Source organism: Thunnus maccoyii, chromosome 20 (assembly GCF_910596095.1).
Source record: "Thunnus maccoyii chromosome 20, fThuMac1.1, whole genome shotgun sequence".
NCBI lineage: Eukaryota > Metazoa > Chordata > Actinopteri > Scombriformes > Scombridae > Thunnus > Thunnus maccoyii.
This window is the reverse complement of record NC_056552.1, coordinates 4,478,029-4,589,726: the sequence shown is the minus strand read 5'-3', so window position 1 is coordinate 4,589,726 and position 111,698 is coordinate 4,478,029. Positions and strand designations below refer to the sequence as shown.

At 38.2% G+C, this 111,698-nt stretch overlaps 10 protein-coding genes across 15 annotated transcripts; 8 read left to right on the top strand and 2 right to left on the bottom strand.

Annotated features, from left to right (window-relative positions):
• The first annotated feature begins 1,841 nt into the window (after window positions 1-1,841).
• ghrhr2 (growth hormone releasing hormone receptor 2) lies at window positions 1,842-12,613 on the top strand. Its single transcript, XM_042398080.1, has 13 exons — window positions 1,842-2,187; window positions 2,405-2,528; window positions 3,657-3,764; window positions 4,187-4,296; window positions 4,417-4,514; window positions 4,669-4,801; window positions 5,631-5,784; window positions 5,876-5,936; window positions 6,018-6,084; window positions 8,120-8,211; window positions 8,298-8,427; window positions 8,581-8,622; window positions 12,428-12,613. Exons 1-13 carry the CDS (start codon window positions 2,134-2,136, stop codon window positions 12,611-12,613), a joined length of 1,359 nt encoding a protein of 452 aa, XP_042254014.1. The 5' UTR covers window positions 1,842-2,133.
• A 206-nt stretch (window positions 12,614-12,819) lies between these two features.
• Window positions 12,820-24,814, top strand: LOC121887196 (S-adenosylmethionine synthase-like). The gene is made up of 9 exons (XM_042397830.1): window positions 12,820-13,084; window positions 14,929-15,006; window positions 16,506-16,628; window positions 16,753-16,865; window positions 17,093-17,236; window positions 20,822-21,040; window positions 21,710-21,892; window positions 22,684-22,817; window positions 22,899-24,814. Exons 1-9 carry the CDS (start codon window positions 12,994-12,996, stop codon window positions 22,999-23,001), a joined length of 1,188 nt encoding a protein of 395 aa, XP_042253764.1. The 5' UTR covers window positions 12,820-12,993; the 3' UTR covers window positions 23,002-24,814.
• Window positions 24,815-55,317, bottom strand: LOC121887197 (transmembrane protein 150A-like). 3 transcript variants are annotated; one of them, XM_042397831.1, is made up of 8 exons: window positions 55,046-55,317; window positions 52,673-52,759; window positions 47,518-47,565; window positions 44,210-44,296; window positions 42,300-42,367; window positions 37,684-37,811; window positions 27,086-27,263; window positions 24,815-26,053 (listed from the first exon to the last, which is right to left on the bottom strand). In XM_042397831.1, the coding sequence occupies exons 2-8, from the start codon at window positions 52,735-52,737 to the stop codon at window positions 25,806-25,808; spliced, it is 822 nt and encodes a 273-aa protein (XP_042253765.1). In that variant the 5' UTR covers window positions 52,738-52,759; window positions 55,046-55,317; the 3' UTR covers window positions 24,815-25,805. The 3 variants fall into 3 exon arrangements, with proteins under 3 accessions (XP_042253765.1, XP_042253766.1, XP_042253767.1); XM_042397832.1 differs by having other exon boundaries at window positions 52,673-52,754; XM_042397833.1 differs by lacking the exons at window positions 24,815-26,053; window positions 27,086-27,263 and adding an exon at window positions 36,826-36,901.
• A 9,707-nt stretch (window positions 55,318-65,024) lies between these two features.
• On the top strand, window positions 65,025-71,066 carry LOC121887223 (hydroxycarboxylic acid receptor 2-like). 2 transcript variants are annotated; one of them, XM_042397887.1, is made up of 3 exons: window positions 65,025-66,262; window positions 67,037-67,699; window positions 70,982-71,066. In XM_042397887.1, exons 1-2 carry the CDS (start codon window positions 65,843-65,845, stop codon window positions 67,691-67,693), a joined length of 1,077 nt encoding a protein of 358 aa, XP_042253821.1. In that variant the 5' UTR covers window positions 65,025-65,842; the 3' UTR covers window positions 67,694-67,699; window positions 70,982-71,066. The 2 variants fall into 2 exon arrangements, with proteins under 2 accessions (XP_042253821.1, XP_042253820.1); XM_042397886.1 differs by lacking the exon at window positions 70,982-71,066 and having other exon boundaries at window positions 67,037-69,722.
• Window positions 71,067-71,153: 87 nt separating this feature from the next.
• LOC121887222 (hydroxycarboxylic acid receptor 2-like) lies at window positions 71,154-75,783 on the top strand. The gene is made up of 2 exons (XM_042397885.1): window positions 71,154-71,573; window positions 72,348-75,783. Exons 1-2 carry the CDS (start codon window positions 71,154-71,156, stop codon window positions 73,002-73,004), a joined length of 1,077 nt encoding a protein of 358 aa, XP_042253819.1. The 3' UTR covers window positions 73,005-75,783.
• A 360-nt stretch (window positions 75,784-76,143) lies between these two features.
• On the top strand, window positions 76,144-78,666 carry LOC121887077 (hydroxycarboxylic acid receptor 2-like). The gene is made up of 2 exons (XM_042397625.1): window positions 76,144-76,884; window positions 77,659-78,666. Exons 1-2 carry the CDS (start codon window positions 76,465-76,467, stop codon window positions 78,313-78,315), a joined length of 1,077 nt encoding a protein of 358 aa, XP_042253559.1. The 5' UTR covers window positions 76,144-76,464; the 3' UTR covers window positions 78,316-78,666.
• Window positions 78,667-83,155: 4,489 nt separating this feature from the next.
• Window positions 83,156-93,225, top strand: LOC121887214 (hydroxycarboxylic acid receptor 2-like). 2 transcript variants are annotated; one of them, XM_042397859.1, is made up of 3 exons: window positions 83,156-84,318; window positions 85,647-86,361; window positions 92,680-93,225. In XM_042397859.1, exons 1-2 carry the CDS (start codon window positions 83,935-83,937, stop codon window positions 86,322-86,324), a joined length of 1,062 nt encoding a protein of 353 aa, XP_042253793.1. In that variant the 5' UTR covers window positions 83,156-83,934; the 3' UTR covers window positions 86,325-86,361; window positions 92,680-93,225. The 2 variants fall into 2 exon arrangements, with proteins under 2 accessions (XP_042253793.1, XP_042253792.1); XM_042397858.1 differs by lacking the exon at window positions 92,680-93,225 and having other exon boundaries at window positions 85,647-86,593.
• LOC121887215 (hydroxycarboxylic acid receptor 2-like) lies at window positions 88,235-93,225 on the top strand. 2 transcript variants are annotated; one of them, XM_042397860.1, is made up of 3 exons: window positions 88,235-88,826; window positions 88,928-91,046; window positions 92,069-93,225. In XM_042397860.1, the coding sequence occupies exons 2-3, from the start codon at window positions 90,663-90,665 to the stop codon at window positions 92,696-92,698; spliced, it is 1,014 nt and encodes a 337-aa protein (XP_042253794.1). In that variant the 5' UTR covers window positions 88,235-88,826; window positions 88,928-90,662; the 3' UTR covers window positions 92,699-93,225. The 2 variants fall into 2 exon arrangements, with proteins under 2 accessions (XP_042253794.1, XP_042253796.1); XM_042397862.1 differs by lacking the exon at window positions 88,235-88,826 and having other exon boundaries at window positions 88,860-89,752; window positions 90,449-91,046.
• A 3,324-nt stretch (window positions 93,226-96,549) lies between these two features.
• Window positions 96,550-98,901, top strand: LOC121887346 (hydroxycarboxylic acid receptor 2-like). Its single transcript, XM_042398079.1, has 3 exons — window positions 96,550-96,561; window positions 96,654-96,722; window positions 97,745-98,901. The coding sequence occupies exons 1-3, from the start codon at window positions 96,550-96,552 to the stop codon at window positions 98,372-98,374; spliced, it is 711 nt and encodes a 236-aa protein (XP_042254013.1). The 3' UTR covers window positions 98,375-98,901.
• Window positions 98,902-103,382: 4,481 nt separating this feature from the next.
• plaub (plasminogen activator, urokinase b) lies at window positions 103,383-107,425 on the bottom strand. Its single transcript, XM_042398583.1, has 11 exons — window positions 106,694-107,425; window positions 106,514-106,613; window positions 106,319-106,423; window positions 106,090-106,237; window positions 105,762-105,859; window positions 105,638-105,679; window positions 105,359-105,557; window positions 105,114-105,262; window positions 104,889-105,032; window positions 103,805-103,953; window positions 103,383-103,715 (listed from the first exon to the last, which is right to left on the bottom strand). Exons 1-11 carry the CDS (start codon window positions 106,772-106,774, stop codon window positions 103,521-103,523), a joined length of 1,410 nt encoding a protein of 469 aa, XP_042254517.1. The 5' UTR covers window positions 106,775-107,425; the 3' UTR covers window positions 103,383-103,520.
• Window positions 107,426-111,698: the final 4,273 nt, after the last annotated feature.

Sequence of the window (111,698 nt, the reverse complement as noted above, 5' to 3'; positions counted from 1 at the left end):
TAAGAAGCTACAGGAAGTCTGTAGCATCACCAGCTGTAACATAACCTCCAAAAATAACAGTTTTAGAGCCAAAAGATAAAATAAACATAAATGCTAATCCTTTGTGAATGTACTTTGTTTTATTTCTATCTGTATACCTGCAGAAATATGTGTTTTAGAATGAGTAGTATCATTATTACTACATACATACTGTTTTGCCGTATTTTTGAGTGTCAGTCACTGAATTGTGTCACATCATCCTGACCTGCAGTAACCTCTGTGTTCCCATCACATGACCTCCTCTGTGCACCTGCCTTATTTTCATTATCAATAAGTAAATAGTGAAAAATGACCTTTGTTCCCTGAAGCCCACGTTGACATATTCAGATAACTCCAAAGTTTATGTTGAGTTTATTATCATGGAAAACTGGAAAATATTCACCTTTGAGAAGCTTCTACCAGTGATTTTTCATTTAAAATATATATCAAAACTGTCGAATGAATGTGTTTGTTTTGTCAACCGTGCTGATGAATGAATGTGGACGATAACCTGAGCTGATGGTTAAAGAACAAATATGAAATCAAACACTAGAGGGAGATAAAGCAGCATCGGTGGTCTCCTCTTGTTCCACATTAAACATTAAACCAGACAGATTCACTGCTGCTGCTGCTCTTAGACCCCCTCCTGACATGTTTTAAAAGAAATAAAAAAAGACTGGGGTGAATGTCAGCGAGGATCAATCAGACATCCAGCAGAGCGAAGAGGCTGCTGGAAGGACAACAGAGGGGACAGTTTGTATTACACCATGAGTCTAAAATGTCCTGTAGGATTAAAGAAGATGAAGAACATCTGCTTCATGTGGACAGTGTTAAATGTCTTATTGAACAGATTAAAGCAACCTGTCTAACACACTAAACGGTATTCTGGCTCTTTTATCCCACAGGAGACACGACGGTACAACCAGAGCTTTGTAAGGAAGGAAATTGTGATTTTAATCTATTTCACTTTGATATTGTTGTTTTTATGATTCATAAGGAACTCTGTAGTTTCCATGTTCTCATGAGTGTAAATTGAACCTTTGAACCTTTCACTCATTGACAAACCCAGAATCTACAAATATTTCTGCATATTTCAGTTTATTTCAAAAGCTAAACTCCTGGATTAAAGATGTCTCCTACTTCATTGAAAAGCCAGCGTAGGTGCGCTGGAGGCTTATGTGAGATGCATACTGGACGTGCTGGGACATCAATCATGTGTTAAACTGAGATTTTAAAGTGATCTCAGAGAAACTTTCCTCCTTCAGCAGATGATGAACGTGAAAACAAACTCTGCACCAAGATGTTCAAACATCCCACTGAAGGAACAAAAAGGAAAATTTAGATTTCAAATTGGAAAAAGAAAAAACAGATCCTTGATGTTTTAACAGAAAATACTACGATTGGGGACTAATGTGTATTTCTTCCCACAGAACCGTGTTGGATGAGAACTTAAATCCAGATAAGTAAAATTCAAAGTCAAAACATTTACTACTTCAGAATATAAAGAAAATATTTGACTGCAAGGCTCAAATGTTGTGAACAGTCATCAGTATTTAACATCAGCTGAGCTCCATTTGTTCACCTTGTTTGACTTTGACAGCATGTGTTGTTTGTTGAATATTACGTGATAACTCCTGCTGTGGGAGGATTAGTCAATTATATATAGAAACCATAAAGCCATGACCATATAAAGACTGTAAATATGATAAAATTAAACTAAATTAAAGATGTAGCAGGACTTCATGATCATAAATGATGCAGCGAATTAAAGTCACCTTGTTCTCTGTTTGTCGTCCTCTTGATAAGTCAGTATGAAGCTGCTCAGGTGACGTCACGCTTTCATGTACGTTCAGTCATCTCACACCGAGAGCTTTTAAAATGCTTCATATCAAACCAGGTGCATGAAGGAAGCAGCTTACAAACTCTGAAGAAGAAACATTTTCAGATATTTCGATTTTTACAAAAAACATCTAATCTGATTGAGAGATTTTCTAAAATTGGAAGAACATGGACAAAACTTCACATTGATGGACAGCGTGATTTTGTTTTTACCAACTTCAGATACAGAAAAAAGGAAGCTCACACTAAACAAGTTTATACGTTTCAGTGACTGACATGGACGTCAGTCTGACTGCTGTCGTTTACCTGCTGATCACTGCAAGACACCTGGTGAGTTAACAGGTTTTTAAAGGAACTATTGTAATCAGTGCGCCACAATTTTATTTACAGTATGTATTTGTCTTGACATTTTTAGTTTACAGGTGTTAAACTAGCTCGTAAAGTCAAAACAAAAGGCAAAAACTAACACTGTGTAACATGTAAATAAACTTGTGCCTCAGTGGGAATGAAAAGTAAGTTGAATCCTTCAATCTGTGTTTTTTTTCAGGTTAACTCAACTCATCCAGAATGCTCCATCGTTCTTCATCTACAAAAGAAAGAAAACGAGTGTAAACTGAAGATGAAGACCATCGATGAAGAATCACTTCAGTCAAACAGTAATAAAACTGCAGGTGACTGTTAATGTTGAAGTTTGAAGTAGAGAATAAACAAGCAGCTGATAGAAGAGTTTAGATATTTTAGAAACATCTCTCAGTAGATATTAAACCAGTAAGACTCCACAGAATGAAACCAGTGAAAGCTAATTTGTGTTGAATATGTGAATGTACATCAGTGAGATCTTTCTGGGTCACAGTTATAGAAGTCCCGGGTCCTCTGACTCCTGTTTTATGTGTATTAAAGCACAGATCTGAAATTTGGAATATATCAAAATATGCATTTTCTGTTATTATGGTGAGCTAAAGCTCCAGATTTTGGGTAAATGTGATGGTAGAGATTGTGTCCTATGACTTTCTCCTTGGATTTTTCTTGGATTTATTTTCAGATTGGTGTCAGATTATGTCTCAATAATATAGCTGAAAATCTTATGAGATTATGACATTTATTCTTTTCATTTTATCGTGGACTGAATTTCTCACTTTGTCACATCCTACCGGGACTTTTTCTGTTTTTTGGACTCTTTGTGTTTTTGTTCTTTTGACTTTCTTGGTTTTTGTTGTTATCCTTCTGATGCCCTCAGACTCTCTTTAGTTGGACTTTTTGTGTTTTTGAGTTCCTGTTTTATTTTGAAATATTTCCTCCTTGTGTCTGGTCACTTTTACTTCCTGTGTTTGATTATTTCATGTGTCTCACCTTTAGTTTAGTTTGCGATCACTTCCTGTGTATTTATAGTCCAGTTTTCAGTTCGGTCTTTGTCGAGTCGTCTGCTTTCGTACTGTGTATGCTCCGAGTTTTTTTTTCTTTTTCCTGCGTTTATGGTCTTTGTTCCTGTTCCCAGTGTCTCTTGTCTTGTCTCTTGTGTTTTGAGTTTATTCATTAAATATTCAGCATCGTATCCAACCTGCCTGCCGTCTCTGCGTTTGGGCCCACCTGCTCCACTCACCCACCTTCATGACACATTTCTGTACATGCTTATTTATATTTCTCCCACCACGTCTTATAACAGTGTCTACTCCTCTAACCCTGGAATGACATTAAGGCTTTATTGCTGCCATGTATCCCCCCCCCCCCCCCCCCCCACCCCCCCGCAACTTTTTTTGTAAAAAACCAATAAAAACTTACCCCACATGTGTGTGTTACAGGTTGTGTGATGGAGTGGGATGGAGTGAGTTGTTGGCCGGCTGCGTCTGAAGGCGAGATCGTCTCCGTCCTCTGTCCTCTTCCTCTGCTGAAGCCTGAAACTCCTCCAGGTAAACATTATTACATCATGCAAAAACTCTCATAAACGTGCAGGTTGAGCATTTATTTATTTTAGGATATACAGTAATTCTGGTGAAGAAGTTGTATTTCATTTGATTTATTTTTCCTTATTTATTTAGCTTAAAAACAGTTAAATGTAGGTATATTATGACTTTACAAAATGAAGCATCCCCTTAAAAAAAACATATGTGTAATTGCAGAATGTAAACTCCTCCTCAGGTCAATAAAACCCCCAAATTCCCAGAAACAATACAAAGGACACGATCTCTCTGTGCTGTATAATGCTGCAGACAGCTGAAAGAGAAATTATATTACGTTCTCTCTATTGCTCCACAGACTATATCACAGTTTCAGTTGCACTTTGAACAACTTTCAGCTTCTCTCAATGTCATTTAAAACATTTTCTTCTCAGTTGTCATCACGAGGAACTGCACAGGCCGAGGATGGAGTAAACCCAGCTTGCCGTATTACAAAGCCTGTTACTTTGAAGATTATGAACAAGAGGAAGATGTTGGGAAAGAGGTAGACAAAGGTTTAACATCTAGAGTCTAATATGCATGCAATATGTGCCAGCTGTCTTTAGGGAACCAAACTTTGGTTCTTTGTGCCTCAACTTCATAAATATTTCATCTTTTGCCCCAGAAAAATTACTTTGATACTCTGAAGTTGATCTACAGCGTCGGGTACGGAGTGTCTCTGGCTGCTCTCCTCATCGCTGTCCTGGTTTTCTGCTGCTTCAGGTTGGTTTTCATATTAGAAAACTTTTCAACAGGGAATAAAAAACATGATTTTTTATAGTCAAATGTTTGAATTCAACACACAAAACAAAATCAGTGAGTCTATGACATATTTTGTTACTGTAGCGGTGACATATGGTCGATGTTCCTCTCTCAGGAAGCTGCTCTGCACGCGCAGCTACATCCACCTCAACCTGTTTGTGACCTTCATGCTCAGGAGTCTTGCTGTGTTCATCAAAGATGCAGTGCTGTTTGCAGACAAAAGCACGGACCACTGCACAGTGTCAACAGTAAGACAGAGCCAGCTGACGCAGCATGAGGCCGAAATGTCATTACAGCACTGATATACAAAATATTAATGAAACTTTAATGTAAAACTAACAAGCTGGAATGTTCAAATACTACAAAGGTATCCTCACTACAAAAACATGCAGATTTGTTTCTTTATTATTAAAGAATTGAATATTAATTCAATTAAATATTGATTATTCTGTGGTGCAAATTAGGGCTGTGCCTAAAGCCCAGTATTTGTATTTGTATCTGTATTTGTAGGGGCAGCAAAATTATTTGTGTTTGTATTTGAATAAAAGTGGAAAGAGGCTTAAAAATCCTGTTTTTGTTTTTATGATACTTTTATTTTTTGTTCATGAATAAACTACCTTACAAAGTTGGTCCCCACATCGGATCTTGAACTGGAGTCTCCCAGATCATAGACAACTGCGCTGATTACTGAACTAAAACTTTACTCATCGCCTCATTGCAGACAGACCCCTACCTGTTTCTACACCCATAACACAGAGACAGCACAGCATGTAATGTGTAGGGAAGCACTTCAAAGGTGATTATTGCTTTGCACTTTTCATTTATTGCCTATTTTTTACAACCTAACTTTGTGGAAAGAAAGAAGGGGAACAACAGATGATGGAGAGTCCATTTGGAGCACTTTGCTTGTTTCAGTAGCTCAGCTTTATCTCTGGGGAACACCCTCAACAAATAATTTTTAAAATATTTGTATGAAACAAATATTCATATAAAACCCACTATTTGTGCTTTGCTGAATAATGTATTTGTATTCGGGCACACCCCTAGTGTAAATATGTGTAATTTTTGTCCGTTCAGCTCCAGTGCAAAGCAGCCGTGATGTTCTTCCACTTCTGTGTTTTGTCCAACTTCTCCTGGCTGCTGGTGGAGGGTTTGTACCTGCAGACGCTGCTGCTCTTCACCTTCATTCACACCAGCAAGATTTTCTGGATCTACGCAACCATTGGCTGGGGTATAAACTCTATATATATATGTGTGTGTTTTATATCGATAAATCTGTATTAATCTTTATTCTGCTTGTCTGACTGAGTCTGATCTTATAGGTTGTCCTTCAGTGACCATAGTTGTCTGGGCCATGTTGAAAAAACAACTTGATGATGAAGGGTAAGTAATAGTCAGTATGACAATGTATGTATACAACTGTTCAATTTGATATGAATGTCTGATATTGTTTCTTATGTGCAGGTGTTGGGACAATCTGGAGAGCAGCTTGTGGTGGATAATCAAGATTCCCATCCTGCTTTCTATCTTTGTAAGAAACCTCAGTTCCTCACTCGCTGCACAATGATTTATAACAAAAAAAGGTTTCAAAAAATACACCCGTCTCATCAGACTATTCAATCACAAAGTGAGGCTATAGAGGAGAGCAAATTAAACATTTGTTGTCAGATATGAACATTTTTGCTGCCACAAAAGGTGATGAACTAAAAAAACTCAACACAAACTGTCTCCTAATAGCATCTTCTAATTAAACACATCATACAGAGAAAGCTGTAAAACTATCCAATGTTAGATATTTGTGTTTTTTCTTGCTTTAGTATTTTAGTATTAACATTTAGGTGAGATGTACAATGTTGACATTATTTTAAAAAGATTAAACAGTAACTTTAACCCCTATTTGTCATTTATAAGCAGCATATAAACATTTAATAAATTGTTTTTAACACACTATAACATAGTTGTTAGCAGATAATATTGTTAATTAATATATTTTCCTATGAGGCTCCATAAGTGGAGTCTGGTGTATAAACAGATAATCAGTGACAACGTTGCAAAACATAGTTGTGATTATATAAAATATGTCGTCATAGGAGAAGTTGAAATTGTTGACAAATATTTTACATTAATAAACTCTTAAAGTGCCCTTATGTCTGCTTACAACTACATTATAGTGTTATAAACCATTTATTAAGTGTTTATATGCTGATTATAAATGATAAATAGGGGTACCAATCAAATGATTAGATATTAAAATGATTTATTTTGAGCTCCCAACTTTTTGCATTTTGGTGTTTTCTATAATTTGGGAAATATTTTTTAATTTATTTAAGGATAAGGCTGGTGTCAGTCTATAGGGTACACTGAACCAACACAGTGTTAGTCTCTCAAGACTTTCCTTCCTTGTCTGTGACACTCATTCCTACTGAGTATGTAAATCTGAAGAAAAGAAAAAGAAAGAAATGGCTGCCAAATACATTTTTAAAGGCTCAGTAAATTCCTAAAACAGCTGGGAACTGTAGTTTTTAGCAAAGGTGGAAGTGGTGGAAATGGTGTATCTATATATATATATATATAGTTTCAGCTGCAGATTGATAGACATTTGGTCAGTGGCTCATTGCTGTGTTTTTAATAGTTTTTGAACAATGATGGAGGTGTATGGCACAGAGGAATATACACAGAACTACTCTCTGGAGACAGAAAACATGATCACTTTTATTAGTTTTTGGAGTCGTTTCTAAACAAACTACTGTGACTGTAGTCTTCATGATGAAGAAACATGTCACCCAGTGCAGCGGTGTGGCTCACTGCCGTGTTTTTAATAGTTTTTGGACAATGATGGAGGTCTACGGCACAGAGGAATATACACAGAACTGCTCTCTGGAGACAGAAAACATGATCGCTTTTATTAGTTTTTGGAGTCGTTTCTAAACAAACTACTGTGACTGTAGTTTCAGCTGCAGATTGATAGACATTTGGTCAGTGGCTCGTTGACTTGTTTTTAATAGTTTTTGGACAATGATGGAGATCTACGGCACAGAGGAATATACACAGAACTACTCTCTGGAGACAGACAATATGATTGCTGTTATTAGTTTTTGGAGTCATTTCTAAACAAATTACTGTGACCGTAGTCTTCATGATGAAGGAACATGTCACCCAGTGCAGCGGTGTGGCTCACTGCCGTGTTTTTAATAGTTTTTGGACAAGGGAGGTCTACAGCACAGAGGAATAAGATATATCAGGCTTTGGATACACACATGATACTTGTTAGTGGATCAGTTCATTGTTGGTTTGGCTCCAAACATGAGATTTGTTGCCAATAAAAAAAATATAGAAAATCTCCAGCCTTATCTTTTAAAGTGATCTTACACACACACACACAAAAGACCCAATAAGCTGCATCTTTATATAATATCCAACCAATCACAAAGATGGTCAAATTACAAAAAAACTTGAGCTGATTATACAATAATTAATCTATATGCATATTTAAGTCAATATGCATGAATAAAATGACTTGTTGAAGATCATGTGTCAGTATCTTCTGTATGTTTTATGATCCTCAGATCAACCTCTTGATCTTCCTGAACATCAGTAGGGTCATCGTTCAGAAGACAAAGGCCGCACACGTGAACCAGAGCGAGACTCACCTGTACAGGTAAGACTTGTGTGTCTTGTGTTCTTTGTCTCGTGTCTCAGTTTCTCTTCCCGTCAGACTTTCCTCTCCTGTCGTCTGCTGCCCAGGAGGCTCGTTCGCTCCACTCTGCTGCTGATCCCTCTGTTTGGCATTCACTACGTGGTGTTCGCCTTGTTCCCAGAACACGTTGGCGTGGGGCCTCGACTCTGCTTGGAATTAGTTTTAGGCTCCTTCCAGGTAACCATTCATAGCATCAGCCAACAGGTATCTCTATCATTTATCTGGTTGTTATGGGTCCTTTAGTGCTGAAACACTTAATGTTTTTAATAAAGTCTATATTATAAAGTAATGAAACTTCTTTCCTAACTTGGATTTTACATGTTGTTGCAGGGTTTTATTGTTGCTGTGTTGTATTGCTTTTTTAATGAAGAGGTGAGTTCAAGTTCCTAAAAAAAAAAAAATACAATTTTATCAGAGTTGAGTTTGTCAGAACTAACAGGCTTAAAACTTTTTTCCTTTTAAGGTCCAAAAAGAAATTCGGAGGACGATGAGAAGAAGCTAAACATGAGATAAAAAACTAAGCCATCAATCCTCCAACCCAAGAATTTGTTCTTTAAACTGAAGACTGATTTATTTTTCTCACGCTGTAGTTTGATACTTGTTAGTTCTCATTAGATGACACTGATTTTCAGTTTAATGTAGAAAAGTGTTGAATCACTCAGAGGATGCAATTAAATGTTAAACTTTACTCGAGACTCGTATGTTACTGCAGAAGTCTTCTAATATTTAAAGGTTCAGCTGTGTGTTTATTCTTTATTCTTTATTTGGATCCCGTTAAGCTTCCACATAGTGATTTCTAATCTTCCCTGGATCCACACAACATGAGCAACGATAAAACAGACAACCATTTAAAATCAAGAAAAAACTAAACCAATCGAATATGAAGATCAGAAAATGAATTAAATAACTTGAAAAAGTGGACAAAACAAACAAAATTGTCAAGATAGAAACAGAAAAGGAAATAAGAATAACCAAAAAATGTTATAAAAAAACAAAAAAAACAACCAACAATAAATAAAAGTAACATCCTTGTATGATTCATACAGATTTTGTTTTAGAGATTCTCATGTTTGTTAGGAGCAGAAACTCTGCGTGCAGAGTTTCTGCTCTACGTGGTAGCTTCCTGCCACACAGAGCTGACCTGACATGTATCATACCTGTGACAGAAACCAGTATATAAGAAAAGAAATGTGGTGTAAATATTCCAAATCACATTTTTCATGAATAACAGAAGACTGGATTTTAACATCGCCTCCACATGATAATCGTTTATTCATCTCACACAGTCTGATGGTGTTTTTACATGTTTCTCAGCAGCAGTCGACAAAACGACTCGGCAGCTGTGTGATAATTAAAGACAGATTATTGACTAACTGTTAACTTGATGTGTACATTTGGATTCTCTGTTTACTCTGTTCTTCAGTGAAACATGGTTTCTATTTCAGGCACATAAAAAAAAAAATCAATGTTGGGCTTTACACAGAATGTTAATTGCATCTCCTCCAACATGTCAGCCGAGATAAATGCAAACACTTCCTGTTTGGTCGTTCCTCCGGTTGTACCAAAGTGTGTGTAATGATAAACTGTTAATGAAGTTTACACTGCATTTTGTTTTTGAATTTTCTGCTCAAATCTTGTAGTGATTTTTTTAAAGTAAGTTCATTTAAAGTGTAAAATCACTGTATACTTTACAAGAAGGAGTAGATTGTAACACATGAAAACACAATAAATACTGAGGAAAGTACAGGTTTTACAATCAGGGTTTAATTATTTAACTGTAGGCAAGTGAGAATTGATTAATTAAAAAAAATATTTACACACTTTTCTCATTTCAACACAATCTTTTTCATGTTATATCAAGATAGTTTCATGTTATAATGACAAACTTTTTTCATTAAATTATTTCATTTTGACAAGAAACGTTTCTTGTAATAAATCACTTTATCTTGATCACAAAATGTCTCATTTAAACTTTTCTTGTCATAACAAGAAATTTTCATATGCCGTTAAAACAAGATAAAGATCCACTCAGTGCCTAAAAATTCAATTTTCTATTACAAAAAAGGTTTCTTGTTAAAACGGAATAATTTAGTATTTAGTAATAAGAAGAAAACTGAGCAGTTTGTATTTTCGCTGCTGTAGTTTGCTTCTCTGATTTAAAATGATTGGACAGTAGTGGAGCTGAGAATAGTGTCATCATGTGCAGGATTAGTGACCGACTTATCAACTGTGTCTCCCCACCAGACTGACATCTAGTGGTCAAAACGTTACAAAACATCTGGAGCGCTCTGCAGTCCAGGACCAGTCAGTTGTTTTGTTTCAAACAAGAATATTAAACTCTGAGTCGCCTGTTTTCAACTGTCAGTAAGTTTTAGTGCTTATCAACAAAACCTCAGTGAGAGAATGGTTATCTATCAAACTGCACAATAAGAACAAACTGGATTTTTAACAATGTGTTTTAACATAGTATGAGCACCTTGAGATAAAATATGAGTCGTCTGATATAGCGCCCTCCATTTATTTACTGTGGTTTTGGTGTAACCAGGTAGTTTAATGGACGAGTTCTCAAGTCTGTCTTAAAACAACAGCCAGGAGCCCAAACAAACACTGAAATAGTTATTCTTTTTGTAATCATTCCTCCTGTTCATACTGACCATTAGAAGATCCCTTCATAATGCACTTACAATGTAAGTGATGGAGGCCAAAATCCACAGACCTTGATTGCGCTGCCAACTTTAAATGGTGAAAGATTTATTCTAAGTACAACACCACATTTTATTGTGCCAAGTTTTCTTTGGGACATTTCAGTGCCCAGTTTTTTTCTTTCTCTCCACCTTTACATCCTTGATCCCTCAAAAAAAACTGTAATGGACTATAAACACAATCCAGAAAAAAAAAGTCTAGGCTAGTCAAGGCTAAATTAATCAATGAGGCAAAAAAGAATCTCCCAAAAAATAATGATAATGAGTATAAAAACATGAGTCAGCTTGTTCTGTGGAAGTGTTTGATTTGACAAACTGAACATTTAAAGGACAGGATCACAATTTTTCATATTTGTCTTAAAAAAAAACAGTCAGGAGCCCAAATGAACATCAATCATTCCTGCTGTTCATACTGACCATTAGAAGATCCCTTCATAATGCACTTATAATGGAAGTGATGGGGGACAAAATCCACAGTCCTCCTTCTGTGCAAAAATGTATTTAGAAGTTTATCTGAAGCTAATATGAAGCTTCAGCGTCCAAAAGAGTCAAATCAAATAGATATCTTTCAATGTTACAGTCTTTTTAGTGCCAAAGTTCCTCTTTTTGTTACTATACTTCCACCTGCAGCTCAACAGAGAAACACAAAGAGGGAATTTGATGCTAAAAAGACTGTAAATGTGTCAGGTATCCACTTGATATGACTAACTCAGACTGATGAAGCCTCATATAAGCTTTACATTAACTTTTAAATGACTGTGTGGACACACTGTGGATTTTGGTCTCCATCACTTACATTGAAAGCACATTTGAAGGATCTTTTAATATCCAGTATGAACAGGAGGAATGATTACAGCGAGGAAAACCTCTTTCACTGTTAATATGGACACTTGACTGTTGTTTTAAGACACACTTGAAAAACTGTGAACCTGTCCTTTAAACTATAAAAAAATAAACACAGTTAACAATGGTTCAGACCAAAGAAAACAAACTGTAGACAGTAATTGCAACCTTATATTTATTATTAATAATAATAATTATAGTAGTAACCCTTTTTAGTTCAAGTGCTTCACAGTCAAACAAAAGAAAATACATGACAGAACAATATAACAGATAATAATAATAATTCACACAATACAAAATGTTACAATTAAAAAACTTAAAACTCATGTTTTACAAATAACTGCAGTCGTGTTATTCATTTACTGTCACTTTTATTGCTTTTAAATGTCTATTTTAAAAATACTTTTCCTTTAATGTCATTACTTTTAATTTTCATCTTTTGCTTTGTATAAAATGCCCTAGTCTTCTTCTTCTTCGCATAATAATAATTATTATTATTATTCAAAGTAATCAAAATACAGATACTTTTTTACCATGTAGTACTTTCATTCCATCTCTTTTATGGTTTCATATCTGAGCTCTGACTCAGCAGTGAAAGTGTTCGGTTGGCAGGCAGCTCTGTGTGTACACAGCCACAGACGCCCCGTCAGAGACCTCAGGGGCCCCCAGGTACAAAGAAACAAAGACTAGGCATGAATGAATCGGTGGAGGAGCTTCAAAGTGACCCTTTGATGAAGTTAACGCTCTGCTGTCTGATTCGAGGACAACTAGAAAAAGACTATCGGAGGGAGTTTGATGAGTTCAGCGTGAGCATCTGAGAATCTGGGAACGTTCAGCACGGGAGGAGTTAAAAAAAGTGTCTCCAAGAAGAAAAAAAAAAGGAATCCCACCCTCCCCTTTCTCGCCTCTGAATGGTCTAACCCTCTGGTTCACATGGCACCCTCCCCCTGTGTGTGTGTGTGTGTGTGTGTGTATGAGTGTATGTTGTCTTTGCCTTATATAGTGCAGAGTTATCCGGCTGCACTGCCTTGGGACTGTGAGATTACACTGCAGCCAAAGTCTGCCACACAAATCTGCCCGTCTTTATTATCCTGTTTTGATAAGAAACACAAGGACGCGTCTTGTGCTTTTAACTAGCCTCCCATCACTTCTGCTATCCAGTTCACAGCGTGTCAGGAGACTTTTGAGAGGGACAAAAATGAATGGCACGATGGATGGGAACTTCATGTATTCTCCTCATGACGGCTCCTTCATGTTTACTTCTGAGTCTGTGGGAGAGGGACATCCTGGTGAGTAGAGGACTCCCTCTCCGTGCAGCATGTGGAAGCATGCTTTTCATGTGCAGCTACTACAGAGTATGACTGAGCAGTAGTGGTAATCATGTGTTAAACACTTTAATGTTTCACTGATCATTGATGACTTTGTGGAATGTGCAGAATCCTGAGCGGTGCATGAAGGCGGCGCACTGTAAAAAAAGCAGCTTGAAGAGTGTGTTTTTTAATTTTTTAAATGCACTTGTAGTGTTTTTACAGCACTGACAGTGAAGATGTGAAAGTATATTTAGCCATTTATCATCATCATTTAGTATGTTTGCAAAAAGGAAAGTCAGGTAGTTTTTTATTGATATAGCCCAATATCACAACTTCGCCTCTGGGGGGTTTTACAATATGTAAAGCATACAACATCCTCTATCCTTAGACCCTTAAATCAAGGAAGTAAAAACCATTTAATGGAGAAAAACTTCAGGAAGAGCAACCCAGGAAGGATCCCTCTTCTAGGACAGACAGACATGACAGAAACTTGTACTGTAGCTGCATAAAAAGCTTTGTATTTAAACATATGTGCAGGAAGTGTTATGGATGGTTTTGATAGTGAAGTACTGTGTTGACATGTTTCTTATTCAAAAAGAAGTTGCAATCTGTATCCATGATGTGGCAAAGAAAGTGTATTTGTGGAGAAGATCTCAACAAGGCAATTCAAAGTGCATCAAAGAGATAAAAAATCTAATAGAAACACTGAGTGATGTAAAAAAGACACATATAAACAGGATTTAAAAAGAGTCAGATAAGCTGAAATTGAATAAAACAGAGGAGATATGACATACAGTGTAAGATATGAATGAAAAGCTCAGAATTTAATTTAATAACATAAAGTGGAAAACAAAACAGAGAGTTAGAGCAAATCTCTTGTTTTCCTGGAGTTTGTTCCAAATATGTTCTGCAAAAAAAACAACAACTCCAAGTTTAATTTCCTGGTTGCTTCTTCTGGAGACAGTGAAGCAAATCTGTCTCAGCCCACATAAGAAGTCTGGACACTTTTTGGCACATCCGATCATAAGTTATTGCTTTATAAACCCACAGTAGTATTATAAAAACAATTCTTTAACACACACAGTGCAAAGACCTGAGAGCTGGACTCTCTCGAGGACTCCAGCAGCTGCAGGTGTCTGATCAACTGGTATTAATAGACACACATGACTCTTGGTTCGTTCTCATGTACTTGACATTTAACTAAACATGTTAAAGTAAAGTATCAGTACACACAAAGCGTAGCAATCTTTAAGAAATTAGCACATTATCAGCTAGTTTGCAGTGTGGGAGGAATAATCTTGCTGATACCACAAATCTGATTGGACTTCTACATGTGTTCTCTATCTGATGCTGACACGCACAACAATGACACTGTTGCAGCTGAATATCTACCCTTCCTCATCCTTCCACTCACACTGAAATGTGTCTGACAAGCAGAGCAAACCTTTACACTATTGACTATTTGACTATTCACAAAAATGCTGTTGCTCCAGTCTTCTTTGACTAGATAATTCATTCATTTGCGTGTATTCTGCACAACAAAATTAACGTTTTATGTGTTTCAGTACAGTAGTTAATGGAGTTACAGTGCACCATGTCACACTGGCATGCATTCGCTCAGCCAGGGTTATTCATAGGGCCGTAGCTCCTAATATGAATGATGTGTAGTACTCTGATGGAGCAGTGAAATCTGATATTCTCAGGCTCTGCCCAGATGAGGAATCTGACATGTGCAGCAGAAGGTCACACGAGGAAACGACCCGGACGGCACATGCAGTGATGCAGATATATTTATATATTTAAATCCTTCTCTTGCGTTCCAGATAAGATATGTGACCAGATCAGTGATGCTGTGCTGGACGCTCACCTGAGGCAAGACCCGGATGCTAAGGTGGCTTGTGGTGAGTAATAATGTGTTTTCCTCCAGCAAAGGGAAGCAGTAAACCTGATCAATAATGTTTCTTATCTAGGAACCACAGTCTACAGTATGATTACTACAAATTTGTGCAAGGGGAACCAAGGAGAACAAAGAAAATATGTTTAAAGTCAGATATTTGAATACTTTTCTGATGCTGACAGCATACCTACTTGTTAAAACAACTTATTGGCAAATTTATTGGGAACTATTTTTGTCTTGACATTAAATGTCCTGATTCCATTAGAAGCTACCAGTCTGGAGTAAAAGTGGTGCACACCCACCACTTTTACTCTTAAACGCTGAGGAAGGCAGATCCTGAAGCATTTGTGTATGTGGAGTCATTATTGATTTTAATAAAAAGTTATGGCCAATACTTTGTGAATTGAGGTGATAATTACATGGTGCTGGTAATTATCTGCAAACACTGTTTGAGTCTAATCTGGTTTGTAGGCTTCCTAAGAGGGGACACAAGTATCATGTTTGTTGTGATTTTCGGTCATTTATATACTGTTATGATGTTGGATGTTAAACATGGTCAAAGTTCTAAAACTTGAGGTAAACATATGTAGAAGTTCTGCCTGCAAATCAAAAGCCAGGGTTTTAGCCTTCTCTGAACAGTTAGTTTGCAATGTGTCCTTTACTTCCTCCTCATGATGACGTCAGATTGTTCGTGCATACCTACAAACGGCCGTCCGTTGGTAGTCCTTGTCACTAACGTTGTTGCTAAGGTTGTTCCACAAGTTGTTTGCATTGTCCACTCACGTATTTTTGGATCAAATTCAGGCTCGAACTTGTACAGATGTATTTGAGAAGTTAACATTTGAGAAAAGAAGAGAAAAAGAAGTGAAATACTGTTACTATGGTTTGTTTACGTAGCCTTCAGAGTCGGAGGAAGCTTCCGGGAACTGACAAATCAGAACAGTGGGCTAATCAGGAGGGCGGGCCTTAAAGAGACAGGAGCTAAAACGGCCTGTTTCAGACAGAGGCTGAACTGAGGGGCTGCATAAAGGGCCAGTTGAAGATAAATAGGGAGTTTTAAAACAAAAAAGTTTTGTAAATGATGCAAAGATATTCCAGTAGAGCTCCAGAATGAAAAATGTAGACCTGGAAATGTGCATGATATGTCCCCTTTAAATTGCTCTGGCACAGTTGCACTACTGTGCAAAAACAAGCAGAAACATTTCTCAATAAATCTTTTATTGCAAAACAAAATAAAACTAAAAATAGTTGCTTCAAATTAGTTTACAAGTGGTTCAAAAATAATTTCTTAGATGATAAAAGCAAAACTTCTTAATCTCTTAATGAGATTTCTTTTTCAAGAGAGACCTGAGAACATGACACAGTTACAGTCAGACAACCACACAACCACACAAGAAGCAACGTACGGTATACAAAAACAGACAACCAACAATCACAGATAGGATAAATAAAAAACCTAAAAAAATAATAAAGCACTGTGATGTTGTCTTTGTGCTGAAACAGAGACGGTGTGTAAGACGGGCATGGTGCTGCTCTGCGGTGAGATCACATCTCGGGCCAACGTGGACTACCAGCGGGTGGTGAGAGAAACCATCCGGCATATTGGTTATGACTCGTCCGAGAAAGGTGAGTGGAACCTGAAATGTTCGAAGAGCTTGAATCTCCTTTAACCATTTAAGTCAGGAGTAGAACTTTCCTTCATGTAGAATAGTTGATTCTGATATGTCCTGCCTCTCTCTCTCTCTGTTAGGGTTTGATTATAAGACCTGTAATGTGCTGGTTGCCCTGGAGCAGCAGTCCCCTGACATCGCACAGGGAGTTCATATCGACCGTGTGGAGAGTGAAATTGGAGCTGGCGACCAGGTCGTCTAGAAAAGCACAACAAGACACAACTTGTGAACAAATATTGTCTCTTCAGTTAAACTTTTTAACTCCTATTTCAATACTGGAGAACTTGTGGTCATAAAATCAAGTTTCAAGTCACTGAAAATAGATTCAAGATGCATTACATACAGTACAAGACCCACATTAGTTTTACAGAATTACCACTTTCTCTACTTACCTTTTCTGTTTTATTTCTGTGTGGACAGGGTCTGATGTTCGGATATGCCACAGATGAGACAGAAGAGTGCATGCCCCTCACCATAATCCTAGCCCACAAACTCAATGCAAAGATGGCCGAACTGAGACGAAACGGCACAGTCCCCTGGCTCCGCCCGGACTCCAAGACACAGGTAGGATCAAAATAATAACAACTGATTAGATGTAAGTATCCAGTTCACATATTGTCTAAAATATATCTTTAATAATAATAATAATAATGAAAATACATTTTATTTATAAACGCCTTTCAAGACACCCAAGAATACTTTTCAAATCCATTAAGACAGTCAATACATAAGAAAAGACAAAACAACAGCAACAACAATTAAATATATACACATACAAGAATACATTTATAATGTACACATTACGCAGCACCAGCAAAGGCCGTTCTAAATAGTTGAGTTTTCAGTTTTGACTTAAAAGAAGCAACAGATGCGTGCTGGCGTTGACCCAGCGGGAGAGCATTCCAGAGGTTAGGTCCAGCCTGGAGGGGGGAGTATCGAGGAGATCAGAGGAGCTCAGTGAGCGAGTAGGTGTGGGATGGAGAAGATTGGATAGATAGGTAGGCACCGAGCCATGAGGAGATTTGTAAACAAGGAGAAGTACTTTAAAACAAATGAAGTATTTAACTGGGAGAATGCAGTTGCTGAAGGGTAGGGATGATGTGTTCCTAGGACCGCGTGTGGCAGAGAACACAACAATTCTGGACATATTGTAGTCTATTTATCCCCCAAGTAGATACACCAAGGAGCACGGCATTACAGTAATCAAGTCGGGATGTAGTGAAGGCGTGAATGAGAGTCAATAGATTGGGCAAGAGAGGGAAAAAGTCTGGGAATGTTCTTCAGGTGGAAGAGGGCCTAGATTTTTTACCTCAGCAACAGAAGAGGTAATAAAACCAGGGTTGGCCAAATTTAGATGGGGGACTTTGCAGAGTGTGGCTGAAGAGGCAATGAGGATAGCCTCAGATTTATCCTGGTTAAGTTTGAGGTAATTGCAAGTCATCCAAGCATTAATATCATTTAAGCAGCCCGTCAGGTTGGATGGTGGTAGAGTGTCCGAGGGCTTGGTGTGAATGTAGAGTTGTGCGTCGTCAGCATAGCGGTGAAAATTGAGGTGATGTTGACGAATTATATGTCCAAGAGGATGAATGTAAATAATGAACAGTAATGGTCCAAGAACTGAGCCCTTGGGGACACCATGGGAGAGGGTTTTCTAGCTGTGAGGTAGGATTTGAACTGTGATAATGGAGTGCCATTGACACCATGCAGTGTTTCTAACCAGTTCAACAGAAGATTATGACTGACTGTATCAAAAGCAGCAGTGAGATCTAACAGGATAAGTATGCTGAGGTAACCAGAGTCAGCTGTTACAAGCAGATCATTGGTAATGGTGAGGACAGTCACTGAACTGTGCTGGCTACAGTTCGCTCATGGAGTTTGGCAAGAAATGGGAGTTTGGAAATAGGTCTGTAGTTCTTATGGTCCTCCAGGTCAGTTCCAGATTTTTTTGGGACTGGGTTAAGAGCAGCCATTTTTAGACTGGAGGGAACAGAGCCAGACAGAAGAGATGCATTGACGATTTGTGTCTGCAGGGGGTAGAGGACAGGCAGACTCTGTTTTAATCGGTAGAGTGAGCATGGGGTCAAAAGGGCACATGTTCAGTTACATACTGCTTGTCGACAATAGAGAAAGCAGAGAAAAAGCTAACAGGGAGATGAATGGACAAATGATGAAGCTGCTGGTAGATGGAAATAATTTTGCTCTGGAAAAAGTCCATAAAATCACTGCAGAGATTAGTAGAGGCAGGAAATTGCTTACACGGTTTAAGTAGATTATTGATGGTGAGAAAAAGGGTTCTGGTGTTACCTTCCTTCTCCAATAATGGTAGAGTAGTAGGTGGTCTTACCCTTGTTCAGAGCTTCCTTATTGGCTCTGACATGATCTTTGTTGGATAATGCATGCACAGTTAAGCCAGTTTTCCTGCTGAGATTCATTTTGCGCAGCTCTGGTGTAAACCATGGAGCAGAATGGTAGAAGGACACACTGCGTGATTTGAATGGGGAAAGATGATTCAATGTATCTGAGAGGAGCACATTATACATAGAGACCAGGTCATCAGCTGATGAGTTATTGTAATCATAAGTGAGCTCTGTCTCCAACATGTCCATTACAGCAGGTATACTAATGCTCTTGATGTTCCTGTATGTGATAGTGCGAGAGGTGCAAAGTCAATGTGAGGGGGCAGGGATTCTAGCATTGATTAGGACAGCCTTATGATCCAATACTGTCAACACTTTTAATAGCTTGGTGCAGTGTTAAGTAGTCATTAGGTAGCTGCCAAGTTTCAGTCAAACACAGGAAGTCAATGCCATGGTCAGAAATCATATCATTTATAAAATATGCTTTGTTATTTAAATATCTTATATTTAATAAATTTCTTATCAATGGTGTCACTGTGATTAGATGACTTGGGTGCATTAAGCTTTACAGTATTCAAATTTTGTAGGTTTACACCTGCAGTGCTTTTCCTGACCCATCTGGATTTAGAAACTATTGATAACCATGATTTTCTGGACAGCAGGGAAAATAAAATCATTATCATTATCCACAGATTTGGTTAGCCTATGATTTAAACAGACAGGAATATGAAACATGTTGTGTGCAGTCTGGAGTTCTTGAGTGACTGAGAGCGGAGTTGATTTGCAAAGAGGCACATTGTTGATGATGAAGAGTTCAGCAGCAGGCGAGAACCAAATCCCCCTTCATTCAAAAATGTGTTTTTCTTCTTGCTCCTTCAGTTGGATGCTTTTCTCGTCTCTGTGCAGAATGATGAATGTGAAGAGTCTATTTTCACATTCATCTGCTGAAAGTGGAAAGTTTCTCTGTGCTTACGTTAAACCTCAGTTAAAGGCGTATACCTATAAGCATGATTTGTGACATCACAACCAGTTTCGAAACCAGTTGGGGTCCAGTATGCAACTTAGACAAGTGTGATGTGGAAATGCAACATGTTTGTTGGAGTAAAATACAACTTAAGTAAAAATGAGAAAAACTCCTGCACACTGTCTCACTTACTGCTGGAATATTTATTAGTTTACAACGTTTTGGTCATGATACACCTGATCAAGGTTGGACAGACTGAAACATTGTAAACAAATAAATATTTCAGCAGTAAGCAAGACATGAAAATGAACAATATTTGTGTATTCATAGATTCTAGACTTTTCAATAACGGAGGTAGGTATCATTTTTTACTTGATAATTCAACATTTTTGTGAAAAAAAACATCAGATGTATCACACGTTATTCAAAGCAGAGTATTTTTATATGTCTTCAAACGTGTATGGAGGGATTCTCCCTCAGTTTATAGTGAATGCTCTACTCACTAGTAATTTAGACCGTGATGGTGACCTTGAGAATGTGCTGACCAGCAAACACCAACCAGAGCACACTGGTATGCAACATCTGAGCTTGGACACGCCTTTCCAATAATCCCCCAACAGTTTCAGCCTGTGCAATCCCTGTGAGCTCACTGTGCACAAGACACCTCAAAGCCTCAAACAATTCACAAAAGCTCAGACATGAAAAGAGGAATGTGTGGAGATATGAAAAAGCTATTTTTAGTTTCTTCACGTGTTAACGCAGGAATTACATCTCAGTTCAGGCATAAAGTAATGTCTGTCGTCCCCCCCTTCCCTCCACTCTGTGCAGGTGACGGTTCATTACGCCCAGGACAACGGCGCTGTGATCCCTATAAGGGTCCACACTGTTGTGATCTCAGTTCAGCATGATGACTATGTGAGCCTGGAGGACCAGAAGAAAATACTAAAGGAGAAGGTCATCAAGGCTGTGGTTCCATCAAAGTACCTGGACGAGAACACCATCTACCACCTGCAGCCCAGCGGACGGTTTGTAATTGGTGGACCACAGGTAAAGGCCAGGGAACGTCCCAAAACTAAATGCTTGTTTTTGTGATGTTATGTTGTGACTGTGTGATGATTGTTTATGTCATATTTTGTTGTATACTTTTGTGTACTATTTTGAAGTTTCTTTGTCTAGAGGCTGCTGATCTCTTGCTTCAGCCCTCTTGTAGAGTATTTTTACACGATCTGTAAAACACCCTGACGAAGGCCTTGTGCCAAAATAATGGTGGAAGAAAGTCAGGAGAGTTGTTGTTTCACTTTGGTCATTTGTTACTTGAGCACTTAATTGGCTGGTGACGTATACCAGCAACTTTGCATAACATGATGATTTAGTGCTCTAAATTATATTATTATTATAATAATATTAATCAGTTTAAATAATTTTATCAAGAAAAAATGCCAAACATTTGCTGTTTTCAGCACCTCAAATGCAAAGATTTTTTTTTTTTATTCATTGTAACCTGAATTTTGAACAAGCAATTTGAATCATGATGCAATCATGATGAGCATCATCTTCAGGCACAGTGTGTAACAGAGTCCATTATGTAAACGCTTGTCTTTGTGCAGCTGCACATTTCACATTTAAAGTGAAATTTTAACCCTAACCCATAAATCCCCGTAATTCCTTCACAAGCACTTCAAGAGCATGTTTGTGTGCGATGCTCGTCTCTGTCAGGGTGATGCTGGAGTGACGGGCAGGAAGATCATTGTTGACACATACGGCGGTTGGGGAGCCCACGGGGGCGGGGCCTTCTCTGGGAAGGATTACACCAAAGTGGACCGCTCGGCGGCCTACGCCGCCCGCTGGGTGGCAAAATCTCTGGTGAAGGCCAAACTGTGCAGGAGGGTGCTGGTGCAGGTGAGATGACTTTCCATTAAATCCTTCCAAAATATTCAAGACATCTGTTATATCTGGTTTGGGTTTTCTTTCAGCTTTTCTTCTTTTTTCTTTAACCTTTTAGACAATTGATGCACAAGACCAGGTGACACTCTTTTAATGTGACTCAGAAATCTTTTTTCCAAATAATTTCAGAGGATTAAATTGCATTTGTTGTATTTGCAAATGGCTTTTGCTTTTTAAACTATGAACATTTGCACATTCCCGATTATTTTGTACATTCTCTTCATTTTAAATTTTGCAGCAGCAACTTTTCACTGTGGAATATATTAGTCTTATATAGTACATTTCTATTATATATTATTTATAATTACTTGACTCTTGCATTTTCACTTATTTTGTATATTTTTCTCAGTATGCACCACACCAAGGCAAATGTATGTGCAAACCTACTTGGCAATAAACCTGATTCTGATTCTGATGCAATAATATTTAAGGCAACAGTGTTCTTGTGTGCAATAAACTTGTTGTCGCACAGTCTAAAGGTGCATTTAGTAGAAATCTTAATGCTGCAGCATACAATAATATATATATAAATAGTGTGTTTATATTTGTATGTATATAGTGTGTTTATATTTGTCCCTTTCCTGTTTCAACATGACAATACCTCTGTGCACAGAGCCAGCTCCGTGAAAAAATGGTTTTCCCAGTTTGGCTTGGAAGAAGTTGACCCCTGACCTCAGATGGCTGATATAACTGACACTTCATTTTCTCTCAGAATTAAACTGTGTGTCTCTTATCTGTGTTTTCAGGTTGCGTATGCAATTGGAGTGGCCCATCCACTCTCCATCTCCCTGTTTACATACGGCTCCTCTCCCAAAAATGAGATGGAGCTGCTTCAGATCGTCAATAAGAACTTCGATCTCAGACCCGGCGTCATTGTCAGGTCAGCATTTAAACTGACGCTGCATCTGCTTTGTTGTTGCAAGACATGTAACTATACTTACATGTTTGATTTTGCCTGCAGAGACCTGGACCTGAAGAGACCAATCTACCAGAAGACTGCCTGCTATGGACACTTTGGCAGAAAGGACTTTCCCTGGGAGATCCCAAAAAACCTCAACTTCTAGAGTATCTATGTACCCGTGTGTATGTGTGTGCGAGAGCGAGCAGAGTGTCAGTGATATATAGATAGCTGTCCTCGTGCTCCTGTAACCCAGTAAGAGAAAGGCAGCTGCCAGCAAACAGGAGGGATGGGTCAGGGTGGGGTGCAGATCAACTCTGGTCATTGGACGGGGGGAAGATCTTTCATCTGCAATTTATGACTCTGAAGCCCCTCAATGGTAACCTGAAATATGAGTGACGTGCTTGGTATTTTAGTCCTGTAGATACAGTGTGCAGTCACATGCATGCAGTTTGTTTGATACTCAAGTTGGTTTAGAAAGTTGTTGTTTGGCTTTTTTTTTTTTTTTTTGTCCAGAAATAAGTGAATGACCAAATTTTAAGGAAGAGCAGCCATGCATACGTTTGCAGAGACATTTCAAAGCCACTTTAATGTCTTAAGTACACTCAAGATGTGGGAAACAATTGGTGACTTTGCTGCATGGTTCTTAACATTTACTCTGTTTTTTTTTGTTATTGTTGTCTGTATTTTTATATGATACAATAAATAGCTGGTTGCTAGCAGGGTGTCTGCAGGTTTCAGTGCAACACAAAGCCTTGAAAGGAAACAAAGATAAGACGTGATCTCAAAAGGTGGAGAAATATAGATATCCCAAAGAAATTTTAAATGTCAATGATTCATGAGGTGCGAATTAGAGAAATCCTAAACGCTTCCAAACATTTATATAATATGTTTTATATGATAGATAGCTGGCCACTAGCAAGGTGTCTGCATGTTTTAGCATTACTTTGGATCATCGAAAGCCTTTCAAGGTCCCAAAATGACATTATTGACTGTAAGACTTAATAGTTTTTAGAAGTCTTGGTAGGTTTTTCTTTTGTTTTTGTTTTCCAGTAAGAAATAAATGCACAAACCTTTAATTTACATTTTTCAATATCCTCTTCCAAGGTCAAAGTTTGGGATTAAAATATAGGTTTTTACATTATTTGACCTTATAACATCGAGATCTGCTGACATCAGGTTTTAATTGGATGATCTAAAGCCTTTAAAGCACTACAGCTACGTTTTCATCGTTTTTTTAGAATCGTTTTATATTTTACATATTTACTCTCTCCCCTCTGCCAAGATCCATGTTTGAGATTCAAATATTGTTTAGGTTTTAAACTATTTGGTATTACAATACTATGAATATCATCAAGACCTGCAGACATATGATCTCCACAAAAGATGAGATGTGATCACAGAAAGGGGGAGATGAAACCCTGCTTCCAGATCTTTATACTGTATATTTTGTTTTGTTTTTATGTTAGATAGCTGGCTGCTAGCAGAGTGTCTGCGGGTTTTAGTATTACATTTGATGATCTAAAGTCTTATCATATGATTATATTCAGCTTTGATTGTAAGTCTTGATAGTTTTTAGAGCTCTTGGTGTTTGAGGTTTCAATAGGAAATCGATGTACAAATCTGCATTATCAAACCTTTTCATCTAAAGTTGATGTTTGAGACGAAACAGCTGGTTCTTAAGTTTTATGTTATTGGGTACTAAAACAGTGCAAATATAAGACTAAAAAGACCTGCAGACACTTGTAAAACAAAGATTAAATGTTGTCAAAATGCAGTAGATGTTCCAAAGAAGTTTGAAATAGTCACAGAATCAGAGATAACCTGTGAATGTGCAACCTTGAGCTGCATTTTTCTCTTCTACAAGGAAGTCATATCTCAATCTTTGCACATAATGTGTCATTAGTCTAGAAAAACAATGTAAATATGATTTTTGAACAATAAAACATTTTAACAAGAAAGCATTTAATTTTCCTCCAAGAAACACAAAATGATGAAAAACATATAAAAAAAGGAATTTTTTTCTATTTACTTTAATTCTTTGTTCTCTGCATACATTATTTTATTTTCTGGAAAAGTATTTCTGTATATGATAATTCTCTACTTTATACTTTGGTCCCGTTAAAGCTGTAAGAAGTTGTTGTTACTGAGAGCAATGATACAACTGTTTTTGGCAAAGAGCTGAAGTGGAACAAAAATATACAACAGAGCTTATTTGGGCAATAAGAGACAGTTATTGGGGCAACATCACCATAAAGAGTCCAAATCACTTGAATTATAAAGATAAACTTAGAAAAACACTAAAAATTGTTCAACACAAGGACAGATATTCCTGCCATAGTTTTGGGCAAACACACAAATGTCTTTTAACCACTTTTAATGAAAACATTTTTTTTCTTGGCACACAGTAACCGTCCATCTATTGTCAGGTTTTTGGAAAACTTCACCTTATTATCGAGGTAAAGAGTGAAAGCTGATGATGTAACAAAACTTCCTGAGTTAAAACAAAACGGAGCTCAGTGTCTTAACGTCTACATATGAAAACAAACACTGATACCGACGCTGCGGAGCGACATCTGAGGCACCTTCAGGATGTTCCATCTGATAAAAGGCAACTGCAGCCAAGAATCCACAGACTGATTGTTACATTGAGAGAATTAAAACAAACATCCAGGATTGTGTGTGTACTTGCGTATGTCTTTGCTGGCCTTTGTGTTCAAGAAGGCACTTAGAACATTGTGCAATGTTTTGCAGTGTAGCCTGCACTTTTACAAAGCAGCATAAAAGTCATTAAAGTCTGTCAGTCTTTGGTCACTGCTGAGTAGAGCAACTTTGGCTTTGTGCAATAGTGAGCGTGGTGATATGCAGGATGCAGCTTCCCGGCTCTAGACGTTGGTTTCTGGTGTCTTCCAGATTGGTCCATGTGTCGCCCTTTGACCTCCAGGGGAACTGAAGCACGCTGCAGTTCAGCTACAGCATCGATAAATTCTCTGTCGGGTGGTGGTTGGACCCTCCACCCACCTCTGACTTGTGTTCAGAGGTGGAGAAGCTCTGTACTCCCCCTCCTCTGGACAGGACCATCAGGGTGTCCCCTGACATGCCCCCGAACTCAAATGCAAAAGTCCCGTAGAAGAGCATGATGAGCGTGCAGTAGACCCACTCAAAGATGGCGGAGGCGTGCTGCAGGGCGAAGCTCTCCTGGCAAAAGAAAACTCCACCTGGTGATCAGAGGTTAAGGAGAACAATGGCAGAACAGCAGGAGTGAGGTGTACAAAATCTTCTGTAAAGGGATGTAAAACAGTTGTTTCTCCAGCAGGGGGCCCTGTATTTATCTACATAACCTCTGAGCACACTGGACAGACAAGATGATGCAACCCGATTTATGTATGATAAATTAAAACATTTAAAACTCATTCATAGAATTTATTTAACTCCCAGAAAACACTTTTACTTCTTCCACATTGGTTCTGTCTTTCATATGTGCTTAATATGAATTATTGTGAAGGCGAGTCATGATTTTTTCATGAATATTAAAAAATGTACAGTACTCTGCAAAGGTTTTAGGCACTTTAGATGTTTAGATTCTTGTTCATCACACAATACCATCAGGGAGGCATCTGACTGGTCCCAAATTTATTCTGCAGCATGACAACAACTCCAAACATCCAGCCAGAGTCATTAAAAACTATCTTCAGCAACAAGAAGAACAAGGAGTCCTGCAACAGATGGTTTGGCCCCCACAGAGCCCTGATCTCAACATCATGGAGTCAGTCTTGGATTAACATGAAGAGACAGAAGCAGCTGAGATGCCGAAATCCACAGAAGAAGAACTGTAGCGACTTCTCCAAGATGCAGGAACAACAAAGAACGAAGCTGCTCACAGCAAATATTGATTTCATTTAAGTTTCTGCTGTTTACTGAACTTTGTATGAAGTTATTTGATTAAAAAAAAGCTATTTATGACATTATTTTTGAAAGCACTTCACTTCAATTTACTTTTATGATTTTGTTAAAGGGGGGTTGTTGTTATTTGTTAATAGGAAACAAATCTTAACATTCTTTAAATTTCAAACACATAATCAAGATCTCTTCTTCTCTTTAGACTTCTATTATTCTGAATCCTGTTACTCAAAAAACAACAAAGAAATATCTTCATTGTTTTGCCAAAAGACAACTCAGAAGGAAAGCTACAGCTCCTAAACTATAGTTGCTACCTGAGCATTTACATTTGCTTCATGTTGGAAGGATACTAAGCACCAGGGCGATCAGCGCCAGCAGGGTCATCCCTACGCGTAGGTGACCTATCCGGTACTCCTCCTGGGTCTTGGCCAGTCTGTAGGTCAGTGCCGACTGCAGACACACAAACAGCATGCTGGACGGGAAAGCAACTCCAGCTCCAACGTAGTGGAGGACTTTGGCAAAATCCACCTGAGACACAGACACAAAACATTCAAATTTTACTGGACATGAATCTAGAAACTGATAAGACAGAGTGGACACATATGATGAAGGTCGATACATCAGGGAGGCCGTATAAAGAAGGATATATGTTGGAAAAGAAGCAGAAATGTACATTTTTACATATTTGCTCTGTAGTTGCTATATTTGGGAAAACATTTTTGAGATTTGGGGTCAACGTTTAGTCTCACTATTTTGTTATCACCTAAGCTTTGTCTGCTTGGGGTTATATAAGACATATACTAACATTACAAACAATCTTTCATAAATGTGAGCATCATTATCATCAGTTGTTCTGGTTTGTGTCCCTTACTTTACTTGTAACCCCATCTGCCCAGTTCCCTGCCTTTTATGCTCCTTTTTCTATCTTATTTTTCCTCTTTTAATAGATCTGTGAGACAAAAATATTGAAGGACATGAAAGGAAGAAAATGGAAACAGACTTGTTGAATAAATGATGACGTACATGAAACACGTCACTTAATGATCAGCTCCAGACATATTTCAAAAAACAGTCTGCTTTGAATAATAATTTGTGTCTGATTTGGGTTTTCCACAAAAACAAAAACAAAAAATGGATAAAAATTCTTCTGATTATCTGAATATGTGAATATTTTTTCTTTCTAAAGTTTAACTGCTGGACACAAGATGTCTCCTATCACCATCACTATAAAGTCCAGTCTCAAGTTTCCACATCACACTTGTGTAAGCTGCATACTCCAAACTCAGATTTCAGGTGAACACAAAGAAAACTTTCCCCCTTCAAGAGATAAACGTGAAAACAAACTGCACAGAGAACTTCAAACATCACAGTCACATAACAATAAGAAAAACATATTTCTGAGTGGAGATGGACTTTAAATATCATTCAAGCTCCCACTGAAGAGACGAGGACATCAGATCTGTGTGGAGCATTGAGGAGACTCTTACCCTCCTCAAATGAAACAAACAGACATGTCATATCTCCATCATGTTTTCTACACACTTTTCCATCATTTAAGGTTTTGACTGCCGCTCTTTTAATGACATCATCTTGTTGTGTCCTCTTTTTCTGCAATGGTTTAATAGCACTGACTGGAGAATTAGCGCCACCCACTGTTTATCTCTTAATACTTACAGCAGTGGAAGGAAACACAACACATTTTCTTTCTTGTACACTCTGAACGTAAATGTGTTCAGTTTTTTTCTTGTTTACTCAAGATCATTACCTCACATGTGCTATGTCCAAATATTGATGCTTTCCCCTCCTTTCACAAAACATATTTATGCTACTAATATACTGATAAAAGTCTCTTCACAGACACTCATTTTATAACAACAACCTTAACCCTCAAAAAACAGAAACTCAGCCCTCGGTCCTTTGTCAACACCTAAAAAACACTCAGCACAGAAAATCATTTCTTTCATGATGGGATCCAAAAACAATCTGAGCATCATTTCTTTTGGGAACATCTGGACACAAGATAAAAACACAAACACACGCACACACACACCGGGGTCATCCTGACCTTACAGTTGCACTCTGGGTAATCACCTTTATAATATCATCTGACAAAGAATGTCCCAGGACAGGACGATCTGCACCAGTAAAATACAAGACGAGATAGAGAGAGAGAGAGAGAAACTGTAATGAGACCAATTTACAAAGGCGACGAGATCATCTCCATTATCACCTCTGATGCTGAAAGTCAACTTGAACTCATGAGCTGAAAAGCAAAGACATGACCTGTACTATAATGAACGCAGTGCCACAGCAGCTGGTATGATGATGACACATCCTGCACATGGGTTCAAGTGAATGACAGAGAGGTGCAAAGGTGCATTGTGGGAGATATCACAGCTGTTTAAAGCTGTGTAATTACAAGGAAGAGACAAAGAAGGAGAAACAGTACATCCTGTTTGATTTATGTGTGTGCTGCTTCCACAAAAACTACCTAAAATTTATTCTTCATGTCTTCAAAGAAGAAAATCACGAGTATTTTGCAGGGTGGAGGCCTTTCAGAACAGATATTATAAGTCGACTCCACCTTCCCAACACTTACAACCTCATGCTGTGCAACCAAACATCATTCAAACCCCCATAACTTTATTTTCAATCCTAGTAGAGATCCCAATTTTTCCAAAGATATCAAATATATCAGGCTGAATATTTGGGAAGTGTATGCAAAATGATGCACCAGTCATGTAGAATATTTCCATTTGATGAAATGATGCAGTTGTATGTCTGGGGTTTGAATATTTCACTCAATACTTCACTGAGAAGTTGGAGCTAGAGCTGAAACAAACAGTTGAACAATTTTTTTATTAACTATGAATTGTTTTTAAGTCATTTATCAAGCAAAAATCACAAACTTTCTCTGGTTCCAGCTTATTCAAAGGGATAATTTGTTGCTTTTCTCTGTTATGTATCACTGTAAATTGAATACCTTTGAGTTTTGGACTGTTTGTTGGATAAAACAGATAATCTAAATAAGTCACCTTTGGCACTGGGAAGATGTGATGGGCGTTTTTCATCATTTCATTATTTAAATGACGTTTATAGACTCATCAATATATTAATCAATAATAAAAGTAATCATTAATTGCAGCCCTAGTTGGAACATATCATGCACATTTCCAGGTCTACATTTATATTCTGGGGCTTTACTGGAATATCTTAACATGATTTACAGTTTAAAAACTCCTTATTTATCTTATACTGGCCTTTTATGCAGCCCCTCAGTTCAGCCTCTGTCGGAAACAGGCCCCCCTCCCTCCTGATTGGTTAGCTTCAGGAAGCTAAATAGATTTCACTTATTCTTCTCGTTCCTGCCTCAAAACATAAACTTCTCAAATACATCCGTACATGTTCAAGCCTGAATCTGACATGAAATATACGAGTGGACAACGTGGACAACCCGTGGAACAACCTTAGCAACAAAGGCTACCAAACGAAGAGACATTTGCGGGCATGTGCGAAAGATCTGATGTCATCTCGAGGAGGAAGTAGAGGTAACTTTGCAAAGGGAGTGTCCAGAGCAGACTGAAGCCCTAGCTTTTGACTTTCAGGCAGCATTTTTACATACGTTCACCTCAAGTTTTGGACCTTAGACCATTTAACAGACACATCCAACATTGTAACAATATATAAATGACAGAGAAACAAAAAAAGCATGATATTTCCCCTTTAAAGAGACTTAAAGGGGAAATAAAAGGGGAGAACTGCATGTTAAGAAGTTGAAGAAATGTGAATAAATCACCACTGAATGAGGCCTTAATGAATTCTTACTGTAAACATACTTGATTTGTAATAACACCACAATACGTCCACTTTCTGCAGCCTCTCTTACGTCATCTCATTCATGATTTCCTGAAACTCTAATTCAACATCAACATTTCATCTCCAAGTTGTAAACAGCGGCCCTTCATGTGTGTGTGTGGCTGTTTATCACTCAGCAGATGTGGTATTATCCGGTCCATCACACACTCAAGGACTCCGGCCATGTTTACTGTGAGGCAAACAGTGAGGTTCATTATGTAAGATTGAGCACAGACAGGGAGGAGAGGACTCTGCAGCCAATCAGCGAGAAGAGGAGGGTCGCCCTTAACCACTAGCGAATGAATTACATGATGAACCCTAAAAGACTGAACTGTGCAATGTGCCCCAAAATGTATCTGAAGGGGCCCAGATGTGTACAGACACACCTGGAGGAATCTGAGACTGCAGCCACACACATGAGACAGACTTCATACTATACAACACTGACCTTTGACACCACACACACGTGCCTGAGTATAACTGCTTACATCTCAGAATAGTTCTGATGGTTGTTACATCACACACACATACAGATACACACACATAACCTGCGGTCAAAGTATTCAAATCCTTCATACGAGTAAAAATAGCGATGTAGAAATACTTGGTTACAGGTAAAAAGCTTGCATTTACAGTTGTACTTTTATAAAGTACAGAACTATAATCAGCAAAATATATTGAATATTAAAAGTAAATGTACTCATTGTGTAGAATATTATTACACTTTACAAGTTATTACAAGAGGGGAACATTAATATCTGCACCAAATTTCCATCAAACCCGAACACATGAATCTCATGGTGGCGCTACACGCAAAAATCAGAGAATTGCCAAAGACATCATCAGTCAGATTAATCTCGGAGGGAACATGAATGTCTATACAAAAATTCATGGCAATAATCCAAGTTGATGAGATATTTCAGTCAAGACCAAAGTGGTGTACTATTAAGACTGATTGATCTCAGAGCAACACCACAAGAAAATAATATAAATACAACTGATCAATCAATGAAGTGATGCACTAAAAGTAAGACGTATAGAATAGATAATAGACATGAAACAAAACCTTGACAATGATTTCAAGAAGATATCCAATATCACAAGAAGCATGCAAATGTCTCATATAAGCTTCAGATCAACTTTTAAATGCATTTCTGCACTAAATCTGTGGATTTGGGCCTCCATCAGTTACATTGAAAGCACATTTGAAGGGGATCTTCTTTTGATATCCAGTATGAACAGGAGGAATGATTACAGCGAGGAAAACCTCTTTCACTGTTCATATGGACACCTGACTGTTGTTTTAAGACAGACTTGGAAAATTGTGAACCCGTCCTTTAATCAAAGAAACCCTTTAATCCTCACTGTCATTGACCTCTGTCTCTGTACTTACACTCACTACAGCCAACCAGCATCTCTTCCTCCCTGCTGCTGGTATCACTTCGCTGTGCAGTTATAAAACAAGAACATAAACAAAAAATATTTCCTGAATCAGAGGTCAGTCTCGGCCCCTCTCTCTAACCAGCTGGACTTTAAACAAGCTCTCCCCCTGGTTCACATGGAGCAAGTTAGAAGTATTTTACATACTGTTTGGTATTTTAATCTATAACAATGCATTCTACTTCATAATGTTTTGTGTGTAAAACTTTAATCTACAACATAACTATTAACTATAGCTGTCAAATATATGCAGTAAAGTAAAAAGTGCAATATTTGCCTCTGAAATGCAGTGGAGTATAAGGTATTAGACACAGAAAAACTCGAGTGAAGTGCAGGTGCCTCAAAATTAAGTACAAGACTCAAATGTACTTAGAAAACCATCGCTGCACATGCCTGAACACATAAATGTCACTGCAAATCTTAGTTGTTGAACAGACTCATGCTGAGCTACATTCCTGGCAAAAACCCACAGTTAGCACATGTTCAGCAGCAGGTTTAGCAAAGAGAGCACCTGGGGCGACGAAAACTCTCAGCACTGGAAGGGATGTGTGCAGAACTGTAACATACAGTATATGTGTTTATGTGCATGTACGTATGTTCCTACAGTAAATCTGTCTGTCTTTATTCCAACAGCTGTTCACAACCTGCAGGGTAGTTACAAGTATTATAAATCAGCACAAAAGGTGACACTCGTACTGAGCTTCTTTTCAAAACAAGCAGGGGATTTATCATGAGAGCACGTCTATAAACTGAACTTATCTTGACTGCAATGAGGACATGAACACAGACACACAACATTCAAAAACATCTATTTTTTTAAAGAGGACCTATTATGCTAATTTCCAGCTCTATATGTTTATTCTAGGACTCCACTAGAGTAGCTTTGCATTATTCACAGTCCAAAAAAAATCCTTATTTACCTTAAACTCTGTCACACATAGTTCACACATAGTAAATTACTGGGATAACCTTTCAGGCACCACTAGAGATTTTCACTATTCACACTATTCACATTCAGGAACATTTTCATCTTGCACCGTCTTTTCACAAATGCCTTAGCAATGCTGGAATAGACGGGGTAAGAAACAGTCCAGCAGATGGCGGTAATGCAACACCGGATGCCAACCGCCATAAAACTCAACAGAGGAAGAAGATGGGGCAAGGCCGGACGTACGTCTCATTATTACGTCTTATTATTTTCAGGAACGTGGCGGGCAAGGAGCTGTTTTTGTCTAATGTCTGTGTTCTTGTAATGTATTTAATATTCAACAACTTTGCGAGACAAATCACCTGCAAAAGCATTGGAAAGCCAACCGTAAACAAGTCACGGATTCAAATACGTCATCAGCGGAGTCTGGTGATTGGTTTGCTCGCTCCACATGAAAGCGTCTTTCGTCTGACGTAACGTAACCCTTTATGTGCTGGTCCCTGCAATGTTACTGCTTTAATACACAACACAGACATACCAGCATTTTCCCTGAAATGTTACTAGGTCTTGAGGTCGTTTGAATATCAATCCCTGCTCCTATTCACATATGACCCCATGCAGGAAATGTTCCTTAACATTTCAGGGATAGACTGCATGTGTGAAAGGAGCTTTATACTGGTCCTTTATGCAGGCCCTAAGTTCAGCCTCTGTCTCTTAACAGGCAGTCTTAGCCTTAGTTACCACCAATGCAAACCCAACATTTCCTGCTTTACACCTTCATATTAAGAGCTTTTAAATGACTCAATAATGGGAGATATTTATTGTGAAGAACTGAAGAGATGAAACATGTTCCTCATTGAATTAGCAGAGCTTTGTTAGCGGCGTTAAAACCGGTCGACACAACAAGATATGGAGATATTTGGAGCTCTTTGTTCAGTGGATCAGTTAGAAATAACGCAGGGAGGAAGAGTACAAGCAGGAACAACCAAAGTGATGTTGATGTTTGATGAAGAGCTGCAGACAACTAGCACAACTCCAACAGGTAAACTACTTATTTTACTCTGCCCTGCTGTGTAATGGAGTCATGACTCAGTGTGACTACCCCCAAAACATTGGAAAAACTTAGTGGAGTGGAGCAGATGACCATATAAAGAATTCTGCCATGAGTCAACGTCGGCTCAGGCTGAAAGTAGAAAAAACATTTGAAACCGAGCGTTCAGAGCAGTCTGAAACCAGTGCTTTTTTCTCACAGGGATTACTGCTACATATGTTTACCTCATTATTTGACACTTTGGCCATGTTTAATATGAACATCTGATTTTGTAACATTATATATATATATATATATATATATATATATATATATATATATATGGCTGAAAATAAGGAAAAGCATAACAGGTCCCCTTTAAGGTCACACTACCACTGAGAGGCTGCCAGACAATTTCCAGACAGAACAAACAGAACATCAAAAGACATTTGCTTGGAAGGTCTACAAAGTGCTGAGAGACTGCAGGGGAGAATCACATCAGAGAGGCTCAGCAGCCACGACACAGCGGAGCGTTATTCAACCAGCAGAGGCGTCACATACATGTGTATTTAGGACGTAATCCAATGGATTACTCCAATTTAGAGATATAATAGGATTATACTTACTGAATTTGCAAAGGAGAAGACTAAAGCTTTGACTTGACGTTCAACTCCTTAAATATGTGACTAAAAGTCAGGACTACGGCGTCTGCAGAAATACCACATGGAGAAGATAAGAACTGTGATTGGACAGCTTGCACTTCTTGTTTTTCCTCCTACAAGTTTCTGTTGTCGGTGAAGACTGTTGATAGTGAAGACAACTACGAACAATTTGAAGAAAGGCTCAATTATCTTCTCGTTTTTTTGTGATACACATGTAATTCAAGACATCAGAAGGAAGCACAACTTGAATAAAAATGAGAAAAACTAATACATATTCCAGCAGTAAGTTAGACAGTGTGTTTTTTCTCATTTTTATTCAAGTAACACACATCTAGAAATGCTTTCACCACAGCAAACCTTCTGCTCACTGTGACTGTGGCTCTTTATCAAAGTGAAGTGCTGTGTTGGACATTATTCAATCATGATGGTCTGGTGTCGTACGACACAGTGGTGCTATAAAATGGATCAAAAATAACACTGAACTATGACCTAGAGATGGAAATTAAGTTTGCTAAGTTCAGATAATTTAATTCAGTACAGTTCAAAGACTTTCTAAGCGATCATGTCACCATTAAAATACAAATCAGTAAACATTTGTATCACAGTCATAACGCTGAGAAACGTATGTGTAGTGTAGTATAGTTCCTACTATGCAGGCGCCTACAGTATGACAGAAGTGTATAGTTCCACCTTTAAGTCCACCTAAATGTTCAGTACAGCCAATAGTTACTAAAGTCACTGTCACAACAAACAATAAACTGATGATTTTGCTGTTTTAGAGCATCAACAGGCTAATATGTGAGGCTAATAATAAGTAAAACTTACAGGCCATTCAGTCAGCAAATACAGTTTATCAGCCTTGGGAGACACCCCTCCCCTCTGATGCCTACGTAAACAAACAGTAGTAGAAGGATTTTACTTCTTGTTCTCATTCTTTACTCAAAATTGAAACTTCTCAAATACATCTGTACATGTTCAAGCCTGAATCTGATCTGAAATATGCGAAATTGACAACCAGCGGAACAACTTTAGCAACAACCTTAGCATCCGAGGCTATAGAACGGACAGCTGCTTGTGTGCATGAGCGATGATGTAAAAGTAGAAGTAACTTTGCAAACAAAACGCTCAGAGCAGGCTGAAGCCCTGGCTTTTAACTTGAACTTTGACCATATTTAACATCTGACGTTATAACAGTGTATAAATGACAGAAAATCACAAAAAGAACGATACGTCCCCTTTAAAACAATGCAGATGGTAGTCTGTAAGCAAAGTTTCAAATGCATTTATGTCTTCTGGGGCAGAAACCAAATCCCCTTTCTTTCTTTCAAATTCTGTGGTGATGAAATATCAAGAAATCACAGTTTTGGCTGCAGTAAATAGATTGGGTGGAGCAGTAGGTGTGATGGTAAGTGATGCAGAGAGTTGAAACCATTTCTTTTTCTGTGTTGTTACCATCAGTGACGATGATTTAATGAAAATCTCTGACCTGCAGCAGTGTGTTAGTTAAAGAGAGGCAGGATGGTCTCAGCTCCTTTGTGGCCCATCTCTAATGTTACCTCCATATTGTTTATGAGACCCTCTGCTTTCGGTTGCCATGGCACTGATCCATAACTCATGTAACGTCTTATCTAAGCAGCAAGCTTACAACACTGTATAAAGTCTATGTGTCAGAAAAGAGCATTAAATGGGGAATATTTTAACCTCCTACTTTATTCTAGACAAGAATAAGTACAAAATTGGATAAGCATTTAAACAAATGTTATTTACAGTATAAAGGCCACATGTTACGCTCCTACAATAAGAATATTCTGCTTCACTGTTATTAAACTACACCTGGATACTCTGCAGAAAAGATCAAACATCCACCTCGAGTTCAAACACTGCAATTGTGATTCACAATAGCTGGAAGTGGTGAAAATAAAACAGTGAGATAGCGATCTCCCTCTGTGAATGTTTGGATATTATGTAAGAAATTATGTAACTTACAATTTAGAAAATGCAGCCCTTTTTTGGAAGGAGATCTGTTATTTATTTGTTTGTTTTTCTTTAATTGTTTTTTTTTTTTGAGCTGTTAAAGAAAGATTGATGGCGTGCCTAAACTTTAAATGGGTAATTAAAGTCATATAAGAAAGATTTATTTATGTACAACACATTTTATTGTGCCAAGTTTTCTTTGGGAAATTTCAGTGCCCAGTTTTCTCTTTCTCACCACCGTTGGATCCCTGATTCCTCAAAAAACTGCAATGAACTACTAAAACAATCCAGAAAAAAGTACATTTCTATTAGAAAATATAATCAAGTCTAAATTCATCAAAAATGAATCTCCCTTAGATAATAGATTAAAAATAATGATAATAAGTATAAAAGCATGTGTCGGCTTATTTTGTGGAAGAGTTTGAGCTGATAAACTGAAGCTTTAAAGGACGAGTTCACAATTTTTTTTAATTTTATTTATTTATTTTTTAATTGTATTAAAACAACAGTCAGGAGCCCAAATAAACATTGAAACATGTTTTTCTTGCTGTAATCATTCCTCCTGTTCATACTGACCATTAGAAGATCCCTTCATAATGCACTTACAATGTAAGTGATGGGGGACAAAATCCACAGTCCTCCTTCTGTACAAAAGTTTATCTGAAGCTAATATGAAGCTTCAGCGTCCAAAATAGTCAAATTAAGTGGATATCTTTCAATGTTACAGTCTTTTTAGTGCCAAAGTTCCTCTTTTTGTTACTATACTTCCACCTGCAGCTCAACAGGGAAACACAAAGAGGGAATTTGATGCTAAAAAGACTGTAAACGTGGCAGATATCCACTTGACATGACTAACTCAGACTGCTGAAGCCTCATTGCACAAACTGACTGTGATTTACATTGAAAGCACATTTGAAGGGGATCTTTTAACAGCCAGTATGAACAGGAGGAATGATTACAGCGAGGAAAACCTCTTTCACTGTTCGGGCACCTGACTGTTGTTTTAACTTGACTTGAAAAAATGTGAACCTGTCTTTTAATGCGATTGACTGTGATTACCTGGAAGTTTCCCACCATGATGAGGCCGGCGGCACAGATCCAAGCTGTGGAGAGGCCCGCTGTGTTCAGAATACAGTTCTGGTGCTTCTCGATCACATGAGCGTAACGCAGCAGGCCAATCATCATCACTGGAAGAGAGAGGATGACATATTATACAGTTGGGTAACCACGTTGGCGCAAGTATGTTCTCTTCCAGGAACTGTGCCCACATTACAAACTACATTTGAAATGTTTATAGTTTTCCTGCTTTCTCTTCTTGCTGAACAAGTTGGGTTTTTTTAAACAGAAGCAAAAGAACCAAACAACCTCAGACTGACCCTTTACATCCATTTAGATTCGAGACTTACTTTTCATATTGCTGCCCACCATTCATCATCTTTGTTTATTTTAAAAGAAGAAGCACCTGTTGCCTCCCAAATGCAGTGTTGATTTTAAGGTAAACAAGTGTAATTTCTACCTTTCACACACAACACATTTTACAAGCAGCAGGGAGCAATTTGTGGGCATATTTTGCCCCGAGTTTCACCAATCAGGCTACAAACACATTCATCTGATTAGTAAAACCTGCTGAGATTTGACGCAGCTTGAAAGATAGATTTGCAGACTTTACTCGGGATTGAAAAAACTACCATGACCACATGGCCTCTGTATGTTTTTCAGGAAAAAAAGGGAACATTTCATTTATATTTTGACTTAAAGTTAACAATGTGTAACATATATATAAGTTAAAGAGGTAAAGGACAATGTAAAAATGTAAATACAACATTATTTATTTTTAAACCTGCAATAACTGGAGGGTTTTGGCCACTTGGGGGCAGCAGAAATAATCTGTAAACAAAGCTTTTCTAAATTTCTGTTTTTTTGTGTGCAAACAAATAAAATAAAAAACTAATTTTAACAAATTTAGGGCTGCAAACTAACGATTATCTTCATTATCGTTAATCTGACAAAAAATGTCTTGATTAATCGGTCGTTTGGTTTATAAAATGTCAGAAAATTGGTGAAAAATGTGGGTCACTGTTACCTAAAGCCCAAGATGCAAACTAAAATGTCTTGTTTTGTCCACTGGAACAAGATAATTTTAGCATTTTTTCTTTAAAAAATGACTCAAAATGATTAACCGATAATCAAAATAGTTGGCGATTAACTTTCAACTAATCAATTAATCGACTGATTGCTGCAGCTCTGAACAGATTTCCTGAAAATGGACTAATAATACTTAACTCTACTTTTAATATCAAGACAGCGAGGTCACAGAGTTGCATCTGAAATGTAAAGTGATGATGCTGCAAATCTCTGCGTGAGAAGATTCCTGACGCTTGTTTACCAAAACGCTGCATCAAAGCCTCTCAGCAGTTTCACGCCGCTCTCCCACTCCTCCATCTGACCATCATGCCGTTCACACATCTGGTGCTCATCACGTCCCAAACCACAGAGAGCGACTGTTTTGATGTTCATATTGGGAGTCCGGCAACAAGCACAGTGGTCAGTTTTTTGATGATTGAGTGTAGGCGGCGATAAGACTCCTTGTTTTGGGTTATGGGTTATCTGTACAGTTCACTGGCTGCGGCACAGCAAGGGATCGACTTTCTGATCCGGTAGGCTCCAACAATTACCATTCTTCTCATCTCCACTCACACCACACCTTCCAGTTACATAAACTCCCTGAAAAACATAAACTGAGTATTGTTTATGAAAGTGGAACAAAAAAAAAAGGGGAAAAGCTTCTGAGGGTGGAAATTTCCAGGGTGCATGCAGGCGCTTTCATTTGGAGCTGAAGCAATAAGTCGATCGACAGAAAATCAGCAAATGTTTTGACAACTGTTTAAATCATTCCAGTCATTTTTAAGCAAAAAAATGCCAAAAATTTCCTGATTCCAGCTTCTCAAACGTGAGAATTTGCTGCTTTTCTCAATATTTTTGGACAAAACAAGACACCTGAAGACGCCACTTTAGTCTGAAAAACTGTGAAGGGTATTTTTCACTGATTTCTCATCATATGTGGTCCTTCACTGTTTGACATCTGACCTTTGACCCTTGTGCAGGTCTCCCAGAGGTTGATGACATCACTGGCTGTGCACAACAAGTTTTGTTTGCACTGCTGCACGTCATTCAAAAATGTGGATATCTTGACAGATTGCTGCTGTGTGAATCGGGTCCAATAACAGAAAGTTTACTCGAATATAAAATTTAAACAAAGATTAGATTATAAAATGTTCCTGTTTTACACTGTAATGTAAATATTAAACCCTTGTGAAGTCTTAAAACGTAGCAGGACACTCAGTGGGTGATAACAACCGCCAGACAGGGAAAAAATACTGAGCTGAGACAGGTTAATGAGCTTGTTAAACGTTCCCGAATTCCAGCATTTTCTCAGAAAAAGAACCAGGTGTGTCCCGGTGAGAGGTCAGATAAACTGCAGAGAGACTGAATGTTTAGAGAAAGTACTTCAGTCAGAACACTCACGTCAAAGTTTAATCATTTGTTACAACATAATACGCATTTGAGTTTGTGATCTGCACACATGATACTCCTTAAAACTTGACCCAGATTGTGCTTTTGGTTTAAATGTTTTTCTTTACATGGTAGTTCATGGTGTTTAGTTCCCCTCGTGTTGTATCGATGGACGTCCACCGTCAGCTGTGTGTCTTGCTGAGATAAGTCTACGTGATCTGCAGCACTTCACACCACATTCATCCACAAACTCCCAGTTCCTCTGAAACACTACATCAAAAATGCAGACAGCACAGCACCGTTCAAACAAACACATCTGTGTGACAAATTACAAACACTAACTCCATAAAACTATTATCCAATAATCACTTCCATGCCAAACTTTTCTATTCAAATGCAAAAGCTAAAATTTGGTCAAATCTGAGACAAATTAAACAGAGCGCAAAACATCCAGATATGGTATGTTTCACTGGAAGAGATGAATCTCATAAAATCTTGCAATCTGTGTCTGGCTGTATGATATCAGTCTGGAGTCATCAATGTGAAGTAAATGGTGAATCATAGCACTAAAATAAAAACTGATTTTTTTAAAAAAATATGCAAACACAGACATGTTTCCAACTCACCCATCTGCGCTGCTCTCATGGTTTGAAAAAGCATAAAAAAACCAAGCCTTGTCCATTTATTTTTCCTTTAAAACGTGCTTACGATGTCTTGTCGTCCAGAGTTATTATCATTTATATGATTTCACACCGTATTCTGATTGGTTGGTTGTTTTATAGACGTGGGTCGTAGCAGCAGTCTAAGAATTTGATCCTAAATTTTGGACATTGTCAAGGCTGGTTTATCCTCCATCAGAACTTGTACGATGTGTAAATCACAAGTTTGTTATTGTCCTTAACAACTACACTCGAAGGCAGAGTGAAAAGAGAAAGGAGAGATGCAATATAATAACGGCACAGACCGTCTCTCCTGGAAGCACACGGGCAGCTTCAGAATTTTAATGTAGGCTGCTACCGAAGATTTCACCACATTCAATCTCACCATCGTGACCTTCATCTGTGGCAAAATCACACTGTTTAAAGGGTTAAAGGGGCCTTAAGACAGACAGTGTTTAACATCACTAATGCCATTTTCAGACCAAACACACAAGATAAAACGAGGTAGTGAGCAAGCATAATCCTACAAAGCAGCTACAGAATACACCATATCTTCCCTCTCTTATGAATAGTTTTATTTTTTACTGAAGCCCTGTGAGGATCAGAGCCTGCAGTTAGACCAAATTAACTTAACCACAATTCTTTTCTACAGTAAAATGATCTGCGCCATTAATTCAATTTTGTTGAATTTTGGAAACAAAACCAGGAAAACAGGCTAACTGCTCTCTCCTTTAGGAATAATTTCCTCGCTCTGCACATTGTCAAACTTGCACTTTTGGTGCAAAGTCCCTTCAAGCCTCCAAGATTTAGCAAACACATTACGCCAAGTCACACACAACTAAATAGATATGAGCTTATTTAACGATCTCAGTGAACCGAAGCTCACTCAGGCAAATTCCCAGAGTGTAAATTCTCAGAATCAAGACAAAGTTTTGTAAAGCAAATACAGAGAAAAAAAAAAAATCTATATGCACCCTGCAAAGCGGGCAGTGAACCCTGAATAAACTGCCCAAAAATAGAAGGTCTAAAGTAGTATTGGAAAAGCAGAGTAGCTGCCCTGATGGTCAGAGGGTGAATGCTTGTGGGTCATGTGAGGTATAAAAATGCACCATTCATGGCATAGAGTAAATTTTTCCCCTCAGAGAGAGGGGTGGGTGGTGGTGGGGGTTTGAGGCTGGACCTGGCAGTGCATTCTGGGGGATCAGAGACTTGGCCGGAGTCACTGCAGCTGAAAAAACAAGCCAAAAGTCTTGAGAGCAGAGAACCCAGTTCAACCAACAGCGGTAAGATGTTTAAATGTGTGTGAAGGTATAAAAAAAAAAAAAAGCGCTGGAGCTGTGTTCTCTGTACAGATGTAACTACTTTCGTGGGATAATTCAGCCTCTTCTGCAACGTTACTCCATCCCCAGGTGGGAATTATTTTTAGTGTTAATGGTAGATAAATGATCACTGTGAGATCGCTCTTCAATAACTCTTCTCAACTACACAGTATTGATTACTCACCCATAAAGGATCCAGTGCTGCATATGAGGCTGAAAAAGCAGCTTTCAGGTGGCAGGGTTCCACATTTACTGTGATGGAAACAGACAGGAGAGGAAAGGGGGGTGGTTAGTATGTGCTGGCCCGCAGGCTCAGTGGGCTAAAGTGCAAGTTCACTCAAGTTCTCGCAGGTTTAAAGTTCAAATCAGATACGTGACCGCCAGTTCTCTTTGTCATATACCCTCTTTTTGTTTATTTTTTACTGTGTGCAGACTGCACTGTTGTATACTCAGGCAGGAATTCCTTAAAAATAGTCACAAAGAAATAGAGAGGCCTTATATGTATGTTTAGTGACTCTGTGGCATTAAAACCATGCCAGCAATTTTTTCTTGGAACTCGGTTTGAGCAGAAAAACGATTGTCTATAAATGGAAAACGACAGTCTTGCTGGGAGGTCGAGGAAAGAAAGACACTGAGATCTTTATCTCTTTTTTTATCTCTAGATTATAAGCACCATGAGAAGTATGAGAATAAAACAGGAGGACTGTAACATTGTTCTCTCATGTCTTTAGCAGGAGTGTAACCTCCTTGTTCATCATTCTGGGTTTCATTGTATGTTGTGGCGGAGAGGGGGGAAAAAAAAGAGTTTCTTGTTTACATTTTGCAACTCAGTGTGTCAACATTGCAAAGAGCGGTGAAGGATCCACTGCACACAACAAAAGCTCTTCTTCCTGTCTAGGTGAAAAGGTTCCTCTTCCCCGCTGACTGCGAGCCTCACAGCCGGGCAAGTGCGGGCTTATCTCACATGTCTACAAATCATGCTCTCGACTGGAGATGCTCGTCAACTATCAGAGCAATTTAACAGGCAAAAGCTCAGTTACAAAAAAAAGAGAGAAGAAAACACAAGAAATAAGCTTCTGATACCTTTTTTCTAACACAATTTTGATATGATTGTAAAAACTTTGTTGTGTTCTGTCTGCTGGTTTAGACTTAACAGACTGAGTTAGTGCACAACAGGACTAATTAATGCGCTTTTGCTACTACTTAATTGGCTCATATTTCACATTTTGTTAATTAATCTCACTAGCAGGAGTAGCATCAGTACGAAGTGTCAAGAAAAACACAATGTGCACTGAAATCTTCCTGTTTTTCTATTTGCCGTCAGGGCCGGCCTGTGGCATGGGCACCAAATGAGTGGGATTTTTTGAAAATGCATAATGTTTTTCCTGCCTTTTTCCCCCATTAACTTGCATGGGTTTTCATCTGATTTGATTTTCCAAAGCTTTACTGTTCAGTCAGTTTTTGCACGACAGCCATCAAACTTCATGTGCTTCTTCAGACAAAGCCTCCAAACACTCGTTGACCTGCACTTGCCTTTTTGTCTGGAGGACTGAGAGGACTTTGTCTGGACTGGAGGTACCATTGAGGGGATTGATTTTAGTGCAAATACATATTTGAATACTTGGACTGGAGGTTGCACTTTTTTGGGGGCTCCAATCTAAATCTTTTAGGGCTTTGATTTAAAATCTCGCCTGGGGTCTCGAGCTGGCCCTGTTTGCTGTTATGGTTCAGTATTCAAACAAAAGATAAAACAAGAATTTTTTTAAAAAAAGAGCAGAAATAATACAACTATTTATCACTAAGAAAAAGAAACCAGACATAGCAGAGCACATAAAAATGCCTGGAAGAAACCACAGACCACAGTAAGGCGAGCAGCTTCCTTCACATCATTGGATATCCACGGTCACATCATGCGTATCCTCAGTCGGTTTCATAATGAAGTTAACCGCCGTGGTTTCAAGCAGCCTCACTGATGGCAACGACTCAGTGTCAACAATATGCCATTGTTTAGTTCTTTGAAGATCACATGCGGGAACCAGATTATTGACTACGACAGTGCAACACTAGAGAGTGGAAAATCTGATGTAAACTGACCTAATGAGTGGTATGTTGTCCAGGGTGCAACAGAGTACAGGACCCCTCTGTAATGGAAGCTGCTCCTCGCATGACTCATTATAAAGCCTGAAAACACACAAACACACACAGTTACACTAGTTTCCAGTGAATGGAAACATTTATTCTGCAGTGCACAGTGATATTTTAGACAAAAAACATGTTTGTTTCTTTCCTGTTTCAACATGACAATGCCCCCACACACACAAAGTCAGCTCCATTAAGAAATGCTTTTCCCAGTTTGGTGTGGGAGAACTTGACTGGCCCACACAGAGCTCTGACCTCAACCCCATCCAACACCTTTGGGATGAACTGGAACACCGACTGTGAGCCAGACCTCATCTCCCAACTGGGTGTTCACACTGAAAACAGCCCTGCATCTAAAAAAGTGCACAGATCTGCACTGGTGCGAGGCTACTGTCTCAGGTACCGGTGAGATGATGAATTAAAGGTAAACAGTAGAAAAACAATGTTCGCTTTTTAACGTGAACTACCAGCAACGTGCACTTGCATATATTTGATTGACAGGAACTTGCCAGATGATGCTGCATGGCGTTGCTGAAAAAGTGCAGCAAGGTGAAACTTTTTTGTCAGATTACCTTTGTGTGTGTTTTTTTGCAGAGGCCTCTGTGTTTACATTCGCACTAGCATCCTGGTTATGAACAGGTTTTTTGGGAGCATCCTGGTTATGTTTTTCACATGTCCACACATGTGCACATCATCAAGGTTTCTGAATAATCTTTGTTGGTACAGAACATAATGGCTGAGATGGTGATAAATCAAGACACAACAGATGATCAGAAACCTATGAGAATCATGTAAACAGGGATATAAATAACCAGGTTTTTCATGTAAACACCATTTACCAAATATGATCAAAACTAGGACACTAGTGTGCATGTAAACACCCTCATTCAAAGCTTTTCAAGTAATGCGAATGTCGGTTTGAAAGCCACTTAAAATGCTCTTGTGGCTGAATGGGTGTGAATCCCTGCTTTTTGGCAGCAGATTAATGCTTATTTTTTGGAAATGAGATGTTCAGCAATCACATATGGATGTAATGTTCAGGTGTTCTCATACTTGTAGTGTGTACTTCACTCTAAAGACAGATATAGTGTGTACAGTATGCATGTAGATCTGGAGAGATTTCTACAAAAGACTGAAGAAATGTTAGATTTTCAAATTCAAACTTGTTCAAAAACTAATTTTGGGTCCAACAGGACACATTAAAAACTCATCTTAATGTAGTTCAAAGTTTTAAAAAAAAAAATCCACATTTTAGGTCAAAATTGTACTTTTAACCACTAAGAGCCGCATCAATGATGCATAATGAATTTCTCATACACAGGACGACTAAAGTAAGCAAACAGCAGAGTTAAAACTGTTAATGGTTGAGCGTTGCCTCTTCATATCTGGGGCATCGTGACTCCTGCTCTATGCAAGAGACGGTAGAAAATTAACCCAAAATATTTTTGGGTGAAAGGTCTCTTAAATAACAGTTAAATGCTCGGCTGCATGTGCTGTTTTCCATTGCAGATCTTCCCAACTCTACACTGCTGCTGTCATCAAAAATGAAACCTCTGAGCTGCAGCTGTTTTATGAAGAAGTTTCAGTTGAAGCTATGATGCAACAACTACGATGGTGTAGGTTTATTTCATGTCATTGTGCAAGACGCCTATAATAATATACAATCACACTGTATGATATCATTCTGAGCCAGATTGTTGGTTTGGAGTCTTGTGTCGTAGCAGCCGTCACATTGTGAGAATTTGGTCTTAAATCTCTCCAAGTGAGATCCAAGACCATCGTTTTGGATTGACGACCACATTTCTATCACGATTATTAACTTTTGTCTCAGACAGTCTGAAATCACACAGTGTAAAGGTGTAAAAAAAGAAACCCAGAACAGAATAATGTGTGCAGGAGCGTCCACATTCTTTCGGGGAGTTGCAAATTTGAGAAATGAAGCAGTGTCTCAGATTGTGGAGTAATTACATTTTATGTTATTATATGTGTCCTTGTTTTATGATAAATGTTGTGATTCTTTGTGCTATAGAAATAAAGTTTATTAATATTATTAATATCAGTCTCCATGGTCTAACAGGTAAACATACTGCAGGTGTTTTGTCTCTGCAGATGTCTACTGATTAGGTTTTATCTCGCTGTAAGATAACCAAAACCGTTATTCGTGTATTTCAGTCTGTTTGTGTGATTTCTGTACCAGCTGGGAAGGTACTTTTATTAATCAAACAGGCAGGTGGTTTTTATCCATGCCTGGTTCGCACGTACCACAGAAGTCAGTCAATATCAGAGATATATGGCGCCGCAGCCCTGACACAAGTATGGATTCCTCCGTCCATTTGCAGCAATCTGTTTGCATTCCTTGTCTTTGCTGAAACTTCAATTTCACTCCCTCGTAAAAAGGCGCATTCACTCTTTCTTTACATTTTCTCCCCTGTCATGTCAACGTTTGCCCCTCACAGCACTTTATTTTCTTTATCTCCACTCCTCCTCCTCTCTCTGTCTCGTGCCTCGCTATGTTTGAATTAAGACTTGCCAGGAAGTGGGTGAGCGGGATCTTGTTGGTGTAGGTTAAGAAAAGATTCCTGGTGCAAAATAAGCCTGTCGTGAATGACCTTCTTCCTGAATCCGTGTTAGATAAACACACCAGCTGGGAAAAGATGTGTTTTTATTTCGACACTTTTCACGGTTTTCACAGAGGGCGTCTGTGTGGCGACAAGTTATTATCCACAAGAAGTGAGTGAGGTTATTTTCGACCAGTACGGACATGTCCACGTTGGGCGAATTCAAGTCTTTCCGTTGAATTTATGGCGATCGCACAGCCTCTAGTATTCGTGTCTCGTTCTGTCTGAACACACAGTCTGATATGTTGCGGACTTTTTTATTTTTAATTTTAACATTTTTATATTAACAACGTATTAAATGACTGTTTGTAATGTGAAAACCTCATTTAAGGATCTTTCAAATCTTAAAAAAATTAGATTTTCCAGGAGGATGGATATGAATGTTCTGGTTCGGAGTTATTGGGGGGGGGGGGGGGGGGGGGGGGGGGAGATAGCTCTTTTGGGTGTGACATCACAGCATCAGTCTGTTAATAAATGTCACAGAAACATCTTCAGGCGGAACATTTTCACTCTTGGCGCTGTGTGACAGTCTTGTTGTGACAAAATTTACAGTACACACTATCAATAATAGTAAGTGTGTCACCAGCATTACATTACATAGTGTGTGTGTGTGTGTGTGTGTGTGTGTGTGTGTGTGTGCTGTACCAGTTATGTACTGGGCAGACGTGCTGGTTGTACAGGGCCATCGCATATCTGTAAAGTTAAAGAAGAGAAGAGACTTTAGTCAAAGAACAACAAAACAATCTTTCATGCAGTATCCGTACTTGTACTTGTATTTGAAAGCACCGTCACGTATAGTGAGATAGTACAACATATTTTCTCACTAACAAAACACACGTCACATGAATCACCACTGTTGTCTTCCTCACTCATGTACGCAGAGCCCGCTGGCCGTATTTTAACCTACAACTCTGACGCCAGAGGAGCTCCTGTTGCTTTTTAAATCCATTAAATCTGCCAACTAAACAATAACCAACCTGAGATAATTCATTATACACATGATTACGCTATGAATCACATTATAGGCCTCTGGCTGAGAGTCTTGTCCAGAAGAAGGGACGAAGCAGCAGGTGTTCGGTGTCTCACACTTGTAAATTCTTTGATTTGTCTCTCAACTGAAGCCAAATGTCACAATCTGCTACCAGAGGCTTAAATATATCAAGAGAGACTGTAAAAACACCTACAAGACACACAGGAATCGACAAAACAAGTTGCTGGTTTTGGTTTTAGCGCCTCTACAGCATTGATGATAATGAGAAGACACTCAGATCTTAAGAAGTGATATTTCTGTACTTGAATAAACATAAAATTTTGTTTGAATTGAACTGTAGCAGAGGGATCAGAAAATTTTGGTTTGAACTATTGATCATTGCTGTACAGTCTGATACAGAGCTGCAACAATTGCCAATTATTTTGACACTCAATTAATCGTTTTGAGTCCATTTTTAAGAAAAAATGTCCAAATTCTCTGATTCCATCTTCTTAAATGTGAATATTTTCTGGTTTCTTTAGTCCTTTATGACAGTAAACTGAATATCTTTGGGTTGTGGACAGTTGGTCGGGACAAAACAAAACATTTGAGGACAAAATCTTGGGATATGGGCAACATTTTTCACCATTTTCTCACATTTTATAGACCAAACAACAAATTACTTGAGAAAATAATCGAAAGATGAATCAATAATATAAATAACTGTTAGTTGCCTCCCTTTTTGATATAACTGATCTATAAGAACTCTAATTTTTACAGCCATATCTTCTAATTCCTTCCCACATAAACTTCACAAGCTTGCCAGAGTCACAGTGCATACTAGAGTTGTGTTTCTGGGCCATTATACGACACTTGAAAGGCACAAGCAGACAGGTGTCAACGTGTCTGAGAGACAATACGTCTGCCAGAATGAGGGGGGATGGGGGGTTACAGACTTGTCTCTGACAGAGAGAGCTTTAGAGACCCTGTGTTAGAAATTCTTACGCCCACTTGACGGAGGTGTGAAAGGCTTCTTACAGAGAGGAAACTGTGTCAATCCACTCACACCGAGGAGAGAAAGGAACAAAGGGACAGTCGAGAAATCAACTTCAAGAGACAAGTTTAGGTGAAAAGTCGTGCGTCTTGTTGGTGATATCTTGTGACCACCAGTGGTGGAAGAAGTGCCCAGATTCTTTACTTAAAGTCTCCCTCCACTCAAAATTATGTTTTTCCTTCTTGTTTCTACAGTTGGTTGTTTGAGCTTCACTGTGCAGAATGATGTCTGTGCAAAGTTTGACACTTTGAAGGCTGTTTTCACATTTATCTGCTGAAAGTGCAAAGTTTCTCATTGAAAATCTGACTTTAAAGGGCTTATAAGCAGGATTTGTGACATCACAACTAGTTTGGAAGTCAATCCTGGTCCAATATTTAACTCACACCAAGTATGATGTGGAAACTTGAAGCCTCCAGTGCACAAACACTGAGAACGGACTTTACAGTGATTTAGGAGACATCTTGTGTCCAGCTGTTAAACTTCTGAGATGAAATATATTTGCATATTTATAGATTCTTGAATTTTTAAAGAGGGAGAAGGAGTAGATGCTATTTTAAGGATTTTAAAGTGGCAATCATACTTTTTTTTGTGGAAAAACTATATCAGACACACATGTCAGGAGGGGATCTTTAAGTAAAAGTACATACAACAAAGCAAAAAGTGAAAGTCCTGCATTTTAAATCCTACAGTTAAAAGGAAATGTGTTCTCCTTACAGCTCAATCAGCTTTTCCTCCGTTTCAGTTGTCTACCACAAACCTTTCTTCTTCTTTTATTTATTTACCGTTACATCCTCCCTCAATCAGGTCGCCAATGTCAGTCATAAATATCAAACATGTTTAAAAAAACTCTTTATGAGAACACCGAGATAGCATACGGAAGTGGGCCACTTCAGGCACTGCTGGTCTTCTTCTGGCCCGGACTAAATGGATGTGAGCTTGAAATGGCTCACATGTAAAATAGCAAATATGGCCCAAATATCCCAAATCAAATGTTTTGGTAAAGATGCGGTGCTCTCGCTGGATGTGGGCCAGCTCTGGTTTATCTGGTTTGTTCTTGGTTGACATATGGTTTGCTTGTGGCCCAGATCTGGGAAACAGGAGCACCCAAGTGCCATCATTCCACGAGGTATGTGGACCAGATGAAAGGACCGAAAGTGTCGACTGTGGGCCAGATCTCGGCCACAGCAGTTTTGCTATCTGGGCAACTGGCAGTGACTGGATCTGAAGACAAGATTTGAATCTTTACATATCATCATACGCTATATGATTATATCAACACCGACTGACAAATTCATAAACAGCTCAACAGTCGTAACGTGCGTCTCCGCCTTTTAACTCTGCACAATAAGTTCATAATATGATTCAAGAATCACAGACAGTAATTTTATCCTCTGTTTGCACAGTTGTGAGGTAAACAGCAGAAATTCCGTTCAAGTTACAAACAAATCTAATAATTGATTGGCCAACACAGAGCGCTGCCGGAGCCAGTTTCAACATATCAGCCAGACGATCCTGCGGCCTTCTTACTGGAACTTCTGCTATGTTTTTTCATGGAACACTGAGGTCTGCCTGAACACAATCTAACCAATCAGCAATGCCAATCTGATATCAGCACCTCTGTTCTCTCTGAGTCAGTCAGCGCTCCTCCAGGTGAGTGAAGGTGTGTCTCTTTATCTCCAGATGAGAAGAGAAACAATAGACTACTCTGACCCCAGCTGCTCAAGCAGAACTGTCCTTTTGATGCCTCAGCTTGCACATAAATGTTCAGTTTCAATTGCAGCCTTTCCAGCCTTCTTCCATTATTCTCCCAAAGGTTAAGATAATAAAGGATGTGTTAGAAATGGCTGACAGTAACTTTAAAAGTGGTTAGAGCTTCTTGCCTCTGGTATCTTCCTTTTACCTGTCAGTTCAAATAATAAAGACCAACAGAAAATAAGACGTAAGGCATAAGACAATCATTTAAAAACAAATATGCCACATTTCCCTGTTACATCTTGTGTGTTCATACACTATTTTAAGTCTGAACACACACATAAAACTACTGACGCTACTTAAAAATCTGACCACAATTCATAAAACTTGGCCGAAAAGACAAACGCAACATTAAACCACAAATAAATAATCAGCAGAATAGACTTTTAAGTGTCTTAAGTTAAGTTTAAACAGTTTAGTTTACTATTTCTTCATCTCCAGTCGTGGAATGTAACAAAGTACATTTACTCAAGTACTCTATTTAAATACAATTTTGAGGTATTTGTACTTGAGTTCTTCCATTTTATGCTACTTTTTTTTTTCATTACATCTCAAAAAGGAAATATTGTACACTTTACACCACTATATTTATTTGACAGCTTTAGTTACTAGTTGCCTCACTGATTAAGATTTTACTTACAAAACCAGTGACGTGTTTATAAAACATGATGCATTGTTACAGAATAAACTACCCAAACATATATAGATAAATAAAAATTATGTATAAGGGTTTTTTTTTTGCCAGATTCAATCTTAGATTTAGGACCTGAAATTGTCAGACGATAGTACTCTTGTTGAATTAAAGTAAAAAAATATTTTAAAAAAATACTGTGCTTATGTCATACGCTCCGCCGTAGCCTAAAACAGTAGATAAATTGTTTTGAGCATCACACAACCCTCGCGAAATGACTCATTTCACTACCAGAATTTGATCCAAAAAGGCAGTGAAAGGCTTCATCAGTATTGTGTAAACTCATTTGACTTGAATGTGACGGATGTTCATTTGTATGTAAAAGTAGTGCTTTGCAGTTTTAAAATACTTGAAAAATAGCACTCTTGGTCAATGTTTATGTAGGTGCAAATTGTGTAAAGTGTGACATTTGTTTCAGTCGATTTCTTCTTTCTGTAATGTTTTTACTGTCATAACTGTTTTGGTCAGGTCTGTCTTGAAAATGAGATTTAAAAAAGAGTAAAAAGAAGCTGTGGTTTGGTTACGTTCCCAACATGATGTGACTAATAAGAATGAGAATAAAATATTGTTTTTCTAACCAGAGATGACAACACTGCTGGAGTATGGCATCCCGTTTGAAAATGAAGAAATATGCTGTGATTTCTCGCACTAACTGCAGTTCAACAAATCTAGATTTAACGGATTAAAAGAAATAGTTCAATATTTTGGAAAATATGCTAAATAATTCTCTTGCTGAGAGTTAGATGAGAGAAAACGTGTTACATTTCCAGCTAAAGGTATTTACTGTTGCAATTTAGTTGTTTATGAACATAATTTCTAGGAGACAGGGTTGTTTTAGCTCTACCACCTGTTGATTCCTACTGGTAGTGTGACAGATGCTGAATAGCCCTGACAAGAACAGCTCTGCTCCTTCATTTCCACCATAAAAGCAGCTCTTATTGCATGCTGTTGTCATGTGAAGAGCTACAGATGTGACTGCTGTGTGTGGGCAAGTGACAAGTGAAGTAAGAAAAAAGGGAGGAGGTGCAGATGCAGGGACGGACACACAGACCAGAGAAGCCAGGAGGAATTTCATGGACGACTGCACTCCTACACAATCGTAGAATAAACAGAGAGCTATTACTCCTTCTTTCCAAAAAAGGAAACAATTGCACATACGTGAACTTTGTGCAGCTGGTTGAGGTCACTGCAGTGATAACAGGCGCAAAGGCTAATGTACAGAAACTGGAATATTGAGATGTTTTTCTATGTAGTTTGTTCTACAAACACAAGAAGCTCCTACAACACACGCAAATGTTGACGTTTAATTACATAACATATCTGAGGTACTTACACAACCCATATTCCAGTGATGGTGAAGACCGGCAGGCTGACAGGAAGGATCATCCACAGGGACATGATGACCACCTGGAGAGCTGCACTACGAAGAACAACAAACATACTTAAAGACCTGAAGGAAGACAGCCAGGCCATGAAACCAGAATCACTTTCAGAAGGTTCCTGTGGTTGACTTTGCTGCAGAAACGAATATTACAGTTTACTCATGAACACCGCTTGCTCATATCTGCACAATATCCATTTTTCATATCCATGTTTTGCACATTTTTTTAGTAAATCTGCACATTTTTCTCACCTCTCAGGTTGATCTATTTATCTTGTGTGTGGTTTTTTTCCTTTTTTTCATGTATATACTGTACTTATTGTAAATATTTTACCTAGAAGGTACATCCAATTATCTGACCGGCATCAGATTTACTTTTCTCTCTCTCTCTCTATCTTTCTATCTCTCTATCTATCTACAATAATGTTTGCACTTTTGGACTATGCACTTTTAGGACAACACAACACAAGAGTCCAGCAACAATTAATTGATTAATAAATGAGCTGATTGGCAGAAAATTGATAACTTTTTAAGCTATTTATCAAAGAAAAACTCCAAACAGCAGCTTCTCTTATTCAGCTTTTCTCTGTTTTATATGATTGTAAATTGAATATATTTGGGTTTCAGATTGCTGGTCAAACAAAAGAAGATGTCACTTTGGGTATTTCTTATTATTTTCATTTTAATCTAAAAACTAATCCAGATATTACCTGACAATTAAAATAATTGTTACTTGCAGCTCAACGCACAACAGGTCTAAACTAACTGGTGTATCATGGGAGTTTTGTATGAATCCTGCCGATGTGAAGAAAGATCCAAAGAGTGCTGAAGAAACGCTGTACTTTTACCAGTATTGTACTGTTTGATCATCACAGAACAAACTCTTGACGTACTGTTTTTCATGCTCAGATAAACCTGCAGGGGGGCCACTGCTGCTGGGCCCCTTTTGACCTCCGTTCAACCCCCTGTTGCTGCCATGTGTTCTATATTTTTATACTAGTATTCTACCCCAGACTGGCTGTGCTGCTATTTGGATAAACATTTAGGAATATGTAACATGAAAGCACACAAATTAATTGAAAAACTGAATTTTGACACAGGGATAGAGCCCTGAGATTAAATAATAAAACAGGTTTGTCTCTACATTAAAGCCCTTAACATCAGTCAGTGGATGTTGTGCTTTAATGGTGCATGTTGTCAATATTCTCAAACATGTTTTAATTCTTTCAACCATCTTGAAACTCTTTAAGACCACATGGATGAGAAGAAATGCAAGAAGAAAAAAGGAAAAAATGAAAATTTTAACATAAAAAAAACCCCTCCACCAACCATTTGCCGATGAAGATCATGTGATATGATTGAAAGCTCCAGAAGAGCTACAATATTGTAAGGTTATTGTCTGAAAACGACTGTTTTCAAGGGTCATGAATAAACACAAACCAGTTGACACACTGTGAGCCTGAAACTTTCAGGACTCTGGGGTAGTTCGCCCTCTTTGCCCTGTTGGCTGTCGAGCTTTGCTGTTCATTTATGTGTTAAATGTCTACTGTATATGTGTATTTAGCACATTAAATGTGAAAACAACGAGAAATTCCTTGATCAAATAGCCAAAAACTTGAGTCATGTCTGAAAATTGTCAACTTTTGCTCAGCCAACAGACAAAAACCCTGAAATATTCAATTTACAGTGGTATGAAATGGAAGAAATAGTCATTTTTGAGAGGCAGCCACATGTTTGACAGTTTTACTTTATAAATTACTAACAAACTTGCCAGTGATACATTTCCCGTCTAATCTTACATACTATGTTCCTATGGTAACTTACTCTGCAAGTTCAAATGATAAAAACCAACAGAAGACAGAGAAATCATTTGAAATCGAATGTGTTCACATTTTCCTGTTATATCCTGCGTGTTCATACACTATTTTAAGTCTGAACACACATAAAAGTACTAAAACTCCTTCAAAGTGTGACCACAACTCTGAAAACTTGCTTAAAAAGACATTAAACCACAAATAAATAATCAGCAAAATAAACTTTTAAATGCCAGTGATAAGTTTACTGTTTCCTCATCTCCATCTAAAGCTTCTTCACTACTCTCAAAAAGTAAATATTGTACTTTTTGACGGTTGAATAGTTTTACCAGAACTGTTTATCTCCTTCATTATTACTGGATGACTGAGTCTTTTTTTTTTAATCTGAAACACCTGTAGAAGCTGCTCGTTTTACCTGTTCATCTGTGCATATCACATAATGATTACAGCTCCTTCAGGGAAATCTGCATACAGAGGTTCAGTATACATGGAGTAAAACGTTTCATCTCACCTCTTGTTTGTACAGTGAAAATCTTCAAGCTCTGCTCCTCATCTCAGCTCCTCCAAACTCGAGGAAAAGTTGGACAAAGTGAGTCCGGGCTGCTCTGTCTGAGTTCATCGTCAACAGAGACGAGTGTGATGTGGATTTATTGCATCAGGATCAGGAGGATTAAGCGGAGAGTTTGTGTTTTCCCGTTTTCCTTCATCACATAGACAGACTCTCCTCCTCCTGCAGCCTGATTGTTGTGACCCGACTTAGAGGAGCAGCTGGAGTCACTATAACTTTTTAACTCCTCCCAGATTACACACAGATCCCCCCCCCTTTAAAATGATGGACAGGTTATTATTTGAGTGTCTGCGCTGCGTTTAAACCCACATTTTTACTTAATTGTTGTTAATAAATTGATCTGTTTTGCACTTTATTGTCAGCTTATAAACTTGTGCGTGTGTGTGTGTGTGTGTGTGTGTGAGAGAGAGAGAGAGAGAGAGAGAGAGAGAGAGAGAGAGAGAGAGAGAGAGAGAGAGAGAGAGAGTGTTTTTGTGCAATCTTCAGGAATGGTTTTGATCAGCTGTTGATGCGGGTGTGTTGTTTTTCGATCATTTTGTTCTCCGTCTAGTTCCTGGAAACACATTTCACAACCGAGTTGCAGATTAATTGCGCGTCACTTAGTGGTGACTCCAGAGTATAGCGTAGGATATTAGATTCCGTGTGTTGTTTTGGGTGTTTTTTTTCCTCAAAGAATTCAACACGTTTTCCGAGAAAGCAGATGTTGCCTTCAAGTGCCCCTTTGTAAGCTCGTGTTCCCGAGTTGGCAGATGTAAATGAGCCCTGTGTAATGTGATTTTTTGGTCGTAAAAATGTTGTTCTTTTGCAGTTTGGGAAACTTGAAGCTTCACTAAAGCTCAGGATTGTCTTGTCCTGCAGCAGGAGTTGAAACTGGATATTTTCCACGGTTAAAGTTTGAGTTCAACATTTTTTAAGCCTGCAGGCTTCGTGTAACGCTTTGTGTGTGTGCGTGTGTGTGTGTGTGTGTGTGTAGGCTGATGCCCCTTTGATTGTTTGCATTTCATTTACTTTTCTGTTGTTGTTGCTGCAGTTTTGTAAGTTTTCATGTTTGTCTTGATGTTAGGTTTCTGCTTTTGCAACTCTTTTGTTTTTATTTTCCTCTGCACACGAAAAAGACTCATGCAAAAGACCGAAGGAACAACCGTCATCGGAGCGTCATGAATACATGAATGAAAATAATAGTAACACGTGGAAATGTACCTCACCAACGTGGCCCAATTTATGTTTGATCTATTACTGTAATTTGCAGCCTATGCAGAAAAAGTGCAGACAAAACAGTGGTTACCTGAGTAAAACAGCTCTTTGCTTACATCAGTTTATGTTCATTTGAAGCTTTTTTCTGTGTCTTGTAACGAGCTGCAGATGTAAAGATGCTCAATTTGGCCTCATGAAGAAGTGCTGATCGTTTTTAAACAGAACGTTTCTGATTTTGTGGTTGAAATTCTTTTAAAATTCAGGGGTTTTTGGCCGAGCACCGACTGTTTTGCTTTGAGGATGATTAAACATGAGAGGAAGACAATCAGTGGAATTTCTGTTTCTCTCTTTCTGCATTTTCATAGACGGTGCTGGAAGAAGTATTTAGATATATATTTTGTTGTATCTTATTTATTTATTGGGACCATGTACAGTGTTAAACATAAATGTTAGCATTTGATGTACTGTACCATGTACTGTTATCTTATAGCTAATTTTCATCTGCAGTCCCTTCGCCAGGTTACAATTAAAACATATAACAGAACAATAACAAACAGTACAAAGCAAAAAACACACAGGACACATAATACAAAATACAAAGCTACACACAATAGCACATCACATTAAGTAAAAGTTGCAGTTACATAATGTAAAAATGGTCCATTACAAGTGAATGTCCTAGATTCAAAATCATAACTTAAGTAAAAGACGCCTATTATCAGGAAAATGTACTTACTGTAGGCATCAAAAGTAAAAGTTTTGAGCTAATTTGGACTTAATATATTATGTAAGATAGCAAAGCAATAACAAGTGACTATAGCTGTCAAATAAAGACCATAGTGGAGTAAAAGGTCAAATTTTTGCCAGTGGAAATGAAGTCAAATATAGGTACTCATGAAAACTGCAATTACTTCAAAAATTAACTTAATGTGTGTGAGTAAATAAGCCTATATGATAGTAAATGTAGATTAAAACCTCATCTTATTCATTATTTTTTATGACAAAAGGCAAGTGTGGCTGTAATACTTCACCTTAACAAAAAACACATTAGCAAGAGGAAAAAAATCCTTTTATCAGAGCTATTACTTTCCATTAACTGTATGCAACATGTATGAACACTTCAGAATGACCATTATTTTCGACAGCACATGAAGGCATCCTCACGTGGCTCCTTGTGTGCCTCTCTGCTCTGTTTCCTCACAGCTGCTCTTAATTAACTGTGTTTAAGTCAGACATGAATGGCGTCTGTGCCTGTAGTTTATAGTGTTTTACTGCTGAAGTTGCCAGAGTCCTTTTACATCAAACGCCAACTTCTGCCACACGGGGGCACCACACTCTTCATTATAGTCATGATGCTCCACTGCTGCTGTGGGGCACAGAGAGTGAGACCTCCATTGAAATTGAAATAAGATTGTTTTTCTCAGAATAGACTGATTGACTTCAACATAACAAGACTCTTGTAGGTTTATGATGACCCTGTTTACAGAACTAACTGTACTGTATACAGTATAGTGATTAAAACTCGGGACAGGAAGCCAATAAGATCACACCACTGCCATGTTCCTAAGTAATTTATCTTAAACTCATCTATAAATGCCTAACAAATGCCTATGTAGTACATTAAATGTGAAAATAATGAGAAATTCCTTGATCAAAAAAACAAAAACTTAAGTCATGTCTGAAAATGGTCAAATTTTGTCCAGCCAAAAATCCCAAAATATTCGATTTACGGTGGTATGAAAAGGAAGAAATAATCATTTTTGAGAAGCAGCCACATGTTTGACAGTTGACAGCAGTAACAAATTTGTCATCAGTACTTCCATATTTCCATACTATGACAGAGAAATCATTTTAAATCAAATATGCTCACATTTTCCTATTATATCCATATATATATATATATATATAAAGACGAGAGAAAGAGAGAGAGCACCAGCGAGAGAAAGAGCAGTGGTCGAGCGAGCTAGAGAGTGAATGAAGAGAGGGAGCGCTGGTAGCAAGAATGCCGGTGAATCAGATCAACAAAACATTATTTTCTGATTGTTTCACAGCGATTACATTCCAGAGCACAAATAAACACGCCCACACCCCCACACACCACTGCTCAACCCTGTGGCTGAACGCCACACCGCCTGATTTAGTCTGAATACGGTCCCACTGCTAACCTTTTCCTCTGCTCTGCTCACGTTCACCGTCACTTTTCTGATGCTCACTCTCTCGCATAACCACTCACTCGCTTACGTACTGCCTTTTCCTTAAAAGGAGTTACGCTACCTGCAATTTCCCTGGCAACAACACAGATGTTGACTCGCATTTCGAAACAGCGTTGCTCAAACGCTACTGATTGCCAAATGAATGGATACTTGGCGTTATTTTTGGCATTTAAAAAAATATTTTTTGGCCTGGCGGGGGCTCTCGCTGTACTATTATAGGGGAAACACTGTATATATATATATATATATATATATATATATATATATATATGTATATATGTGTGTGTGTGTGTGTGTGTGTGTGTGTGTGTATTTTTTTTTTTCTGCTGAAAATGAGATTATTTTTCTTAAATAGGCTGTTTGACTTCGTTTAACAACATAAGGCTCTTGTGAGTTTATGATGACCCTGTTTACAGAACTAACAGTACTGTATAAAGTATAATGATAGATTAAAACTCTGGACAGGAGGCCAATAAGATCATTGCCATGTTCCTAAGAAATTCATCTTAAACTCATCTATAAATGCCTGAAGAGGCTCCTCAGGTTGCTCTCAGGGTTTCAGCCTCAGTAACATGAGGTGCGTCTACTGGGAATTTTAACTCTGACTGGTTTAGTCCCAAATTTAGACCCAACATTTCTCCTATGTGCAAAAAATGTAAGAAGGCAGTGGGAACTTATTTTCACTTTAGATGGCAATGCCCTGTGATTTCACACTTCTGGAAAAAATATTTTAAAAAGAGTTTACTTACACAAGTTTGCACATGGAAATTAAATAGAAATCTGCATTGCTTTTGTTGGGATTCTTGCCAGACGTTAAGGGAAGCTTAACGTCTCAAAGTATACTCTATTATTGCTGGATGGACGATGTTCCAGTGAATTAAAGACAAACCAGCAACAGTAACACAGTGGTACAAAGAATTATACTGTAGAAGGTTTTACCAAAGCCTCCTTGCTACTTTAAAGGATAATGACACATTTTTCTTTAAAAAATGGTAACCAGCTTCAGTTCATTTATTATTTGAAATTTCAGATTTACTACAGAGGAGTGAATTAACCTTCAGAATGAATCCCGTCTCATAAAAAATGAGTAAAACTCCCTTTTTTTCCATGTTGTCATAACTCAGCTCCGAGGCCTTGACAAATATAGGGATGGACACAACGGATGGCGGTAAATTAAAAGTATTCATCATAATAAAATAAATTACTGAAAGAATAACCATAAATATGGAGTGTGTCAGTCAGTAACATCAGTGATATAGGAGTGAATGTGTGAGCAGTGGGGTGTGAGGTGTTGTGAAGTAACTCATAACTACACCAGCATCTATACAGTTAAGGTACACTGTAAAAAAAAAAAAAATTGTAAAAAAACACCAAAAAGTCTGGCAGCAAAAGTTACCGTCAAATAACAGTAAAAAACCTTTAGTTATTCTATAGAGATCTAGTTTAAAAATACGGATATTTACTTTGGACATTTTCTGCATTTTTACAGTCCATCCATTTTAAAATAAAAATAAAATCTCATTATAAAACATCGCTAGAATGCTAAACAAATGTATAAATCTGCACAAAAAATGAAAAAGAACTACCTTAAAATTACCTAATTTAAATGAATACTCTTGTTTTCATACAGTAATCTTTCCATTACGAAAAAAGCACATGTGAAATTCAATCTTTCACATGTGAACTGAGACATTTCACATGTGATGTTGTGATTTCACATGTGAACTTAAAATTCACATTTGGAAATCACATGTGTATCTTAAAATTCACATGTGAAAAAAGACAACATGTTTTAAGCTTTACATGTGAATGCAAACTTTACATGTGAAAAGGAAAGTGTCACATGTAAAGTGAAACATTTCACATGTGAACCTAAGTTTCACATTTGGAAAAACACGTGTATCTTAAAATTCACATGTGAAACACATGTAAACTCAAGAGCTTTTCCTTCCATATAAACTGAGACATTTCACATGTGACATGATTTAGCATATTATAAAAGACATGTTTCACTTTTCAAGAGGAATTTTGATTTTTCGATTGAAAAGGTACTCTTTGTAAAATCATTCTTTCCCTGGACATTCTGTTACCGCTACTTAAGTGTATTGAGTGTATTAATAAAACTATTGCGCAACGGAGCTCGCGCTTCCCGCCCATACACTCTGGGTTCCCCATGCTGCCTTCAGGACCTCACGGAAATATTACAATTATCGAGTATAATACATAAATGATCATAAACGTGAACAACAACGGTCTCAAAAACGCATATATTACCATAATATGTGAGATGTCGCATTTATAGGCTGTAAATAACATATCCCATGTCCGTTTCTGATGTTCACTGGGGAGCAATAGGGTAGGTTTATTTTTGTAATACCGTTTATATATTCCATAGTTTATTATTTGATCAATTACATGTCTGACCTATTTTTTCATTTCATTAATTCATTTCATTTAACCCGTATTAAGTTAGTAAAATCTGCACCAAAAAATTACTTAACAAAACATGTCTATTATCCTCTGTAAGTAAACATGAGACAAGCTTTTGATGAAGACAAATCTTGGATGGTGCACTTGAATACATCGTCATCGTTGACCGTTGGAAGCAAGTTCACGTCCCAGACGGAGACAGAGAAATGGATCGGGATGCGGTGATTTATCGGTTCGACGACGACCAAATTAGTATATTTAAAGAAAAATGTGTATCAAAGAAGAAAATGCTGAATGACCCTGACATGATCGGACTGGTGGAGCACAGCTGACAACAAGGGGAGGATGGCGAAATATGGCTAAAGTAGGGAGCTAATGTTGCAGGTACTTTACATGTTAGCTGAATGTCAGCCTTCATGATGGCTAAAGTTATCAGCTAATTAGCAACCAATGTTGCAGATATTTTACAGTTTAGCCGAATTAGTCTGTATGATGGTTACAGATAGCAGCTAATGTCACAGGTACTTTACATGTTAGCTGAATGTTAGCCTTCGTGATGTCTAAAGTTAGGAGCTAATGCTACAGATATTTTACATGTTAGCTGAATGTTAGCCTTCATGATGGCTAAAGTTAGGAGCTAATGTTACAGGTATTTTACATGTTAGCTGAATGTTAGCCTTCATGATGGCTAAAGTTAGGAGCTAATGTTACAGGTATTTTACATGTTAGCTGAATGTTAGCCTTTGTGATGGCTAAAGTTAGGAGCTAATGTTACAGGTATTTTACATGTTAGCTGAATGTTAGCCTTCATGATGGCTAAAGTTAGGAGCTAATGTTACAGGTATTTTACATGTTAGCTGAATGTTAGCCTTTGTGATGTCTAAAGTTAGGAGCTAATGCTACAGATATTTTACATTTTAGCTGAATGTTAGCCTTCATGGTGGCTATAGTTAGGAGCCAATGTTACAGGTACTTTACATTTTAGCTGAATGTTAGCCTTCATGATGGCTAAAGTTAGGAGCTAATGTTACAGGTACTTTACATGTTAGCTGAATGTTAGCCTTCATGATGGCTAAAGTTAGGAGCTAATGTTACAGGTGCTTTACATGTTAGCTGAATGTCAGCCGTCATGATGGCTAAAGTTATCAGCTAATTAGCAACTAATGTTGCAGATACTTTACAGTTTGGCTGAATTAATCTGTATGATGGTTACAGAGAGCAGCTAATGTTACAGGTACTTTACATGTTAGCTGAATGTTAGCATTCATGATGGCTATAGTTAGGAGCTAATGCTACTGATATTTTACATTTTAGCTGAATGTTAGCCTTCATGATGGCTAAAGTTAGGAGCTAATGTTACAGGTATTTTACATTTTAGCTGAATGTTAGCCTTCATGATGTCTAAAGTTGGGAGCTAATGTTACAGGTACTTTACATGTTAGCTGAATGTTAGCCTTCATGATGGCTAAAGTTAGGAGCAAATGTTACAGGTATTTTACATTTTAGCTGATTTTTAGCCTTCATGATGTCTAAAGTTAGGAGCTAATGTTACAGGTACTTTACAGTTTAGCTGAATGTCAGCCTTCATGATGGCTAAAGTTAACAGCTAATTAGCAACTAATGTTGCAGATATTTTACAGTTTAGCCGAATTAATCTGTATGATGGTTACAGGTAGCAGCTGCTGTTACAGGTATTTTACATTTTAGTTGAATGTTAGCCTGTATGATAACTATTGCTATCAGCTAATATTACAGATATTTTACATTTTAGCTGAATGCTAGCTCTTTTGATGCAGCTAAATTTATTGACATTTAATCTCTTTCTCTTTACCTTAGCTTTTATAATGGCCAACACAGTGTAACCTTGCATTATGTGTTTTGTCTTTTTTTTTTTTTTTTTTAAACACATTATTAAAAATAAGAAAAATGGGTTCCAGTTGAAGTATTAACAAGTTATGCCAGGCTTACACCAAATGACTTTGGTCAGTTTCACTATTGCAAACAAATTTCCAATGTCAGAGTAAAATCATGAGAGTTGTGGCGTGTTCCTGTCATCTCAGTCATTGTAAGTTGGTCATTAGTTGTGGTCAGTGACTTCTAAAAACAGCACTTCACGGAAATGTCAAATGTTTGAGAAATGCACTTCACCCAGGAAGTACCCATGTCAGCAGGAACACCCTACTGTGAGAAACAGACCAAAGCCATACATCACTTTATTTCCTCCTCCAGTATGTTATGAATGACACAGCTGCCTGGTGAGTTCTGCATATTTACTGTATTTAATGTGTAAACTTACATATAGTTTTATTTATATTGGATTTCATTTATACATAATCCATTATTTACGTTTTTATATTATATATATTACATTTATATTTAGGGCCCGAGCACCGACCGGTGCGAAGCCCTATTGAAACTGAAGGAGTTATTATTATTCCTCCGAAACAAACGCATTTTTGAGGGCCTAAACATGCACGAAAACTCATGAAAATTTGCACAGATGTCAGGACTGGCGAAAATTTCGATATTTTATGGGTCTCGAAATAAAGCGGGACAAAATGGCTCGACAGCGCCACCTAGAAAGTCAAGAAAATTGAGCCCCTCGATACAGATTGTCGTAGGAGAACGAAATTCGGTATGCATATGTATCATGACCAGACGCACCAAAAAGTCTCAAGGACACATAGCCTAACTCCAACAGGAAGTCGGCCATTTTGTATCAAAGTTGAAATTTTGCACCGATTTTGTCATTTCCAGCCCGCATACTTTAACGAACTCCTCCTAGAGATTTGACCCCAGGACTTTCAAATTCGGTCCGTATCATCTACAGGCATAGGAGATTAAAAGTTGCTAAAACAATTCTCATTAGTCTTTCCTAGGGGGCGTGGCTGGGCGGCGAATTTCGATCCTTCGCCATGAAAAATGAAACGGCTATAACTCCGGCATACATGATCCTAAGAGAGCCAAACCTTTTGTGCTTCATAAGAGTCCCGCCCTGAACGGGTCCATGTGACAATACAGGATATGAGTCATAGCGCCACCTCCTGGCAACAGGAAGTTACATGTTTTACGCTCTGACGCCCTGTGGGCAGCACGGTGATCGAATCCAGCTGAAATTTACTGAGAATAGCCTCAAGACCTTGGAGATCTTATATTATGAAGTTGGTGACCCTTCGTTGAAAGGTGTTGCCATGGCGACGCGGCGAATTTCGATGTGACGCCATGAAATTTCAATGCCTTATAACTTGACTCCACGTGGTCTGATCTTTTCCAAATTTCATATGCTTGTTAAGAGTCCCAATCTGAACACATGTTCAGTCTCATATTTAGCGAAAGTCATAGCGCCACCTACTGGCAACAGGAAGTATCATGCGTCGTACTTTGTCTAATTACTCCTAGGAAATTTGGCTGATGCACCTGAAATTAAGTCAGCTAATAAACAAGACCTTGGTGATGCTACATTTGGCAGCTCATGACCCAAAACTGAATGCTGTTACCATGGCGACACATCCTTCGCCATGAAATATGATACTGTTTTTCAGGGAGAAGGGATTGCTCTACAGTCATGAAACTTGACACACATGTCTAGAGTGATGTCAGCTAAAATCCTATGTGGTCGCTTTGAATGGGCGTGGCAAAATGGCTCAACAGCGCCCCCTTTAAAATTTCAAAATTGCAGCCCCGCCTTCCAGATTAACGTAGAAAGATGAAATTCACAGGGCACATGTATAATGTCAACACGCACAAAAAAGCCTCTTGAAGCCTTATTGTAAGTTGAACAGGAAGTCGGCCATCTTGAAAAACTGGTCAATTTTCGCCTTTTTTTGGCCATTTCGCATACCTTGTATTTTAACGCACTCCTCCTACAGATTTCATCGTAAGGACTTCAAAATCAGTGTGTGTCATCTAGAGTAGTGTATGATCATGATGGTTTGGCCGTGGCGTGGCGTTGAGTTTTGATGTTTCGCCATGACAGAGGAAATTGATATAACTTGAGTGTACATGGTTGGATCTGCCTCAAACTTTACACAACAAGTCACTGACAAAAGCCCTTCGACTGAGCGTCACTTCGACATGCGCTGGGGTGCGAGGGCCCGATCATCGCTGCTTGCAGCTTTAATTAATCTTGTTATACAAGTTTTTTTTTACAAGTTACTTTTTTTAATAAGAAACTTTTTGTGCAACATGCCAAAGTACATATCATGAAAAGATTCATACATTTTTAGCTTATACATACATTTTCAAATGCTTATTTTCACATTATTAGTTTAGTTGGTGTAATGAAATACTATTTTCTTGCACTGTTTTCTAATGTTACCTTTAGAAAAATAGTAGATAGACTTAGACTGCTATATGAAATTTTCAAGTTTATTTGTGATAGAATATTTTTCTCTTATATGTTTACTTATATTTTCTTGGAATTTGGAATTTGAAATCCAAAGTGGCCAATTGTAGAGCATCTTGAAAACTTATGTCATTCTAATACAACTTATATTAAGTCTTTACTGATCCAGTTTGCTATTTAATGTTTTGATCAAATATGTTTTATTATTATTTATTTTAATATTTATTATTTATTAGAATGCTTTTTCAGATACTTTTGCAATATGCTCTTGGGTCACACCACTGGCACAATTTTACCACAGAGTGTCTTTTTGTCCGGTCTGTAGAAAAGTTGAACTGGATTATGTGCAAACACAAATGTTCTCTCTGTTTCTCTCTTTTATTCAGATTTCATTCTAAGAATAAGAAAGAGGGTTGAAAAGGGGAAGAGGCAAATCATAAAGTCATACTTATTCAGTCACCTGACCCATGACTGTTATTTAATAGAAGCATCTGAAAATAATCTCTTTTTCAGATTGTCTTTCCAAAATTTTCCAATTTTAAGATTTAATTTGTCAAAATGGTATCTGAATATAACAAAAACCTCACCATGACCATGTTAAATTTCACAACTCCAATCCCTGGTGATGGAGGCAGCGGCGGAGGTTGCTGTCAATCAGACCATAGTCAACTGGAAGGTGCCATCCTACCCCCTGTCCTCACCATCGACGTCATACTGGGGCTGCTGGGAAATATGGTTGCTCTGTGGATATTTTGCTTTAAACTGAAGGTCTGGAACCCCAACAACCTGTTCCTCTTCAACCTGGTTATCGCCGACTTCCTGGCTCTCATGAGCCTGCCTCTCAGGATCGATGCTGCGCTCAGAGGCCACTGGGTGTTTGGTGATGGCATGTGCAGGATTGACCTCTTTCTGATGTTTTCCAACCGCTCGGCCAGCATTGCACTCATGACTGTGGTGGCAATTTACCGCTACTTTAAGGTGAGTATACACATTGTATTATTGTCCACACTCTGATAAACTCGAAAATGCTGCTAACATTTTTTTCATACTGAACACTTCAGTAGGTCATATATATTATAGCATAATAGCAAAACCCTCAACAATGTCATAGTTTTGAGGCATTGCTTAAAAAATAAAAATGAAAAACTGAATGCACCAGCAAGTGATGAGTTTATCTGGTGTGATCACATGATAAGTCAAGTACATTTTTATTAATATAGCCCAAAAACATAAATCACACATTTCCTTTACAATCCGTATATCATCTGTCCTTATTGTGAATTCAGAAAGAACACCAAGCAAATTTTGAGGCGGCAAAGTCAAAATATTTTTCACTCAGTGTGCTGCAACTGACACAAAGACTTGCCTCAACAAGTTGATGTTTCAAGTTGTTGCACAACTTGCCTGAGAATCATCACATTTTTATATTTTCTTCAGTATCAAAGTGATAATTGTCTGTACATCATTCGCTACACTGCAAACAGGAACTGCTAATAGCTATTGTAAAGGAGACTAGAGTGAGAGCAACACCAGCAGGCTGAGGTGGACTAAACACAGTAAAGAAAGGATCGACTTTGATTGACTTTATTTTAATCCTTTAAAATATGCCTGGATCGCCCAGCGACTGGTTCTTAGGATTGGCTCTAATTGGTAATCACATTGGCCACCAGGAAATGACAATATGACATCAGCTCTTTGACACATTTTTGCTGTAACTGAGGCAAAATGATCATCCCTGTCCTCTTGTTCCAGGTGGTCCACCCTCACCACCGGTTCAACCATCTGACCAAGAGACAGGCTGTGCACGTGTTAGTGTTTGTCTGGCTGTTGGTCATCAGCCTTTGGGCTCCCATACTGGCTTATAAACACATTAAAGGCAGTGGCAACAGCACCCAGTGCTTATACTTCACTTCTTCTTCACTCACCATCATAGTCAAAATGCACCGCATGCTGACGGTGCTGGAGTTTATCATCCCAATGGTCATGTTGTTGTTTTGCTCCATCCGGATTTCCATCTTCCTGAGGGAGCGGAAAATGGGAAAATCTGAAAAGGTGCGCAAGGCGATGAGGGTGTGCAATGCCATCGTCGCTGTGTTCATAGTGTGCTTCTTACCTACCGTAGTGACGAGCATCGGGCTGGGGGTCATCCACTCGTACCGCCCACAGGACTGCGCCACCCATTACACTTTCACCCACCTCATCATCGTGTCTTTGGGGCTGAACTTCCTGAACTCAGCTCTGGACCCCATCTTATACATCTTCTCCAGCTCCATGTTCAGGAAGGCGCTTTGCAGCTCACTTCCCCGTTTCCTGCGCTGCGGTCAGGACACAGGCGACACAGAGGAGACTGAATGTCAGTCGACCACCCAGCAGGAAACTGTAATCCATGAGGGCCGACAGAGGGAATGAAGCCAGGTAATACGCTTTTCTTCAATAACAATGACTGGATTATGTTTTAATGTGTTTGATTTTTGTAGTATTTTGTACTGAATTGTCTGCTTGTATTGTGTGTTTTATTAAATTTTTTTATGCTGCTGAAGCTTTGTTTTACGTCTGTGAACTTTGTAAACACATTAGATTTTCAGTTATCATAATTTCTTAAATCCAAAGTCAGTGTATGTAAATATACTTCAAACTTCTGTGGTTGAAGAGATTACAGATGTGTGTTTTAATTATAGGTATTTATTGAACCTTTAAAAGTTCAAATTGCCCTCAAAGTTTGGAAATTTAGAAAAATACACATAGATTTGTTGTGCATCATCTTAGACAAATTTCTGTGAATTTTGTGAATATATCTATATATATCTATATATTGAGTCATGGATGTACAGACAACTATCACTGGATTACTTTGATACTTAAGAAAACTTGAAAATATTCTGATTCTTCAGCAAGTAAGTTCTGCAGCCTCCTTTTTCTCTGATTTTTATATGGATTTTTTGAGGTTTATTGGCAAGGGATATCAGGGATAATGATATCCTCAGGAAGTGTAGGTCACACCAAATGATCTCAATATGTGTTTCATGTCTGTGTGGTACGATCTGACTGAGTTATGACTCTGAGAAGGAGGATGGTTTTTGACCTAAATTCCTCTCAATGTTTTTGCCTCACCTTCAACTCTCCAGTGCCCCCCTGGGGAGGCTGTCAGGGTTGGTAGTTACAGTGTTGGGAAAGGTGGGGGGGCTGACTTTTTGTTAAACTTCCCGGAGTAAATTTCTTTTTGTAAAATACATCAAATCTCAATCAAGTCAAAATCTCTTTTGTTAATATGTTGTTATTTTGTTAAAGATAAACTTCATAGGCTTAAGAGCTATTTGTTGTTTTAGTAGTTAATCAGTACCTAATAATAACTAACTCTGGAAACTGCACATGTATTCCCGCAACAGAAACCTCAAGGTCATGGGAAATTTTAGGATTTAGCATGTCACCCTCCATCCAACAGCTCAGCATAGCTATTAACTTAATTCGTCTCTTTTATCACCAAGAGAAGGATCCTCTGCAAAACTAAACAAACCTAAACATTTCTTTAAATTTAAACACTTAAATGTAACATTAATGGTGAATGTACATTCATTCCAGTTTTTCATAAACATAATATTAATGTAATAATATAATATACTATAATAAAATTGACTTTGTTTTCATGTTCTGCTTTTCTGCTTAATGGTGACTGCTAGGGCTGCAACTAGCAATTATTTTAATTATCAATGGATTATTTTCCTTCCTTCTACGTCTTATCTGACGCTCTGAGTCACCTCCACACTTTCCGCACTGAATTCTCTGGGCCTGTTAACCTAGCCTTCTTGATTTGGCGTGAACACAATTATGTGTTTCTGACTCTGTGAACGGGCACCACATGAGTCAATTCAAATTTGAATACAAAATGATTTTAGATACATTTTTACAAATTTTAGCTTTTGATTTCTACACATTTCCTTCCTGTATTCTTTTAGTCTGTTAACCTTGGCCATCGTGATTTTCCTTCAAAATGGCTGCTGATGCTGGCGTGTGCACTACTGGACCTAAGCTGCCTTTGACATAATCAATCACAGCATTCTGTTATATCTGGGATATCTTTTTTCTGAAATCGAGCAAGTAGTCAAATGTATGTTACATGATCCATAAATAAAAACAAGATTTACAAATGTGTATGTAGATTTTTGGGTAATTTATGGTGTTATGTGTCCACGTTTGAAACATTAGAGTTTCTAATACTTTATTTCCATTTTGAGACTTTTTCTGACATCTGAAATTATTATGAAGAACTATTTTCTGAAGATAAATATTTCTGTTGTGAGTTTTTCCCCCTTAGTTTAGCCTAGTTGACATATCAAAATAGTCATTCTTATGTAGAGGCTCTAAGATAAAGTCACATTACATTTATTTTCATCATTTCTGTGTCTGTGACTTGATGTGATGTGATGCAACATCCTTTTGCATTTTCTAATTTTAAGTTTGAGGGAACATGTTGAAACAGGAAATCCTCATGGGCTAAAGCCCAGTAACCATAATTTGCACTGGGGAGGGACTTATGTTTTTTATTTTGGCTTAGGAGAGGGACATACAACTTAAAACAGCTGCATTTTGTATTTATTTTAAATATGTTTTTTTCTTTTGAAAATACATGTTTTACTGCTGTATGGTGACGGGGCTCATAAAACATTTCTGAGGAAATAAACCCTTCAAACCTGCCTATTCAGTTTGTGTTGGAATGTAACGGGTCAAATGAAAGAAGCCTCTAATAACAGCCACTGTGGCAGCTGATATTATTCTTGCCGTTTTTGCCACTGTTGTATACGTTACTTTATTTGGGAAAACAGTCATTATATGCACGTCACTAATGTTGGCTGTATGCACGCTGTGGTGTGTTTGTGTGTATATGAGAGAGATGTGTAGGCTTATTAAATGTTGGTTTTGTGTGGGAGGAGGGTTGCTGTCATGCAACCATATTCTGCTGAAGTGCACACAGCTCGTGTGATCATGTAATTTCTTATAAGGTAGATTTTCATTTTTCCTAAGAGTGTCTCGTTCCTGATGTTATCACTGTCATGCCAGCAATGACAGGAAAGGAAACCTTCTCCTGTAATATTGCTCAAGTCCCTCACTATGAGCAAACTTGCAGAGTAAGGTCAACAGGTCATGGCAGGGTCTTTAGGGCAGAGGAGCAGTGTGCACTTCACAAGTCAAGGTCAGGTCACAACAGAAAACTTAAAAAATATGTAAAAAAAAAAAAAAAAAAAGACAGTTTAAAGAAAATAAAAGCTTAAGTAAAACCAGGAAAAGCTCTCTGATGTTTTAAAGGGAATGTATCATGCACATTTCCAGATTTATATTTATATTCTGGGGCTTTACTGGTATACCATTGTATTTGCATGCAGAAAACCATCCTCACGAGAGAACATTTCTGCTCCGTGTACACAAATGCGGTCCTGTGAGCATGGGGCTGTGACGAGCATGAGCTTGACTCTCCCTATGATCCAGTTTGCTATTTAATGTTTTGATAAAATATGTTTTATTATTATTTATTTTAATATTTATTATTTATTAGAATGCTTTTCAGATACTTTTGCAGTATGCTCTTGGGTCACACCACTGGCACAATTTTACCACAGAGTGTCTTTTTGTCCGGTCTGTAGAAAAGTTGAACTGGATTATGTGTAAACACAAATGTTCTCTCTGTTTCTCTCTTTTATTCAGATTTCATTCTAAGAATAAGGAAGAGGGTTGAAAAGGGGAAGAGGCAAATCATAAAGTCATACTTATTCAGTCACCTTACCCATGACTGTTATTTAATAGAAGCATCTGAAAATAATCTCTTTTTCAGATTGTCTTTCCAAAATTTTCCAATTTTAAGATTTAATTTGTCAAAATGGTATCTGAATATAACAAAAACCTCACCATGACCATGTTAAATTTCACAACTCCAATCCCTGGTGATGGAGGCAGCGGCGTAAGTTGCTGTCAATCAGACCATAGTCAACTGGAAGGTGCCATCCTACCCCCTGTCCTCACCATCGACGTCATACTGGGGCTGCTGGGAAATATGGTTGCTCTGTGGATATTTTGCTTTAAACTGAAGGTCTGGAACCCCAACAACCTGTTCCTCTTCAACCTGGTTATCGCCGACTTCCTGGCTCTCATGAGCCTGCCTCTCAGGATCGATGCTGCGCTCAGAGGCCACTGGGTGTTTGGTGATGGCTTGTGCAGGATTGACCTCTTTCTGATGTTTTCCAACCGCTCGGCCAGCATTGCACTCATGACCGTGGTGGCAATTTACCGCTACTTTAAGGTGAGTATACACATTGTATTATTGTCCACACTCTGATAAACTCGAAAATGCTGCTAACATTTTTTTCATACTGAACACTTCAGTAGGTCATATATATTATAGCATAATAGCAAAACCCTCAACAATGTCATAGTTTTGAGGCATTGCTTAAAAAATAAAAATGAAAAACTGAATGCACCAGCAAGTGATGAGTTTATCTGGTGTGATCACATGATAAGTCAAGTACATTTTTATTAATATAGCCCAAAAACATAAATCACACATTTCCTTTACAATCCGTATATCATCTGTCCTTATTGTGAATTCAGAAAGAACACCAAGCAAATTTTGAGGCGGCAAAGTCAAAATATTTTTCACTCAGTGTGCTGCAACTGACACAAAGACTTGCCTCAACAAGTTGATGTTTCAAGTTGTTGCACAACTTGCCTGAGAATCATCACATTTTTATATTTTCTTCAGTATCAAAGTGATAATTGTCTGTACATCATTCGCTACACTGCAAACAGGAACTGCTAATAGCTATTGTAAAGGAGACTAGAGTGAGAGCAACACCAGCAGGCTGAGGTGGACTAAACACAGTAAAGAAAGGATCGACTTTGATTGACTTTATTTTAATCCTTTAAAATATGCCTGGATCGCCCAGCGACTGGTTCTTAGGATTGGCTCTAATTGGTAATCACATTGGCCACCAGGAAATGACAATATGACATCAGCTCTTTGACACATTTTTGCTGTAACTGAGGCAAAATGATCATCCCTGTCCTCTTGTTCCAGGTGGTCCACCCTCACCACCGGTTCAACCATCTGACCAAGAGACAGGCTGTGCACGTGTTAGTGTTTGTCTGGCTGTTGGTCATCAGCCTTTGGGCTCCCATACTGGCTTATAAACACATTAAAGGCAGTGGCAACAGCACCCAGTGCTTATACTTCACTTCTTCTTCACTCACCATCATAGTCAAAATGCACCGCATGCTGACGGTGCTGGAGTTTATCATCCCAATGGTCATGTTGTTGTTTTGCTCCATCCGGATTTCCATCTTCCTGAGGGAGCGGAAAATGGGAAAATCTGAAAAGGTGCGCAAGGCGATGAGGGTGTGCAATGCCATCGTCGCTGTGTTCATAGTGTGCTTCTTACCTACCGTAGTGACGAGCATCGGGCTGGGGGTCATCCACTCGTACCGCCCACAGGACTGCGCCACCCATTACACTTTCACCCACCTCATCATCGTGTCTTTGGGGCTGAACTTCCTGAACTCAGCTCTGGACCCCATCTTATACATCTTCTCCAGCTCCATGTTCAGGAAGGCGCTTTGCAGCTCACTTCCCCGTTTCCTGCGCTGCGGTCAGGACACAGGCGACACAGAGGAGACTGAATGTCAGTCGACCACCCAGCAGGAAACTGTAATCCATGAGGGCCGACAGAGGGAATGAAGCCAGGTAATACGCTTTTCTTCAATAACAATGACTGGATTATGTTTTAATGTGTTTGATTTTTGTAGTATTTTGTACTGAATTGTCTGCTTGTATTGTGTGTTTTATTAAATTTTTTTATGCTGCTGAAGCTTTGTTTTACGTCTGTGAACTTTGTAAACACATTAGATTTTCAGTTATCATAATTTCTTAAATCCAAAGTCAGTGTATGTAAATATACTTCAAACTTCTGTGGTTGAAGAGATTACAGATGTGTGTTTTAATTATAGGTATTTATTGAACCTTTAAAAGTTCAAATTGCCCTCAAAGTTTGGAAATTTAGAAAAATACACATAGATTTGTTGTGCATCATCTTAGACAAATTTCTGTGAATTTTGTGAATATATCTATATATATCTATATATTGAGTCATGGATGTACAGACAACTATCACTGGATTACTTTGATACTTAAGAAAACTTGAAAATATTCTGATTCTTCAGCAAGTAAGTTCTGCAGCCTCCTTTTTCTCTGATTTTTATATGGATTTTTTGAGGTTTATTGGCAAGGGATATCAGGGATAATGATATCCTCAGGAAGTGTAGGTCACACCAAATGATCTCAATATGTGTTTCATGTCTGTGTGGTACGATCTGACTGAGTTATGACTCTGAGAAGGAGGATGGTTTTTGACCTAAATTCCTCTCAATGTTTTTGCCTCACCTTCAACTCTCCAGTGCCCCCCTGGGGAGGCTGTCAGGGTTGGTAGTTACAGTGTTGGGAAAGGTGGGGGGGCTGACTTTTTGTTAAACTTCCCGGAGTAAATTTCTTTTTGTAAAATACATCAAATCTCAATCAAGTCAAAATCTCTTTTGTTAATATGTTGTTATTTTGTTAAAGATAAACTTCATAGGCTTAAGAGCTATTTGTTGTTTTAGTAGTTAATCAGTACCTAATAATAACTAACTCTGGAAACTGCACATGTATTCCCGCAACAGAAACCTCAAGGTCATGGGAAATTTTAGGATTTAGCATGTCACCCTCCATCCAACAGCTCAGCATAGCTATTAACTTAATTCGTCTCTTTTATCACCAAGAGAAGGATCCTCTGCAAAACTAAACAAACCTAAACATTTCTTTAAATTTAAACACTTAAATGTAACATTAATGGTGAATGTACATTCATTCCAGTTTTTCATAAACATAATATTAATGTAATAATATAATATACTATAATAAAATTGACTTTGTTTTCATGTTCTGCTTTTCTGCTTAATGGTGACTGCTAGGGCTGCAACTAGCAATTATTTTAATTATCAATGGATTATTTTCCTTCCTTCTACGTCTTATCTGACGCTCTGAGTCACCTCCACACTTTCCGCACTGAATTCTCTGGGCCTGTTAACCTAGCCTTCTTGATTTGGCGTGAACACAATTATGTGTTTCTGACTCTGTGAACGGGCACCACATGAGTCAATTCAAATTTGAATACAAAATGATTTTAGATACATTTTTACAAATTTTAGCTTTTGATTTCTACACATTTCCTTCCTGTATTCTTTTAGTCTGTTAACCTTGGCCATCGTGATTTTCCTTCAAAATGGCTGCTGATGCTGGCGTGTGCACTACTGGACCTAAGCTGCCTTTGACATAATCAATCACAGCATTCTGTTATATCTGGGATATCTTTTTTCTGAAATCGAGCAAGTAGTCAAATGTATGTTACATGATCCATAAATAAAAACAAGATTTACAAATGTGTATGTAGATTTTTGGGTAATTTATGGTGTTATGTGTCCACGTTTGAAACATTAGAGTTTCTAATACTTTATTTCCATTTTGAGACTTTTTCTGACATCTGAAATTATTATGAAGAACTATTTTCTGAAGATAAATATTTCTGTTGTGAGTTTTTCCCCCTTAGTTTAGCCTAGTTGACATATCAAAATAGTCATTCTTATGTAGAGGCTCTAAGATAAAGTCACATTACATTTATTTTCATCATTTCTGTGTCTGTGACTTGATGTGATGTGATGCAACATCCTTTTGCATTTTCTAATCTTAAGTTTGAGGGAACATGTTGAAACAGGAAATCCTCATGGGCTAAAGCCCAGTAACCATAATTTGCACTGGGGAGGGACTTATGTTTTTTATTTTGGCTTAGGAGAGGGACATACAACTTAAAACAGCTGCATTTTGTATTTATTTTAAATATGTTTTTTTCTTTTGAAAATACATGTTTTACTGCTGTATGGTGACGGGGCTCATAAAACATTTCTGAGGAAATAAACCCTTCAAACCTGCCTATTCAGTTTGTGTTGGAATGTAACGGGTCAAATGAAAGAAGCCTCTAATAACAGCCACTGTGGCAGCTGATATTATTCTTGCCGTTTTTGCCACTGTTGTATACGTTACTTTATTTGGGAAAACAGTCATTATATGCACGTCACTAATGTTGGCTGTATGCACGCTGTGGTGTGTTTGTGTGTATATGAGAGAGATGTGTAGGCTTATTAAATGTTGGTTTTGTGTGGGAGGAGGGTTGCTGTCATGCAACCATATTCTGCTGAAGTGCACACAGCTCGTGTGATCATGTAATTTCTTATAAGGTAGATTTTCATTTTTCCTAAGAGTGTCTCGTTCCTGATGTTATCACTGTCATGCCAGCAATGACAGGAAAGGAAACCTTCTCCTGTAATATTGCTCAAGTCCCTCACTATGAGCAAACTTGCAGAGTAAGGTCAACAGGTCATGGCAGGGTCTTTAGGGCAGAGGAGCAGTGTGCACTTCACAAGTCAAGGTCAGGTCACAACAGAAAACTTAAAAAATATGTAAAAAAAAAAAAAAAAAAAGACAGTTTAAAGAAAATAAAAGCTTAAGTAAAACCAGGAAAAGCTCTCTGATGTTTTAAAGGGAATGTATCATGCACATTTCCAGATTTATATTTATATTCTGGGGCTTTACTGGTATACCATTGTATTTGCATGCAGAAAACCATCCTCACGAGAGAACATTTCTGCTCCGTGTACACAAATGCGGTCCTGTGAGCATGGGGCTGTGACGAGCATGAGCTTGACTCTCCCTATGATCCAGTTTGCTATTTAATGTTTTGATAAAATATGTTTTATTATTATTTATTTTAATATTTATTATTTATTAGAATGCTTTTCAGATACTTTTGCAGTATGCTCTTGGGTCACACCACTGGCACAATTTTACCACAGAGTGTCTTTTTGTCCGGTCTGTAGAAAAGTTGAACTGGATTATGTGTAAACACAAATGTTCTCTCTGTTTCTCTCTTTTATTCAGATTTCATTCTAAGAATAAGGAAGAGGGTTGAAAAGGGGAAGAGGCAAATCATAAAGTCATACTTATTCAGTCACCTTACCCATGACTGTTATTTAATAGAAGCATCTGAAAATAATCTCTTTTTCAGATTGTCTTTCCAAAATTTTCCAATTTTAAGATTTAATTTGTCAAAATGGTATCTGAATATAACAAAAACCTCACCATGACCATGTTAAATTTCACAACTCCAATCCCTGGTGATGGAGGCAGCGGCGTAAGTTGCTGTCAATCAGACCATAGTCAACTGGAAGGTGCCATCCTACCCCCTGTCCTCACCATCGACGTCATACTGGGGCTGCTGGGAAATATGGTTGCTCTGTGGATATTTTGCTTTAAACTGAAGGTCTGGAACCCCAACAACCTGTTCCTCTTCAACCTGGTTATCGCCGACTTCCTGGCTCTCATGAGCCTGCCTCTCAGGATCGATGCTGCGCTCAGAGGCCACTGGGTGTTTGGTGATGGCTTGTGCAGGATTGACCTCTTTCTGATGTTTTCCAACCGCTCGGCCAGCATTGCACTCATGACCGTGGTGGCAATTTACCGCTACTTTAAGGTGAGTATACACATTGTATTATTGTCCACACTCTGATAAACTCGAAAATGCTGCTAACATTTTTTTCATACTGAACACTTCAGTAGGTCATATATATTATAGCATAATAGCAAAACCCTCAACAATGTCATAGTTTTGAGGCATTGCTTAAAAAATAAAAATGAAAAACTGAATGCACCAGCAAGTGATGAGTTTATCTGGTGTGATCACATGATAAGTCAAGTACATTTTTATTAATATAGCCCAAAAACATAAATCACACATTTCCTTTACAATCCGTATATCATCTGTCCTTATTGTGAATTCAGAAAGAACACCAAGCAAATTTTGAGGCGGCAAAGTCAAAATATTTTTCACTCAGTGTGCTGCAACTGACACAAAGACTTGCCTCAACAAGTTGATGTTTCAAGTTGTTGCACAACTTGCCTGAGAATCATCACATTTTTATATTTTCTTTAGTATCAAAGTGATAATTGTCTGTACATCATTCGCTACACTGCAAACAGGAACTGCTAATAGCTATTGTAAAGGAGACTAGAGTGAGAGCAACACCAGCAGGCTGAGGTGGACTAAACACAGTAAAGAAAGGATCGACTTTGATTGACTCTATTTTAATCCTTTAAAATATGCTTGGATCGCCCAGCGACTGGTTCTTAGGATTGGCTCTAATTGGTAATCACATTGGCCACCAGGAAATGACAATATGACATCAGCTCTTTGACACATTTTTGCTGTAACTGAGGCAAAATGATCATCCCTGTCCTCTTGTTCCAGGTGGTCCACCCTCACCACCGGTTCAACCATCTGACCAAGAGACAGGCTGTGCACGTGTTAGTGTTTGTCTGGCTGTTGGTCATCAGCCTTTGGGCTCCCATACTGGCTTATAAACACATTAAAGGCAGTGGCAACAGCACCCAGTGCTTATACTTCACTTCTTCTTCACTCACCATCATAGTCAAAATGCACCGCATGCTGACGGTGCTGGAGTTTATCATCCCAATGGTCATGTTGTTGTTTTGCTCCATCCGGATTTCCATCTTCCTGAGGGAGCGGCAAATGGGAAAATCTGAAAAGGTGCGCAAGGCGATGAGGGTGTGCAATGCCATCGTCGCTGTGTTCATAGTATGCTTCTTACCTACCGTAGTGATGAGCATCGGGCTGGGGGTCATCCACTCGTACCGCCCACAGGAGTGCGCCACCCATTACACTTTCACCCACCTCATCATCGTGTCTTTGGGGCTGAACTTCCTGAACTCAGCTCTGGACCCCATCTTATACATCTTCTCCAGCTCCATGTTCAGGAAGGCGCTTTGCAGCTCACTTCCCCGTTTCCTGCGCTGCGGTCAGGACACAGGCGACACAGAGGAGACTGAATGTCAGTCGACCACCCAGCAGGAAACTGTAATCCATGAGGGCCGACAGAGGGAATGAAGCCATGTAATACGCTTTTCTTCAATAACAATGACTGGATTATGTTTTAATGTGTTTGATTTTTGTAGTATTTTGTACTGAATTGTCTGCTTGTATTGTGTGTTTTATTAAATTTTTTTACGCTGCTGAAGCTTTGTTTTACGTCTGTGAACTTTGTAAACACATTAGATTTTCAGTTATCATAATTTCTTAAATCCAAAGTCAGTGTATGTAAATATACTTCAAACTTCTGTGGTTGAAGAGATTACAGATGTGTGTTTTAATTATAGGTATTTATTGAACCTTTAAAAGTTCGAATTGCCCTCAAAGTTTGGAAATTTAGAAAAATACACATAGATTTGTTGTGCATCATCTTAGACAAAAAGGGACATACAACTTAAAACGGCTGCATTTTGTATTTATTTTAAATATGTTTTTTTCTTTTGAAAATACATGTTTTACTGCTGTATGGTGACGGGGCTCATAAAACATTTCTGAGGAAATAAACCCTTCAAACCTGCCTATTCAGTTTGTGTTGGAATGTAACGGGTCAAATGAAAGAAGCCTCTAATAACAGCCACTGTGGCAGCTGATATTATTCTTGCCGTTTTTGCCACTGTTGTATACGTTACTTTATTTGGGAAAACAGTCATTATATGCACGTCACTAATGTTGGCTGTATGCACGCTGTGGTGTGTTTGTGTGTATATGAGAGAGATGTGTAGGCTTATTAAATGTTGGTTTTGTGTGGGAGGAGGGTTGCTGTCATGCAACCATATTCTGCTGAAGTGCACACAGCTCGTGTGATCATGTAATTTCTTGTAAGGTAGATTTTCATTTTTCCTAAGAGTGTCTCGTTCCTGATGTTATCACTGTCATGTCAGCAATGACAGGAAAGCAAACCGTCATCTGTAATATTGCTCAAGTCCCTCACTATGTGCAGACTTGCAGAGTAAGGTCAACAGGTCATGGCAGGGTCTTAAGGGCAGAGGAGCAGTGTGCACTTCACGAGTCAAGGTCAGGTCACAACAGAAAACTTATAAATATGTAAAAAAATAAAAACAAATAAAAGACAGTTTAAAGAAAATAAAAGCTTAAGTAAAATCAGGAAAAGCTCTCTGATGTTTTAAAGGGGACGTATCATGCACATTTCCAGATTTATATTTATATTCTGGGGCTTTACTGGTATACCATTGCATGTTTGTTGTTTGTTTGTTTGTTTGTTTTTTGCTGATTAGTCAGCTTCCGGAAAATGCCCCTCAGCAGACTAACGGCAGCTCCGGAGGCTAAAGAAACAATAGCATTTGTATATAGCTTCTTTTTCCTGTTAGAGCCCAAATCAGATCCAGAATATGCAAGTAGACAACCCGTGGAACAACCTTAGAACAGTTGGAATGTGCGAACAATCTGATGTCATCATGAGGAGGAAGTAGAAATAACATTGCCAACATGTTGACCATGTTTAATTACAAACGGGATGATATGTCCCCTTTAAGAAGCAATTTAAAAGATGCTACGACTCAGCCACACTGATTTCCTCACACTACATACAATTCCATATGGTAAAAGGTCAGAAATATAGCAAGGAGAGAGAACAAGATGAGCCTTAAAAGTAGTCAGTAAGATCTTAAAATCATTTCTAAAACATTCTTGGAGCCATGTGTGCAGAGGATAAAAGGTATGATGTGATCATGTCTCTTGGTTGTGGTTAAAAGATCTTTGGTAAATGAGGAGAAACACAATTCAGCTGTTTAGAGCTTTAAAAAGGTAGTTGGCCTATGGCGTTTAATTAGTTTCAAAACCAATGCACACAGAAACCAGGCGAATGCATGTGATAGGAACGCACAGAACAGTATCTGCATGCGGAAAACCATCCTCACGAGAGAACATTTCTGCTCCGCGTACACAAATGCGGTCCTGCGAGCATGGAGCTGTGACGAGCATGAGCTTGACTCTCCCTATGTGCTCGCAACTGTTCAATACTCGTCAAATTGACTTATGAGACTTTGGAAGCGGGGATGGAATAGACAGTCCGCTCCTTTCATTGGTTACTTTGATTGGTCTTTTTTCATGTGAAGCACTTGGTGGATGTAATTTCTTTTGTTGTAAAACACTTTGAGCTGCATTTCTTGTATGAAAAGCGTTATACAAATAAAGTTATTATTATTCTTATATAAGCCACCATGACATTGTGGCAACGTGAAACCTGTCTATAGTATGTAACATTACAGGTATTTAACCATGTAATAAGACAAAAGTTAGCAGCCAACATTACTGATATTTTACATTTTAGCTAAATGTTAGCCTTTATGATGACTAAAGTTAGCAGGTAGCATTGCTGTAATAATATTAGGGTATACTAACATTGCCACAGTGAACAAAAGCTAACTAAATGAAGCTGAAATTCTGTCACAGACTTTAGTTTGAGCAACAGTGGTTTTACGTTGGCTTGTACGTTGACTATGATTACCAGCAATCTTTCTTGAAGTTTTTACAACTTTTCAAGCCTTAAAGTGTAACTTCACCCCCAGGTCTGAGCCTAACTCCACCCACTGCATAAATTTGAAAAATGCTAAAAAGTGGGCAAGGGGCTGAGAGGGGGGAGAGGTGAGGAGAGGGGAGAGCGTGGCTAAATGAGGCAGCAGGGCAGGAGTTGTTCAGCGACATATAATAATAATAATGAGAAGAAGACAAACAGTGCAATGACATTTAAACGGGCCAGAAGTCATTTCCCATTTCGTCCTGTAGCTCTCTAACTCTCCAACTGTCTGTTCGTGCAGTTATCAGCTGGTAAATTCTTGTTTCAAAACTTTAAATCGCAGTTTAACTGGAGTCGTTACTGAACCTGTCTGACAGCAGGCGGAGCTGCTCCAGAAGGGGACAGTTTCAGCTGACAGACCGAACAGACAGTTACTGGTTACACTGTGATTGCAGTGCGAGATGTGAGGAGGATTTCTGTTGTTTTTGTGGCTGCCAGTAGTGTTTCCTCCCGCGGACATTTGCAGATGGAGAGATTCTCTCCAGCAGGCCAGCACTGCTGTTAGCTGCTGAAGCTAAAACTGACTTTATCAGTATATATTTGAAAATGAGTGCAGGGCTGGGGGAGATGGGTGTTAACACTCTACCATTTATATACATTTCATGACGTAGAGAACTCCCAAACGGGTATCTCTATGACAGCATTGGCCAAGCCTTTTAAAGTTCCGATTTTAAACAGCAGATGACAGGTTGAGCCATTTTCAACCCATGAAGTGCTGATTTTTATAAATTTGATGTCAATGTCAATATTAACACCAACATTGGTGTGTTTCATTACAGTACAGTCATATAATTTAGTTTACTGCTAAAAACAGGTTTTAGTGTGCAGTACCTTTAATAAGACAGAGCAAATGAGTAATATTACGACACTTGTTCATTTTACCTTAACATTAGCTTTCTTAATCGATAAAGGTAGCATCTAACCGATAGGCTGGCTTCTGTCAGCTAACATTACTAACATGGTACTATAATGTTAGCCTGTATGTCGACCAAAGTTAACAGCTAACATTGACGTTTATTCATTTGGTATATACTTTGGTCCAAAGCGATGTACAAATGAGGTACACTCCAAACTACAGTCAATCAAGGAGAAGCCGTTGTGAATAACGGCCTCAACACTAGCAGAAATGATTTTTTTATGACAGAGATCCTGAGAAGGATGGAGATACAGAGAAAGAGCATATTAAGTGAGTAATGGAAGAGGTAGGTCTTTCTCTTGATTTTTGAGGACAAAAGGGGGATCTGCTTGCTGACATAATCGAGTTCGGCACTTTGTTTCAACACCAAGGGACCAAACAGGAGAAGAGTTTGGATTGAGATTTCCTCCCTCGCAGTGACGGTAGGACTTGATCGTATGGAACAAAAAGGTGCATTAAGCTGAAGGAGCTCAAGGAGCTGAAGGAGCTGAAGGTGTTGTGCTAGTTGGAACTTAAGTGACTTGAACTTGCGAGGAGCAACAAGGAGCCAGTGGAGAATCATGAAAAGTGGAGTGACATAAGCTGTTTTGAGCTAGTTGAAGACCAGACATACTAACATCACTGACATTTTTCATTTGACCTAAATGTTTTCCTGTTGGTTTAAGTTAGCAGTGACCATTGCTGATATTTTACATTTGAGCTAAATAGTGGTCTTAATATGGCTAAAGTAAGGGACTATTTGCACAGATATTTTACATTGCAGCTGAATGTTAGCCTTCATATGGCTAAAGTTATTCGCTAATTAGTAAGTAATGTTGCAGATATTTAACAGTTTAGTTGAATGGTAGCCTGTATGATGGCTGAAGTTAGCAGTTAATGTTGCAGATATTTTAAAGTTTAGCTGAATGTTAGCCTTCATGATGGCTAAAGTTAGGAGCTAATGTTACAGATATTTTCCATTTTAGCTGAATGTTAGCCTTCATGATGGCTAGAGTTATTTGCTAATTAGCAACTAATTTTACAGCTATTTTACAGTTTAGCTGAATGTTAGTCTGTATAATGGCTGATCAGAGAAAGAGTCTTGGACTTCAGGATATCTGATCTTGCACAACTGTCTTTTTTTTATCACGCCTGCCTGACATGCAGGCGTGATAAAAATCAACAACACAGGAACATCCTCTGTGAGAAACATAGATTCACAGACCAAAGTCATACATCACTTTATTCCCTGCTCCAATGTGATATGGATGACACACAGCTGACTGGTGAGTTCTGTATATTTACTGTATTAAATGCTAAACTTACATAGAGTTTTCTTTATATTGGATTACATTTATACATAATCCATTATTTATATATAATTATATTTAACCTACATGAGTAATGATAAGTTATTTCTTCTAATGGGAAACCTTTTGTGCAACATGCCAAAGTACATATGATGAAAAGATTTATACATTTGTAGTTTATACATACATTTTCAAATGCTTATTTTCTCAGCATTAGTTTAGTTGATGTAGTAAAATACTATTTTCTTCCACTGTTTTCTAATGTTGACTTTGGAAAAATAGTATAGATTAGATTTCGGCTGCTGTATGACATTTTCATGTTTATTTGTGATAGAATATGTTTCTCTTATATGTTTACAGTCATATTTTCTTGGAATGTGGATTTTGAAATCCAAAATGTCCAATTGTAGTGTCTCTTTAAAACTTAAAAATAAAAATATACCATATGTCATTGTAATAAACAACTTTTATTAAGACTTTACTGGTTCAGTTTGCCATTTAATGCCATTTAATATTTTCATTATTATCCATTAAAATGCTCCTCAGACACTTTAGCAATATGCTCTTGTGTCACAACGCTGACACATATTTTCCACAGAATGTATTTTTACTTGAACTGTGGAAAAGTAGAACTGCTTCATGTACAAATGCAAATGTTCTCTGTTTTTCTTTTTCACACAGATTTCAATCTAAATAAATAAGGAAGAGGTTGAAAAATAAAAGAGGCAAATTCATAAAGTCATATAGCTGTTTTTCTCATACTTATTCAGTCTTATTTGTCTTTCCAAAATTTTACACTAAATTGATTTGTCTTTTTTTGGATAGACTAAAGTTAATAACACAATTTTAAGATTTAATTTGTCAAAATAATATCAGAGTATAACGAAAACTTCACCATGACCATTTTAAACTCCACAACTCCAACTCTTGGTGGTGGAGGCAGCGGCGGCAGCGGCTGCCCACCAGTGGATTTTAAACTGGAGGGTACGATCATGTTACCAGTCCTCGCCGTCATACTGGGGCTGCTGGGAAACATAGTTGCTCTGTGGATCTTTTGCTTTAAACTGAAGGCCTGGAACCCCAACAACCGGTTCCTCTTCAACCTGGTTATCGCCGACTTCCTGGTTCTCGCAAGTCTTCCTCTCAGGATCGATGACTTTCTCAGAGGCCACTGGGTGTTTGGTGATGGCTTGTGCAGGATTAGCCTCTTCCTGATATTTTCCAACCGCTCGGCCAGCATCGCACACATGACTGTGGTGGCAATTTATCGCTACTTTAAGGTGAGGACAGGAGTATACACATTGTATTATTGTCCACACTCTGATAAACCCAAAAACACTTCAGTAGGTTATTTGTATTATAGCATAATACCAAAACCCTTTCTGGTAGTTTTGAGGCCTCTTTTGAAAAATAAGCATGAAAAACTGAATGCAACAGCAAGTGATGAGTTTATCCAGTGTGATCACATGATAAGTCAAGTACATTTTTATTAATATAGCCCAAAATCATAAATCACAAATTTGCTTTACAATCTGTACATCATCTGTCCTTACTGTGAATTCAGAAAGAACACCAAGCAAATTTTTAGGTGGCAAAGTCAAAGAAAAACAAGACTAAGGGTATTTTTCACTCAGTGTGCTGCAACTGATGCAACGACATGCCTCTACAAGATATTGTTTCAAGTTGTGGCAAAACTTGCCTGAGAATCATCACATTTTTATGTTTTCTTCAGTATCAAAGTAAGCCAGTGATGATTGTCTGCACATCCATGGCTATCCTGCAAAAAGGAAGCTGTTGCAGGAAAATGAGACTGTGAAGTGAAAGTGAGTGTGAAAGTGAGAATGAAAGCAACACCAGCAGGCTGAGGTGTAAAGAAAGGATCGACATTTGATTGACTTTATTTTAATCTTTTAACCCTTTCATGCATAGTGGTCACTACAGTGGACAGCTATTCAAAAGCTGTTTTCTTATATATGCATGGGTTTTAATGGTATAGTTGTACATCAGCCAACACAGTGGACTCTAGTGTGTCATCCCATACACTGCCATCCATTGGCCAGCCTTTGTAAGTGCAATAAAAATTTCTCAGAACCATAGACTGTAAAAGCTCAAAACCAAGATGGCCGCCTGCCGGCTCAACAGCTCAGGAATATCTTGCCAATCCTTCTGTAGTAATAGACCCTTGCAGGTAAATAAAATTTTGTAACATCAAATAACAACTAAGGAGTAATACAATTCTTAAAATTTCCAAGTATTGATTTTGTGTTATGAGAAAATGACAATTAGTCATCTGTCCACTAAGTTGGACAAACTCCTTGAAAAATGCGTGTTTAAAAAAAAGTTCAAATATTTTTTTCATGCTTTAAGAGGAATAAAAACACTCAGGAAAAAAGTCATAATTCATGCATGAAAGGGTTAAAATACGCCTGGATCGCCCAGCAACCAACTCTTAGGATTGGTTCAGGACATCTGTAATTGCTCATTTAGACTGTGGCTGTGACTCTATAAATTCACATTGGCCTCCAGGACATGACAGTAAAACATCAACTCACTGGCACATTTTTGCTGTAATTGAGGCAAAATGATCATCTCTGTCCTCTTGTTCCAGGTGGTCCACCCTCACCACTGGTTCAGCCATATGACTAAGAGACAGGCTGTGTACATGTTAGTGTTTGTCTGGTTGTTGGTCATCAGTCCTCGGGTTCCCATTCTGGCTAACAACTTCATCGAGGTCCGCGGCAACAGCAGCCAGTGCTTATTTTTCACTTGTTCTTCACTCACCACCCTGGTCACCACGCACCGCATCCTGGCAGCGCTGGAGTTCATCATCCCGCTGGCCATGCTGCTGTTCTGCTCCATCCGGATTTCCAGCTTCCTGAGGCACCGGCAGATGGGAAAAGCTGACAAGGTGCGCAAGGCGATGAGGGTGTGCAACGCCATCGTCGCCATGTTCATAGTGTGCTTCTTACCGACCACGGTGACGACCATCGGGGTGTGGGTCATCCGCTCGTATCACCCACGGGATTGTGCCACACTCTACACTTTCATCCAGCTCACCATTGTGTCTTTGTGGCTGAACTTTCTGAATTCAGCTCTGGACCCCATCTTATACATCTTCTCCAGCTCCATGTTTAAGAAGGCACTCTGCAGCTCGCTTCCCCGTTTCCTGCACTGTGGTCAGGACGCAGGCAACGCTGAGACGACTGCATCCTCAACTGAAAGTCAGTCAGTCATACAGATGGCACTGAAATCCATGAGGGCTGACAGAGGGAATGAAGCCATGTAATAAGCCTTTCTTCCAAGACAATGACTGGATTATGCAGGACTAGTATTTTGCACTGACTTGTCTGCTTGTTTTACATGTTTTATCAGCTTTTTTATGCTGTTGAAGCCTTGTTGTACATCTGTGAACTTTGTAAACACATTAGCTTTTCAGTTATCATCGCTTGTAAATATACTTCAAACTTCTGTGATTGAACAAATTACAGATGGGTGTTTTAATTATATCTATTTATTGAACCTTTAAAATTTTGAATTGCCTTCAAAAAAGTTGAAGCTATATGATGTGACACAAATTTTTTATTTATTTCTGCAGCATTCCATCAAATGGAAATATTATACTTTACAGATGTCGCTCATTTCAATTGATATGTTTACCGCAGTAAATCCGCAGCGGCAGTGAATGAGGGTGAAATAATATATCCAGGAGTTGCTGCAGTGCGCACCAACAACCACCAGGTGGCACATGCAGTCCAGATGCAGTCTGTCTGTCTCTCTGTAGGGTAGTCAATACAAAATGGCGACCATGCTCGGCAAGCAGATGCAACGGGGGAACAGAAAAACAAAAAAAAAATGAAAGTGTTTGGGAATCAGTCATAGCACTAATATAGTATATTTTCTGCCGGGCTTGTACAGTATACTTACACGTTACATAATGGACATTTGTGTTATTATATCAAAACCAACCATCCATCCACACAATTTAGACCTCAATATATGAAACGTGGAAATTTGTTTCCCCCAACAATTGTAATTGACTGGACATCAGATTCCCCCAGCAGATGAAAGAAAGCTGATTTGTTCTCCTCAGTATTCAGAGTTAAACTGACTCCAAAATGCACTGGATGTTTATCATTCACAGAAAACCTGGTGTCTCGTTTGTGTTCATGTTCAGCAACAGTGAAAAGCAGCTGTGAGTGCAGTGCCAAACCTTTGGGTCCATCTTGCCACTTCAGCATTTTGAGTATAGCCCCTCATATTTCTGCTCCTTAAAACTGGTATTTTAATGTAACAACAGATTTTTATGTGGCGTGTCGGAGAGAGGGGGAGAAATATGGTGCTGCACATAACAAAACGCATACAGGCCGTGGCTGTATTATAGGATCAATTAAGTTATTTTAACAGTGAGAGGAGCAGTTTCTGCAGCTGTCTCCAGTGTTTATAACCATAAGTATGTCTTTAAATTGAGAGTGATATGCGCATTTACGCATGTGGCACAGCAGCAACAACTTCATTAACACCAGATTGGCCAGGATCTGTCAATAAACAGATACAACTTTACATCAGCTTTGTGTTTGCTGTCTGCCAACTAGTTAGTTACACCTTGAGAGGGCAGAACAGACATGATTATTAATACTGAAGCATCAGTGTTAGAGCAGCATGTTACTGTTGTAGCTGCTGGAGGTGGAGCTAGTTTAAACTACTGTTACCTAGTTTAGTCCAGTGGTTCTCAACCTAGGGGCCGGGCCTCTCCAAAGGGTCACCAGGCAAATCTGAGGGGTCGTGAGATGATTAATGGGAGAAGAAAGAAGAAAAAACAAAGTTCTGATACACAAATCTGTTTTCAGTTTTTGGACTTTTTCTCTAATCTTTGATTTTTGCTGTAATATTGGATCATTTGAACATTTACTGAAAGCATGTGAGAAGTTTAGAGGGAAAAATCACTATTTGGTGGAGCTGTTAACAACTCATAGACATCTGAAATGTGACCCCGACTACACACTGCTTTTTGTAAGACATCAAAAGCCAAAAATGTTGGAAACCACTGGTTTCATCTTTAACAATGTGTTGTATTTTAAAAGCTTTGTTATATTATCCATTGTGTCAAATCGTCATCTGAAAAGTAAGTAAAGCTGTCAAATAAATGTAGTGGAGTAGAAAGTACAATATTTCCCTCTGAAATGTAGTGGAGTGGAAGTATAAAGTAGTATCACATGGAAATACTCAAGTAAAGTACAAATACCTCAACATTGTACTTAAGTACAGTATTTGCACTCCTGGCCATCCTGGTTCGGGGATCCTTTTGAATTGTCCCCCTTAGATTTCTTCCATTTTTGTTTCTACCAATGTTTTTCCTTATCTCCATGATGGTTAAGTTCAGGGGGATAATGTAATGTGGGCCTGTAAATGAAAAAAATGTTTTAGTGTGCAGTACCTTTAATTAGACAGAGTAAATGAGTAATATTATGACACTTGTTCATTTTACCTTAACATTAGCTTTCATACTGGATAAAGGTAGCATCTAACTGATAGGCTGGCTTCTATCAGCTAACGTTACTAACATGGTACTATAATGTTAGCCTGTATGTCGACCAAAGTTAACAGCTAACATTGATGTTTATTCATTTGCAGATGCTTTTGTCCAAAGCGATGTACAAATGAGGTACACTCCAAACTACAGTCAATCAAGGAGAAGCCGTTGTGAATAACGGCCTCAACACTAGCAGAAATGATTTTTTTATGACAGAGATCCTGAGAAGGATGGAGATACAGAGAAAGAGCATATTAAGTGAGTAATGGAAGAGGTAGGTCTTTCTCTTGATTTTTGAGGACAAAATGGGGATCTGCTTGCTGACATAATCGAGTTCGGCACTTTGTTTCAACACCAAGGGACCAAACAGGAGAAGAGTTTGGATTGAGATTTCCTCCCTCGCAGTGACGGTAGGACTTGATCGTATGGAACAAAAAGGTGCATTAAGCTGAAGGAGCTCAGGTAGGTGGGTGTTGTGCTAGTTGGAACTTAAGTGACTTGAACTTGCGAGCAGCAACAAGGAGCCAGTGGAGAATCATGAAAAGTGGAGTGACATAAGCTGTTTTGAGCTAGTTGAAGACCAGACATACTAACATCACTGACATTTTTCATTTGACCTAAATGTTTTCCTGTTGGTTTAAGTTAGCAGTGACCATTGCTGATATTTTACATTTGAGCTAAATAGTGGTCTTAATATGGCTAAAGTAAGGGACTATTTGCACAGATATTTTATATTGCAGCTGAATGTTAGCCTTCATATGGCTAAAGTTATTAGCTAATTAGCAAGTAATGTTGCAGATATTTATCAGTTTAGTTGAATGTTAGCCTGTATGATGGCTGAAGTTAGCAGCTAATGTTGCAGATATTTTAAAGTTTAGCTGAATGTTAGCCTTCATGATGGCTAAAGTTAGGAGCTAATGTTACAGATATTTTCCATTTTAGCTGAATGTTAGTCTGTATGTTGGCTGATGAGAGAAAGTCTTGAGAAATGGACTTCAGGATATCTGATCTTGCACAACTGTCTTCACGCCTGCAGGCGTGGAGACAGTTGTGCAAGATCAGATATCCTGATAAAAATCAACAACACAGGAGCATCCTCTGTGAGAAACATAGATTCACAGACCAAAGTCATACATCACTTTATTCCCTGCTCCAATGTGATATGGATGACACACAGCTGACTGGTGAGTTCTGTATATTTACTGTATTAAATGCTAAACTTACATAGAGTTTTCTTTATATTGGAATACATTTATACACAATCCATTATTTACATATACTTATATTTAACCTACATGAGTAATGATAAGTTATTTTTTCTAATGGGAAACCTTTTGTGCAACATGCCAAAGTACATATGATGAAAAGATTTATACATTTGTAGTTTATACATACATTTTCAAATGCTTATTTTCTCAGCATTAGTTTAGTTGATGTAGTAAAATACTATTTTCTTCCACTGTTTTCTAATGTTGACTTTGGAAAAATAGTATAGATTAGATTTCGGCTGCTGTATGACATTTTCATGTTTATTTGTGATAGAATATGTTTCTCTTATATGTTTACAGTTATATTTTCTTGGAATTTGGATTTTGAAATCCAAAATGTCCAATTGTAGTGTGTTTTTAAAACTTTAAAATAAAAATACACCATATGTCATTGTAACAAACAACTTTTATTAAGACTTTACTGGTTTAGTTTGCCATTTAATATTTTATTATTATTTATTAAAATGCTCTTCAGACACTTTAGCAATATGCTCTTGTGTCACAACACTGACACATATTTTCCACAAAATGTCTTTTTATCTTAACTGTGGAAAAGTAGAACTGCTTCATGTACAAATGCAAATGTTCTCTCTGTTTTTCTCTTTCACACAGATTTCACACTAAAGAAATAAAAAAGAGGTTGAAAAAGAGAAGAGGCAAATTCATAAAGTCATACAGCTGTTTTTCTCATACTTATTCAGTCTTATTTGTTTTTCCAAAATTTTACACTAAATTGATTTGTCTATTTTGGATGGACTAAAGTTAATAACACAATTTTAAGATTTAATTTGTCAAAATAATATCAGAGTATAACGAAAACTTCATCATGACCATTTTAAACTCCACAACTCCAATCCCTGGTGGTGGAGGCAGCGGTGGCAGCGGCTGCCCACCAGTCAATTTTAAACTGGAGGGTACAATCATGTTACCAGTCCTCACCGTCATACTGGGGCTACTGGGAAACATAGTTGCTCTGTGGATATTTTGCTTTAAACTGAAGGCCTGGAACCCCAACAACCTGTTCCTCTTCAACCTGGTTATCGCCGACTTCCTGGTTCTCGCGAGTCTTCCTCTCAGGATCGATGACTTTCTCAGAGGCCACTGGGTGTTTGGTGATGGCTTGTGCAGGATTAGCCTCTTCCTGATATTTTCCAACCGCTCGGCCAGCATTGCACTCATGACTGTGGTGGCAATTTACCGCTACTTTAAGGTGAGGACAGGAGTATACACATTGTATTATTGTCCACACTCTGATAAACCCAAAAACACTTCAGTAGGTTATTTGTATTATAGCATAATACCAAAACCCTTTCCGGTAGTTTTGAGGCCTTTTTTGAAAAATAAGCATGAAAAACTGAATGCACCAGCAAGTGATGAGTTTATCCGGTGTGATCACATGATAAGTCAAGTACATTTTTATTACTATAGCCCAAAATCATAAATCACAAATTTGCTTTACAATCTGTACATCATCTGTCCTTACTGTGAATTCAGAAAGAACACCAAGCAAATTTTTACATGGCAAAGTCAAAGAAAAACAAGACTAAAGGTATTTTTCACTCATGCAAAGACATGCCTCAACAAGATATTGTTTCAAGTTGTGGTATAGTTGTACATCAGCCAACACAGTGGACTCTAGTGTGTCATCCCATACACTGCCGTCCATTGGCCAGCCTTTGTAAGTGCAATACAAATTTCTCAGAACCATAGACTGTAAAAGCTCAAAACCAAGATGGCCGCCTGCCGGCTCAACAGCTCAGGAATATCTTGCCAATCCTTCTATAGTAATAGACCCTTGCAGGTAAATACAATTTTGTAACATCAAGTAACACCTAAGTAATACAATTCTTAAAATTTCCAAGTATTGATTTTGTGTTGGGAGAAAATGACAATTAGTCATCTGTCCACTAACACTACAAACTCCTTGAAAAATGCGTGTTTAAAAAAAGTTCAAATATTTTTTTTCACGCTTTAAGAGGAATAAAAACTCTCAGGAAAAAAATCCTGACTGAGGTTATCATAATTCATGCATGAAAGGGTTAAAATACACCTGGATCGCCAAGCAACCAACTCTTAGGATTGGTTCAGGACATCTGTAATTGCTAATTTAGATTGTGACTGTGACTCTATAAATTCACATTGGCCTCCAGGACCTGACAATAAAACATCAGCTCACTGACACATTTTTGCTGTAATTGAGGCAAAATGATCATCTCTGTCCTCTTGTTCCAGGTGATCCACCCTCACCACTGGTTCAGCCGTATGACTAAAAGACAGGCTGTGTACATGTTAGTGTTTGTCTGGTTGTTGGTCATCAGTCCTCGGGTTCCCATTCTGGCTAACAACTTCATAGAGGTCTGCAGCAACAGCAGCCAGTGCTTATTTTTCACTTGTTCTTCACTCCCCACCCTGGTCACCACGCACCGCATCCTGGTGGCACTGGAGTTCATCATTCCACTGGCCATGCTGCTGTTCTGCTCCATCCGGATTTCCAGCTTCCTGAGGGAGCGGCAGATGGGAAAAGCTGACAAGGTGCGCAAGGCGATGAGGGTGTGCAACGCCATCGTCGCCATGTTCATAGTGTGCTTCTTACCAACCACGGTGACAACCATCGGGGTGTGGGTCATCCGCTCGTTTCACCCACGGGATTGCGCCACACTCTACACTTTCATCCAGCTCACCATTGTGTCTTTGTGGCTGAACTTCCTGAATTCGGCTCTGGACCCCATCTTATACATCTTCTCCAGCTCCATGTTCAAGAAGGCGCTCTGCAGCTCACTCCCCCATTTCCTGCACTGCGGTCAGGACGCAGGCAACGCTGAGACGATGACTGGATTATGCAGGACTAGTATTTTGCACTGACTTGTCTGCTTGTTTTACATGTTTTATCAGCTTTTTTTATGCTGTTGAAGCTTTGTTGTACATCTGTGAACTTTGTAAACACATTAGCTTTTCAGTTATCATCATTTATTAAATCCAAACTCAGTTATACTTGTAAATATACTTCAAACTTCTGTGATTGAACAAATTACAGATGGGTGTTTTAATTATATCAATTTATTGAACCTTTAAAACTTTGAATTGCCTTCAAAAAAGTTGAAGCTATATGATGTGACACCAGTTTTTAATTTATTTCTGCAGCATTCCATCAAATGGAAATATTATACTTTACAGATGTTGCTCATTTCAATTGATATGTTTACCGCAGTAAATCCACAGCGGCAGTGAATGAGGGTGAAATAATATATCCAAGAGTTGCTGCAGTGTGCACCAACCACCACCAGGTGGCACATGCAGTCTAGATGCAGTCTGTCTGTCTCTCTGTAGGGTAGTCAATACAAAATGGCGACCATGCTCGGCAAGCAGACGCAATGGGGGAACAGAAAAACGCCATGAAAGTGTTTGGGAATCAGTCATAACACTAATATAGTATATTTTCTGCCGGGCCTGTACAGTACACTTACACGTTACATAATGGACATTTGTGTTATTATATCAAAACCAACCATCCATCCACACTATTTAGACCTCAATATATGAAACATGGAAATTTGTTTCCCCCAATATTTGTAATTGACTGGACATCAGATTCCTCCAGAAGATGAAAGAAAGCATATTTTTTCTCCTCAGTATTCAGAGTTAAACTGACTCCAAAATGCACTGGATGTTTATCATTCACAGAAAACCTGGTGTCTCGTTTGTGTTCATGTTCAGCAACAGTGAAAAGCAGCTGTGAGTGCAGTGCCAAACCTTTGGGTCCATCTTGCCACTTCAGCATTTTGAGTATAGCCCCTCATATTTCTGCTCCTTAAAACTGGTATTTTAATGTAACAACAGATTTTTATGTGGCGCGTCGGAGAGAGGGGGAGAAATATGGTGCTGCACATAACAAGACGCATACAGGCCGTGGCTGTATTATAAGATCAATTAAGTTATTTTAACAGTGAGAGGAGCAGTTTCTGCAGCTGTCTCTAGTGTTTATAACCATAAGTATGTCTTTAAATTGAGAGTGATATGCGCATTTATGCATGTGGCACAGCAGCAACAACTTCATTAACACCAGATTGGTCAGGATCTGTCAATAAACAGACACAACTTTACATCAGCTTTGTGTTTGCTGTCTGCCAACTAGTTAGTTACACCTTGAGAGGGCAGAACAGACATGATTATTAATACTGAAGCATCAGTGTTAGAGCAGCATGTTACTGTTGTAGCTGCTGGAGGTGGAGCTAGTTTAAACTACTGTTACCTAGTTTAGTCCAGTGGTTCTCAACCTAGGGGCCGGGCCTCTCCAAAGGGTCACCAGGCAAATCTGAGGGGTCGTGAGATGATTAATGGGAGAAGAAAGAAGAAAAAACAAAGTTCTGATACACAAATCTGTTTTCAGTTTTTTGACTTTTTCTCTAATCTTTGATTTTTGCTGTAATATTGGATCATTTGAACATTTACTGAAAGCTTGTGAGAAGTTTAGAGGGAAAAATCACTATTTGGTGGAGCTGTTAACAACTCATAGACATCTGAAATGTGACCCCGACTACACACTGCTTTTTGTAAGACATCAAAAGCCAAAAATGTTGGAAACCACTGGTTTCATCTTTAACAATGTGTTGTATTTTAAAAGCTTTGTTATATTATCCATAGTGTCAAATCGTCATCTGAAAAGTAAGTAAAGCTGTCAAATAAATGTAGTGGAGTAGAAAGTACAATATTTCCCTCTGAAATGTAGTGGAGTGGAAGTATAAAGTAGTATCACATGGAAATACTCAAGTAAAGTACAAATACCTCAACATTGTACTTAAGTATAGTATTTGCACTCCTGGCCGTCCTGGTTCGGGGATCCTTTTGAATTGTCCTTCTGAGATTTCTTCCATTTTTTTTTCTACCAATGTTTTTCCTTATCTCCATGATGGTTAAGTTCAGGGGGATATTGTAATGTGGGCCTGTAAATGAAAAAAATGTTTTAGTGTGCAGTACCTTTAATTAGACAGAGTAAATGAGTAATATTATGACACTTGTTCATTTTACCTTAACATTAGCTTTCATAATGGATAAAGGTAGCATCTAACTGATAGGCTGGCTTATATCAGCTAACGTTACTAACATGGTACTATAATGTTAGCCTGTATGTCGACCAAAGTTAACAGCTAACATTGATGTTTATTCATTTGCAGATGCTTTTGTCCAAAGCAATGTACAAATGAGGTACACTCCAAACTACAGTCAATCAAGGAGAAGCCGTTGTGAATAACGGCCTCAACACTAGCAGAAATGATTTTTTTATGAGATCCTGAGAAGGATGGAGATACAGAGAAAGAGCATATTAAGTGAGTAATCTTGGAAGAGGTAGGTCTTTGTCTTGATTTTTGAGGACAAAATGGGGATCCGCCTGCTGACATAATCGAGTTCGGCACCTTGTTTCACCACCAAGGGACCAAACAGGAGAAGAATTTGGATTGAGATTTCCTCCCTCGCAGTAGGACTAGTCGTCACTTGATCGTATGGAACAAGAAGGTGCATTAAGCTGAAGGAGCTCAGGTAGGTGGGTGTTGTAGTTGGAACTTCAGTGACTTGAACTTAATGCGAGCAGCAACAAGGAGCCAGTGGAGAATCATGAAAAGTGGAGTGACATAAGCTGTTTTTGGCTAGTTGAAGACCAGACATACTGCACAGCTTACAATTAGTGTAAAAAACCAAGAGAAATGTCAAAGTTCAACATTTGCAGACATGACTATTTACATTGCCAGGGGTTTAACGCTTTCATGTAGTCAACTAAAATAAGTTCTGATTGCCTTAATATTATTAACATTGCATATTGCAGTGCTGTTTTCAATCAACATAACAAAGGCATCCTTGAAGATGAATAATAATCATCCATCATCTGTCTCACCTGTACTGCTGTTTGATTTGTACAATTTTAGCGCCATCTTGTGGTCAAATTAAATACAGCTACAAGAATAAGGACAGTATATCAATTATTAGTATTCATTGATATAAATATTTAAAAGATAAGCCCCGAATTAGCAGGTGGAAAAATGAACTCAATATATTTGCAAAATCTCTTCAATGGACAGACAGAAATGCCCTGAAACTTTTCTCTTTATTTGACTTGTTCATGCTGCTTGAATAAAATCCTGATTCTTAGTTATGTTACTCTAATTTCATGCTTAAGTGTTGTGTTTATCTTTTTTGTCTTTAATACTGTTCAACATGAATGTACATTTGTATGTATAATTGAAATATGCCATAAAGGTTTGCACTTGAATTTTATACAATTAAAAAAAGGTCTTTTCATCAAAACATGATGATCAAAGTCAAAAACTGCTGATGTCAAACTGTTAAAAATACAACTCTGTTCTCTCTGTTCTGTTTTACTGAACAGTAAAGGTGAATCAAGGTTGGATGTTGTTATTGTAATTACATACAGTATATTTACAACTATATGTAGCAGCAATTGTGATAACTCTAACTTTATGGAAGTACAATTCTAAATCACAAAAGTACTTTTTGATAAATTGATTAAAGTGGTTTATTTCCTTATTTTAAGATGATATGAACAAATACATGCTCGCAAAAGGCTTTGTGAGAATCTCAAGAACATCCGAACACAAACAAAAAAAAACCAAGGAAGACTACTTTACCTCTTCATCAAGTGATATTCAGTATGTGATCAAGGACGTGATTTTTAAAAAGGTTCGGCTGTGTTCTGTGCCTTAATGACTTTGTCAGTGTGGTTTATTTTATGTTTTAAATGGTGATCAAGTTGCTGTTGCTGTTTTTTCGTTGTTTTTGTGTTGTTCTCAATTATTGATGTGGTCAGTGTCCCCCCCCCCCCCCCCCCCCCACCATTGCACTCATGACTGTGGTGGCAATTTACCGCTACTTTAAGGTGAGGACAGGAGTATACACATTGTATTATTGTCCACACTCTGATAAACCCAAAAACACTTCAGTAGGTTATTTGTATTATAGCATAATACCAAAACCCTTTCCGGTAGTTTTGAGGCCTTTTTTGAAAAATAAGCATGAAAAACTGAATGCACCAGCAAGTGATGAGTTTATCCGGTGTGATCACATGATAAGTCAAGTACATTTTTATTACTATAGCCCAAAATCATAAATCACAAATTTGCTTTACAATCTGTACATCATCTGTCCTTACTGTGAATTCAGAAAGAACACCAAGCAAATTTTTACATGGCAAAGTCAAAGAAAAACAAGACTAAAGGTATTTTTCACTCATGCAAAGACATGCCTCAACAAGATATTGTTTCAAGTTGTGGTATAGTTGTACATCAGCCAACACAGTGGACTCTAGTGTGTCATCCCATACACTGCCGTCCATTGGCCAGCCTTTGTAAGTGCAATACAAATTTCTCAGAACCATAGACTGTAAAAGCTCAAAACCAAGATGGCCGCCTGCCGGCTCAACAGCTCAGGAATATCTTGCCAATCCTTCTATAGTAATAGACCCTTGCAGGTAAATACAATTTTGTAACATCAAGTAACACCTAAGTAATACAATTCTTAAAATTTCCAAGTATTGATTTTGTGTTGGGAGAAAATGACAATTAGTCATCTGTCCACTAACACTACAAACTCCTTGAAAAATGCGTGTTTAAAAAAAGTTCAAATATTTTTTTTCACGCTTTAAGAGGAATAAAAACTCTCAGGAAAAAAATCCTGACTGAGGTTATCATAATTCATGCATGAAAGGGTTAAAATACACCTGGATCGCCAAGCAACCAACTCTTAGGATTGGTTCAGGACATCTGTAATTGCTAATTTAGATTGTGACTGTGACTCTATAAATTCACATTGGCCTCCAGGACCTGACAATAAAACATCAGCTCACTGACACATTTTTGCTGTAATTGAGGCAAAATGATCATCTCTGTCCTCTTGTTCCAGGTGATCCACCCTCACCACTGGTTCAGCCGTATGACTAAAAGACAGGCTGTGTACATGTTAGTGTTTGTCTGGTTGTTGGTCATCAGTCCTCGGGTTCCCATTCTGGCTAACAACTTCATAGAGGTCTGCAGCAACAGCAGCCAGTGCTTATTTTTCACTTGTTCTTCACTCCCCACCCTGGTCACCACGCACCGCATCCTGGTGGCACTGGAGTTCATCATTCCACTGGCCATGCTGCTGTTCTGCTCCATCCGGATTTCCAGCTTCCTGAGGGAGCGGCAGATGGGAAAAGCTGACAAGGTGCGCAAGGCGATGAGGGTGTGCAACGCCATCGTCGCCATGTTCATAGTGTGCTTCTTACCAACCACGGTGACAACCATCGGGGTGTGGGTCATCCGCTCGTTTCACCCACGGGATTGCGCCACACTCTACACTTTCATCCAGCTCACCATTGTGTCTTTGTGGCTGAACTTCCTGAATTCGGCTCTGGACCCCATCTTATACATCTTCTCCAGCTCCATGTTCAAGAAGGCGCTCTGCAGCTCACTCCCCCATTTCCTGCACTGCGGTCAGGACGCAGGCAACGCTGAGACGATGACTGGATTATGCAGGACTAGTATTTTGCACTGACTTGTCTGCTTGTTTTACATGTTTTATCAGCTTTTTTTATGCTGTTGAAGCTTTGTTGTACATCTGTGAACTTTGTAAACACATTAGCTTTTCAGTTATCATCATTTATTAAATCCAAACTCAGTTATACTTGTAAATATACTTCAAACTTCTGTGATTGAACAAATTACAGATGGGTGTTTTAATTATATCAATTTATTGAACCTTTAAAACTTTGAATTGCCTTCAAAAAAGTTGAAGCTATATGATGTGACACCAGTTTTTAATTTATTTCTGCAGCATTCCATCAAATGGAAATATTATACTTTACAGATGTTGCTCATTTCAATTGATATGTTTACCGCAGTAAATCCACAGCGGCAGTGAATGAGGGTGAAATAATATATCCAAGAGTTGCTGCAGTGTGCACCAACCACCACCAGGTGGCACATGCAGTCTAGATGCAGTCTGTCTGTCTCTCTGTAGGGTAGTCAATACAAAATGGCGACCATGCTCGGCAAGCAGACGCAATGGGGGAACAGAAAAACGCCATGAAAGTGTTTGGGAATCAGTCATAACACTAATATAGTATATTTTCTGCCGGGCCTGTACAGTACACTTACACGTTACATAATGGACATTTGTGTTATTATATCAAAACCAACCATCCATCCACACTATTTAGACCTCAATATATGAAACATGGAAATTTGTTTCCCCCAATATTTGTAATTGACTGGACATCAGATTCCTCCAGAAGATGAAAGAAAGCATATTTTTTCTCCTCAGTATTCAGAGTTAAACTGACTCCAAAATGCACTGGATGTTTATCATTCACAGAAAACCTGGTGTCTCGTTTGTGTTCATGTTCAGCAACAGTGAAAAGCAGCTGTGAGTGCAGTGCCAAACCTTTGGGTCCATCTTGCCACTTCAGCATTTTGAGTATAGCCCCTCATATTTCTGCTCCTTAAAACTGGTATTTTAATGTAACAACAGATTTTTATGTGGCGCGTCGGAGAGAGGGGGAGAAATATGGTGCTGCACATAACAAGACGCATACAGGCCGTGGCTGTATTATAAGATCAATTAAGTTATTTTAACAGTGAGAGGAGCAGTTTCTGCAGCTGTCTCTAGTGTTTATAACCATAAGTATGTCTTTAAATTGAGAGTGATATGCGCATTTATGCATGTGGCACAGCAGCAACAACTTCATTAACACCAGATTGGTCAGGATCTGTCAATAAACAGACACAACTTTACATCAGCTTTGTGTTTGCTGTCTGCCAACTAGTTAGTTACACCTTGAGAGGGCAGAACAGACATGATTATTAATACTGAAGCATCAGTGTTAGAGCAGCATGTTACTGTTGTAGCTGCTGGAGGTGGAGCTAGTTTAAACTACTGTTACCTAGTTTAGTCCAGTGGTTCTCAACCTAGGGGCCGGGCCTCTCCAAAGGGTCACCAGGCAAATCTGAGGGGTCGTGAGATGATTAATGGGAGAAGAAAGAAGAAAAAACAAAGTTCTGATACACAAATCTGTTTTCAGTTTTTTGACTTTTTCTCTAATCTTTGATTTTTGCTGTAATATTGGATCATTTGAACATTTACTGAAAGCTTGTGAGAAGTTTAGAGGGAAAAATCACTATTTGGTGGAGCTGTTAACAACTCATAGACATCTGAAATGTGACCCCGACTACACACTGCTTTTTGTAAGACATCAAAAGCCAAAAATGTTGGAAACCACTGGTTTCATCTTTAACAATGTGTTGTATTTTAAAAGCTTTGTTATATTATCCATAGTGTCAAATCGTCATCTGAAAAGTAAGTAAAGCTGTCAAATAAATGTAGTGGAGTAGAAAGTACAATATTTCCCTCTGAAATGTAGTGGAGTGGAAGTATAAAGTAGTATCACATGGAAATACTCAAGTAAAGTACAAATACCTCAACATTGTACTTAAGTATAGTATTTGCACTCCTGGCCGTCCTGGTTCGGGGATCCTTTTGAATTGTCCTTCTGAGATTTCTTCCATTTTTTTTTCTACCAATGTTTTTCCTTATCTCCATGATGGTTAAGTTCAGGGGGATATTGTAATGTGGGCCTGTAAATGAAAAAAATGTTTTAGTGTGCAGTACCTTTAATTAGACAGAGTAAATGAGTAATATTATGACACTTGTTCATTTTACCTTAACATTAGCTTTCATAATGGATAAAGGTAGCATCTAACTGATAGGCTGGCTTATATCAGCTAACGTTACTAACATGGTACTATAATGTTAGCCTGTATGTCGACCAAAGTTAACAGCTAACATTGATGTTTATTCATTTGCAGATGCTTTTGTCCAAAGCAATGTACAAATGAGGTACACTCCAAACTACAGTCAATCAAGGAGAAGCCGTTGTGAATAACGGCCTCAACACTAGCAGAAATGATTTTTTTATGAGATCCTGAGAAGGATGGAGATACAGAGAAAGAGCATATTAAGTGAGTAATCTTGGAAGAGGTAGGTCTTTGTCTTGATTTTTGAGGACAAAATGGGGATCCGCCTGCTGACATAATCGAGTTCGGCACCTTGTTTCACCACCAAGGGACCAAACAGGAGAAGAATTTGGATTGAGATTTCCTCCCTCGCAGTAGGACTAGTCGTCACTTGATCGTATGGAACAAGAAGGTGCATTAAGCTGAAGGAGCTCAGGTAGGTGGGTGTTGTAGTTGGAACTTCAGTGACTTGAACTTAATGCGAGCAGCAACAAGGAGCCAGTGGAGAATCATGAAAAGTGGAGTGACATAAGCTGTTTTTGGCTAGTTGAAGACCAGACATACTGCACAGCTTACAATTAGTGTAAAAAACCAAGAGAAATGTCAAAGTTCAACATTTGCAGACATGACTATTTACATTGCCAGGGGTTTAACGCTTTCATGTAGTCAACTAAAATAAGTTCTGATTGCCTTAATATTATTAACATTGCATATTGCAGTGCTGTTTTCAATCAACATAACAAAGGCATCCTTGAAGATGAATAATAATCATCCATCATCTGTCTCACCTGTACTGCTGTTTGATTTGTACAATTTTAGCGCCATCTTGTGGTCAAATTAAATACAGCTACAAGAATAAGGACAGTATATCAATTATTAGTATTCATTGATATAAATATTTAAAAGATAAGCCCCGAATTAGCAGGTGGAAAAATGAACTCAATATATTTGCAAAATCTCTTCAATGGACAGACAGAAATGCCCTGAAACTTTTCTCTTTATTTGACTTGTTCATGCTGCTTGAATAAAATCCTGATTCTTAGTTATGTTACTCTAATTTCATGCTTAAGTGTTGTGTTTATCTTTTTTGTCTTTAATACTGTTCAACATGAATGTACATTTGTATGTATAATTGAAATATGCCATAAAGGTTTGCACTTGAATTTTATACAATTAAAAAAAGGTCTTTTCATCAAAACATGATGATCAAAGTCAAAAACTGCTGATGTCAAACTGTTAAAAATACAACTCTGTTCTCTCTGTTCTGTTTTACTGAACAGTAAAGGTGAATCAAGGTTGGATGTTGTTATTGTAATTACATACAGTATATTTACAACTATATGTAGCAGCAATTGTGATAACTCTAACTTTATGGAAGTACAATTCTAAATCACAAAAGTACTTTTTGATAAATTGATTAAAGTGGTTTATTTCCTTATTTTAAGATGATATGAACAAATACATGCTCGCAAAAGGCTTTGTGAGAATCTCAAGAACATCCGAACACAAACAAAAAAAAACCAAGGAAGACTACTTTACCTCTTCATCAAGTGATATTCAGTATGTGATCAAGGACGTGATTTTTAAAAAGGTTCGGCTGTGTTCTGTGCCTTAATGACTTTGTCAGTGTGGTTTATTTTATGTTTTAAATGGTGATCAAGTTGCTGTTGCTGTTTTTTCGTTGTTTTTGTGTTGTTCTCAATTATTGATGTGGTCAGTGTACCCCCCCCACCCCCCCCCCACCCCCCCCACCCCACCCTCCCTCCAATTAAGGACCACAATGGAAATAAGCTCTCTAGCTTTATTGTGTTTTCTCCTTGATAACTTTGTAAGTATGTGTATGAGAAGCTGGCTTCTGCACGTTTCTTTTTCAAAGTATCAAATAAAGTCAATCAATCAATCAATCAATCAATCAATCAGTCAACCAAGAGGGTTCACCTGATTCAACCCAGGTGTGGATCCCAGGTCGAGCCAATCAATTACGTCAACATATGGGTCAGGCATCAAATTATTTACAGTATTTACAACATGAAAGTCAAAGCTATCAATTCTGTATCCATCACTGAAGAAGAAATACAAAAATAACCCACAAAAATATACAATAAGGTCCCATATCTGAAAATAATATAGTGTTACTCTATAAAAGATAGAAATAAGCACCTAGACATTCAGTGCAACAAATACCACAGAAATAAAATGTATGAATTAAGTATAAAATACCCTCACACAGCAGATACAACGCTACATCATGTTGTAATTTCAGTAAAAAAAAAATATATATATATATATATATATAGCTTGAAAATTTGCTTCAAGGATCATTTGCGAGTTTTAGCTCTTTAATAAAAAAATCATGTGTACTTTACTGGATGTATTTAATTCCAGACAAGATAACAGCTGGTTTCCATTCATAATGATGATACCTATGAAAATGTAACATTGACAGAGATGAATGCAGACTTGAGACTTAGATGGAATTAAGAGTCTGCTAATTGATTTATCATCATATGAAAGTAAATGGAAACCAGTGGCTGCCTGGAATAGTAGAAAATATATGTACTGCACACCAAAAAATCCAAATACAATTGCAGTGTAATTGGTTTTGAAAAATGTTGAGTTGTACTGTGAAGTATGTGTGTTTTAAACAGGTTAAAACATGCAAAACCACTTGTGCGGTCATTTAAAGGATATTACTGGTGATTTTCTATATTTTTCTCATTGTCAACAAATCTCAGGCTTTGGATACACACACAATACTTGTAAGCAGATCATCGTTGATCATTCATTGTTGGTTTGGCTCTGAACATGAGATCTGTTGACAATAAGAAAAGACTTATCCTTTAAAGTCACAGAGGAAATGACAAAACAGCAGCACTAACAGCTCACATCCTCATGGATCTGCTTGATGGTCACTTCTGAGGGAACATGTTCCCAGCAGTAATGGATGACAGTCCAGTTTTCTCTTCTATCCATTCATTGTAATTGGTCACTCTCGTGTAAACACCGGGCCGAAACTCTTTTGCGCAGCCGTCGCCCCAGCTTATTACTCCAAAGAGGAAGAGCCTGCTGTCAGCCTCGCACACCAAAGGCCCTCCTGAGTCTCCCTGAGGGAAAGAAAGGAGCGGCATTAACGGAAATCGACAAACAGTTCTGCGGAAGGAAAGTCTGATCACGTCCAGACATGTAAAAATACCTCGCAGGCGTCTTGGCTCCAGTCGGGACGACCGGCACAAAACATGTTATCAGTTATCAGGTTTTTATAATAGTTCTCTTGTCGACACACATCATTGGCAAGGGCGTTCACCTGAGCCTCTCGGAGGTACTGGGACTTATACCACAAACCTGAAAAGAAAAAAAAGTTTTAAAACCAAACACATGTAAAACAAATTATATTTTGTGGAATATTCAGTGGTGGGAAATAACTCATTACATTCACTTAAGTACCATAATTCAGTACAATTTTGTGGTGCCTGACTACTACTTTCTCTACATTTATTTGATGTCTGTAGTTATTGTTTATTCTCAGATTTTACTGTCATAACATGAAATCATGTTTGAGCATGTACATTAGTTCTTGATCTTAGGGAACAGTATATATCACAAACTAATCTAATCACTTTCAGCTGTGTCTCATGGTCTTCTTCAGGGAATGGAGCTAGCTCAGGTGTCATCGCGTGACCAAAGTGTGGGGCTTTGGTCATGTAATAGAAACTTCAAAATTGTCTTAGTTCAAGCACTGTTCCCCATAGACTTGCATGGGTTTTCATTTTCATGTGATTTTCAAAACCAGAAAGTCATTTTTTCGCCTGACAGCCACCAGTCTTCATGTGCCACTTCAGGCCATGCAATCAAACACCTCAATGAATGGTGTCTGGACCCCTACTTGCCTTTTTGTCTGGAGGTCTTGGAGGACTTTGTCTAGGTTGGAGGTACTATTGTTGCACTTTTTTGGAGGCCTCCAATCTAAATCTGTTGGATATGTGGTTGAAAGCTCAGAAAAGCTAGTAAGTGGACCTTTGAGCTTAAAATATTTTGTTACATATGAGTTAATGTATAAAATATGGAGAAAAGTGGAGAATATTATAATCAAATATAGCAATTGTGTATAGTTTTATTGTAAGTTAAACCTTTGGGGTCTTTTTTTTTGCTTTCAATTTATTTTTATTCACTTTCAACTAGTTTTTTTTGTTTGATTCTTGGGAGATTTTGTTCAATTATAATGAAACAAAGTTAATCCCATGATCCAACACCAGAACTAGAACACTGACTGCCCTCACCATATCTCTCTTTCCCATATCCAGCGATCTCACAGGTGACACCAGGCTTGAGGCTCTGCTGAGGAGGCGGGAGGCAGACAGTCTTCACAGAGTTGCTCTCCTCTGCACATCTACCATGCACATCTGACTTCAGCTTCATTAAGGCTGCATGACAATAATCAAGGAATTACTTTCTTGGGTCACATTAAATCATCAATACTGAAGCATCAAAAGGCACATTCTTACCGATGTCATTGTTGAAGTTCCCCTCACTGTTGTCAAACCCTTCATGGATTATGATTTCTTCAACCCTGAATGTTTGCTCCATGGGGTCAGTCTCATTCAGAGCATTTTTGCCCAGAGTGACAGAGAAGCGACGCTCTTTGGTTTGGGAGCTGAAAGACAAATGTATAAGAACAGTCCAATTAAGTTGCTGTCATTTTCATTTCTCAGCACCTGCTGTGGTTACAGTCAATGATCTCACTTCTTACCCATCGGGGAAGCAGTGGGCAGCTGTCAGGACCCAGCAGGAGGAGATCAGACTGCCCCCGCAACGGAAAGTCTTCTCCTTGGATTTGCTGCGCCAAAATATGGCAGCAACCCACGGGTGGGATTCCACAGTGGTAACTGTTCCACCCACGATCTTCATCTGTTGTCTTCTGGTGCGCTGGCCACATGTGGACTCTGCAGCTGGAGAGTGAAACAATGTTTAAAACGGTTGAGGAAAAAACATGGAAATGCTGATGAGTTCAGTGAGGCGGTGAACTCACCTGTTTCTGGCTCACTGGGTGCAGATGAAGGTGGGGCAGGAACTACAAGATTAGAGATTTGTTTAGACTAATGAAACATCTGGTTTATACTTTCTTGGAAGATTTTAAGAAAAATTACACTCACATGGCTCAAAGCCACAACGTGGAATATCACAATACTCCTGGACAAGCTGCCCGTCTTTCTGAATGTAACACCATGGGCGCCGTTTATAGTGTAGATTTCTGCAGCAAACACAACATCACATGCATCAGACTATACAATATGTGGCATTACGGATATGAATAATATGTGTTTCTTTGAGTTGGCTATATCATCAAAGACCCTGAAACATATTTTGAACACTTTTGGTTATTTTACATGACAGATTTCTGTACAGGGTTGAAGTAGGTGGGGCTCAGTTGATGTTTGGTGTACAGACTGAATGTACAGATTCAAATTAATAACAGCCTACCTGCAGTAGTTGTGCCTCCCAGATTTGACATCTGTAGACAAGTATTCCTTCCTGGTCTCCAAATCCCAGTCCACACATCTCCGTCCACTCTCTGACTGGGACACTGTGCCTCTGTAGAACAGTCCAACACCCTCATAGCAGCTCTTTTCTAAAAGATCAGTTGGGGTTTATTTTAGTAAAAATATGAAAAAGATAAATGCAAATTTTCAAATTTAGCTTTTTACAATACCTTTTTCACATTGTGTCCCCTCAAAACCATCAGCACACAGACAAAACAAGTTTTCACCAGTGATCACGGATGGGAATGGGGTGCCTCCATTAAAACAGCTCCCATCTAACAAATGAAATGATACACTTCATGCTTAATACAGTGTGAAATCAAGGTAAAGCACCAGAGAGCTTTGACAAATGCATAATCTCTTACCTGAAATTTCAAAGGAGGAGGAGTGCGAGGACGAAGACGAGGAAGACAAGGAGAAGGAGGAAGAAAAAATTCTATGCCTTCTGTTTTCCCTCAATGGTCCCTAAAAGTATAAAAAAAAAGTCAGATAAATTCTCATGAAAACAAATGCAACATTTCAGCACAAGATAAAAATCTCCTTACTGCTTCAGTTGTTGACAGGGCTGCCAGAGTGCATATTAAAACACCAAAGTTTATCATGTTGTCTCGCCTCAGTGCACACATTAAAAGCCAAACAGCATGAGCGTGCTTGCAGAGAGCAGTGTGGGAGCCTCCTCGGGGTTTGCTCTATTATGTCTTGCTGAAGAAACAGGCAGGGAGGGGGAGAGGGTGATGATTGGCCGAACCCATTTGGTGTGAAGAAATTATGTTTGCAGGGCAAATAGATGAGTCAGAATTATTACACGGTTAACCCACATCTTCGATTTCTAGGAAGCTTTTCAATAACTTTGGTATGCTGGACATGCAGCTGTTTTACATGGTCAATTTAACTGGAAGTAGAAAGGAGGAGATAAAAATAAATCTGGATTATAAATGAAGTGATTCCATAAAATGTGTTTAATCACTGTCTGAATGTCATGAACCTTCAGTTTAATGGTTTCCACACCCTATGACACCACACCAGTCTCACCAGTGACACCACATCAGCATTAGTTGGGTAATTGATACCATGAATGTATCACCAGATGAGGAAGAAATGGTTTCAGGTGGTAATTAGTGTGTCACAAGATAATCTATTTTAAAACCTATTCACCACAATTTTCTCAGACACATTAAATGTGTCATGCATGGAGCAATTGCAAATTAAAAAAAACCCCAATTCAATTCAACATCCCCCTCCACTCGGAAATGTTTTTTTCCTTCAGTTGGATGTTGGTCTCTTCACCATGTAGAATCTAACAATTATTTTCTTGATTAATCGATTAATCGTTTGGTCTATAAAATGTCAAAAAATTATGAAAAGTGAGTCAAAGGTGATGTCTTCAGATGTCTTTTTTTGTCTGACCAATGGTCCAAAACTAAAGGATTAAGTTTACTATCATGTATGACTCAGAAAAGCATTGAAATCATCACATCTGAGAATCTGAAAACAGCTAATTTTTGGCATCTTTACTTTAAAATTGGTAACACGTATCTACGCACATGATTTGTGACATCACAACTAGTTTGAGGCCAGTCCTAGGCTGTGTTTCATTAGTCATCCAACATGACCTCATTGACTTCCCCTCAGCACTTGCCTTCAGGGAATCCTTGCCGCCATGACAGGTGTCGTTCCAATTCTCTGAAAAACTCAAGTGAGATCGACCTTACAAGGGCTGAGGGAGTGAGTGCTGCAGATTAACTACTGTGCATTGCGGTTTCTCATCATTTCCACTACGACATCTACGAGTTGCTGATTTACAGTCTTTAAAACAGATGTTTGCCGTCCTTATTTTTTGGAAAGAATTTGCCTAATATACTCCTTACCATACAAAGATATGCTGTTTGGTATTTATGACGTCTGCAGTTCAGAACAAGAATAGTATTACATCATAAATCCTTTTATTATCTTAGCAAAATTTTTCATAACACAAAGTACATCTTATAATAGCAAACCTTTATTTAATTTTTTATAAATGAAATGCAACAGTACATACAAACTATTCAGCACTCTACAAACCCCAAAGCCTTAAAAACTCTTAACATGCATAACATGTATAACTGTCTGAACTGCTGAACCTTTTTTTTTCTTTTTCTTCTGTCATTATATAATTTATTTACCCCTTAAGCCTAGGCACATAATGTCCACTGATGTTTATTTTTATGTTGCTCTGCAATAAATTATATTTAAAAAAAAAAAAAAGAACGGATGTTTGTGATTGGAACAAACAAAAAGCATGTCTGAGCAAACAAGCTGCAGGTGTAAGTAACAATATCCAGAAAATCAGGGTAAACATATTAAAATTCAGGTTTTGTCCTGCTATGGAATTTGGTTTATGCAATTACTTTTCTAGAATGTTACAATTCCACATTATTTGCATTTACAACTAACCATATTACTGAATTATGCTGTTTTGTACAAAATATTCACATTATAGTAATCTCAGGCCTTGCAATAGTGTTTGTTTATATTATTATGGTGTTTAAGGGTCAGAAGAGGACACAGAGCCCCTCACTAGGTTGAGACTACTGTCTGACCAACAGTCCAAAACTACCATGTATGACAGAAAAGCATCAAATCATCACATATGGGAATCTGAAAATAGCCATTTTTGGCATCTTTACTTAAAAATGATGAATCAATTATCAAAAAAGTTGCCAATTAATTTTCTGTGATTGACTAATCGACTGATTGTTGTAGGTCTAGTGAAAATATTTTGAGTCTCTTAACAGTTATGAAATAATTTGCTTTTATTACTATATATAGTACAGAATATATACATATATACGGTATGCATTCATAAAGTTCAGCCTCCGTCTCTAACAGGCAGTCTTAGCTCCTGTCTCTTTAAGGCCTCCCTCCTGATGAGCCCACTCTGTTCTGATTGGCCAGCTTTCAGTTACCGCCGATGCAAACCCAACATTTCCCGCTTTACTGCTTCTTTAAATAAATAAATAAAAGCTTTTAAATGACTAAAGAAGGGGAGACTTTTATTGTGAGGAATTTACAGGACGTGTTCCTCACTGAATTAGCAGAGCTTTGTTAGTGGCGCTAAAAACCAGTTGACACAACAACATATGGAGATATTTGGAGCTCTTTGTTTGCTGTCCTTATAAAGTGGACATGGACTATAATGATGTATTTGCAATGATGTTGAAATTTCAGTATCAGAGGAGCAAGCAAAGGCAGTTGAGGTAGCTACAGGGAATCAAGCTTCCTCTAAACTATGGTTTAAATTCCGGGCCGGTCAAATTACAGCATCTAAAATGAAAACTACATGTTGCACTGATCCAAACCAACCAGCCCACAGCTTTATCAAACGTGTATGCTATCCCGAATCATACAAATTTACACCAAAAGCCAATACCTGGGGATGTACTCATGAGAAATTTGCACGTGATATGTTTACAGATTAACATAAGAAATCTCATGAAAATGTGGACGTTTCTTTTTAAGTCCAAGTGCACCATTCTTGGGTGCTTCCCTGGATGGCCTTGTTTCTTGTGATTGTTGTGGTGTCGGTGTACTTGAAATTAAGTATCCATTCCGTGTAAAAAGTGACAAGTTAGACAGTATTACGGGATTTTACTTGGAGAAGGATGTTGAAGGGAAACAAACACTAAATAGAAACCAGCAGTATTTCTACCACGTGCAAACTCAGCTTGGAGCGTGCAGACTGGAATCTGCCTATTTTGTTGTTTGGACAGAGAAAGATCTGCATGTTGAGCACATTTTATTTGATCAAGAGTTCTGGGGTATAATATGTCAGAAAAGCAAACACATTTTTGGCACAGCCATTATACTAGTTGGCAAGTTCTACACTCGGCTTTGATCTACCATGGCTAACGTATCCCCACAACCTGCGTATCTGTCCCCGTTGATTCAGATGGTTCTGATTATGTCACAAGTGCCAGCGGGCAAGAAAAAACCTGGTGTTACTGTGGCCAGGTTGAGTTGTGTGACAATGCAAAATGTCATATTCAGTGGTTTCATTATTCATGTGTTAATGTTGAGGTTGTGCCAAAAGGAAAATAGTATTGTCCTAACTGCCGTAGGTTCCCTCAGTTTCTGCTAAAAAGGGTCAAGAAAGGTACTGAGTAAAAATTTTGCTATTTTCAGTAAACCATTGTCTAGTTTCATACATTTTTATTGACATGTCTTCATTTATATCTGAAATGTACAGCCTAATTCAATCGAGGTACCTGAAGTGCTTAAGGACAAGTTTCTGGACTGTGGTTGAGTAATTGACTTGGTGTAGCCAATCACAGTCCAGAAAGTTGTCCTTAAGCACTTCAGCTACTTCGTTTAAATTACACTGGAAGATTTGTTTAAAAATTTTATTTAATTTATTTCCAAATTTTCACCTTTTGAAAATGTAATGCATGGTTTTTGAAAAACTTTTATTGAGAACTGTCTCAGAATGCTATTCCAACCAGTGAAGTTGTCAAACTCATCATGTTGCATATAAAACTATCTGTTGTTATTCAAGTGTTGTGATATTATAGTATTCTATAGCATATAGTATTCTATTATAGTATCATAAATACATAATTTACATTACACTCATGTACATTTTACAATAGCAAACCTTTATTTAAATTTTCTTAAATAAAATAATACATACAAATATTCAGCACTCTACAAACCCCAAAGCCTTAAAAACTTTCATAATTTGTCATTATATAATTTATTTACTAATTTTGCCTTGGCACATAATGTCTATTGATGTTCATTATTGTTATAAATTGATTAAATAAATAAATAAATAAATAAATAAACAAAAAAAAAAACATGTTTGTGATTGGAACAAACAGAAAGCATGTCTGAGCAAACAAGCTGCAAGTGTTGGTAACAATATCCAGAGAATCAAAGTAAAAAAAAGTTAAAATTCAGTTTTTGTCCTACTATGGAATTGGCTTTATGCAATTGATTTACTAGAACGTTACAATTCCCCAATATTTGCATTTACAACTAACCGTGTTACTGAATGATGCTGTTTTACTTAACATTTTCACAGTATAGTAATCTCAGGCCATAAAATAGTGTTTGTTTATGATATTGTAGTATTTAAGGGTCAGAAGAAGAAACAGAGCTCCTCATTAGGTCGAGACTACTGACTAACAAGTGCATTCATTTACATCCCCCACTCCTCCCTCACCCACTTACCCTCTGCTCTCAGGCCTAGATGGCTTCTGTGCAACATATGTTGTTATGTAACACCAAGGGCTGAAGGGAAGTGAACGATGGGAAGTGGTTTTATTAATGAAAAACAGCCCTGGTCCAGTAAGCAACTTACACAAGTGTTGAATCTAGTTTTAAAAGCATAATCAGGGGCTGCAAATTAGCTTCAACTAGACACCCTGTATACATTACATCTGGTGCATTAATTTATGTGTTATGTAACAACTTTATCTGTATGGTCCTTTAAATGAACCACTACAATTAAATTAAAAATAAAAGAAATTAATGGATGCTGGATTTTACCATGAATGCATCATGCATCAAAAT

Excerpts from the sequence above, each read along its gene's own strand:
- plaub (XM_042398583.1), bottom strand. The coding sequence starts at position 106,774 with ATGTGTGCACTGAGGCGAGACAACATGATAAACTTTGGTGTTTTAATA. Across the intron at positions 106,238-106,318 it reads GGGGACACAATGTGAAAAAG|AAAAGAGCTGCTATGAGGGT; the intron begins GTATTGTAAAAA and ends CTGATCTTTTAG. Across the intron at positions 105,263-105,358 it reads GCCCACTGCTTCCCCGATGG|CTCCCAAACCAAAGAGCGTC; the intron begins GTAAGAAGTGAG and ends TTTGTCTTTCAG.
- LOC121887196 (XM_042397830.1), top strand. The coding sequence starts at position 12,994 with ATGAATGGCACGATGGATGGGAACTTCATGTATTCTCCTCATGACGGC. Across the intron at positions 16,629-16,752 it reads TTATGACTCGTCCGAGAAAG|GGTTTGATTATAAGACCTGT; the intron begins GTGAGTGGAACC and ends TCTCTCTGTTAG. Across the intron at positions 21,893-22,683 it reads GCAGGAGGGTGCTGGTGCAG|GTTGCGTATGCAATTGGAGT; the intron begins GTGAGATGACTT and ends CTGTGTTTTCAG.
- LOC121887222 (XM_042397885.1), top strand. The coding sequence starts at position 71,154 with ATGGTATCTGAATATAACAAAAACCTCACCATGACCATGTTAAATTTC. Across the intron at positions 71,574-72,347 it reads CAATTTACCGCTACTTTAAG|GTGGTCCACCCTCACCACCG; the intron begins GTGAGTATACAC and ends CTCTTGTTCCAG.
- ghrhr2 (XM_042398080.1), top strand. The coding sequence starts at position 2,134 with ATGGACGTCAGTCTGACTGCTGTCGTTTACCTGCTGATCACTGCAAGA. Across the intron at positions 5,937-6,017 it reads AAACAACTTGATGATGAAGG|GTGTTGGGACAATCTGGAGA; the intron begins GTAAGTAATAGT and ends TCTTATGTGCAG. Across the intron at positions 6,085-8,119 it reads CCATCCTGCTTTCTATCTTT|ATCAACCTCTTGATCTTCCT; the intron begins GTAAGAAACCTC and ends TATGATCCTCAG.
- LOC121887214 (XM_042397859.1), top strand. The coding sequence starts at position 83,935 with ATGACCATTTTAAACTCCACAACTCCAACTCTTGGTGGTGGAGGCAGC. Across the intron at positions 84,319-85,646 it reads CAATTTATCGCTACTTTAAG|GTGGTCCACCCTCACCACTG; the intron begins GTGAGGACAGGA and ends CTCTTGTTCCAG.
- LOC121887197 (XM_042397831.1), bottom strand. The coding sequence starts at position 52,737 with ATGTCCCTGTGGATGATCCTTCCTGTCAGCCTGCCGGTCTTCACCATC. Across the intron at positions 47,566-52,672 it reads ATCACTGGAATATGGGTTGT|ATATGCGATGGCCCTGTACA; the intron begins GTAAGTACCTCA and ends TTAACTTTACAG. Across the intron at positions 42,368-44,209 it reads GACAACATACCACTCATTAG|TAAATGTGGAACCCTGCCAC; the intron begins GTCAGTTTACAT and ends TTTCCATCACAG.
- LOC121887223 (XM_042397887.1), top strand. The coding sequence starts at position 65,843 with ATGGTATCTGAATATAACAAAAACCTCACCATGACCATGTTAAATTTC. Across the intron at positions 66,263-67,036 it reads CAATTTACCGCTACTTTAAG|GTGGTCCACCCTCACCACCG; the intron begins GTGAGTATACAC and ends CTCTTGTTCCAG.
- LOC121887346 (XM_042398079.1), top strand. Across the intron at positions 96,723-97,744 it reads CAATTTACCGCTACTTTAAG|GTGATCCACCCTCACCACTG; the intron begins GTGAGGACAGGA and ends CTCTTGTTCCAG.
- LOC121887215 (XM_042397860.1), top strand. The coding sequence starts at position 90,663 with ATGACCATTTTAAACTCCACAACTCCAATCCCTGGTGGTGGAGGCAGC. Across the intron at positions 91,047-92,068 it reads CAATTTACCGCTACTTTAAG|GTGATCCACCCTCACCACTG; the intron begins GTGAGGACAGGA and ends CTCTTGTTCCAG.
- LOC121887077 (XM_042397625.1), top strand. The coding sequence starts at position 76,465 with ATGGTATCTGAATATAACAAAAACCTCACCATGACCATGTTAAATTTC. Across the intron at positions 76,885-77,658 it reads CAATTTACCGCTACTTTAAG|GTGGTCCACCCTCACCACCG; the intron begins GTGAGTATACAC and ends CTCTTGTTCCAG.